At 35.1% G+C, this 115,753-nt stretch overlaps 2 protein-coding genes across 2 annotated transcripts; one reads left to right on the top strand and one right to left on the bottom strand.

Annotated features, from left to right (window-relative positions):
- The first annotated feature begins 19,958 nt into the window (after nucleotides 1–19,958).
- Nucleotides 19,959–70,390, top strand: LOC126776628 (homeobox protein Nkx-6.2-like). Its single transcript, XM_050499279.1, has 4 exons — nucleotides 19,959–20,265; nucleotides 30,881–30,895; nucleotides 39,907–40,106; nucleotides 70,193–70,390. The coding sequence occupies exons 1-4, from the start codon at nucleotides 19,959–19,961 to the stop codon at nucleotides 70,388–70,390; spliced, it is 720 nt and encodes a 239-aa protein (XP_050355236.1).
- Nucleotides 70,391–93,613: 23,223 nt separating this feature from the next.
- Nucleotides 93,614–95,628, bottom strand: LOC126776340 (tudor and KH domain-containing protein homolog). The gene has a single exon (XM_050498796.1). The coding sequence runs from the start codon at nucleotides 95,508–95,510 to the stop codon at nucleotides 93,807–93,809; it is 1,704 nt and encodes a 567-aa protein (XP_050354753.1). The 5' UTR covers nucleotides 95,511–95,628; the 3' UTR covers nucleotides 93,614–93,806.
- Nucleotides 95,629–115,753: the final 20,125 nt, after the last annotated feature.

Below are 115,753 nucleotides of genomic sequence, written 5' to 3'. Positions count from 1 at the left end.
ATTTGCTTTGGACCTCCTCTGATATTTGTATAAATGTGTTTCAAAATGTGGCGGTTCTATCTCTGTACAAGGACGAGTACGATAATTTCCTATCTTCGGGGAAATTAAATTATTGAACTTTCGTGCTATCTATTTTTATAAAATTGTTCTTCTTTAAATTGCTTGTGTTTGTTCGTAATCTGATAATATTATCAAAACAGGTAGCGCCCAAATCATACATCATAAATTAATAACTAACGCGCAAAGAAGAAGTTATATACCTAAATAGAATAGAAAAACAAAACGTCAGGAAAAATATAATCAACAAATGCAATACAGCAGTGTACACAAGTGATTACAAGTCTTAAGCGTTGTAATGAGCAGCGACGAGAGCGGGTGTGGGGGGACAGGGGCTACATTATTAGCCCCCTGATCCAGTATAAATTACACCCACTGATCGGAAACGATAGCTGCGTATACAGGCGGAGATAGAGGAACAAAGTAGGCAATATTTTATTGTAAGTCAAAGTGATAAATAAAACAAAAATAAGAATTTTATTATTGAGTAATCTTAGGTAAGATTATTTATTTTCATTTGTCATATTAAAAATTTGACTTTGAAAATATTATTTTATTATTGATGAGATTAACCTATCGCGCAGTTAACATTATGCTAAAGTGGCTGCGCAAAGCAGATGCAAACAATTCCCTAACTAGTCACCCTTATTACCTTCAGGTACGAATTGACGATATCCTGTACACAGAGGGATTTGTCCCTGTAGAATTATTGAAAAAGAGCCAACGGTTCTCTACAATTACGGATATATATGCAAACAAACAAATTATCGAGTTGTCCTATAGCATTTGTACGATTTCTGCATATTTCTTTGTTTTGTGCAAAACTCGTATTTTTGATTAGCTCATTAATTTGATTGTAAAAATAAGAAGTTAAGGATTGACTATTTAACGTCCTGTATAAGCCAATCGCCGGCCCCTTTCAATCGAGCATATTTTCATAAATGCAAACATTCAGAAAGAATTTCCTTCGAAAGCTCATAAATATATCCCACTTTTACTACTCCCACTTTGATTGTGACAAACGATACTGTATCTTAATAATTAAATATAAAGTCTAAAATACTTTTCCACGCGTAAGTCAGAAGCGTTTTAAAACGGAGCAAAGGGCGAATTAAAGATTATTCCGATTCCCCAATAAATATTGGAACGAATTCGTTCCGAAATTGGAATCGAAGAATTGAAACTTATTTTGGACCCATTTCGTAGATGAGGTGTTTTTTCCTCGTTGAGTTATGGCGGGCGAGATTTGGAATCTACTTCGGACCCGTCGATGGCATAACCAATTTTTTATACGACTAATTGTGAAATGCTTTGCTAATGAATATTCATTCTCCGTAAATGGCTTTGTTTTTCAACTCTTTCTTTAGCCATACTTATCATAATTGGTTATTTAAGCCGAGTCGTACTTTCCTTGTTGCTGATCTGATGATATTAATGAAATTGAATTGTTAATCGATATAATAAGCTATACGCTTCATTAATTATATATAATTTAGCAGGTAATTATTTGGTATATAGTAATATAGTAGGTAATTATTTCGTACTCGTATGCTCAATATCAAAAAGTAGATATCTTGTTTATTACAGGCGCAATTTTAATTCGCCAAATGAAATTTGGTACATTAAATTTTGGTAAATTTGGTGGTAATCAAGCCTGAACCCTGAGGAAGGACTTAGGCCACTTTTTTAAACCAACACCTGTCCCCCGAACACGTGGGCGATAACTAGTTTACTATTAACCTGAGTTCAATTAAATTATTATTTAACCTGCATGAAAATCAATCAACGCTAACTTCACTACCTTCGTTTTTTTTTTTTTTATAGAATAGGAAGGCGGACGAGCATATGGGCCACCTGATGGTAAGTGGTCACCAACGCTCTTAGACATTGCCATTGTAAAAAATGTCAACCATCGCTTACATATCCAATGCGCCACCAACCTTGGGAACTAAGATTTTATGTCCCTTGTGCCTGTAATTACACTGGCTCACTCACCCTTCAAACCGGAACACAACAATATCAAGTATTGCTGTTTTGCGGTAGAATATCTGATGAGTGGGTGGTACCTACCCAGACGAGCTTGCACAAAGCCCTACGACCAGTAAAATTATCTATGTTATCTATGTAATATTTTATCGAGTATTATACCTTATTCATCAAGGTAAATTTTTCAAGAAATTTAATTAATCAATTAATTGGCAAAGTTAAATCTACATTCTTAAGTTATTATCAGGTATGATTGATGAACTTTTGGTCTTTACTAACCAAAAAGTTTAAATTCCGAAGTGACGTTCGTATTTTAGATAGCACCATAGAATAACTTATAGCATCATATTTTGGCATATATGGAATAAGTATGTATGATCATTGGTAAAACACAAATATTTATGAACATTCGGAAAACTAGTAGGTTGATCAAAAGGACTGTATGCAAAAATCTTGATAAAATAAGACTTCATATTCACTTTGATGTGGATTTCTTCTCTTCAAAACCACTGTTCTACGTATACATCTATCCTATATTATACCATGTCTAAGAAACTAACTTATTACAAAACATATATACTTACTTCAAAAAGTAAGTTTATAAAGATAGATCGAATCTAACAGTATTTCAGACTAACGATATCGCAAATACGAAAAACACCTTAAAATTGTACCGCTCTACAAACAAATGCTAAATCAGCAAAGCGCATACTCGCTAATCAAAAAATATATCCTCTGCTCCCATTAAAACCCCATCGAGGTCCATTTCCGACTCAACCGCAAGTTCTGAACACTTAGCGAGTGTAAATAAATTGGGTTAGAGTCTGGATGAATTAGTGTTGGTCGCGCGACCGCGGCGCCGTGAAGACGCGTGGCCGTGGGACGTATATCGTAAATCGCAATTTGCAGCGGCCAGAGATCGACGGGTTACTTTTGTGCAAACTTATTAATATTATAGAAGGCACAAAAAAAAAATTACTACCCGTACTGGAAAATATTCTAGTTCGGCGAAACCTTGAAGATTCCTTTAACGGAAATATCGGTGGTCATTATGTTTATTTACTAAAATCTTAATTTAAGATTTACTTAGTGTTATGGCTAATTTAACCTACTACTTACCACCCAGACAGTTTTACTCAAAAATTATTATATGATTTAACTGCAATAATTTGTATCGGGTATGTTTCGGTTTTAAAGGGGTAGGTGAGTAAAGGGCAGTGGGTAAAAAGTGGGTATGAGTATAATTAAAGGCTCAATTGACATACAATTTGGTTCCTATATGTGGTGAATTTAGTGATTAAAATTTCTTATACTGCCATGGGATCGCCTTTTAGCCAGTCATACCAACTCAAGTTAAAAAAAAAACTTACATTAAAGTATGTTTCGCTTTAAATTGTTAAAAGTCGAAAAGATCCAGGTTCGAACACAGCGGGAAGAGGACGCCGCTGCAAACCTGCTCCCCCGAAGAAGACTGGGGAGAAGAATGAGGCGCTATGCGCACCTTCTCCCTCCGCCGCAATAGGCGTCGCTGGGACTAGGGGGTTCTCAGTACCCTGGTAAACCCCATAGAGAATGGAGGCCTACATACGCAGGCCACCCGTCAGAGCGTCGCGGTAGCATGCGCAAGCGATCCCGTGGCGCTCCTCGTTATGACGGAAAGGGTACCGCTGGTTTTTTAGTGGGTATTCCGTTGTTCGGGGCGCACTCGGCGCCTCGGACATCGGCGAGCCCCACATACCCCCCCCCCCCCCCCCCCACTGTTCCCGTGGGGGAAACGCGTAATGCGTTTTTCCAGCGTAAAAAAAAAGGTTCGAACACAAGAATCTTAACAGAAACGGGTTTTAACCCAACCAACTGAATTTTCATCTGCTTAAATTGTTTATATAATTCGTCTCATGCTGGCCGGCTTAGGAACACAACATAAGGAATCCAGCATGTGTCGGATGAAACCTACTACATGTGTATCCAGCCCGCATAGGAGCAGCGTGGTGGCATTCCACCACTCTCAATACTCATCATAATAAGAGGAGGTCTTAGCCCAGCAGACATGGTAAATAAACAAAAAGCAACAGCCTGCTTATGTACGATACATAAATAGGTTGTTACTTAATTGTTGAATTTAATCTTCGAATTATTTTGAGATATTAAATGAAAGTAGTCAAATTTAATGTTAGCATTCAGATTTAATAAAATATATACTTGAACGTTCTATAACTTTGCTAGCTCTATACGATTGGCTCTCAACACTTCCCTGCACTTAGTTGTCCCAAGGCTTACAATATTGCTAATCGTCTCCAACCTTTTTGGCTCAAAAGTTTATTTAATGTGCCAATACTTTTAAATTTTATTTTTAACCCAAACAATAATTTTATAATTACTATTCCGATTATACCTTGGAATTACACGCCTTTCTGCTATATATCTATAAATATTTTATCATCAATCATTTATTCCTTCGTGTTACTAATGTTAATTTTCTAATTAAACCGTATTAACCAACAAAAATGTAGACTTAACGGCCTTATTAACGATTCGTAACAGCTGTTTAGTTAAACACTGATTTCTTCCGCTCTGTCATTATTCATTTGACATTACAAAGAATAAATCACCCGCCAAACAAAGTTTACAAGTAAACAAGGGACACTCTTGTTTAATAAATAAATAAAAAACATTGCTTGAAATCAATATACCTATATTTTTAATATTATGGTTTAAAAATAGAGCAATAATGTCAAAACGTATTTATATATAAATGAATGATAAACAACAATAACGTCAAGTTTCGAACAAAGTGATATAATCAGCATTCAACTCGGAACAACAATTATAAAGTAAGCAAATTAACGATTCAACCCAATTGAACAATGTTTAGTCACAAACGACCGAACAACAAACTGTTGTTACACTCAACAATACAACAGTTGTAATTTGCGGACGCTTAGTTTTCGTAACTGACAGTTCAGTAATTTCCTCGCTAATTGATAAGAAATTGGTGAAACGGATATTAAGTTGAGTCATGTTTGGTGTAGTTTGTTTCTAATATATTTTAAATCATATTCACCTGCTTGATACAAATCAAATCAAATGTATTCTATTCAAGTAAGCTTTGCAATAAAGTGATTTTGAAACGGCACTATTTTTACTCTAACACCTTTTCGAGAAGGACTTACCACTCTTGCGAGGAGAAATAACGTTGTATGTTATTACTTCTTCGTTATAAGACGTTTAACAACCAAAAAGCAATACCGAGTATTGCTGTATGTGTATTATAATGTTTTATTTTTTATTTAATGTGGGTAGGTTTGCATAGGTCAGTAAGTGTGTTTCATTAGGCACGTTATTTCATTATATATATCATATTTGAATAATAAATAACGATAAAGAAGTATATATATTTTATATCAATTACAAAATAAACTCTCTGTAAAATCTGCTTATTTCACTTCTATTATAAAAAAAATTAACATAATAAAAATATATTCCTACAAAATATATGCCTATATGAAATTTAGCACTTGTAATAAATAAAAAACAAATGCAATATCGGCGGCTGTTAGCATTCGTTATCACATTAACATCATTACTCATCTATAAATAATGAAAAATTTCAAAGTTTTTTAATCGCGAGCCGATGTTTTCTTATACGGTGGGGAGTTGGATATTTATTGTTTTTCATTTACCGATACCTGCGGAATGGGGGCGGGATTCGGATCATTCGCTCCTATGAAATGAACGCTTAGGTAGCTTTCAGTTAGTATGTAGTGATGTCAGTTTTCATATCGATAAATAGTTTTAATAGATATATATAATTTTGTTTCCTATAATAATGATATTTGATTCAGAATTATTTTAAGATTAGGTATATCAAAACAAAGTCCTTTTTCTCAGCCTTTTGCCGTCCACTGCTGGACGAAAGCCTCCCCCATAGAACGCCAACCATCCCGATCTTGGGCAGTCCGCATCCATCCCGAACCTGCCACCTTTTTTAAATCGTCGGCCCATCTTGTCACAGGGCGTCCTACACTACGTTTGCCTAAGCGTGGTCTCCACTCCAACACGTGTCGGCTCCATCGGCCATCAATGCGCCTGGAGACATGACCAGCCCACTTCCACTTCAGCGAGCTAATTCTAAGCGCGATGTCGGTGACTTTAGTTCTCTGGCGAATGTCCTCATTTCGGATTCTATCTGCCAGAGAAACCCCAAGCATCGCGCGTTCCATTGCTCGCTGAGCGACCCTAAATTGGTGGACCAGTCCTACGGTAAGTGTCCACGTTTCGGCACCGTAAGTCATTACAGGTAGGACGCACTGATTGAAGACCCTGGTCTTAAGCGACTGTGGGATCGACGATTCAAAAATATGACGTAACCTCCCGAATGCCGCCCAGCCCAAACGTATTCTTCTTTTAGCCTCCTTCTCAAAGTTGTGCCGGCCAAGTTGTATAGTTTGGCCCAGGTAGATATATTCCTGCACAACTTCAAGTGGAGAGCCATTTACGACCACTGGTCTCGGGGATACATGACGGTTTGCCATAATTTTGGTCTTTTCAATGTTCATCCCGAGACCTACTTGTCTTGAAGAATCGCTCAGGCTGTTTAGCATCTCTTCCAAATCCTGCAGAGTCTCCGCCATGATGACAATGTCGTCGGCAAATCGCAGATGTGTAATGTGTTGGCCATTTATATTAATGCCGCGTCCGTTCCAATCGAGCGTCTTGAAGACGTCCTCCAATGCATTGGTAAAGAGTTTCGGTGATATTACATCTCCCTGTCTTACCCCGCGATGCAATTGGATTGGTCTTGTGCTCTGATCTTGTACTTGGACGGTCATGGTTGCGGCTTCGTACAAACACTTTACCACCTGGACATACCGACAGTCAATTAGGCATCTCTGCATGGATTCCAGAACAGCCCAGGTCTCGATGGTATCGAAGGCTTTTTCGTAGTCCACAAACGCTAGGCATAGAGGCTGATTATATTCCTCGGTCTTCTGTATTATTTGCCTTAGTGTGTGTATGTGGTCTACGGTACTGAAGCCTTTTCGAAACCCAGCCTGCTCCACGGGTTGGAAGTCATCGAATTTTCGGGCAAGACGATTCGTGATTACCCTCGAAAACAATTTGTAAACATGGCTTAAAAGTGAAATGGGGCGGTAGTTTTTCAGAAGAGCTTTATCGCCCTTCTTGAAAAACAGCACCACCACACTTCTGCTCCATGTCTTCCGTGTTATACCATTGTGGAGGACGGAATTAAAAATGTTAGCCAGCTCTCTCAGAACTGGTGTGCCTCCTGCTTTGAGAAGCTCTGAGGTAATTCCGTCATCTCCTGGAGCCTTTTTGTTTCCAAGTTGCCCGAGAGCAATCCTAATCTCGCCCAAATCGATGTCGGGAAGATCGTCTGATAGATGGCGTGTTAGTCTGGCTCGTGGGTCATCCGCACTGTGGGACTCAGGTGGAGGTACTCGTGATGAGTATAAATCGCCATAGTACTTTTCGACTTCAGCTAGAATCTCTGGTTTTGAGGTGACGGTTGTGCCTTGTATGGTTCTGAGTTTTGTCAGGTGACAACAGGAGGTATGTGACTTTGCAAAAACCTTTGAGCCCCTATTGAGTGCTATAGCATCTTCAATATTCCGGGTATTCGCTCGTCTTGTGTCACGCCTTATTAGTTTTTTAACCTTCCTGTTAAGTGCCTGACACTCAGATGGCGTCATGTTCTGCTGTTCTCGTCTCCTCGTCATCTCGTTCAGAGTTTCGCCTGAGAGCTTCGACTTACGTCCATTGCTCTTTTGTCGAAAGTAATTCTGGCCTACCTCGCGGATGACACGCACCAGACCATTGGTGGCGTCGTCAATGCCCTGCCTGGTTTCCAACATGGCAAATCGGTTCTGTAGTTCCAGCTGGAAGCTTTCGCAACCAGCTTCGACCTGAGGCAGAGTTGGTCTAAGAGTCGACTTCATTAACCGCGATCGTTCTATTTTAGTGTTAATATTCAGGGTGCCTCTTACCAGGCGGTGATCACTTCCAGTGTTTACCCTGTTGATCACGGAGACATCCCTAAATATTTGGCGCTTATTGGATAAAATGAAGTCGATCTCATTCATCGCTATGTTATCGGGGCTTCGCCAGGTCCACTTCCTTTGGGGCTTTTTCTGGAAAAATGAATTCATCAGAAATAATCGCTGAGCCTCGAGGAAGTTTACCAGCATTTGTCCCCGATGATTTCTGCGCCCATAGCCGAATTTTCCTACCCTCGATTCACCATCTTCTTGTACTCCCACTTTGGCATTGAAGTCACCCATAACAATTGTGTAGAAGGTATTGGTACGAGACATAGCTTTCACTATGTCTTCGTACATGGCTTCGACCTCTTCGTCAGTGTATGTAGACGTTGGGGCATACACTTGTATAACCTTCAAGGCATACCTCTCGGTTATCTTTAAGACAAGGTATGCCACCCTCGCCGACACACTGCCAACCTCCACGACATTGCATCTGAGTGACTTGTGGATCAAAAAGCCGACGCCACCTTGGGATGGTTGGTGTCCTTCTCGGAAGTAGAGTAAGTGACCGGCATCTAGTGTCATCGTGTCCTCGCCCTGTCTTCGGACTTCTGATAGACCTACTATATCCCAGTTAATACGACTTAACTCTACTTCCAATTCTGTCAGATGTTCGTCCAGCCGCAGAGAGCGTCCATTATACGTGGCCAGAAACAGTCGCCGTTTGTGGTACCTTGCCGTAGCCCGGGGATTCTTAGCACCCCCCATCGCACCGTTACCATGGCCGGTACCGTGGCCAGGAATAGTGTGATTACCGGGAATTGGGGGCCGTGAATTTTTGTCGTCGCTCATAGGGGGGTTTTTGCCTTAGTCACCACGCTTGGCAGGCGGGTTGGTGACCGCAGTGGCTGGACATCTTTCACTAATAGCGCTGCTGCCCGCTATCAGGATTTGCATTTTCGGATTCCAGCATTTGTGTGGTTATACCGCCACGATTTCGGTCGCCAGAGCCTCGTTCGTTGATTAGCAGGATGTACCACGAGCAGGTGAGGTTGACGATAGAGAGCCTAGGTTGTTATCAGCTCCCCTTATATCCCATATATATAAATAGGTTGTTACTTAATTGTTGAATTTAATCTTCGAATTATTTTGAGATATTAAATGAAAGTAGTCAAATTTAATGTTAGCATTCAGATTTAATAAAATATATACTTGAACGTTCTATAACTTTGCTAGCTCTATACGATTGGCTCTCAACACTTCCCTGCACTTAGTTGTCCCAAGGCTTACAATATTGCTAATCGTCTCCAACCTTTTTGGCTCAAAAGTTTATTTAATGTGCCAATACTTTTAAATTTTATTTTTAACCCAAACAATAATTTTATAATTACTATTCCGATTATACCTTGGAATTACACGCCTTTCTGCTATATATCTATAAATATTTTATCATCAATCATTTATTCCTTCGTGTTACTAATGTTAATTTTCTAATTAAACCGTATTAACCAACAAAAATGTAGACTTAACGGCCTTATTAACGATTCGTAACAGCTGTTTAGTTAAACACTGATTTCTTCCGCTCTGTCATTATTCATTTGACATTACAAAGAATAAATCACCCGCCAAACAAAGTTTACAAGTAAACAAGGGACACTCTTGTTTAATAAATAAATAAAAAACATTGCTTGAAATCAATATACCTATATTTTTAATATTATGGTTTAAAAATAGAGCAATAATGTCAAAACGTATTTATATATAAATGAATGATAAACAACAATAACGTCAAGTTTCGAACAAAGTGATATAATCAGCATTCAACTCGGAACAACAATTATAAAGTAAGCAAATTAACGATTCAACCCAATTGAACAATGTTTAGTCACAAACGACCGAACAACAAACTGTTGTTACACTCAACAATACAACAGTTGTAATTTGCGGACGCTTAGTTTTCGTAACTGACAGTTCAGTAATTTCCTCGCTAATTGATAAGAAATTGGTGAAACGGATATTAAGTTGAGTCATGTTTGGTGTAGTTTGTTTCTAATATATTTTAAATCATATTCACCTGCTTGATACAAATCAAATCAAATGTATTCTATTCAAGTAAGCTTTGCAATAAAGTGATTTTGAAACGGCACTATTTTTACTCTAACACCTTTTCGAGAAGGACTTACCACTCTTGCGAGGAGAAATAACGTTGTATGTTATTACTTCTTCGTTATAAGACGTTTAACAACCAAAAAGCAATACCGAGTATTGCTGTATGTGTATTATAATGTTTTATTTTTTATTTAATGTGGGTAGGTTTGCATAGGTCAGTAAGTGTGTTTCATTAGGCACGTTATTTCATTATATATATCATATTTGAATAATAAATAACGATAAAGAAGTATATATATTTTATATCAATTACAAAATAAACTCTCTGTAAAATCTGCTTATTTCACTTCTATTATAAAAAAAATTAACATAATAAAAATATATTCCTACAAAATATATGCCTATATGAAATTTAGCACTTGTAATAAATAAAAAACAAATGCAATATCGGCGGCTGTTAGCATTCGTTATCACATTAACATCATTACTCATCTATAAATAATGAAAAATTTCAAAGTTTTTTAATCGCGAGCCGATGTTTTCTTATACGGTGGGGAGTTGGATATTTATTGTTTTTCATTTACCGATACCTGCGGAATGGGGGCGGGATTCGGATCATTCGCTCCTATGAAATGAACGCTTAGGTAGCTTTCAGTTAGTATGTAGTGATGTCAGTTTTCATATCGATAAATAGTTTTAATAGATATATATAATTTTGTTTCCTATAATAATGATATTTGATTCAGAATTATTTTAAGATTAGGTATATCAAAACAAAGTCCTTTTTCGCATCTGTCATATTATTATTCGCTTGCTTATTCTAAACAACCTATATACACAACACATTTTGACGAAACAATGACCATAATTAAATTTGGTTCAGCAATGTTTTACAGATATAATACATAAATATGTTTTGAGTAATTTTAGTTAATTTGTCATGTTTTTTAACGATATCTTATAAATATTTTGTGTACCTAATGTTTTTATAAATAAATAAAAAAAAAATAAAGCCTTTCTAAATAATAAATATTATTAAGAAACGTATCGACACGGTGAATGCCTAGGCCGCGATGTCCGTTCGTTAATTGTGCAAGTTTTCCAATATCCGGGCACCTGCGCCGCGAGCGCCACTCTCCCCCAAACCTATTTATTGTTTAAACACGGCTCTAGATGTTGGCGCGTTACTATTGAATTGACCAATAACTTTATTAATTACGACCTTCCGACCTGTTTCCGCGAATTCTTTACTGAAACAGCGGACTTGATATTATAACATTTAATTATTATTTTTATATGTGAAACCACACAAGCCAGTGTAATTACATGTAGTAATTACGTGTACAGAAGTTAGAACATCTTAGATCAAGTGGCTAATGAATGAAGTGATTAATAATTTTGCCATTGTTTATGGGTGAAAATGAACACTTACTATTGGGTGGCTCATTTGAGTCTATAACGAAGCGAAGAGTCGAAGCGATTGTAGTGGTACCAAACAATGTTGGTAAGCCGATTTTAGAAACGTTCAAATTATATGCAAATTACTGTATGTCGAAACATTGGTATGTCACGTGATCAACTATTATCCAATTGAAAATGACGTATCTATAACGTATTCCAACAGCAGGAGCAGTAATGACAAATAAACGACTTTGACAGTTAATTAACATGATATCATTGGTTGAGATCTTGCATAATTTATGGATTCCTGAAAAAAATGATGTTTTGAATGTCGGCGAAGTAGTTATCAAAACTTAAAGGATATAAGAGAATACGTGGAAGTATTCACTTTTTAAAAAAATGTGATTAAAAAGAACGTTAAATCGCGTAAAATATGTAAATCTATGGTAAATTTTGTACGGGTTTCATATATATTAGGTCTTTATATATGAAATTGGCGTTTTGTACGGGAGGAATATAAAGTGATTTTTTTTTGTAAAATATATTTAATTAATCAAAGTATGCACCGTTGTTATCTATGCACCAATTAATTACCTTTCCATCTCAAAGGTAGTTAATTGATCCCTTTACTAAATAAACCATGGGGGCGAGAATCAATAAACTCTTTGAAGGCGGTTTGGACTGCCGCATCGGAGTTGAATTTTTTTCCTTGTAAGAAGTTGTCCAAATTCCGGAAAAAATGTTAATATGTTGGAGCAAGGTACTCTCCGGGAGTACGGTGGATGTCGCAGACATTCCAATTGAGCTCATCTAACTTAGTGGTTGTTTGTTGTGCAGTGTGTGGTCTTGCGTTGTCGTGAAGCAGCAGTGGCCTAGAGCGATTGACCAATCTCCGTTGTTTAGCAGCTAGTTCTTCCTTCATGGTTTGCAGTTGCTGACAATAGATAACTGCCGTAATCGTTTGGCCAGATTTTAGAAAGCTGTAGTGAACGACACCGGCGCTAGTCCACCAAACACTCACAAGTAACTTTTTCTGAGTCAATTTTCGTTTAGGGCAGGATTTGGCTGGGTCTCCAGGGTTCAGCCATTGCGACGAGCGCTTCCGATTATCGTACAGTATCCACTTTTTATCACAAGTAATGATTCGATTTAAAATCCTTTCATTGTTGTGTCGGTTGAGCAAAGTAACACAGCAGTCAACGCGTGTTTGCAAGTTCGGTTCACTCGATTCATGGGGTGCCCATCGTTCAAGTTCTTTTACTTTCCCGATTTGCTTCAAGTGGATTAATACACTTTTATCACTTACCCCAAAGGCTGCAGCTATCTCTGAAGTGCTTTGTGATGGATCCGTTTCCACAATAGCCTTTAATTCTTCATTTTCCACTTTGGTCTCCGGCCGTCCACGGGGTTGGTTCTGAAGGTCTAAATTTCCAGAAACCAAAAACGTAAAGTGCTTTAATGACTGTTTTCAAAACTCAAATGTATCAGTTAAATGAATTTATAAATTTGAATTTGGAATTCTTAACCAAAGAGGAGATATTTCAGACCAACTGCTACTGTTAGACACACTGTTAGACAAATGATTTCTTTGAGAAACGATTTTGACATTTTTTCGTCAGTTATTTCGTTTATCTGTTCATTTGTTAATGCTTCCTATTAAACCGCATATTGATAGGTGATGACGTACTTTTATGAATAATATTAAATCACTTTAAAATAAACTGTAACAACGCGCTTTAGTATCCGATATAATTTTCAAAATAAATCTTTGAAATCACAATAAAATCAAGAATCTTATAAATAAAAGTTGAAACATTTAGCGTATTCAAAATTCGGAGACGTATCTTTTATTATTTCATAGGCGTGTTCTGCAAATAGTTATTTTACAGCTGGGTGCGTTTGTCTTGACACTTTATTCGTGATAAAGTTCAGTAAATAACTGTCTTAATATGAAGTAAAAATGTAGAGTTTTCTCAGTTGCCGAAACTGTTTTCCAACTTCCTTTTCATATGGGAACGCCTTCTATACGCAATCGTATAGGATCTAAGAAATAATTGTGGTATTATAATATTAATAATTTATTATACTATATACGTCCCTTCATAGAAATATCGCACACTTTTTCCACAATAAATTCGTTACTTCTACTATGCTAATCTTGATGAAGCAAGAAGTCTTTAAACAAGTGTGTGGTTGGTATCAACAGACACAGTAGTGGACAGAGTCAGTAACATTACCACCGAATATAATTTTCTCCACACTTACATATTCTCTCATTTAATTTACAAACCGATATTGATTGTAATAAGTTTGTTTCATGATTCGCGATAAAAAGTATCTTCTTTAAGAGCGTGACCGTGAAAGATATTATGGAAAATATATCACAATAAATAGCCTTGCTGTTTATAAAATGGCAACTCGGAACGATCAACTTCCATTAATAATATCAAAGTCCATTTCATTAGGAATGTTTGTTCGCGTTAAATCGTGTGAAACGATTTCATTTGCCATCATAACTTAATTATATCTCTTTGCGGGCCCTCTGACGTCACCCTCCCTGAGCCCCTTCGAGCTACGCTGATTTAATTCCAGTTTGTTTAGTTTTAAGTAAGTGTACGCCATACAGCGATGATTAAAACTAAATAGGGTAGAAAATTTTAAGGTTTTAATGTATTGGGTCCATGTGATATTTTATGGGGATGCGAGTAATATAGTGGAATTAAATTTTGACTTAGTTTTGTTTATTAATTAAAATCGAGTTTGGTGTGAGTCGAGATCTCAAGCTATCTGAATATCGCAGGTGCAAATTAAATTCATACTCGGTACTGAAGAAAGCTCAAAAATATGTATTTGTCGAAAAACAATTCAACTACATATATGCCCTGTTCGCATAACAGAGGCGTGGTGGTATAAGGTGCAAAGTTAGGTTTTCAGAGCAGGAGACTGTTTATATGCATTAACATACTCTATCTAATTCGTCAGACGTTTATCGTTCTATGAGAACTGTATTATAGTGAAAAGCGTTTAATAAATTATTAATTGTATCAGAAATTTTAAATCAATTAATTTCCACGCTTTTTTTATAAATAAAATTAATTAAAACATGGCTTTATCTTAATAATAATAATAATTTATATTTTATAAGTATTTATTGTACACCACAAATATATTTACAAATAAGCATTTCGAGATGCAAAGTAAGGCGGGGTCTTATAGCTAAATAGAGATCTCTTACAGGGGGGGACCAATTCTACTGATAAATGAGTGCGTATAGTTTTTTAAATTATTATTTTATTTTAAAGAACAACTACCAACTGAGGTTTTTGACAGTTTTTTTTCTAATCGAATCTATATACCAAACAAATTGTCAATATTCAAATATATTGTTTTTTACTTGTAGAAAGTTTACTCTTTAAGCAAATTAAATAGAATATGATTTAATTTAGTAAAATTTCGAATAGTGTTATATGTATATCTTATTGTTACTATTTACTATGTTAGTCGGATATTGTAATTAAAAATACAATTCTTCAAATCTTTGATAGTGTTGTCTTTTATTAAATAAATCATGGAAGCGTAATTTCATAAAGTTTATCAGTAACTTCTGCACGTCCGCACTCTACCGCGGATGAAAATCATCTGAGCGCTACAAAAACACGTGGGTCGCTTCACGAGGGAGGGCGGGGTTACATCGCTGCGATCACGAATCACAAACAGGTTACATTCGCGGTCTCTCTCGCACAGTGATATGTCTCCCTTTAAAACGTAGATTGGCGTAGTCGATTCCTCATATCGGTGAAGTTGATTTTTTATCGTTCCAAGTTTGGACGCTCGCGGATATTGTATTGAAAAGTATTAACATGTTTCAATTTTATTTCTCATGCTTTAGAATGGAAATATTACATTTTTATTATTGAAACTATTTAAATATACCGTACCGTAACCGTAACAGCCTGTGAATGTCCCACTGCTGGGCTAAAGGCCTCCTCTCCTCTTTTTGAGGAGAAGGTTTGGAGCTTATTCCACCACGCTGCTCCAGTGCGGGTTGGTGGAATACACATGTGGCAGAACTTCAGTGAAATTAGACACATGCAGGTTTCCTCACGATGTTTTCCTTCACCGTAAAGCACGAGATGAATTATAATCACAAATTAAGCACATGAAAATTCAGTGGTGCTTGCCCAGGTTTGAACCCACGATCATCGGTTAAGATTCACGCGTTATTACCACTGGGCCATCTCGGCTCATTTCAATTCATTCTTATGAGACTCACCGAACATTTAAATATAATCTGAGAATAATTGAAAAATGAGAATTTCTTTTTTATATTCATTGGAAGCAGATTTAGTACATTACATGCAATAAGAAAAGATTCTCAACCGATACGAACTGTTTTTTTAAATATAATTAATGACAGAATGTTCATTTAAAGTTGCAAGTTAATATTGACGACTCCGATAACATCATATAAGTTATTCAATACAGTTTAGCCATTTTTTTGTGAATTTCTAATTGCGATTTCAATCGCCTCAAAATAAGCTGGTTAAGTTAGTTAGTTAACATGACACGTCTGTGAGGCCAGCCAGCATTTATAATTATTAAAGGTATAGATAATCATAGTAGGTTACATAAATACTTGATATATAATAATTTGTATTTTATTTAATTAATAGAAAGACTAGGTAGACTAGCAAATAATCCACGGGATGGTATGTGGTCACCGTCGCCTATAGACACGGGCCTTTTAAGAAATATCAACTAATCCTTACATCGATAGTTAATCCGCCACCAACCTTGGGACCCCAGATGTTACGTCCCATGTGCCAGTAGTTACCCTGGCTCACTCACCCTTCCGGAACACAACAATAAGTATTGCTATTTTGCGGTATAAAATGTGAGCTGGCACAAAACCTTACCATCAAGCAGCCTAGCACCATCTAGAACCTTCCAATGCCTAGTTATAAGTACGAGCATATGTATGCGTTCGTGTATTTCCAAATAACTTAGAATAATAAAAACATAACTATATATTAAAATAGAGCAAAGCTTCGATCTTATCATACAGTACCTACCTGTAAGTATATATAATATATCACAGACAACTTTGCTTCTTACTGCCTTGCAATAAAAGCTATCTTATTAATCAAAACGTCGATACAAATACAATAGACATTCGATGTAAAGGTGCACTAATTGCCGCGGGATGAATGGTGCACCGCTGAGAGCCGGTATGGCGTTACTACGGGCGTGTAAACAGCTTGAGCGATTTACATAATCTAAAGTTAGTTTCAGGGTAGACATGTGTAATGTTTAACCATAACCGACTATATTCTACAGTTTTTTTAACAGCTGATATTGTCTAATACAAGTGAGTACCTACTGTTATTCACGTGTGTTCTGGGATGATGAGAAAAATTGACACTTGTCTTACCATCAGGGTGACAGTTAGATTGACAATGACATATTTAGTTACCGAATGGAATTTGAAACGTATTATCGGCATATAATCTTTATTATAAGAATTCGTATATGAATCCCTTTGTTCGTGTAATGTATGGAATTCGTCAAAAAAACAAACAAGTGAGACAAAATTCGAGGGTGTTTTCTAATAGCCATTGAGCTGTTCGTATTAATAATATTTGTTATATTGTAAGACAATTAAAAGTAATTAAAAGTCGTCATTCTCGAAGTATTTGTTTGCAAATCTCGATTTGCTTACATACTGATTTTGTTTGTTATGAATTCTTGTCACCAATCCACGTGGTTATGATATGTACAGTAGCTATTTTACATTTTGATTTGTAAACAGGTACCGTATTGAAGTCTTCAATAAAAATAGTACTAATGTAAGTGAAGTAAACTTAAGCTAATATTATCAGCTTTAAAAACATAAAACCTCTGTCACTGTGACAACAGCTCGAGATTAGTTCCGCGTGTACACAGGACTCGCAATGCGACGTCCGGTCGTCGGTCGTCGGTCGACAACAATGTTTTGTGTCGGCTTCATTGAGCCGGTTACTTGTATTGAGAACTTCAATACAAGTGACCGGCTCTCGTCTCGACGAAATCAGCGGAAATGATTTTTTAACCCTCGGCTAAGTTATATTTATTTAGAAAAAGTGTATATGTCCCTTTATTTTATTTGAATTTGTTTAAAAAAATATATTTCACCTTTATACAGTAAATTATATGTGCAATATATTTACCCAACTACGACGAAACACAATTGAGGAATATAATATCATCAGTCTGTGCAGTTATGTATGTCCTTATCATCTTTGACAATATCTAACGAGGTGACGTCAGTTTCTTCTTAGATTCTTGCGTGACAAAGTCCCGCGTGTGATATTTAATTCAGTATAGTAACGGCCTGTGAATGTCCCACTGGGCTAAAGCCTCCTCTCCCTTTTTGAGGAGAAGGTATGGAGCTTATTGCTCCACCGAATTTTCAGGTGCTTAATTTGTGATTATAATTCATCTCGTGCTTTACGGTGAAGGAAAACATCGTGTGGAGGGTGAAGGAAACCTGCATGTGTCTAATTTCACTGAAATTTTGCCACATGTGTGTTCAAATTCCGTATGGCTGATATGATTAGTATAAGCAATAAATAAGACACATAATTGACAAAAAAAATATTCAAGCAAGCTCTTATAAGCAAATTTTGTGTCGTCACTTTATAAGATTAATTTGAAGTTAATAAACTATAACATCTTAAATCCCGTTGTGAGCAGTGCTTGCCGCGTTTGAGGAGTGTTGTTTAATTTTTCAAAACCAGTGTCTTAAGGAGCACTCATCATTAGATGATATTGATGACATTGCTCGTATGTGTTCCAAAAAAATCCGTTGCGGTTAGAATTTGTATGATATAATTCTTTATAACAAATTTTATAAATAGATTATAAAAATAAATATTGATTAGAATAATCAAAATTAAACTCGAGCCGCATTAAAAACAATATAGGAGCTACATAATATTAAAATATTAACCTCACTAGATCTGAATTTATCGACAATTTTACAATCTTGATTCTTATCAAATTAATTTAACGCTCAATTTGAATCTCCATAATAAAACGACCCTCAACATTTATATTACGCATTTTATAAATATGATTTCAATGCATTATTGTTATCTAAAACGCCGCCATTTTGTTTGGGGGAATATTTAGTTGGTCATTAAGGATTAAAAAACGTTTAGAATTGACTCTATTGTGGGGATGTTTTAACCGTCTGTATGAAACGAATCCGTCTGTGGTATTATTAAATATGTCATCGGCATTTATAATGTGTGTAACAATTATTATTTGAGTAATATGTTTTCAAGGAAATTTAATTTTAAAGAATATGTAGGTAGAGTTTATGAATCATTGCAGTCTTACCAGTAACCTATTATACTAAAAGTATATACCATAGATTATTTTCTAAGTAAATTCAAATTTTTCATTAGCACAACCTACTTGTGCTACCCAGTAAGTTTTGAATTTAATAAAATATAAAAAATCCTAATCAATCATAATTTGATTTTTACTTTAGGTACCTAATTAATATTACTGTAACGGGTTTTGTCAAACAGTAAGTAATAAAAAAATGTTTAAGCATCGCAGGTACCTATAGCTGCTCGTCCATACTGATGTACTTAGTACTTAAGTGTTTGTCATTAGAATATTTTTTTATCAGTTATCTCGCTCCGTACCTACTCACGTGCTTATTATAGTCTAAATAATTTGCTAAGTACTATGATGTATCGCATACAGGAACCCTCGGGCAGATGGCGAGTTAATGCTCTGGGTGTTTTATTTCCTTACATCGAGTGTCAATTAATAAAATATTTGTCACATAAATTATCGCGACAAATAGATCCTTCCGGTATTTAGAAAGCAACATTAAATAAACTGCTCTATTCAGTTTGGGACTTATTATTCGGTACAATAGTACGGAGCGGCGGGAGGGACGGGTGCCGGGGGGAGGGGAGCGGCACCGCAAAAACTGCACCCGACTTAATTATAAAGAGACAAGAAGCGCCATTAAATAGCGATTCGTTAAATCTACGCTCTCGTGTTAACACTACGAGTAGTGTGTCTCTCTCACGCGTATGCGCGACCGAGCGAGACGACGACAGTTTCCGTGTCGGAGCTGCGAATGGGCGGCGACTCGGATATAAGGTTTAGATTGACTGGGCGTTCTCTATTCAACGTTTTTTTTGTTTGCTCCCGTCCGTGAAGCTTTTCATTTGGTGTCGGTCCGCGCACGCGGCCGCTTGGCAGACGGCCTTCGATATTCAAATCGAGTCGTGACAGACGTTTTGAGAGATATCAATGTGTGCGCGTAACGTGATACTACTTTGAACATTACGTGTGATATAGACTATGTTTTAAACTAACCTGCCAGTGTTTGTGAACTTTAAAATGTCGGAACTTCGTGGTTCGCCGCCTCTTTCTAGGGCTCTGGAGGGTGGATTCGGGGCTCCGTTGGCCGCGCTGAGCTCCCTGGCGGAGGCGCCTCCTCCGGCTCCCAATCCTCACGGGATAGACCATATATTATCCCGGCCGTCGGTAGGATCGAATATGGGCACTGGTTTGTTGACCCCGAGGTTGTCGCTGGCGGCGGCGGCGGCAGGGATGGCGCACTATTTGCAACATAAGCCGCTTTACTGGCCAGGGTTCCAGGGCCTGGTGTCGAACCCCATGGCGTGGAGGGAGAGACTGCAATCGAGTAAGTGTTAACATTCATTAGTATTTACAATACAACAGATGAGTGAAAATTGTATCGCTTATAAAAGACATCAACGAATTCGTTGCCCAATATTTTGTTGCGCTGTACCAATATTTCTAACATTGATATTTTGTTCATCTCTTTACGTTGTGATTGTATAATCGTAATTTTCATGAGTGTTATCGTTGCACTACATGAATCGATAAATTCATATTATATTATATTACACTTACCTACACGGCGCACCTACACTGCTAACTAAAATGATCTCTATTCATTTAAGTTTGTGTTGTTTTTATACTGTCGCTTGTCAATCAATCAAAACATTCAATTATGTATTCAGCCTTGTCTGTAAAAATATTTTGGTTTATTAATATTATAATTACAAAGATTTTTAATTCTGTAATTAAATGTAACGGTGATTAATTCTGTTTAATATTTTAATTGAACATTTACATAAAAACATAACTTTAAAAGCAGAAATTACTGGATTTTATTGCGAGCACTTGACAAAAAAAAAATAGTTTACGTCATTTTGTTGTTAAAGTGAGTACACAAGGTTCTGGTAAATTGTTTTTTGTATTTTGTTATTAAGTAAATATGTATCTAGATCTAACAACTAACAGGCTGTTACTGTATCTAGATCCAGAGGCGGGGCTCTAAAAAGCCCAAAATATTTTTAAACTTCTTTCCTAATGTTTATTTTTTTTTATACATTGACATATCGATATTTTTCTATCTCCTCAGACTTACAAGTCCGTATTTTATTAAAGTCTATTTTATTAGTTCCTTCACTTACAAATTTGATGTTAATTTATACACTCATTTTCAATCGGCTTATTGTTGAACATTATATGTTGAAATCGACAAAGGTATATAATAACATTGAATATATATACTAATGTTCTGTCTTCTCTTAACCTAAACCTTTTTATACAACTTAGTAAGCTCTTCGAAAAATAATTTTATTAGTTGTAGATACATAATATACAATTCAATACATCATTTATTTACATGCATAATGACATGGGTACTTAATTACTATTAAAAATAAACAAATAGATATTTAATAATATTTGTAATATTTGATACATTGCTTTATTATATAATATTAATCAAGCGTCATAAAAAAGAATTTTTATTCGACTGACGAAAACCAAATCATAAATCACTAAAATTAGATTAATTTTAATAAAAAACGAAAAATCGGCAATTGATTTTAAATGTAGGTAATCTTGTATTAAATTAAAATATATTTTTATATAGTTTAAAATTGTAATTAATCTAATGTCGCGTCGGTCGCGTCGGTCGCGTCGGTCGCGTTACGACCGCTTCCGTCACCCGTGTCCGTCGGGCCTACATATAGAGTGCCGTCTGATAATGCACATGCATTAAACATATGAGACGCAATATTCTATGGTTGACGTTTGGAGGACTAGATTATGCTTCTTACAATGAAAATGTCTATAGGCTTTTCTAAAATAAGCAGAGCAATGTTTATTATTTATGATATAAGATAGTATATATATATATATATTATAAACATATTCATTATATTATTGGTATTCGTTGATGTTCCTACAGGACACATAGATATAATTGTATATGATTAATACATGGATTTCTTTATTGTTTAAAAGAACTGCTGAGTTTGTTGCCTGTTCTTCACCGGTGGTAGCTTTTATTAAAATATACTAGATATATAGAGCCTACTTGAATAAAGTATATTTTGACTTTGTGATTGCAATATTTCATTTATTTTATATAAATAAATAAGGAAGATGAAAATTTTCTTAAACTTAAATACAAATTCTTGCTATTGATAGTCGTTTCTTCATGTCACATAAGATGAAATGATTACCTTAGTATGTTATAATTGGAACCTACAACGTTTATTCGAAATTAATAACAATTGAAAACAAATAAATAAATACTTATATTTTTCACATAAATAAAATAACAAATTAAAATGCAGGCCGTCAATTTATTTTGAAAAATATCTAGTCATACAAAACGTATAACAAACACCGTCTACTATAATTAGTGTATATTTAAATTTAAAGCGTAAAATGATTATAGAAATTTTAATTAAAGTTATTTCCTAACATGTTTCTATAAAATGTATATATGTACTAAAAAAATATAATAATTATTCCATAAAGACGAAATAAGCAAATACTCATACATTTACATATTTACATGCATAATTAAATTATAAATTATATTTTAATATTTTTATTTAAATTGGATAATGTTATCATAATACTTTATTAAACGGAACATTATCTCTATATTAAAACAAGATATATTATTTTAAAGCTTGTAGCTTCTGGAAGTTTCATAGCGCCAATGTTTAATCGCAATCGGATTATTAATATAATAAATGCGAATGCACTCTGTATGTTTGTTACTCCATTACGAGTAAACGACTGCCGATTATAATTAAATTTAACATATAAGTAGCCTGAGACCTGGATAAGGAAACAGGACATGAGAATCAGGAATATGAGAAAAAAAATGATTTATAATAATAAATAATAAATAACTTTATTTACCAAAAGATACAAAGACAAAATTAAGGTACAAAACCATAAAAAAGAGTTAACAATATGATATTTGATAATTTGGTGATAAGGTCGTAGTCTCAGCTAGGCTGCTTTTCAGTCTACGCCTTGTACATACATATGCTGCCAACACAAACGTTACATTTAGTGTAGTAAAAGGTAAAAGAATATAACATTTCTTAAATAATAAAAGTTAATACAATTTTATAATACGCCCAATAGCCTAAAATAAAAAACATGCATGCATGCAAGCATTACTAAAACAGAGAGTTTTTTTTTGTTTAAATTCTAGGTAAAGCAAAATATTTCATATTGAATAAAAAAAAAAATAATATTTAAAATGTATAAGCAAATAGAGATATATTTGAGGCGTGGTAGTTGATTAAAAACAAAAAAAGTTTTGTTAAATCGATGTAATAATTTTTGCGTATTGATATGTTCGTCTGGACATGGTCCTGTAGGTTTTTTTTGTTAAAAGTAGCCGGAAGGGCAAATTGACCACCTGATGTTAAGTGGTCACCAACGCCGCCAATAGATATTGGCGTTGTAAGAAATATTAACCATTCCTTAGATCGCCAATGCGCCACCAACCTTTTGAACTAATATCTTATGTCTCTTGTGTTCTAGTTACATAGCCCCACAAACCGGAACGCAACGATAAGTATTGCTGTTTAGCGGTAGAATATCTGATGAGTGGGTGGTACCTTCCCAGACGGAACAAACAACACAAAGCTTCATATCAAATAGAATCCTGATACGATAATCCTAACCGAAGATCTACTACGGATTATTTCGAGTCTACTATTATATATATATAAATGTTATAACCACTCACTTCGACTCTTTTCTTGTTGTAGTCTGGAGTTTAATAATATTAATAACTAGTATCTCCCTGTGGCATTGCCCGCGTGTGAGTGTGTGTGTTTTTTGCATCCCCTGACTATGCAAAATGTTATGATGAGTTTGAAAATGTTTGAATTTTAAGAAAATTTTCATCTTCCTTATATAAAATAAATTAAATATTGCAATCAAAAAGTCAAAATATACTTTATTCAAGTAGGTTCTATATATATAGTTGAGTAGTTACGAAGTGAAAGCGTAACAAACAAACAAACTCTCTTTCGCATTAATAATATTAGTAAGGACAATAAAATATGCGTTAATACGTATGTACATAGCACAGTATCATAAAAGTAGCATCCACGTTTAAGTTACTTTTAATTATAACTTAATATCATTTAAACAAAGAAGCGTTCCACTTTAATTATTTTACGATTGTTAATTAAAATGAAATTAATATGCTTGAATTTTTTATGATCACTTTAGCTACTTGGTAGCCTACTTATGTTGGCTTTTGTTTTGCTAAGAAGCGAAGTACTTGATTGTAATATACACATGTAGCCTGTAAATGGGTAAAGTTTCATTTCCTTTTGAGGAGAAGGTTCGACTGTTTCGATTAACAATAAAATCAAAATACATTTTACTCAAGTACCTATTCCCAAGCACTAAATCGTCATTTAACAAGATTAAAATAAATCGAAAGATATATAGACTCCGAGAAGAAGCGATAACAAACTCGGTAGTCCTTTTCCGACGTTTAAATTACACTAATGGATATACTTTTAGAATTATTTAATAGACCATTACAAATTAACCTACGGGCTGTAACAAAGGAAGTTGCTATCACATGTCACTTAATGGACTTCTTGATAATATTTCAAAATGACTTGTTTATTGAAAATGTTTCATCGTATGAAACTAGGGTCTTGTAAAGTTTATGTGTAAATATCAAGTAAGAAGCAGCCTGCAATATCACATTTACGTTGAATTTAATATAATTTATCTTATTATAATCTATATGTAGATGCATTATACTTACTTATTCATATAATCGACGTAAACGCTCAGAACGTAAAACAGCGGCTCGAAAAAGAAAAGGCTCTGACTGGAGAGGAAATTTTCATTATCATAAACAGCTAGGAAGCGGATTTCTTAATTCCCAAGGTGTGCTATAGTCCGTGAACCCACTAATTGTATAATGGCTGCCTTAATGGCCTAGTTACTATATATAAGGCCGTAGAACCCGAGGTCCTGGTTTCAAACCCCAGGTCGGACCAATGAAAAGCGATTGAGTTTTTCTGTTGAAGTCTGTTGAAAGTTGGAAATGTGTGCAATCCCGAACCTCTTAAAGAACGTAAAGTCATTGGTACTGTGCCTGAACTCTTTACGGTTGTGCTGAGGGAAAAAAGAGATCATCTGTGCTTGGGCACACACTTGTGCACTATAATATGTCCTGCGCAGTTGGTAAATCGAAATCAGTCAGGAGGTCATCAATTGTATAAAACCCATATACAACAAGAGCAATAACATAAACAAATATCGAAACGATAAATACCATCCCAACAATGACAACACTCCTAAAATCTTACAAGTTGTATTAAGTAATTTAAATCAGTCGATAAGTCCATCGTTCGTAGATTTGCAATAAGAAACGTTATATTAATACAATTGTTATATCATTGTATAATATACTACTAAAGTATATTACATGTTAAACAAATGCGAACATACAATAGAGCCGTCCCACTGGACACACGCCAGAATAAAAATACGAATATTATGTTATTAATATTGTAAATGGGTTTCGAACTCACTTACAATAGCTGATGGAAAAGTCTTGGAGAAATGTCAAGAAATGTTATTATTCACGGGGGTAAAGAAATAACGTTTGTTTACATAGTCTTTACTATATAACATATACTCCTATAAATGAACGAATGTACAGTCATGTCCGCTTGGAATTCTGACAAATGATACCAACAGCATTTCTTCATTGTATTCATTCTTCATAAAAAAAGTTTGATATTACACAAACAAAAATGAGTTTTGTATTAGACTACGGACGGAACTTTATTATGAGAATTGAATTGAGATATTTTTCATTTTGTTTTTAGAGTCTATTTAAATAAAGCATATTTTAATTTGACTTAATTATCGTAAAACAGTACACTTTGTTTTGACGAAAACGCCCGATTTGAATACTAATCATAATGTACATGAAATTAAATCTAATTTTGTTTACTAGTTAAATTACCTAGACAAGTTTTTGTCACTTTAAACTATACAATTGCATTTAAATATAACGTTAGTTAATAGCAAAAAAACATTTATAATTTTTCTTGTCTATCCTGTTGACCGTTGAGGATTTCCTTCATTTGGATCCAATCCTGGGTGTAGTTAAAATAAAAAATGCATTGTCATCGCAACTCGACCAACATGTAAAATTTCAACTCGGTAGGAACAGGAAGCGGTTCTAATTCTTCTAGTTTGACCTTGAACTAACAAACGAGCATTGCAAGTTGAATAAAAGCCTGTAAAAAATAAAATCAACGGACAATGCATCGTCACTTATACTTTTCATATATTGCACATAATGGCACTAAGTGTGGTCAAAACTTCTCAATCGGTTGAGAGTTTTAAATTTAGCTGTAAGATTTTATGTAATTTTATATCCTCGAACCAAAGGTTCATCATATTTATCAACAAATGTTAACTAGTAACTTGCCCTGCCACCTTTAAGTCATTCTTTAATAATTATTTATTGCAGATAATATTACAATATACCTTTATAAAATACGACCGGGTATGAGCTTCATAATTCTCGCAAAACGAATTACAAAGTCGGTAAGGTTATTTAGTTTTTCTAATTAATTAATATCTATTGATTCCTCGTATCTCCCCGAGGCTATCTGAATATTACAATATTACAGCCGTAATGCGTGTAATCTCGCGTAATCTCCCACTCGGCTGATAGCTTCACGCTAATTACATTCGCTGAATAATATAGTGTTATCAGTTCTATTCCCGGCTCAGATACATCGCGGAACAGGTGCTCTGTATGTCTGTTTGTTTAACGATACTACGAGTACGTTAAAGCAATATCGATTTCAATCGATAAGTATTGCGCTCTTGTGTCACTGAATTGTTTATTAGTTACAATTTTTATTACGTATACATTATTTTATTTAAAATATATTTTTCACCCCCTATTGATTCGAAGGCTTGGAGCTCATTCCACAATGCTGCTTTAATGTTATAAATGCAGGTTTTCCTACCACTCGATCATAAAATCTAAATAGACTATTCAAGAATGATTTTAGAAGAATTTTTGTATCGCCAAATAAGGTGAGTAATTATGATGTACAGCTTCTGCCGGTTCCAGGAGTAAACCCGCCGAAAACGTCTGCAGTTATTTCACTAGCAGTCATATACCAACTAAATATATATTTATCTCGCATAAAAATCTCCACAGAGCTACTAATCCAATACTTATCCCATGTATATAATATTGTATAAAATATTTGCGTTATATACTGATTAATTTGATCTCGGTTCCATGCTTTGATAATTTTACAAACTAATATTTTTTATACCTGTCGCGCTATTCTGTCAGAAATTATTTGATATAATATGTAAAAAGTGCATATCAACCATAAGGGAATATCTACTGATTTCCATCAATTTACGATCGGGATAAACGAAAACATATTAATAAAACGATGCTTTAAGTAATGTAATATAACTAGCTTAATAAGGCAATGTATTTATCACGGTTGGATAGAAAATTTAATTAGCCATATTACAGCTTAAACGCGAGCTGATAACAATGTGATAACGCGTCGATACATCGCAATAGCTTTATATCAAACAATTATATTATATTGTGTGGGCCGCGCTTTCTAATATCACTGTTATAAAAAAATCTTCCATTTAATAATATCATTGAAATTCAATAACAATAATATTTGCGTAACCCGTTATTGATTAATTTATTAAGTATTTCCACATTTTGTCTTTGTAAATAAATATAATTCAGATAAAGTGATGTATGAAATTAATATAACCTAAACACTGTAGTGAAGCCTTTTACTCCGTATATATATATATATATATATATATATATATATATATATATATCTAAGCGATCCGCCAAATTGACTTGAATTTGACAGTTACTCCTTCCCCGACGTAGACGCACACTAAGAACGGATTTAACGCAAATCCCATCCAAAATACGTTTTTCTTTTTAACTATACATGTGCGCAGCCGGGACGATTGGATAGTTAATATATATATACATATATTTTAATATTTATATATTAATATTTTTATTATATATACATATACACGAATTATCAGCAGAAAAAATAAGTCGGTGACTCTAATTGAATTGTGATTATGAAATGATGATAAGGATTTCACTGAAGCTATCGGTATGGAATATTTTTCTAATATAATACTTTATTTAAAATAAGTAGGCTGATGATAAGCTGTCACTGCCCATAGTTAAAGGCATCACCAGCCTTGGGAACTAAAATGTTATGATGATGCTTGTAGTTGTAGTTACACTGACTGACTCACTAGTAGTAATGTTTAGCGGTAGAAAACGTGACGAGTGTGTGGTACCTACTCGGACGAACTTGCACGAAGCCCCACCAGGCTCATTCGTGGCGTATTAAAATATTATCGTAAAGATATTTTGTGACTCTAAATTCATACAAAGCGTAACAAACGCAAATAATCCGCGATCCGAAGCAACGTAATGGCGCTTTTGAAAACACTTGATGTTTATTAAAATCACAAAACCTTCGCAGGACGTTTTATGTACGGACGGTGTTCTACTGAAGCATGCACGTTGCTATACTATAGTTGGAGATACAGCAGTATTTTCCAAAGTTCTAAGTTCCGTGAACCAAAAAAAAAATACATAGAGTTCCAATACATCACAATCATTATCAAAGTTTTAGCGGAGCCCCATTTGTTTAATAGAATACAATTTTGTTAAATCAAAACACTTATATAGAATAGATATGCAACTGAAGTATGTAATGGTTACCTGAATGTTTGAGTTCATTTCTAATAACAATATGAATTATAAATATATTTTTTCTATTCAAGTAGGTATAAACAATTTTGTATACTCATTTTACAAGTCATATATATAGCATATATTTCACCGAACAGTACGTGCAACAAACCCAGTCGTTATTAATAATATGTATATTTAATAAAATTTTGGTTCAAAATATATGATGACAAAAATAAACTACATCGATTTGGCTGTCATCTTGTGTTAAAAGGAATATAAAATATATTATCGCTCAGTCGCTGGAGCGCGCACAGTGGGTCCGGTCGGATGTTATTAATTAGTGCAGGGCGGGTTGCGGTCGCCTGCCCGAGTGAAGTGGGACACATTTTTTTAATTACCTCCCACCCCGTGGGGCGTGGGGTGGACCCACTCCCACGTACGGGGCAGCATATGTCGCGGATTAAAGTTGCCCGATGCAAGTTGAATTTGTATGCTCTCTCCGTTGATATGCTTTTTGACATTTTTTAACGTTCAATATATGCTACTGGGTATATACTGTTGTGTACGATTTTATATAAAGACTTTATTTGAAGTAAATATCAAGACGTTATTTTTTATTGTTATCATGTTACTTAAATCATAATTTCCCGTCAACGCAATGATTAAGTTAAATTATAAATCGAATTATCAAATAATATTATCAACGCATTTATGTAAAACAGAATTTGACGTCGCATACAAAAAATACTTTCAAAGACAAAGTACTTTAAAGTGTAGCAACTAAAAACCACAAAATCTAAATTATATTATATACTTATAATACAGACATAATTTGCTTTCAATGGCATGTTCTATGATGATGATGATAAAAGATCTTAAATCAACCTTCGTTCGCACAATTATTATTACAATGTATAAATGCAAACAATTATTAACTGTAATAGAATTAAACCAATCTTAAAATATTTCCGTAAATTTCAATCTCAATGATCTTATGAAATTAAATTACAAATGGTAAAGGAAGAAATAGGCGGAATTATTTTGCATTCATTAAATTCATCTCCACTTTACAGATCGAAAGCTTCCTGTATTTACTCGCTCCGGCTGTACATATATACAAACTTTTCTTTCTCGAATAGCCACAGAAATAGCTCACACAAACGTATTGTCCGCGCTTCTCGGGCTTTTTCTACTATTTTAGCTTAGGTAGTACCTACATATTTTTATTTTGAGACAGCATCACAATCTTCATTGTGGGATTACTGAACCGATTTTTTGAATTAGACTCAAACGATGTCTTCTGGTGGTTTTTTTATAGTAATAGGATATTTTAGTGTATTTATAAGAAATCGGATTGTTGACAGAAATAGTGAATATAAGAAAATTTCTGATTATATTGTTTATACAATAACAATAATGATTATTATTTTTCAATATATTTTTCAATATATTTTTATAATATATTTGTTTGTTTATAAATTTATCTACTTTGTATATTATTTTTTGGGAAAGCAAAAATGAAACTTAACAGCCTATAAATTACCCACTGCTGGGTAAAGGCCTCTCCTTTTCGAGGATAGATTTTTTGTTATTATACTTATAATATGAAAACCATTACAACTCTTAAGTACCCGTACAAAATTGGAGCAATATATTAATATGTAGTTAAAATACCTGACGTAACGATCGTTGGCGGTTTCACTATAACGCAAATGACTATTATTAATTAAAGTAATTAAAACTTAGTAACGAAATTTAATTCGTGTACAAAACAGTTTGTAATACAAAAACGAAGCAATGAATAGTAACAATCTAACAATAGTAGAAAGAAGATTAAAAATACAAACAAAAATATATTTATCAAAGATTTCGACCGAAATAACTTTAATTAAATGAAAGGTTTAATTATTTTAAGTTATTTTTTAAGAAATCTGCGACAGGCTTACGTACTAAAATGAAGTAATGTCCGTTTACAAAATTTCATAATGTGAAAAAGTTTTATTTTGTTCGCTTGCCACTAAACATTACGTGTATAAAAACCAATACATACTTAATCCAAGACTATAGTCTATAGAGTGCCTTTGAATCCTGTCATTAATTTAATTGGACGTTAACATATTATATGAATATTACAAAAGATGGGCTAAAGCCATTTACTACCAGACAACCTTAGATAGTGCAGGAAAAACATTTGTATGTGTGTAAAAAAATGTTTTTACAAAAAATCAGTGCCCTCATACTCATACATAAAAATACATATGCATACATATATACGGAAATTTATAGGTAAATATACGATATAATCGATACGATAACTTGTACCTGCGTAAATACTAAAAAACTTGTACTCGTAAGTGTAAATTGCTTGAATACGATTCTACAGTTTTCATCTTAAATGTCATTTGTATTTAACAGTAAGATCTGTGTTTAAACCGGGTCCTAATGTGCAGTCGTAATGGGGTGTCTGATTGTGCGCGATAAATATTTTAATGAAATCACCCTCAAGCCCGCACCGCTTTATCTCCAAGGGATGAACCCTACGGGATACCGACACTGTTCCGTACAGCGGGGCGATTTAAATATGGCGCCCCGTGGAAAATTCGAATTTGTTTCAGAGGTTCGGCGTCCGATATTATAATTTTCAAATATTAGTTAATAGTTAGTAACCGATGTGTTATACAGTGATTAGAGACGGTGCCGCCAGATTTTAAAACTCTTTTTATGTCTATATCAGTAACCCGCATTAGAGATGTGGTGGAATAAACTCCAAATCTACGCCTCTAAAGCAGAGAAGGCCATACCCAGCAGTGGAACTTACGGGCAATTTACTTACTGTATGATATAATGTGGTCTTACTACACAAATAATATGATTATACCCAGATATAAAAATGTTACAGAGCTATGAACAAAACATGGTTATTAATATTATTCTATACTTAATTATCTGTGGCTTTGCTCTCGTGCAGTTTTTTTTTTGAATAAGAATCACCTCTCTACTTGAATGAATAACATTAAAACGTATACGTAAGAAGAATTATCCGACAAACATTTTTACATTCACAATGCTAATAATAATTAGTTGAAATATTGTCAGTCGCTTAGCACTACTAGTACTGTCTTGATACCGTCACTGATTGAGAAGTTAGTTCTGAAACAGCCGAGAAGAGGGGCCAGCGTGATTCCTCAGGAGTGGACAACGTTATGGTGTCTTCTACGATAATGCACATCGACGTAGTTTATCGGAATTACAAAACGATTACAAAATATTTACAATTTGCGACGTAGACATGCCTTACAGTAACAATAACAGAAAAAGCCCGTGAATTTTCCACTGCTGGGCTAAGGCCTACTCTCCCTATTTGAGGAGAAGGTATGGAGCTTAATCCACAACACTGCTCTAATGCGGGTTGGTGCAATACACGTGTGGCAGAATTTCAGTGAATTTAGACACATGCAAGTTTCCTCATGATATTTTCCTTCACCGTAAAGCACGAGATGAATTATAATCACAAATTAAGCACATGAAAACTCATGGAAGCTTGCCTGGGTTTGAACCTACGATCATCGGTTAAGATTCACGTGTTCTTACCACTGGGCCATCTCCGCCGTGCCTTATTATAATACAACGTCATCTATCAATTTTAAGAGGCTACTTTATGATCACAGGTTGCTTGTTAAAAGTGCGCCGTATATTGTGGTAAAAGACGAGCTCGTAATTGTTCTATATTGACACGTGACGAGGTGCATACATCCTGCGACAATTAATTAAGCGCAACACATGGCGGGGATGTCGGGGCGGACACGTGGACTGGATAAGTTCGCTCATTTGTTAATTATTATTAATTGGATACTCGACGATTAATTATTTAAAATGTTTGCTACAATGTGATTATTATTTCGCATCAAGTATAAAGTTATATAAGTACCAGTCAAGACTTGCTACAGGGAATTTCTTAACAGAAATACTCAATACCTTTTTATTGGCCCGGGGTTTGAACTTAGGACCTCGAAATCTACATCCTTCTAAGCAAGCATCTAGATCACTGGGACAGTCCAATGGTACATTATAAAGATTCAAGCGCTGATCTATAAGGTCCGTGTTTGTATATATTTCAATATTCGTGTATCGTCTCACTGCTCAATTAATACCCAAGTGAGGTATTAAGATATTATAATCGAATCAATAGTGATAACAATAATCGTTTGTACGAGGACCGCTTATTGGCCGCAGCGGCTGTTCCATCGCTACATTACAATACACCATAATATTGTTTTCACAGCGTTTATATGTATAAAAAACAAATGACTATTTAATTAAACTTTTACAGAATACAAACACGATACATTGGTCGAATATTTTATTGTTGCCGTTATACATACCTACCATCTTGGATTTAATTTACAAAGCCAACGAAGACAAAGCTATCGACAAGCCAAATTGACAAAATATGACAAGCGGCTTAGAAGCTAGACACGGGAACAGATGAACAAAAACAATTATACACACAGACAGTTAAAATCAATGTGTAATGTTGTTAATACTCATATTAATGACATTTATTGCATTACTTATTACGACAACATCCAGATGTTAAGCTAAGCTATATGAAACTAAACTGAAGTTGTTTTTTTTTTTTTTTTATATCGCCGGGAGGGCAAATGACTCTACTCCACCTGATGGTAAGTGGTAGTAGAGTCCAAACGCGACGACGGCCAGTACAGACGGGAAAAACGTTCTGCACTAGCCGCCTTCGCCTTGCCGGCCCGCAAAAAAAGTTATAAAAGTTACGTCTATACTAATATTATAAATGCGAATGTAACTGTCTGTCTGTTGCGCTTTCATGGCTAAACGAGTGAACCGATTTTTAATGAAGTTTGGTATGTAGAAGCTTCAACCACAAAGAATGAAGGAAGGGCATTGGAGCGACGCCGCGGGCTAAACTAGTATTATATAAATTTTAAAAAGGATCAGCTGAAGTGTCACAATGCTATGCAAATATTTATAATAAGAATAAGGTTTGCAGCTTATTCCACGATACTCCACCAGACACATGTGGGATTCCTTACGATGTTTCCCTTCAGCGCCGAGCACGAGATGAATTATAAAGACAAATTAACCACATGGGACAAATATTTCAGTTGATTTACTTTTCAGAAATAAAAGAATAAAATGATTTTATTTTATAACATCTGTTATTGTATAATTTTATCGTAACGTAACTCAATAGCATTTATGCGCAATGTATCACTAGCTTTACCTAAGGAACTGGGAAATCACTTAATATCACCCAACAACGCGTTCGCACATAATTATTTTTTTAATGAGTAAAAACATTTCGCGTCAAAAATGGCTTAAGTTACAATTTAATGTTCATACGTACATAAAAACGCAAGTATAAAAAAATAATATTTTTTCATATTTATGTTTATGTTGAGAATTTAAATTTAAATATATTTTTAAGTTTCCTAAACTAAAAAATACTTTTGCGTGACTTTCATACTTTAAAGGTCCACTGCTGTACAAAGCCTTCCCCTAATCAGCACAATCTCCTCTGAATTCAGTGGTTTTCGTTATCTTCTTATTTAGGTAGTCCAGACCTGGTCCAGGATCTTTCCTGTACACCTTGTTCCGAGTCTCCATTCAAAGACTTTTCGTTATATTATATAATGATAATATAAATAGCAGAGCCACTACGGAATTACTTCCCGGTAGAATCTACACTCCGAACAGGTGTTCCGAATTCTACCCTTCCTGAATAAAGAATATTTTGATTTGTTTTTTCACTAATTGTGTGACATTATGAGTCAATATCAATAATCGTAATTAGGTCAACGAATATCAATAGATGAATATATCAATAAATCTGCTACGAATATGTATTCATTATTACAACGTAACACAGATCGCGCGAGAAAGACGAACAGATTCACGTAGTCGACGAGGAAACACGCGTTCACGAAATCTGCGCTACATCATGTATAAATAAATCCTCCCCTAAGCCCCCTCCCACCCGGCGAGGGTGAAGGCTTCGCGGTCTCAAGGATCCCGACTTGTTTGCAGTAATCGTAAAGGGTTGTTCTGTATAAAGTTGGTGCAAACAAAAGGTTTTAATTGTCCCGCCGTGTCCCGCGGTTTCCTCGGCGAATAAACTTTGTCACGGTAAGTTTATTGTTTGGATAATAAAATGAAGTTAGGCAGTTTGCGAGATGTGATAAAATTGTATTGATATGAGTTTGTAACTTCGCGCCGAACATTGATATCTATACAATATACATGTATTGCAATGTATATTTGTTAACACAATTTATACGTATTGCTGAATAATTATAAAAATTTTAATAAAACAAATTATTTATCAGTATTTTTTACAATTCAGTTGAAATATGTATTATTGTATAAAAATAAAATAAAACATACTGAGATAAAATAATTGTTATATTATTACGAATAAATGTTGATTTTATCGCTAAGAAAACGATCTATTCTAGACAATCTTTGTATAGAGGAGATGAAATTGTATAACGACGATGTGAACAAATGATCATATAAATGAGTTAAACCAAATAAACAACATATATACATATGTGTACCAATATAACAGTATGGCAGTTGAAGTGCTAAAGCGCCATCTAGTGGCGACAAAGTGGACAGCAAAACAGCCTTATCCATGAAAAATAAAATACATGTGCCAACTTTGGTGGGATGGGCCAAACGCGGTGATCAGACAACCGGTGTCGAAGTCTATTAATCAAACACATATACTAATATTCATACTAAAATATAGAGATTAATAACAATAAACGACAGTTAAATTAAAAATAATAATGAATCTACTTAAACAATTAATTCTCTTTACTGTGGATGTTCTTAAGGGCTTATTTATTTTGCATGTAATGTATTTTTTCTACAAATATAAGCTAGCAAAACTTATGTAAATGAAAGGCAAAAAATATCAATCCAACCGTACATGATATACATACGAGCAGCCCCTCGCCTCCCTGTATGTACACACGTTATCGTCTGAGCCTTCCCGTTGGCTCCTCGTTAGACCTACAAATTGCTCTCTCTCCCCCGGGAGCCGGGCACAGATTTACCCGGGATAATTGTCCCTGTAGAATCGTCCCGGTTATAATTGTTATTGGCCGCATTAGAGACAACGTTTGTGAGCTCGTCAAGATAGGCTTCGCGCTCGAGGGCTTGAGTATGTGTCGAATGTTGGTTGATTCGACTCAATTTAAGATATTGTTTTATTTCGTTTTTTATAATTATAAACATTTAATTTAATTAAAATTTTAATTACGTACATTACTAATCGACTACCTATTCAATATTCTCAAACGAAATCTCCTTTGAACCAGTGATATAAGTCTATACTAATAAATAAAAAGCCGTTTTTTTTTGCAATGCCAAACTGAATAAACTAAATCAAAATATAATATAAAATTTATACCAAAAGATAGGGAGCGATACAAAAAAAGGTTTTATTAAATTTATTTAATTTAAGGAAGACATTTATATTGTGAAACTTTAAACACTACAATTTAATTTAGATTTTTTCCGCTTATCAAAATTTTATACATAAAAAACATCAAAACCACATATAAGAAACTAATACATATGTAAATAGTACAGCTATTGTTTATATATGAAATGTACACACCCTATTTTTCATTTCTCTGCCATAGGGTTGCCTGGAAGAGATCGCAGTGTTAGAGCAAAGCCGCCTTCAATATAACTTCGTTGTTTGTATCCTGTGTTCAGTTTCATTGGTGTACAATACATATTATTTCAAAATGTGTTCCATCTCTAAAGTCAGATTAAATTTATTGAAACATACATATGTTGATATTTTCTAAAATAGTATATAAATGTCGAACATATAAACACTACACGTATGATGCATTAAAATGAAACGCACTGGAATCGTCGGGAGTGATTAACGGACGATTTTAATCCATATAGTATTACGTTAAGGTTTGAAGTCAACTAGATCCAATTGTGTGCGGGCTTGGCCGTTAGCTGTCAAATTAATTACGACCATAAGTTAAGTGTCACAGAGTTGGTATTCGGTTGAGTGAATAGCTCGGGAGACCGAATCGATGATGGCGTAGAGCGTCATATGTACGGAATGAATTAAATTCTGATGGTACATAAACGAGTTTTATAATTATATTCGACTGTTCTGTATGTTTTTAAATTCTTTTTATTGTTAATTAATTGTTTCTTAATCGCTTCATCAAGTTTTATGATAACTACGTACGTATGCTAGTTAGATTTGAGCTGTTGATTGTATATAAATATATGTTATTGTAATTTGTTGTAGGACGACAGACAAGCGAATGAATGTCCTGATGGTAGATCCCCATTGCTTATAAACAATGCCACTGTAAGAAGCATAACCCATAAGATTTTCACTTAGTCCTGTCATTACACTGGCTTACTCAGAACTACGTCACGTAACGCTACGTCAGAATATAGCAATACAATAATTATAATAAGATGGGTAGGCTCCTATTTATACCATATACCTTGTATGAGTATTTGAGTCTTTAAATATATTTTACAAATATATCTATATATAATAGAAAAAAATACCCAAGTTTAGATAAATACTATGTCCTGACATACGTTATTTTGTAGTATAAATATAAAAATACTTATAAAGTATGAATTATTGTTTGTGAGTTACGCGTAGAGACACGCTATTTAACTTGTCTAAGAAAGCAATTCTGTTATCACATAAAACATATAAATCGTCTACAATAACTCGTAAGGCGGCGATACAGAGCGTCTGTCCGTACGTTCCGCATAAACAAACTACCTCTGCGGAAAGTTACATTAATATTAATGCAGCATCCGATTAACCCTGTCTTGAATAAGATTAATATTTATCACAACGAATAAATCAATCGCGGAGGTTGAATGCTAAAGAAAATTAACTAAAGTGTTCAGTGAAAACATTTTTCGTTTTATTCAGAGGAATGTTCTCGAAGCTTCAACGGCTTGCTGCAGGTAGCTATATCTGATATTCTGTTAGTTATGAGTGCGCTTGTTTCGGTTTTAATAGTAAGTCAATTGTTAAATTAGTAGAGTTATTTCTTGGTGGTAGCCGGTAGTGTTTTGTCATCATCACATCAAACAGCCATACTTAGTATTGTTATGTTTCGATTTTAATAATGAGTGAGCCAATGTAAATACAGGCACCAGGTACATAGCATCTGAGTTCCCAAGATTGGTAGTCCATAGACGATATAAGGGATGGTTAATGTTTACGGGCGGTGATAACCACTTACTATCAAGTGGCCCATTGTTCGGTCCGTCTACTTATTTTATAAAAAAAAGTTCAATACTGATAGAGTAGTGTCGTAACTCGTAGTATAACTAATATTATAATCTTGTGACTAAGTGGACATTAGTTGGTTGTTGTGTGGTTTTATTTAAATTCATACACTGTATTACGCATTATATACAGATAGACGAAAAGGCAGTTCAGTTATTCTGTGTTAATTATTATGTGTGTTGTTATTAAGATGTTATTATCAAGAAGTCAAATACCAAGTATTTTAAATCTATTCTTTTCCAACGCTTTGACGTGGGAAATATTGGAAAGTGCCTTCGTGTGTTGGACTGTAGGTGTATTGCATAGGCAAATACTCTACCCTCTATATTGTGTATTATATATAACGATATGAACAATAAATGTTGATTCATATTTGAACTTCATAATATTTCGCGACAACAATGGAGCCTGTGTCATTGTAACAAATAAAAACACGATAAAACCGTTCCGAGTCCTGAGGGCGAACAAAAAGCGTATCACATTCAATTGTTATATATTTCATCGCGTATAAATGTTTTGATGAAGCGACCGCGCGGGAGGACTCCCCCGGGAGGAGCTGGGTAGGAGGGATGAAATGAAAATAATGATAAAAACGTCGACACCGCTGAGGGAATGAGTGAACGAAACAACTAACTATGCACATAACGAAGTCTTTGTTTTCGTTATTATTTCAATGTTATAATCGTTCGTTAGTATATAAGAATATTATACCTATATATGGGCTGTAGAATGATGACCACGAACAAAATATATTTCGAACCAAATTGTTAAAGATTGTTCGTGTGCTTGTTAAGGTAGCGGCCTGTGAATGTCCCACTGCTGGGCTAAGGCCTCCTCCCCTTTTTGAGGAGAAGGTGTAAGTACTTATTGATAGTTATTGAAAATACAAGATATCACAGATAACGATTTAATAAATCTTGTAATAATCGCCACTCGCTTTCCGACTTAACAATCCATTAGTGTAACAAGTGTTATACATGTATTTAATAAAAAAAAACAAATTTGTGGTCATTAAATCGATGTTTTTTGCACACATTTATACAATATGTATATTAATATGAATGAACATAGGTGTGGTGTATATTTTTTATTATTTCGCGAAATGATTTCGCGAAATAATCAAAGACCTTATTCCATTTATTCATTGTGATTAAAGGTTTTGAAGATCTGTGTACAGCTCGATTCGAGTGTGTATTAGTTATTTACGTACACAATTAGGTGTATATATTTTGGAATTATAAGACATAGTAGATAGTGATTTATACTAAAGTTTCTTTTTATTCACTCGTGTATAGAATTGAATATTGATTAAATACCAATATTTATTATCACTTTTCTCACAAATATTAATATATATATATATAATATTTGAGCTAATGTAAGTACAGTATATATATATGTTAATATATGTGAGAAAAGTGATAATAAATATATATATATATATATATATATATATATATATATATATATATATATATATATTTATATATATATATATTTATATATAGGAATATAAGCTCAAGCATTATATATATATATATATATATATAATGCTTGAGCTATATTATTCCTCGTCTCATTAATCAGTTGCCCCCGATTTGTCGGGCACGATAACGTACCCGGTAACGTACCAAGCATTATTTTATTCAGTTTTCCATATACTTCATACTAACTTTATTGTGAGGTCAAACCTATATGCGTTGAAGTCAAACGGTTGTGTTTTTTTCAATGTATCAATAATACATTAGTTTATAAAAATTAGATTTAAATAAATTGATCTTTAGGATTATATATATCTTTATGATAAAATGGTACTTGGCGTTTATTCGTTTAAGACGTGTTGAAAATAATATTTCTTATTTTAGTGAGCAATGGTGCGCTCAGCGCATGTGCAGCACAAGCTGGTGGAATGGACAAAGATGGCAAAAAGAAGCACACGCGACCAACATTCAGCGGACAGCAGATTTTCGCGCTGGAGAAGACCTTCGAACAGACCAAGTACCTGGCGGGGCCGGAGCGCGCCAAGCTGGCCTACGCGCTGGGCATGACCGAGTCACAAGTTAAGGTATGTCAGCTGATATGTCCCCAACATTGCACTTAATTTTGCGAGAATATTTTATATGTTAGTTGATGTATTTTATCCGGAAGGAGTTCGTTTTGATTTTAAACTTCATTAGCAAATTTTAATTCGCCACATGTAGGTTTGGTCTCATCCGCAAATTAAGCACATGAATTTTCAGTTATGCTTGCCCGGTTTTGAACTCATCGGTTAACCTACTCGATCTATGAGTAATGATAATTATACACGGTTTCTTTGTATATCATTTTCTCTTGGTGGAAGTTAAAATAATTACGCCTTTTATTAATTCCCGGTAGATAAAACACGTGACTCTAAACAGTTGAATGTTAGTGGGTTAGATCAAAAGCAAGCAATATTGAGTAATAAGGTACTCAGTTTGAGTTTATTATTTATCTTGTGTTGGGCGGAGAAGGAAACAAAACATCGTAAGGTAACCCGCATTGGAGCATCCGGTATGGAGCAACGTCCTCCTTAATTGTTATCTGTTATTATTTGTGTAATCAATTGTTCATTAATCTTGCGTAATTTCCGAGATCAAGGAATAAGCTGAAAACCAGTGCTGTGTCACGACTTAGATACTCTAAGCTGGCTCCTATTACTACAATATTATACGTGAAATTTAAATGGTCATTATTTGTTTAGGTCTCTAGTGTGTGTCAATAAAAAAGTTTCTTTAGCCTCTGCTATTAATGTGGTTATATTTTTGCATTACTCATGTTAATATATCGAACACTAGATTACAGTTATGATATACTTAATCCCTTCATTGTTAAATGCAATTAGTTTTAATATTCGAATAACATGAAACACAATAAAGTATAAAGATTAAATAACGGCCACTCTAATAGGGTAACACCTCCGTACGGCCTTCACCCCACATATCCGAACTAAGCACGCATATGGCGATATCGTTCCACGCTATTCTATATCAAAAGTTGAGAGAGGTAAGGGTGAAAGTCATTTGATGTGTTTTGTTAAACAATAACCAATGTAGTCCGTTCGTAATCGGATTACAGAGATTGAAAAGTCAATCACTTAGTCGCGGCGCAATCAAACGTTTCGCTCTATTGCTGGGGATTAGCTAGTGACATGTGGACCCGCGGCCTCGCCTCTCGTTTACAGATACGAATGTCTGTTGTTATTGATACGGCACGCTTTTAATATCCGCACTACGTGTATCAATTCATATCACTTTTATTAAAATGCATCTCTTTTAATTTTAACTTAAAACTGTAACTGTTTTTTTATTGTTTGCTTGTATATATATTTCGTGAGTTACTAAATATGTACCACCTGTTAACCTATTGTTATATAGTTATAACATAATTTGTAAATATATACGTAAATTAATGTAAATATGTATTAAAAAAAGTTATTTGTATCAATCAAAGCATGTACCTAATATGAATCGATATATTTAAAAAGATATAAAAAAGGAGTAACAGCCTGTAAATCTCAAACTGGTGTGCAAGGCTTTCTGTCTGGCTTCGTCTGAGGAGAACACAACACAAAACAGAAATTATTAACGCTTTAAAGTTTAAAGTTAGTGGTGCCAGGGCTTGAACTCGAGATCATCGGTTATGATTCACGTATTCTAACCGCTGGTGTAATATATGTTTACTATTACTAAACTACACTTACAAAATTTTCGGGCTGATTTATCTACCTGACTTTACACATAGTGACATATTGCTTAACAGATAACAAATAATAAATATGGCTACAAAAACAGATATCTCGATAAATGAACATAAACAATTAATAATCTGTGAACGTTCAGCTGGGGTTTGTCTCTGATTACGGAAAGCAATCAAAGCGTAATCCACGCCACACTCCATTGCGGTTTTTTACGACGTTTCCTTTAAACTAAGAACATAAATTGTTTGAAGGCGTCGAACTATTTCTATTTGATATTTAAATATTTACAATACATATTTAAAGGTTAAAGAGCTTTTTTGTTTGTGTATTTAAACGCGCTTATTTCAGGATGTACAAGTCCGATTTGAAAAAAAATTGCATTTGTCAGTTTTTTTATTGAGAAATGACATAAACTGTATAACGTCACGCTACGACTCACGGAGACGGAACAGTAAGGCTTATCGCGAACGAAACCGCGCGGAGAGTATTATGCCCTAAATAATTGTATAAAATTTAAATTCGGATTACGTAAAACATCATAAAATATACCAATAACAATCAAAAATAATTGGAAGTGGTGAAAAAATGTACTATTTGATTTTAAACTAATTAGGGCGACGCTTTCCCTCGGATAACGATCGCTAAACGCCGGCGACATTAGCTAGAGCATTAGGGATTATTATGAACGCTGAACATAATCGCAACGAAAACACGATCTATTCGTCCAGTATACATTGCTAGCGGGACTACGATGTACAGACTCAATACTTTGTCCAGCGAGTAATGGATGTGCGGGCGATTGTTTCTGACTCTTTGTTGGATTTAGTGAAGCAATAAAGGGGTCGACTGCTCGCTGAGTTGCGGTCACGCGCGCTTTGCGATACGTTGGGACTATTATTGAAATGTCCGCTGTTTGTGTATCGTTTAAATTCTATTTACGTTTTATCCGATGCATTGGAAGAGATGAATTTGTATTTCCAGTTTTTTACGGTTTTTCTTACGATTGAAGTAAAAGTCAGGTAACAAACGTGTGATAATGGTTAACGTCTCCTCTCCTATTTAGTACAATGTGTGAAGCTTTGTATATGACGTTGTTCCAACGGGATGGTGGATACGGATGTGGGAAGTTTTCATCCGACAAGCGCAGGTTTTTATCATCCCAATCATGAGATGGGAAACATTGTAATTGTAAATTCAGTGATGTTTTTCCGGATTTATGATTATTCTTTAGAATGTTTCGAATTTCTATAAACTAAATATTCTAAAGAATATATAAAAACTTTACAAATTATTGGGCGACTTTACGACAAACTTGATGCAAATTACCGTTTATTACGCGACAAAATGTTCAGACCCTTAAAAGAATCAATGAATTCAATTGGGAAAGTTATCATTCATGTCTGCGTATTCGTTTAAGACTTCGTCTATCATAAATTACACGGCGATGACGCTCACCCTTCGCTCCCTCGAAGCGAACGCATCGCGTAGTTAGCGTTTAATTCCGAGGGGCAAATCATGTTAACTAAGTAGAAAGCTCCATTTAGGGCTGATGTAGGGCTAACAGATATCTCTACCCTACTGTGCTCTAAAGTTTTATATATTTATCGTGAGTATAAACTAATTGTTAACTAGAATCTAAATTCGATAAAATTTATCAAATTAACACGTAAATTTTGTAGTTAATAAATGAACTCAAAAAAGTAGATTATAACTATAAATTCCAAAAAACTATCTTAAGGGGAGCGGACATTTATTGGCTGTTACTTTACTTTTCGTATAAATATATCAATATACGACCGTCCAGAAATACTAATCCGTTTTATAAAACATTAAACTTTCGACTCGATACAATGGATATAATTCAATATTTATCACCGAATGTGTAGCAGGACGTAATGTAGGACGCAACGCGATGAACCGAAAGTAACGCGATTAATGTACGAAGTGCAAACGCCGATATTGACGGCTTGCGATTTTTGTTACGTCATTTCGCATTATGTTATGTTTTTGTAACGCATTCGAGAAACGGCACGTTGTGTTGTTTGTGTGTTTGTTTGTAAACATTAACTTGCAATTACATATTATAGTCAAATGATACAAAATACATATGATATTTGAATATTTCAAGTGCGCTTAGAATGCCTCAGATTTGGCCTTTGGAATATTGGGTGTAGACAAAAATTATCAATCTTTAGCCGAGAAGGCCATTATTGGAAAGTTGGGAAAGATCATAATTAATAACCATTATTGTAAATAAAAATTATGATCTTTGAGATGAAAAAAACGTACGACTGAACTTACGCCAGTTCTTTGCAAGTTTGGATATGTAGTCCTGAGTTTATTTTTGACAATCATTAAGCAACTGTTATGCTTCTATAGCGAATACAATTCACATACAATTTTGACTTTGAAAATAACATCTTAATTCCTTTTATCGGCATAAAAGCTATAAGCTAATTACACTAACAGCCACACATTGAATCCCGTGCAGACGAATGATCTATAATACTTTGTAACGCTAAATACGCACAATACGACCTCTTAGTTGCCAATTGAGCTCAAAAGCCAATCCACATCGGTGCATTCGCCCTGCAAACTGCCAATCACATCCGAACAACATAAAATAAACTCTACCCTATTGTAATAAGGTTCAAATGAGGTGCATACATTAGTACTTTCATTTCCCCTATATGGTGTCATAGCTCATTTGGCATTCGATAGAATTAATCCATAGGGAAGATTAACAGAGGGCCAGTCGCGTGTTTACACATGTGGCGCTCAGCCGGTGCACGGCGTAATGCAATCAATTGTTTCACTCCGATGTTTATTCTCTTTGGAATATTAGAATATTTGGGGCGTAAACAAGTTTGAACAGCGAGTAATGTGCATTAAACTAATGATACGGAAATTATGGATTATAACAACTCGAATGTGTCGTAGAATCTTTTTTATATATTATCGTATTTACTGGCGAGCTGGCTTTGTGTAAGGCCATTTGGTTAGGTTCTACTTATCAGACATTCTACCGCCAAACAGCAACATTTAGTATTGTTTGTGTTCCGGTTTGATGGACGAACCAGTGTAGCTACAGGCACAAGGGACGTAACAACGTAGTTCCCAAAGTTGGTGGCGCTTTGACGACGAGAGTAATGGTAAATATTTCTTACTACATCCGTTTGCCATTATATTTTAAATAATTCACTGAAATTCAGTCACATGTGAGCACACCAACAAGGATAAGCTCGAAACCTCTTAAAAGGGAGAGGGGGCCCAGCTGTGGGACTTTCATAGGCTGTTTTTACTTTTACTTTACATCTATTCATACATCGTTTGTAAAAATTGAATTATTAATTATAACGTTGGATAAAATTTAATATTCGGACTTCATATGCAGGACAAAATAACATAGAAATAAGTTTTTAATAATAATAAAAGCTATAAGCTGACACTGACCCCGTGTCAGCTATTGCGTTTAGTATCGTTCTGTGTAAAAAACTAGAATCACTATGATCATAGACCATTTCGAATGGTCATGGCAAAGCACAGTCGTAAAGCTCGAAATGATTAATATGATTAACGTACAATAATAAAAATCTTGAGTACTACTACATTATTAATGACACGCTCGTCTCTAACGTGAACTATTCTACTAAAGATTTGATTGATTTGTAGAGCAAAGATCATAATTGTTTCTTCCTTCGATCATTAGATAATCTATATATATCAAATACTTAAAGATGATCCTATTGTGTCATGTCATAAAAACGAACGAACACCGTGGGAACCGTGCAACGCGGGCCCACGACTAATTCTAGGTAGATTTAGAGCTGTAATAAAAGCAATGTACAACGATTTGCATTTTGAGCAGTTACGAGAGAAATGTCTGAATACTAGTAAATCAGTCGGTTGTAAAGTTTTAAAGGCCGGTGCGACGCATGCTATGTCCACAATGGTTTATGGAATTTATATTAATTAGACATGGGATGTTGTTTAGAAATGTTGGCAAGCTAGTCTGGCAGATAGAGCCGTGTTTGTAATTAGAGCTATATTTATTATCACCGCGACAAGCTTAGTGAAGCTTCGAGTTTAAATTACACTGCATTGATGGATTTTCCAATTGATTTTCACTAGAATTATTCATAAATGTAAAAATCAAGTAAATAGAAAAAACAAACACATAATTATATATATTATATAGCTCATAATTAAAATATACATTATCCGGTTAGGTTCTTACGAGCACTCTTTAGTTGTCATTTTACAAGATTAAATTAAATTAAAATATATGTAACAATCAGAATTAATAATTTGATTGAAGCGAGTGACTTCTTTAATTACAGATACAATTATGCTTTGACAATATTAATGTTAACTAATATAGGTACTGTTCGAACGCCAATGTCTTATAGATTGAAACTTACTATAAAGTAACATATTATATATGATATTATATTAATATTTTCAGGTTATTGAACAATACTCCGGGCTCCCATCCCATTATTTATTTTTTCATCTTATAATGAACAAGTTTTATATATCCATATGAATACATCATAAAATTAAGTTTCATAAAAATCGAGTCAACAGTTTTTTTACATAATGTTGTTGTCATTATTAGCAATCAACCAAATAAATAAAATTTTTCAACGGAACCGAAACAAAGAATAGAAAGTACATCAAAATAATCATTTCATGCAAATCTATCTTCTTGCAATAAACGGAATCTAAATAGCAAACTAGAAATCAAAACGGGGACGATCTCACATATTTTAAAGTGCGTTTGCATCCCCTTTAGTAAGACAAACGATAGTTTAAACCCGTGTAGATCACAGATAGGGGGCATATTAAATTATAATGATGGATCGCTATGATTCAATACTAATGTGTTTTCACAAAACACTTTATGAATGCTTAATCGTGTAACGGTTTGATGGCTGTTTTTAATTTTATCTTAAACGAGATATAATTTGCTTTGCATTTTTATTCTGATTTGCTTTCTGTTTGATCGATTGCGCTATTAAATTGTTTAGTTTTAACATTTTGTATACAGCCGTCTGGCGTGTAGCGTGTAGCGTGTAGCGTGTAGCGTGTAGCGTGTAGCGTGTAGCGTGTAGCGTGTAGCGTGTAGCGTGTAGCGTGTAGCGTGTAGCGTGTAGCGTGTAGCGTGTAGCGTTGTGATTTTTTTTTATATTTTATAATGACTTTAATTTTTTTATTTTATTGTAATAATTAATTTTAAAAGTACAACGTCGGAGATTATTTAATTTTTTACTTTGTCTCATATATTTATTTTTATTTATTACTCTGTGGTCAAAACATTATAGACGAACGAAGTATAACGATTCATTAAAAATCTTCACGTAAACAATTACGGAAAGTCGAAATACGAATGTCATCATTTAAATTGGAAATACATTTGTTATTTTAAATCCATCGAACGAATTCATTTTAAAAAATATAAACAATTATTTAAAAATTGTAACTTACGTTCGTTTACATACTTTAAAATATAATGTACATCGCTGACAACATACATGAGTACAGCTTAAACATCACAAGTGCATAATATTTATAGTATTTATAGTATTTATAGTTTGTTGTATTTGTAGTATGCATAATATTTATAGTTTGTATATTTTTTTAAACTTATATGTAGTTTTGGTAATACCTTCAATTGTTAGAATGATGTGTTTTCCAACAGATTTGGTTCGACTACCCGATTGCTTTAACAGGCGCTCCGAGAAACATTCACTCATTAGTAAAGCCGATCTCAATCATCCGAACCGATACATTCAACGTCATTCACATAATACTAACTGACGCGCCTAAATTCACGCCTAAACCTATCCGACAGATTCATGCACCCTGTGTAATAAACACTAACTCGATACTATTTCAACTCTATTCCGTTCGAATAAGATTGCTTTCATAACAGCAATGTCGAGGCAATCAATCGATTGTGCCGATGACAGCCGAGAGCGAACGTTAATCGACGGTCATTAATCGAATGTATGAGTGAATGGTTCGGTCGCAAATGTATTTTTATAATGACTGTGAAATTAGTCAATGTTTTGGTATTCACAATGGTTACAAATAAATCTCTAGCGCCTTCATTTATAACGAGACTGTTGCGTCAATTAACGCGATGCGAGTTCACATTAGACGGTAGCTTAAAATATTATAAAACTTAAAAGCTTACAATATATTTCGTTTAAAAATAAAAATTATTAGCAGCAAATGAATTGATACAGAAATTCATATGATAAGCGTCTAGTTACATAATTTCTTCATATAGACGTGCGAAGCATCATTTCCAGAACTTTGTCTTCTTAAATTTTGAAAACGTTGATAATTCTATCTAAAACTTGGAACCTGGAAGTAAGTCAATCGTAATAATAGTAATAGAAAGTAAAATTATTTAATGAATTTTATATGAGCTTAATTTAGAAACGTTGATTACTAGAGACGTTCATCTTATAATTATAATCACAATAGCACCGCCATAGTAGTACATATGGAGTATATATACACATCGTACACAGGAAAGTAAAAGCCTCAGTACGGGTATGTGTCAACACGTGTAGCTGAATTTCATCAGACATAAGTAGGCTTTATTATATCTTTATAATCTTGATCCAAGCGCGATATGCATAAAATTATATTTGATGAATTATGAAATTATAAGGGTGAAAAAGTACTGTGTTTCTTGTCGGTTCTTAATGGAATCTACATTTCAGTTGGATACTATAAACATAATAGTGTAAGCTACTGCTTTAATTTAATTCAATACTAACGATTTAAAAGTACTTTTACTACTTGAATAAAGTATTTTATTTATTTATTTTGATTGTGGTATGTTATTTTTATTTACCATTCGTTATATTATTTTTTTGACAATATCAGCAACACCGTGCCATACCATGAAACACTATGGTTAAAACGTTTTCAGAGTGCAGTTGAGTTTTGCTTAGAAGTATATGCTCCGGTTGTAATCATTCGCATTGATATAATTATCCGATAATCGGTTTTAACCGGTACGTATGTCGGTTGCACGTGTTATTTTTTTATTTCCGAATAAACAAAAAGGTTTTATATTTTATAAATATATATACATATGTTGGGAGATGTATTTTCATGAGACGTGCTTATTTCATTGTTCCTTTGCGACAGTGAACGTCAGTGGGCGTGAGGCGGGACGAGGAGCGCGGAGCCCTAATTGATTCTCGTGTTACTTCGGATGTAGAACTTTGTAATATGTCACTTGTTCCTAACACCTTATCTTTCGTTGGATATTATGTTGTTTATTGCTTTAATTAAAATATATGTTGTTATATGAAACAATAGTTATTTGTATATACTAATAGACTGTTAACACTATAATAAAATAGTATTTGCCCGTGACTTTACCCGCGTGTTACGGGTATTAGGTAAAGAAAGTAGCCTGTGGCCGTCCGTGGGTGTTCATGCTTGCTTCGTACAAAATTTTAACAAAATTGGTTCAATAGCTTAGCATTGGCAGCGTAACAGACAGACAATGTTAGTTAGTATAGATCTATCTAAGGATATATATCATATCGCAATTGCTTAATTTCACTTAAACTATATAAGGAACCGTTTCTTTTGTTCTCGCTTGAAAATGCCTTTTAACCACCCCACGGTATGTGCGGAGGGGAGAGGTATGTGTGCCAAATGCCTGTCTGTGGGTGGAAGTGACCACCTACTCAAGTATATAAATAAATGAAAATTAAATGACTAATATTTTCTCTTTTCATGGATGTTAGCGATGAAATCGATACCAAGTTTGGTGTTTATTGTTTTTAAATACACCGCTAGCTGTGAAACTCAAGTTGGTAAACCCTTAAGCCGCTGACGTCGTAACTGAGTGGTTTGATTTTGTGGAACTTATTTTTTTTCATCAAATGTTTGAAATATAATTAATATGTGGATTTTTTTCAACTCTGACTTATGATACCTCTGTACTTGAATGATTATTTAGTGCGCCGCCTACAGGTAGGTACATATTATAGCATCATACAAAAAGTTCATTATAAGCCTGTAAAAATAAGTAGGAAGTTTTTATCTAAGAGGCTAATCCTCTTATTAAACGCCTAACACTATGAATGAGCATGTAATTCATAGTGCTAATGTAAACCTATGGTTTGTTAATTTGATTGTTTTTTTTTAATTCATAACTAAATGTATATTTTTTTTAAACAAGCTAAGCTGTTTATACCAGGATGAAACCATTATTAAATATTTTTCAAATCGTAACATTTGATAATATATTACGGAATTTTGATAGATTAATAAAAAATCGCATGTGCGTAGGCGTGTCTGATGCGGCGGCGCGGGCGGCGTATTATTAACAACAACTGTGGTCACATTACCATCACAATGGCGGCCCTCGGTTGAGGTCTATTTGTCGTGTGACAGATGGCTTTCTGCAGTCATTGGAAAATATGCTGCACTAATCGCCATTTAATGATCGATTCCTTTATAAATAAACAATATCTAACACGTCATATTGATATTATATTTACTTAATTAAATAATCTATTGTGTTATTGTGGTAGATGCCTTTATTCTTAAGGGTCCAAAAAAAGGTTATTAAAAAAACCACAAAGCGTTTAAAATAATTAACAACTCTAAATCCAAGATTGTTAAAACTTGAAACTTTTAACAATTATTTTATTAATCTTGGATTTGGAGTTGTTAATTATATTAAACGCTTTGTGTTTTTTTTAATAAAAACAATCTGTTATTAACGATACTTAGAACATAATTAATCATTTAAATACGTTGGTTATTTATCAATATAATAAGCGATATAACTATTTACATTTAATAAAACTTGTCACACAGAAAGAATACGAATCCTCCAAAAGTCCGCGGGTATTCCTACTCGAAAACAATAAACGCGGAATCCGGGTACAAATCCTGCAATAATAAGGAGCGAGAGGAGTGTGATTGATACAACAACGAAATCCCCAGTCGACACCGCCATTTGCATTTTTATGGCGTCGCGTTCCCGCCCTCGCGCGGTAAGAACGATGTTCAGTTGAATGAATGAATGAATTGAATGATTATGTGCTTTAGCATAGACTGATCCAATTTCCTGAAAAGTTTTTTCTTTACAATGTAAATAATAATTAGACCGTTAAAGAATAATTGGTTCTTATATTTCAACTTTTAAAATTTAATAGCATTAACTTGTAATTATACATGTGTTAATAATATATACAATTGCCGAGATGGCCCAATGGTTACATTATGGCAATCTTAACCTTAGGTTGCAGGTACAAAGTCGGGCAAGCTCCACAGATTTTTCATATCTTAAGATTATATTATTATAATTAATCTTGCGCATATTCTTATAGAATAGAACCATTGAAGCAACGAGGTGGAATAAGCTCCAAGCTTTCTACTCAAAAAGCCTTAGCCCAACAGTGGGACATTTACAGATGTTACTTATAATTGAAACCTAATGTGAAACTCGTTCACATGTATATGTAAGCTTCAAATTTAAACTGCCGGAAAAAATAGTTGGTTTCAAATAAGCGGCCTTTATAGCCACAAGCAAAGAATAATTTACATTAAACCAAATTGAATGATATCACTTAACTATTCCACCTTTTAATAATATAAGGTAGTCAGCAGGCGTCGAAACAGCGACACCTTCATCCACACCACCATAATCCGAATAACACATTAGACGTTACAAGAATCGAAACATAATTTTTAATTAACTTTGTCAGCCGCCGAGTGACACTTCCTGCTTCGATGTATAAAATCGATTTTTAATCGACTTAGCATCGATACTATCGAATTGAGCCGCTTATTAAATCTACCGTTAAATTGTTTTAGGCCTCTACGATGATTTTGATGCGTGGGACAGAATTAATCTCATTTTGTATGTATAGGCTTCGAAGGTTACCGATTTACGATAGCGATTCTAAAACGCATCGGATCGTCATCATTCTAATGAGGTTAGATAATTTTATGTCATTAATTGTATGCATTTAAGTGTGAGAATAGGAAAATCTTTAATTAGAACAGGAAGGCAGACTACCCTATGCGCCACCTGTTGGTGTATGGTCAATTTAATAAATTGACTTTCGACACGGGATTTAAGTTGTTATGAGACTTTTGCCTGTAACTACACTGGCTTACTTCAGTATCAAACTCAAACACAGCAAATTATTGATAAATTACTTGATGATAGGGCTGTGTGCAAGCCCATCTGGGTAGGTATCACATATTCTACCGTTAAACTTTAATATAATAAAATCGGTTCTGCTGTGTTTCGGTTGGATGGGTGAGTGATCTAGTGTTACTACAGGCATGAGGGACATAACGTCGTAGTTCCTAAAGTCGGTGACGTATCGACAATGTGAGGGATAGTTAATATTTTATATAAAAAAAGATATTTTAACTATCTATTTGTTTCAATTGCATGTAACTTTTATTTGTTTCAGTTACAGGCTTAACTGAAATAATGTCATCTTATCTTTCCAACAACAACAGTTCCAACTTGAAAGGTTTGCACGGCGTGTTTATCGTCTCATCTCGTTTGCGATGCTTGTTATCCGAGATTACCTCTAGCCTTCAAATAAAGCGATTCCACTGACAGCCGACTAAACGACGGCACTCTAGTTTTACGCAAACAATTATTTATTGCACCGAAAACAACCGAACACCCTATACACGCCATGTTAGGTCATATAAATGTGCACTCTAATAGTATACAATAAAGTCGTATATCGTGTAAAACGAGAAAATACTCGCCGAGCAAGATTAATAGGGCATAAAACGTAAGATAATACAATATACAAGAAGACACGTTGTTAACCGTTCTGTTTGACGTCGGAACTGAGGAGATATTTTCTCTCTTTCCCTCTAGCATCGTCCTCAACAACCATTCTCTCTCGCACATTTTCAATTATCTGCCTAATCCCTCAATTACGTCGACAGATGTCGCTCGCGTCTTCGAGCTTATGTGCGACTTTAAAGTACCGTCCGCAAAAGCAATTACCGTTGATCGATGAGAGCTGCTGAGATGCTAAACGAATAAATTGAAAACGATACGATTTTATTTCAAATATTACTTTTCAATTGAAAATGGATTTCGATAAATCTTTGTAATATTGGAACGGCTCGGCTCGACGCCACCTTAGTCTTAATTTATTGTACTAGGTCAGGCTTTGCACGGTTTTAGTTCACTCTCACCTTAATATATCATTATTTATTTGAAGAACACATTTAATATTCAACAATTTACTGACTTTAACTCGGAGAATGTTCTAGTTTGTATGTGGTATCGACATGCTAGCATAGTTCCATTTTCAAATTCAATTTTTAAAAAGTTGATTAAAATATTCTATGGCAACACAGAATAAGTATTCAATATTATTTTAAATCAAGTATATTATAACGAATAGTAAAATTTACTATGACTATTGCTTATTTAGGCTTTTATAATAACTTTGATTTGTGCCATTAAGGACGGAGCACAGTAATTGAAATTTATCGATCATCATATTTATATAAATTAGCTCACTTCTCTGGAATATTTATACGCCAAACATGGTTGCTTTACTTTTAATATAATTTTGCAATATAACGAAACGCGCTTGTACGAGCTTATTTGAATCGAGCATATTTTAATTTTGAGGCACAGAAAGATATATACAAATGATATTGTGTAATGGTTAATATTTTCAATCTTTCTAGGCGTTTCTTTGACATCGTGTTTGATGATAGCCTATACTATGAATATGATACCACGCAAAGCTTAAAATAAATCTATATAAAAATTAAAAGAGCTGTGACAATGGACATTGCTATAAGTGTAGGTTGCCTAGTGGAATACGTAGATCTAACCAAAAGTTCCTGGGTTCTAGGATTCCTTGGTAAACAAAATTGAGTCATCCTGCACTTATGTTCGGCGTTGTCATAAAACATCAAGAGATAACTATTAACGAAACACTATTATGTATAGCCCAATCTGCAGACTGGCAGAGCAGAGCAGCGTGTTGTGATATGATAATATGTGTAAAACTTACCTATCTAATGTTTAAAAAAAGGCTACGTTTTAATAATAATGTTGATCTTGAAATTGTTAACTAAACTAAATAAGTGGGTGGCTGGGTATGTTCCTAGATTCTAAGTTTCAGTGGAGCTCCCATTTGTCTCATTGATCTCTAGTAGTCAGGCTCAGCTCCGCATTACATGCTAAAAGGCAAATTAGACAGTGAACTGATATCAAAACCGCCGGAATCATAAACGTTGAATAATATGATAGGGGAACCTAACATTTGATATATATTTTTTAGGGTAAAAACAAATTTGATTTAATGATGATTTTCATATTTCATACCCCGTTACGTTTAGGGAAAAGAGAGAAAAATTTTACCTAATAGTATTTAATACTTTGAAAACCGGCCCCGAGAGTTTTTTTTTTAAATGAATCCGTCAGTTGCCTCTCACAAATCTAATATCTATGATCAACATAAAAATGTTAAGATGAAAATACTTCTTCGAAATTAAAAACTAAAAAATAAAATGCGAACATCACAATGGCTTAGAATTAGCAACTAGGTATATAACGCAATATTTTATAGAGATTTTATCGCCTGATTTTTTAATCCATATAATGTTAGTAGGCAATAAAAATAATGTCGCTAGGTCATTTAAAATATCATTTATTAAAATACATAAAATAACAATTAAAAAAGAGGACATCTATACATTTATTTTGTTATCGCTACCAGACACGTCCCTTAAGGGCCGGGACACGAGTTAGCTAATAATTAATATTATAATTAATGTTGTAATAACGCAACCGCGCCATTAATCCCGCCATTTTGTACTCGTTGTTACAACCTTTAGACAACCTTCCGCTATAAAGCATTTATTATTATCATTGTTTTAGTTTATTAACTAAATTTTCTCTTTACAACGTATTAAAACAATCAAAGTATATTTTCACTGATCGAAACAATACATTTTCCACAGTGGTATTTTTTCTAGTGACGTCATAACCATGTTGCTTAGGGTTAAGGTTAAAATGTATTAGTATAAACATATAAAAACGCAACTCCTTTAAAAAGCGACATACGGTGATATGCCACATTGACGCTGGTTTCCTTCGAATGTTATAGACGATGCCATATTATGTCAAGTGATGACATATCATGATCGTGTTCTGCAGTGATGTCGAGTTTGATTTCATTCTTTGTTACCTTAATTAATGAAAATAATTTTTTTTAAATTATTTTCGAGATATTCAATGCATAGCACATCTTACCGAACATTGCTAGGTCAAATTACTAGGCAGGCAAGCATCACTGAGATTTCAAGTGATTAATTTGTATTCGTGTGTCATGTTAGGCGGTAAAACATGGTGCGGAACCCAGAAACAAAGCCGTTGAATAAGCTGAAAATGTTGCAATGAGGAGAAGCCTTTAATTATATTTATTAACGAATAGAAACTTTACCTCAGAGAACTTGCCATAGATTAATCAGAAGGGTACATGAAATACCTGGGCCTCACTCTGGATGGTCCCTGGAGCTTCGAGGAGCACTTCGAGCGCCTAGCCCCCCGATCGAGAAGGTAGCGGGTGCCATGCACAGACTGCTGCCTAATCTCGGGGGACCGAGGGAGGAAGTTCCCCGTCTCTATGCCGGTGTCGTGGATTCGATGACCCTCTACGGGGCACCCGTTTGGTCTCACAGACTATCGGGCGTCCGCCGCTGCAGGACTAAGATCCAAAGTTCGCAGCGGAGAGTGGCCATCCGCATAGTGCGGGGATATCGCACGATATCCTACGAGGCGGTAACCGTCCTAGCGTGCTTTCCGCCCTTGGATATTCTGGCGGATATGGATGCGAGGGTCTACCAACAGACCGTCATCCTCCGCCAGAACAGTGAAAGCGCGTTCACTTCGAGTGCGGTCGAGGCGTTGAAGCGGCAGGAACACCGGAGGGCTCTTGCGACGTGGCGCGACCGTCGCTGTGAAGAACGGTACGCACGCAAACGCGTCGTTGGAGCGATCCTGCCAGCCTTTCGAAGGCTGGCAGGATGAGACCAAAACGACGAGTCACCTTCCGACTTACGTACCTGCATAAGTCGGAAGACTTGCGAACGAGAGAGATAGAAAGAGAATACCTCGTAGGTACGATAACATTACGAAATAAATAATACCTTACACAAGAAACATACGATACAAAAGTCGACCGATACCAGAGTAACTCTCACGGCCTCGCTCACTAAACCGTCATTAGTAGCTAATGACATTAATGTAATCGTCGACCGCTACCGTTGCTACCGCTAACACCGTCTGCAATACGCCTATTATGACATCAATCGACGATCGGCGTACAACTGAAATAGTCATAAATCAAAACACAAATCTATCAAAAATGGACTTTATTACATCTCATTAGAGTATATATTTATTTAAGTCATGGTTGCGTCAAAGTCGTTATAAAATTAGTACCGGTGCAGTGATTCGTATTATGAGGCGCGATATTAAAACGTAGCAACTTAATAATTAATTTTCAAACGGATTTAAGCTCATGGTAATTATGTTAAAGCTTAATTTACATTTGGCATTCCTTACAGATAATTATCGGTTTTATTTAATTCCTGTAGCGGTGGCTTTCATTTGTCAAAGCGTCGGACGGACGGTTGTCGATGGAGTGATGTATTAAACGTAGATGGTATTAAGATAAAAAGCCATTTCTATTGTACGTCGCCAGTTAATTTCGTCCGATGTTCGGTGAGATGTCATTTTAATTGATTTTTCGTAACGCTCTGGTTACGATTGATGCTGTAATTGGAATTCCTCTTGATTAATATCTGTACCATCTATAGAGGTCACAAGTCTGACGGATTATGAGATGCTTCACGTATGCGGTGTGAATCATTGGGCGCTTCGTTTAAATAAACTCTCATCGTTTTAAGGAGTTTTGAATATATGTACGTCTATCGAATAATATGAATAGCTACGTATTTGTATTTGAGTTGGTAACTTTATGTTGATAATATCACGTTTATGTATTCATAGAAATCTGTTTAATGATACCTAAAAATAATCCTTCCATTATTTCCATAGATTCAAGGTCCAAACGAACGCGTTACGTTGTCAATGATCTTATTAGCGCTAAACGATACGACACGAAGGTTATCCCATAACATCAAAGTCATATCAAATACCTAGTTGTAGGAACATCTAATCCAGACGACCGCGGCACTGCAAACGACAAGCCAATCCTAAACGCATTATCCTATCGATTTCGACCGCTACATGTGTCTAGCGCGACTACATCTTCCCCCTCCCATCCCCCCATCCGCACCCGCACCCACCCCCAGATAGACAACGCAAAGTCAATATGTGGAAATAATAATAAAGGTTTGCGCGCGGCGCATACGTATCGCGGTATTATCGTTGTATTATCGATGTAACATCGGTAACAAGTCGATGCGAGTCGCTATAGTTTAGTTATTGCTTACTCTAGCCCGATTTATTGGATGATCGAAGTGTGTTTTGTTGGCGAATGGCCATTTTGATGGTGATGACTGTGTTGAATGTACTTCAGCGGATCTACATTGGACGGTCGTTTCCTCTAAACATTTTGTAGTCGTTTCAGTTATTAGTTTATTATTCAGATTGCAAAATACATTGCGAATTAAATAAATTTGCTACATACTAGAGATACTCTTGAGAATTTGGCTTTTCAATTTCTCTGGGTGTGATGTATTTCAAGCTTGATTTTAAACGGAACGTTTCTAATGTAAAACATTTATTGAAATTACATCCCTTGTAACAACTGAATTGCATAATTGTTTTATGTTTGTTATAATTAAAAAATGATGATTCACCAACCTAAAAGTCATCAATTACCAATTAATTCTAGTTTCAAAAAAAAGCGAAGCTAGTAAGAATTGTCAACAAAAATAATTAAAATAAAACTTGCTTAAACGCAACAACCCACAAGTGTCCTAACGCTGGACAAATTAAAGAATCATTCCTTTTAATTCCATACATAGAACTACATGTAGAGCAGCCCTCTGGGTAGATACCACCCACACATCACACATGTAGAATATGTGTTGTGTGGGTGGCGCCAAACAGCAATACTGATTATCGTTGTGTTTCGGTTTGAAGTGCGAGTGCCAGTTCCTAAGTTTGGTGGTGTATTGGCGATGTAAAGGATGGTTTATATTTGCTAATGTGTATGGTAGGTCACAACAACAGGTTTTTACTGATGGTAGAGCTTTGTGCAAGCTCGTCTGGGTAGGTACCCACTCATCAGATATTCTACCGCAAAACAGCAGTACTTGGTATTGTTGTGTTCCGGTTTGAAGGGTGAGTGAGCCAGTGTAATTACAGGCACAAGGGACATAACATCTTAGTTCCCAAGGTTGGTGGCGCATTGGTCTTACAATGCCAATGTCTACGGGCGCTGGTGACCACTTACCATCAGGTGGCCCATATGCTCGTCCGCCTTCCTATTCTATAAAAAAAAACAACAACAATACAGGTCGACAAGCCCTACAAAATCCATTAAAGACTCGGATTCGAACTCTCTGTCCTCGGTTCGATTGTATTCTTTGCACTCGTTAATCTCGTCTCTGGTAATATTAATCTATACAAGTCTATTTAATTATTAACTCAATTAAAAAAACGAAGTTCCTAATATCCAGCTCGGCTCGCTACGGATAGCGAATAATAACAAGAATAATACAATATTAACGAAACAATGATATCGACGTCGTAAAGACAATCACACCGGATGTTGTTCCGTGTAACGTCGTGTTCAGTGTAATATGTATTCATGAAGTTACCACTCGTCCGGACGGTCGTTACGCTGTCGTGATAGCGCATCAACTTTCATTGGGATTTTATAACGTTAGACGTTTCAGCTTCATATTTAACTTATTCTTAACTTGATAAAAACAATCTACGTCTGGCTAATCTCTGGCTATTGGTTATAAACAAAAAATCACGTACAAATCAAGTACATTGCCGCGTGAAAATGGGATAAACCAACATAACACTTATAAATAATATTGATTAGGGATATAAATTTGAAGGCAACTTTTATGTCCGTGACGTCATCGTTTTGTAACTCTGAAAGTGTGTTTTTTTTTAATTTTAATTTGTTTTTCTAGTGCTAGATAGTATTTAAAAAACATATATTTACATTTGAACTAATTACATTAAGAACTTAAATAAGTATATAATGATACTATAAAAATCCTACTGAATAAATCATTGCTGCGTAACATTCGAATTATGTAAGGTATTTAATATAATGTCCAATATAATATGGTATTATGATTAATCGAATTTTTCATCATACATATATTAATGAAGATTACTCATATATAAATAAATTTTAGATTTAATGAAATTAAGATTGCGGCGAACACATACCGGATTACTGACGGTATGTGTTCGCCGCAATCAAACACTTAAGTTTAATTAAGTTATAGTCACGAGTACAATCCGAATACGAAATATATATATAAATATAAATCGCCGTAGCAAAGTTGGGAAGTGGCTCATAAGGTCGGTAGATGGAGGGTGTATCATGGCGGAGCACTTTCACATAGCGATAGCAATAACTTGGAAATATTTGTTCGTTCGTCTGCACACTGTCGGACATCATTACTTATATGGCGATAATATTAATACAAAATTGCATTTTTATTATTTTAATCGTGTAAAATAAAATTTACTTAAAAATTTTGCAGTTTTTTGATTAATAATTTTAAATTTTCTCTGACTATTACAACAACACAATAAATAACATCAAAACTAAGGGCAGAAGATAATAGCGAATATAATATTATTTGAATCAAATTAAAGGATAAACTTTACACATGACGAATCTTCATGATTCCCTGTCTCTCAATACATTAATGTAGAATTGGCGCTGTGTGCTTCATGTCTCTTTATTTAAACAAATGCTCGTCTGTTTTATAAACTGTAACGTTTAAGAGTAGCTACAACTTGATGTCACCTTGGTAGTGGTATTACTGGTGTATCGTTACCGCACACGATACATTCTGATCAATAAATAGCAATCCTTAGTTGGGTCCGACGACTCCAACTCTCCTGTAAGTCGCACGTGACAAAGTGTATATTTATAATGTCTCCGAGTGTAAGGCGTATCCCATGTAGTGGCGTGTTATTGGTAAAGTTTTCTTTCCTCTACAACACAGCGGGAACAGCGCCATATTTTATACTCGTCTTATTTTTAACTCGACACTATACGAAAACTGATAACATTTACTTACTCATATAGTTGTTAATATTAATGTTATATATTGTAAGATACGCAAGGTAAATCGCCTTACCAATGTTAATTAGTATTATTTTATAAAATTATTTCTGTTAGAAGTGTATAATATTAATTTATACAATGTTAAGCTTATAATAATAAAAAAACAGATATATTATGCGTTTTACAAGATTTTATATCTAATAAAAGCGAAAGTTACTAGAAATTCGTCAGCGTATTAATATGTTTGGATAACTTCGTATGTTTACTATCAAAATGATAAAACAGCCGGAAACAATCTAAATACGTGATATGAGCCAACCATTTTATGATACCGTATTAGCATTTGCTCTCTAGCTATGGACTAGTGACGGCAATACCACGAACCTCAAGTACACATGTGCGATCTCGCAAATACTCTGCCACACATGCGACTTTATTAAATTCCATCGCAAGTGTGTCGGATTTACAGTAAGTAAATCTATAGCCTTTTGATCTGCTTATTGTACTTAACGTTATATTATGTTAATTTTTGCGCGTATAAAATGCAATTGGTATTATTGACTTTCGACTATTAGTACTCCGAATAAAATAATCATATATATGTATAATATTATCTACACTACATAATAGATAAAATATTATAATTAAAACATAAAACTTCTAATGAAAATTCGCCCACCATAGACAGCAAAACTAAAAAAAACTACATGCACATATATTGAAAAAAAAAAAAGATCTCAAAAAGTTTTTAAAATTCATATATACAATGAAAACGTATGATAAACCCGATCAATCCTCACTAAACTGCGACCATAAACAAATTCGTAAAAACACATCCATTATCCGCGCTGTCGTGTATCTGTGCTCCATTAATAACCTGGCCTTATCCCACCTAATCTGCCTCTCATTCCCGCTTTCCGCGGCCGATTCTTTTTCGCGGGAAAAAAAGGACGCCATGTTGGTTCCACGTCGGCAGATTTATGGCGCTGGATTAAGAGCTCGATAAATAATAAAACAGTGTTCGGTATCAGTGTCGTATTGGTTTTATGGGAAATTTTCAATTTGTTACGCGGTGATCGCTATCTGGTGGACAACAGATCTTTGTTACCGAGATGACAAAAGATAAAAATATCTAATTCCGGTGAGTTTGTTTCACCGGTTTTTGTCGGGTCTGCGGTTTATTTATATATTATCGAACCGGTGCAAGATTTGGTGATTTATAAGCAAGAATAGTGGTAACATTTTCACTTTTCTAAATAAGTATAACTGAAAATTCAATGCTTTTATGTCTATGAAGAATCGAAACCGATTGATAAAATAGCTTCATTCTTCACTACTCCATTGTTCGGCTTAATTTTATTTGAAGTATTTTCTTAACGAATTCTAGCCGCTGGTCAACAAGCGAATAATTAATTAAACAAACTATTTGTCAACTTTTTGCTTAATGACTTCCATCTCAGTTAATTAAGCACATATCACTTAGCCGATGTCGCTTGGGAAATTTATTTGAGTAAATATTTACAAAGCATGATAGCAAGAGACCTTGTCTTCTTTCTGTAATAATATGAAAATGTAATATTTTCAATGTAATCCGTTTTAAATTTAATATGTGTCGTATTAACAATCAAATATACATATATACTTGTAAAAGTTATATACACTTCATGTTATTATTTTGATAACAATATTATTCTTTATGAGTTATTGTTATCGGAATATAATAAAGTATATATAACTTTTATTATATAAAATAATATTTAAATTAACTCGAAATGATATTTTAAAATATCCTACAATGTACTCGATGGAATGATTCGTCTCATGCGTCACCTCGATTACACTGTAAAGCTTGCCGCACACTCGCCCCGCGATTACGCCGTAAAGCCGGGGCCACACCCACGATAAGGAAAACGAATGCGTGCGGCGGTCTCAGTCAAAACAACGTTTAATGCCTTAATTTAAATTTAAATGACAGTTAAGCCCGACCGATGGCGGACCGACGGCGGTCCCGCAACGGACGACTTATACGCTGCAGTGGCATTGTTGAACGAAATGTTTGTTTATGCAACAAAGTGTAAATAAATAAATAAAATATGTTACTACACAATGTAATACATTATTTTTGTTAATAATACAATTTAGTTTATACCGAATATACTTGTATCAATTTTAATAAAAATGTAAAATATAAAACCTTTGCATTCCTTAGTGAACATTTAAAAAAAAAGTTAAAATTATGAAATCCTTCTTTCTATCATATTATTAAATGATACATTTTTCGTCACTTACACCTTCATGTTTGTGTTACGACTTAATTACCAAAAATTCTTCACGTCACCACGTCACCATTACACATTATAAAAACCATTTTTGCAATTCGACCTAACTCCGACTTGACGAGTAGCTTACACCCGATAAGGGTGGGATTACATGGAGCTACCCCCGTTTTAAAATTACTGATCTAATAGATAGCGCGAGATTAGTGGCCAGTGAAATTCGTTCTGCTCATTTAAATTGTTATCGCTTTTGTGTTCTACGCCTTATTAGTTATGACCAATTGTATGTATGGGGCTCTTATTTTGAAATGTTTTTTTTTGTTTGTTGCTAGTATTATTTATTTTTTATTTTCGTCGTTATTATTTATTATGATGCTATATGTAGTAAGATTATTTATTTTATTTTATATCATTAAACTGTTTTGTATTCAAATCAAGAATATGCTGCTGAAATTTAATATTTTTATTATTAAATAATATTTCCTATCAGACGGCATTAATTGCGACAAAAAATATAATTAATGTATACTTCCGCAAGCGTTTTATAACACAAAAAAGTTATTAATTAAAGTTTAAGAAGTTAAAATTAAAAAAAATACGCCTATCAGGAATCTCTGCCTTTTCATTAACTCACAAAAAAAAAGAAAAAATGTCAACGAAAAAGAAGAGCACAGATTAAATTTTAGAGGCACTTTTTCTTTTAATTAATAAGGGAGAGGTGACGGCGGGAAAAAATGAAATGTCAAAATTACAACAAGATTCCGTTTAATTATGTCCGTGGAGGGCGGACTAATTACATTTTCTTAATTTGCAAAGTTTCGCTGTTTCCCGCTGTCCGGTTTTGTACGTGGCTCGTGATTTGTATCGGAGTTTTTTAGTAATTTAAAATATAACCGCGGATGAATTAATGCCGGTGCAGATGCTTTTTAAATTTTTCTCATTTTTGTAAAAATGTTGGCGTCGATGGAGGCAATTGATCACAATGATATAAATTGAATGATCATTGGAGAGGCTAACATAGATTAAAATAAAAATACAAAAATATCGCATCCAATACTCTAAACATGTAAATAAAATTGAAGTGTGTCTGTGATTTCAAATACTGTCGCTTTTTTAATTAATGTGGTTATTTGCGAGTTACCAAATGTTTTTTTTTATTTTATTTTGTGTAATTTCTTATATCATGCTTTGTAAATATTAACTCAAATAAATTTCCCACTCTGGTGAAGCCGCGGGACATCATCAGACCATGAGTTTTTCAAATTGTACTATTTCTTTGCTGCTCATGAAAACCGTACTAACGCTTGATTATTAAAAGTACCTTCTTGTAAATGTTTATTAATATTTATAAGACGCTATCATGGCATCGGCTGAATAATTTACGCTCATTTTACGTTGATAAATGCTATCAAAAAGTATTCTGAACTGTGAATGACAACATAGACAGGATATAAATTCTGTTGGCAGAAATATATTAGAAACTAAAAACATATTCTCTCACATTGCGCGTTCAAGTGATGCTATCTTTAAATGTCTTTCATTAAGATTTTTATACGTCTTAAAAAAACAAAAGGGTTCCCCTCCTCTTCCGGCCCTTAGTCCAAATTGTAGATAATTAAGTTTATCGCTTTAATATCTTCTTGTCTTTCGAAATTTGCAAATGAGTTTTTTTAATAACGGCAAATTTGTAGCCGCCGTTCTAATCCTTTTATGATTTATGGGTTCAAATGCAGATAAAGGAAAATCCTCTCGTAAAAAATAACCCTTTTGTGTGCTAAGGTATTTGTTTATGTTGCCTTAACTGAAACTAATAGATTAAGTCCGATTAATCTTAGTTACTGAACAGTCACTTAGTGTTTTACAATCGTAGGAGGAACTAAATAAATCCACATAAATATGTAAAAGTAATAAAACATATAATGTTCTGAAACAGTGAAACTGAGTAATTTAATAATTCCCTTATACATATTTATAATAATAAAATTGCAATTTAATGTGACGTGACGTCATTAAAAATTCATTTAAAATAAATTAACATAACGTTTTATGCTTAAAATTATAAATAAACAAATACAATATGATTAAACTAGATGATTAAGCTTTAAGCTTCTGTATAGTTTTGTGCAATATTTAGTATTGTTGTGTTCCGGTTTGAAGTATGCGTCAGATAGTGTAACCACTTGCACAAAGGACATAACATCTTGGTTTCCAAAGTTGGTTTCGCGTCCGCTATATAAGGGATGGTTAACATTTTTTACAGTGCCAATGTCTATGGGTGGAAGTACCTGCTAACCTTCCAGGTGGTCCATTTACCAATCTGCCTTACTTAAATACATAAACAAAACTCTTCCATTCCTAAGACAATCGTTTTAACTGTTCGCACTTAAAAAGGGTTGAGTCACATCGAGCGGTCTCAATTACCTAACAGAAGCTTAGGGCGTTTCCAAACGTAACGCGTAAAGCCGAACATCATTAGCGCGCGTCATTTGTCACGCCTTATCGCCCGCCGCTGTTAATAGCCGCCGCGATTTGTCCCGGTAATGTTCTGTGTGCTCGCTGCCTAATGATTCTGGTACTTGATTTGACATATCTATATTCATGTTATGAAGCTGGAGAGCGTGTGTGGATGAAGGCGATAACTTCAGGAACTACTGGACTAACTTTATTGAATGTACTTGAATACTTAGTCCGTTTTTATTGAGGCAAGTTATAGATATATTAATTGAATAAGAGGCGATATGACTCAACGTTTAAAACTCGGCCGAGCACTATGTTTATGTTTATAATTCAATTCAAAGTTAAATTATCGTTTTCGTCTATAATAGAGTTGAGAATACATAAATAAAACAAAAAACGTACCAACCTTTGAGCAGACTTGATCGACATTTAACACGAGTATAATTGTTTTCTCTATATCATTATATAGTCAGGAGATACATAATAATTGTATACCCGTACATAAACCTCGCATCCCCAACGCGATACACAGATTAAAAAACCGCGCCACGCGTACTCAATTTAATTTTTATCTTTATTCGTGTATCGCAGTCGTTTTGAAGAATTTGTGGCCGATAGGTAAATTGGAATTGTGTGTTTGATCGATGGCGCTCACTAATGGCCGCTGGATAAAAAAAATGAAATACACGAGTCGCGAGCTGCATTTTATTCGCTAGGCACAAAATGGCGGACTTTTTTGATTGATGACTCGAATCTATTGTTTGGACATCGAACGAAGTATATAATGGGTGTCATACCATTATTTATAATACGTGCAATTGTATTACACCACAACTAATATAATTCATATTATTTGAATTATAATTCAGCTTGTATCCACTTATTTTTTTCGCACATTTTTTTCCGGGCATCTTCGCTCACGTGGTACAAGCTTAATGTTATACAATTTCATGATATTTCTAAGACTTATGACCTTACGACATATAACGTCTTATTCCAAAGAATTATCCAAAACTTTACGAACTCGTTAAGATCGACGCAAATTTTAGAATAAAAGTCTCTAGGCTAACTAAAAGATCTAATTATACAAGAGTCATAGAAGACGAGCATGGGTCACTGTTTAATTCAGTTCACCGTCTAAGTCTATTCTGAATAACAAATATCAAAACGTTGCATGTACAGTATTAATGAGATTTAAATTGCTATTTTAATTAGGATTATAGTTACAATATTTTTTACATTGCTCAATAGAAGTTTATTAAATCTCACACTGTTAATAATTCATTTAATGATCACAACATCGATTGACGCTTCAATAAAACCGTTACAAGACATAAACATTCAGCTTCTCATTCAAAATAATTACCCAAAAGAAAACATGGCTGCTAAGACGTTTTTATTCGACGCCACCGAAAGCGTTACCTATCGACCATCACGAAGTTCTCGTGAAAAATAATAGATATTCATATAATTATCCCGACCCTCCCCGCGCGAATGAGATAGCATTTATTTTAAGTGAGGCGATGGAAGGAGACAGTTATACGTGTCGATGTTCGTCTTTTAGCACTTAAGTAATTGAATACAGGGGCTCGGGTGACTCGGGGTATAATGGAACAGTGGAAAATAATAATAAATGTAATAATATTATTGCGAAGATTCTTGTTCGGTCGTAAATATAATAATAAACATGCGTATGTTTGACGACACCCGACGACCCTCGCCGGTTCACTCCGCTCTACTTCTCGTAGTTTTATTAGACGACTAAGTGTTACCGGTTTTCATTGTGACGTTAAATAAACAACTTGTAGTAATATATTGTCCATTCATATTGTACAAATATTTACACTGAAGTCATTTTGAATTCAATGAGACTTCCATCATCAAAAGAAATGTTTAATTTTAAATGTTGTTATTATTTGAAGATTGATTAAATTAAACTTTTTGTAAAAGAATTACAAATAAAAATTGATAAAAATAATGCGTACAGAAATTATAAAGTAAAAACTTTTAAATATGATTAGTAGAGTGGTAGCAGTTTGGGGCCTGAAGTCTAAGTCAAATTATATTATCCTTTCTAATATTATATTACATTTTCACGTCTTAACCGCTCAACCGATCATCATGAGTTTTTTGCATACACATCAGGGATACTGAAAAGGACATAAGTAAGTGGAATACCTAACACCTCCTCAACCCCTATACGCGGGTAAAGCCGTGGCCGGAAACTAGTGTGATATAATACATAAACGATTTAAGGTTTACTTACGCAGACAGGCTAGCGAGGTAAAATTTTATAATGTATTCGCTTAACATAATTTATGATACTATTTAATTGTTATTACTATTTAAGTACTTAAGTGGAATATTGCTGTATTGCTATATTATTATTTCAAAAACTTCTCCTTTTGACACTTTATGTATAACCAGATCGGTGAGTAAGGTAACCTTCACTAAATTTAAACCAAAACATTTAATAAAATAATACTTTAAATATAATTTAAAACTATCTTTCAAACTTTACCAAACATCTTGGGATATCAACTATATAAAAAAGAAGTTGTATTAGAGGCTGTTAAAATCGATCAGTAAATAAATGTCAAATAGGAGATAACAAACTATTTATTACAATAATTAAAGTATTTTATTATAAAAAACTGACACAACAATTCACATTATAGTTATTTACGTCATATCGTATAAAGTTAGGCTTTGAATGTAAAAGTGAAACAAAAGGCATGTTTCCACGCATATCCGCCTCTCGTAAAAATAAATGGAGCAATGATAATCCGTGGCGCTGCACACATTCGCGACACGACTGTCTTAGTTGGTTGCTGTCGTCCGTAATACATAAAGTGAATATGCTTTAAGATTATTCATTTACACCAATATTCATATATAACAACATACTTCATTTATACAACTTTTAGGTTGTCACGAATTAACAACATCTCCTTGAACAGCGAAAGTTAAGTTGGCTCGAATTACTGATTTTAAGTGCTAATTAGAAATTAAAGCGTGTGCAGTATGTCAATCTTAGAACTTCCTAATTCCGTTCTGTTACTTAAATTCTTTTGAAGTAAAATAACTTTTACCGAATCGGTATTCGACTCTATGACCTTGGTATATGCAGCGAGGCTGGTCACTCGACCACCGATCCCTTAAACACAACGATCTAGCGACATTGTATTCCGTGTGTGCAACAATAATAAAACTGAAAGCCTCGAATACAACGCGTAGGTATCGATACCTAGTTGTAAATCTTATTTTGCTCCTACGCTTTTTTATTGCCGCCATGTTGTTTCGCTGTTAGTTTTATTTTCGCGAACGCAATCAGTGCGGAATCAATCCATGATATTACTCCTGTTTCTTCTTCTATTGTTACCAAATATTTCTCACTAAATAAAATATTATATATACATGAAACTGGTTGAAATGACTGGTGGTAGGACTTTGTGCAAGCTCGTCTGGGTAAATACCACCCACTCACCACATATTTTACCGCAAAACAGCAGTACTTGGTATTGGTGTGTTGTTTGAAGGGTGAGTGAGCCAGTGTTATTAAAGGCACAAGGGATATAACATTTAGTTCTCAAGGTTGGTGGCGTATTGGCGATATAAGCGATGGTTAACATTTCTTACAATGCCAATGGACATTGGTGATCACTTACCATCAGGTGGCCCATATGCTCGTCCACCTACCTATACTATAAAAAAAAATTAACACCTTGAAGTTAGCATTCGTTGTTTTTAACAGGATATGTTATCATTTAATTATATTTATTGACTTTACATTTCTAACTGTCGTCGTAATAAATATTAAACAAACATACATGCGTTAGAAGTGCCAGCTATTCCTCGTTGTTACTGATTTTTTCTTGAAAACAACACGAAACTGGCCCAACCCAAAACTAGATCGCGAAACCTTTCGGAGGTTTCGCGATCTGCAGCCTGAATTAGGATAAAAAACGTCTTTAAAATAATCAGTTCACTGAAAGGAATATTTAGATTTTGCTTGAGAAAATCGCATTCACACTATTAATTATTATATTCTGTCCCCACAGCGTCTCAAATAACGTTCAAATGATATAACGAGGCGCCATCGACAACACCGAGATGACGATTAAGCCGTGTAACTGCTCGCTACGAGATGTTAACATGTTGCGACATACAATTATGTTCGGAGCTGTATTCGGGATGCTCGTAACAATAATCTACAATCATTTTACACTTTGTTATATGAGGATTATATGGTACTGTTGGAACTTTTCACTAAAGTAGTTCTTAAAGATTTGATAGTTTCATATTTGCTAAAAACAGTTTAAGATCATAACGAAAATACTTATTATTATTAATTGTTGTTTATAAACAATGGTAAAAATGGTTCTTTATAAAGTATGTACTACATTTCCAGGACAAAATATGATTTTTGTCAATAAATGATATCTAATTGTAAACAGGGAAGATACTGAATAGATGTAACAAGTGTCTCATGTTATTATATAAGAATACATAGTAATTATTTTAGTTCGAAAATCAAAATGAGATATTTTTAATAACCCTCGAGATTACGACGTGGATAAAATAAAGTGGCAAATAACAGAGGACATAAATGATAACAATCCTGACTCAATGCAGATCGCTTTATTAGACGTCGAAGTCTCGCAGCCTCCGCGCCATCAGCCGCTGCTAAGTGCGGGATCGACAACCTTTCGAGCCCGCTCTAATCATGAAAATGTATTTATGACCTAATTAAACTCCTGTCTACCGCCCGAGCCGGTGCGACGAGGCCCGCGACAGGGCCCGACCCGTGCGCGTGAACGAGACACCAGACGCCCCGTCTCGGTGATTAATGAGTGTTATATGGCTGGTTAAGTACCGTGTAATTTGCAAAACGACCCTTAATTACCGTAGAACATGGCTACTATCGTTGTCTTTATCGCGCGCAACAAGATTTTATGCGGAGGAAAGAGATGTACCACCTCCCGGTTGCGACTTAAAGGCGGTATTTAATGAGGCATTATGATGTCGGTCGTACAGATTAGGTTCACATGGCGCGGGGAATGTTGACCCGCTCTTTATATTTGGCTTTCAGGGAAGCAAACATGGAGTTTAGTGGCTCGTTTCCAAATGTAAAATGTCGCTTTGCACTGCGTTCATCTGAGCACCTTTTGTTTGAGTTTTGGCCGAATTATGACTGGATGATTCTAGAGTTTGGCTGAGTTTTAAACTTTGATCGGGCAAATACAGAAAGTTTAAATCTATATGCGACTATTTGAAAACCGTTGTACCATCATTACAGAATTACTTTATTACTCAAAATTCCTGCTTTACATTGTCGAAAGGTCTAGCAATAAGATAAAAACAGAGTTACACAATTTGTATTTAAACCGACTGTATCTTTCCTCAGGTTTGGTTCCAAAACAGAAGAACAAAGTGGCGAAAAAAGCACGCTGCCGAAATGGCGACCGCGAAACGCAAACAGGAGGAGCTCGGCGAGGAGTGCGACGAGCAGGAGTCCCACGAGGCGGACCCGTGCAGCGACGACGACGACGCCAAGCGGCCGCGCCTCGACCTGCACCTGCACATGCCGCACCACCGCCAGTGATCCGACCCCGGCGCGGACTCGGCTCGCCCCGACCCGACCCGCGCGCCCGACCCGGGACCTGCCCCGTTCCAAAGAGACAATGCAGACGCGAGTGCCAAATACGCGAGTGACCGTTACGATAACTTTTATTACAATTACGATTATTCGAGAATGTGCAAGGACTCCAACGACGTGCCGTTCGATCTCTCGAACTGGCACGTCAGGGTGAACAGGTTCGACGACATTCGTGAGACGAAGACGAGTGAGTCGGTGGACAGTGAGGACAATCTTAATCTTAACGGTAACGACAACGCCGAGGACAGCAGCCAACCGATAAACTTTGCGTACTACCACTTTTAAGACCACGGACTATTAGAAAATGTCATTTAAAAGTGTCTCGAGTCTTAAAAAATATTTTTTTAATTCGAATAAGTTTTATTAATTATTTTTTTTAATTTTCTGTAATATCTTGTTATCTGTGGTCGCTATTGAAAACGCTTTGTATAAATGAATAGATACTAGGTTTATAATTAAAATAAAAGCTCTGTAAATATACACTAGCCATGTGATAATATTAAGTAATTTATTATATTAATTAGATTTTACAAAGGATTTCGTCGTGTTACTAATGTAAGTGTAAGTGATTCTGTACATTTAATGCGATTCTCGGTGCCAATGTCTAAGTAGCGCTCTACTCTAACGTGACGTTTCGCGTCTAACCTTCATGTTGTATAAATATAAATTTTCAAATTTACACGAGCGAACTTCATATTGGTTTTGAACTTGGCCAGTACGCATTAGCGCGCTTTGATTTTTTTATGAAATTTGCAAAGGAACGTCATAATTTGGGATTCGTACGCAATATGTTCTGTACATTGTATAATTAAGGCATTATAATGTAAAAAGATATTTAAACGAATTTAACTATTGTAGTAGAGATGACCACGCGAAAAATTCTGCGGTACCGTCAGCAGCAAAACTGAAATATATATTATTTTCTAAATTGCCATATTATAGTTTTTATCTGTAACAAAAGAGTATTAAAAGTTTTATTGTTTTATAAATTAATTAGTTTTATTGCTGACGGTACACGACAGAGCACAGCTGTAAATATTGCCATTCATTTAGACTAAATAAATAAACTTACAGTTATGATATCCACAAACCGTGAGCAAATAACGTTTGTCATTACAAGGAGAATATACTTTATACAAATACAAGTATAAAATGTTATTAAATTTATGATTAACTTTATGATTATGAATAAAGTACGAGTAACAAAATAATTAAAATATGAATCGACTTTTTTTTTCTACTGTTACATTCAGACAAAATTCGAACATTTAATTCGGTACCTATAAAAAATATATCTAAAGATATCGCTTGTAAATGCTATAAGAACAGTCACTATTCATAAAACGACAAATTAACAAACTGTAATTACTATAACGGAGCCAATATTATACACCGACATGTAATTATATGTAAAATGCTAATGAAGAGTTTTTATTTAAAAAAATATACATTTAACTATCTTTGGTTTACACATTATTAAAAATATTATAACTCAGTAATACACTATAACGTAAAAAGGTTTTATATATTTATTTTTTATTTCCTGTCTTATATTATATTTTGCGTTATCTGTCGTCGGACAAAATCTTTGTTGATGAATATAATATTGGCTCAAAAGTGATTCTATTAAATAGTTCATACATTAAAAAGTACTTGAGCGTGGAGAGTCTACATGATGTGGTTGAAATAAACAGTTAGCAAAATAAGCTTTTCGTTTTACTTTTCGCCCTAATTTCATAACATGGGGAGATGTTTTGACCCCCACCACAAATATAAAAGACGCTTTTACAGGTTGTAATTAGGCGGCGTGTGCGTAAGAATATTTTCCATAGAATTAGTATTTTTTTTTCAAACGACAGTCGACGCTACTAATAATAAACATTTTATATTCCAATTGCAGGAGGAGTAAAGATAGACAACTTTGATATTCCATTAACACGATACCAGTCGTCGGGATTTTCTTTTAATGTACCAGTTAGGTAGATTGGCTAGTGGGACACCTGATGATGATTGGTCACCACAGTCCTAACTGCGCCAATTCCACAAAACTAAGATGATATCTTGATATCTGTTGTGCCTGTAAGTGTGTAGTAAAACTGACTCATTCAATCTTCCAACTGGAATACGACAATATTAAGTATTGCTGCTTGGCGGTAGAACAGCTAATGAATAATTGGTTTCTACCCATTCGGGGTTGCACAAAACCCTACCCCCAAGTTCAAGATCTTAAATAATCTATAGTATTCAATGTGGATTAAAGTGCAATAGTGTTATATTATAAATAAATATAAATATTAATCAAAAACGATTTGCAAATTGCCTGGAATATTATGTAAATCTATTATGCTTATGCTATTGACAGATTTCCAAAGGACATGACAACGTACTCAGATGCTGGAATCTATATTTCCGTGTAATTAAAAAAAAAGTAAACACTGCAGGGACATTAGACGGCGAATTGTCTGTTGCTTATATAATTCAAATTACAATTAATATATACGTGCAATTTACATGTTGATATCTCTTTCATAAGTTCGTACAAGAGAGAAACAGACACGATTCGATAGTTTTCAAAATAACTGACATATAAATTATCGAATTTACCAATTTACTGACATACGTTTAACGCTCAAATATTAATTCGTGTAGTGCTATGGGAAAAGATTTTAATTGACATTAAATTAGGTAGTACTTATTAGCTAACGGACTTCCCTGTCTATCGCCCTCCCTCCCGATTTCAACGGAGTCCTAAGCCGAGGTTCCGGACTCACAGGAGGCACCCTTAGGACGCCCGTCTCTCTTGAGCCCAGTGTGGCTCCCAATATCCGGCTGAGTACAACTCGCCCATCCCGCCCGGTGACGCTGTAGAGGCCAGTAAGGCCAACAGTACTAGACAATCCGAAAAAAAAAAAAAAACTGTCTATCGAACGACAAATCAATGATGATGAAAGAGAGAAATCAGTGTTTGACTAAAGACACGCTAAGCAGTTTATAAATAAGGTCATAACTGTCCCGACCGTAAACTAATTAAATTAAAGTTTAACTTAAAAATCTGTAATTTGTAAACGAACAGTATCGAGTCGAGCGATCTACCCGACCGTGCTATACGCGGTAGGTAGTTACTGTGACAAATAAATCTCTCGTATATAATTTTCTTCCTTTTTATGACACGTAGTTGCGGATTCACACGAGGAATATTCTTCTTTGAATCTCCCGAATTTAATACCGTAATATCTGATTTTTATAGTTTTGTCAGCGTTTGCCTATAAAGCGAATTTAGTTGAAGATATTCTTCAATTTCTCTATCAACTTTCATTATATGTTTTAGACACTTTAAGCACTCTTATGCATTTCGAATAGTTTACTTCACTGAGACTATCTATTATTTTAATAATCATGAACTAGCAGTTTCTTGCGAAGTAATTTCAATAAGAATATATAACTAGGGACAAACTGGGAACCAACTTCAATGGAATAAAGTTCAAAATCTGGCATTAGGTTTAGTTCATATTCTAATTTCAAGATCGCTTATAACGTGATATTTTATCGTCTATAATCTAATAAACGAAAAATTACGTGAAAAGTGCAATAAATATATATATATATATATATATATATATATATATATATATATATATATATATATGTTTCTATTATTAAATAATAAGTAAATAATGCAGTAGGTATAAAAGAGCATGTACAGTACATGCAAGAGATCACCAAGCGAGGGACACACTGTATGTGATGTCGACGCTATCTACAGAACTGTCGGGACGTTTGAGGCGGTACAATTTATTCGTACTGACGTCGTTTATCGAACCTACTAATAGGGTTGACGCCTTCCGGTAACTGTGCAGTTGTGAACATATAATTAAATGGTGGTCAAAATTAAATATCATATCAATTAAATATCATTAAATATCATATCAGGTAACAAAGTATACAGAGATGTAAATTAAAAATTAGCTACATGGCAATTTATAAAATGATCGCTTATAAGTATCACTAGTATTTTTTAATATATGTACTTATGAATTAAAAGGAAATAAATGACAATAAATACGAAAGCTTAAGAAACGAGAAAGAGACTAAACATAGAAACAGAAAAGAAAAGTTAACAAATTTTGAAATATCATGTTGTATTTTCCTCCGCGACAACCCTACAAGTATATAACAGCTACTTTCCACTGCAAGTGATCAGAAAAACCTTCGCAGCAATCGAAGGAGGCGAGCAAAAATCGCGACGCGGCCCCCCGTCGCTATGGCAACCGAGCCAGCGCCCACAGTGTTACCGAATCAAAACCAGTCTTAACACTAAGGCTATACATTTCACTTTCAATTACCCCAACGATATGTAGTACTCTGGCGTCACTCGCGAATGCGGCGTGTACTTATAAATGTAAAACAGGGTTTTACTGTTTCAAGTTGAAAAGAGATGGGCGATCTTTCCCCTATGTAAGACAGGGAGGGGGAGTGAGAACGATGTGGTATGGGGTACGGTGGCATTCTTTCATTTGTTGTGGCTCAGTTGGAGCGATAAGGTGCCTCTACCTTTTATTTATGACTCCATTTTAAACTGCGGGTAAGTGTGTTAGGCAATTCGAAGGAGTGTGATTTCTTGCCGCGCTGGGATTCTCGAATAAGGTCAATATGTAACGCTGTACAGATTTATACGTAGCGGGTGGGTAATGAGATACGTATGGGCCAAGTTGTTTGAAATTCAACAGAATGTTAAAAAAACCGGCCAAGTACAGTTCAAGACAAAGTACAGTTCTAGACAAAGTACAGTTTTACTTGCAATTAATTTCATGCATATTTATAAATATTCACCAGCTCGTACCGAATGATCGTGGTGGAGTGAGTTCCAAACCTCCTCACGGTAACCCTTAGTCCAGCCGCTGGTCATTTACAGGCATCGTGCCCGCTATATGAAAAAGTACGACTCAGACTAACAATATTATGACCACGTCTGCTTCTATGCATCGAGTTGTAAATTATTAGTCGTTAAAGTGATAAAAATTAGGACACGAAACGTTAATCCAACAAACGGTAATATAACATACAACAATAAAAATTAAACCCGATTTGTACTAAAGTGTCGATGTTTATTGTTCTAGCGTCGCGCGGCCACACACGGGACGAGATTATTCTGAGACATACTTATTAACTTATTTTGACAGATCTCGTGTTGTGTGTTTGTTTAAATATTTCGATATTTCTTTGAAGAGACAAGAGCTACCCCATATCGAGTTTCTTAACTATCAAGTGATACCCATACGATGTTCACAGACGAACATATCTACAATAATGTTATATTTTTGTAAGTTAAAATGTATGTAATGTAAGTATGTATATATATATATATATATATATATATATATATATATATATATATATATAATAATCAATTAATCCGTAATAACTTGCATAATATATTAGTATATAAATGTTAAATTTATATTTTTGCATAATATAAAGATAATATGGTGTTTTTCAGCTTCTGCATTTACATATTTCTAAATAGAAATCGATTTTTTTAATTTCATTAACAAAATAAATGTCGAGCGAGACGAGAGCGAGGTTCACGAGGGCCACTCTCAATGCAGACTAGCTAATAGCACCGTAGATATACAGTGCAGAAGTGCACACCTAGGTGCAAACACTAGTGCACTGTAGTCCCTCCCGCTCATAGGTCGATGAGCGGGATACGCCTTAAAGAGACTAGGCTCAAGATGACTTAACGTGCTTTCCAACAGGCTTAGGCAACAACTTTGAAACAAGAGAATCATCAAACTGCCCCGTTAGGTTGGAAATTTAATTGATTACTCACGCCCAAATCCTTATGAACTAGATACAATAACAAACGAATCCTTAATTATACATATCGTAATTCATATACGAAGTTTCCTACTAAACGTAATCCAAAATATCAAATTAAAACAGAATAAGTGCGTATTGTGAAACATTCAAAATCACCGAATCCCCGAGTGATTCACGTAGATTTACTGCGTCCGTCCGTCTGTCCGTGTGATTTACGATCTCCCCCGCACCGCCCACCTCGTCTAATTAATATCGAATATCTTATAATGCACATCAAATCGAATGTGTCACTTCATTGTGATAACAGTTGACATTTATTTAAAAAAATTAATTATTTTTCTGTTTTCCATGTAACCATCGATGATTATTGATTTTCTTATTGAGTTAGGTATCTAGCCTACATAATATATAAATATCACGTTACAACCCGCCCACGAGAAAGGAACAGTAACGTTTAAATTGGCGAAAACCACGCAGAACCAGTATAATGTCCTCCAGACCGATTTCGGCCACGGCGGCCAATCTCAAGAGAGATTAGCCAACTACGCAGGAGATATTATAGTACGCAAGTGTGTGCGCAAACACAGATGCACTCTCTACTCCGTAACTCTCACAATGTCATAGGACGGCAATCCGACGAGACCGGAAAGAGTTCAGGCGCAGGAGCAACGGCTTTAGGTGCTTTTCGAGGTACAGGAGTGTACACACTTCCAACTTCCAGACTCTGGGCTGTTTCTGAGAATTTTCTGAATTTGAGAAAAGCCAAATAACTTTTTATGGTCCGACCTGGGAATTGAACTCAGGACTCCCGGGTCTGCGGCCTTACATCAAGCCACTAGACCAACGAGGCAGTCAACCAGTATAATTATAGTATTATACACGAATTGGTTAATTCATTTGTTTTTATGATTACGGGAATCTGAATAATTCGAAATCATTATCAGATGTCTTACTAAATTGTCGAATGTCAACTGATCATACGAGCAGAATAGGTAGTAATTGTATATCCGTTCGTCTTGGTCGCCAAACTTTAAACGTTGATTTACACGATTATATTAAATAGTCAATTAATCCGAAGACTCAAAATACGAGTGTCATAAAATTTATTACAAAGAGCCGCTGTAAAATCCATCGATGTAATCGGTGCGTCTCATTATTTTCTTGTATGAGATAACTTAATATTAACAATGTTTTAATAATTTCTTAGCAATAATGTTTCGCTGTATTCCTGTTTGAAGGGTTATACATATACTACAGATATAGGAACAAGGGCCTTGTCATCATATGGCTGGTAGAAATGATATAGACTATGTTAAACAAATGTTTTTCATCATTCAAATGTGACCGTGATTTGCTTGTCTACCTTTATTTTATAAATATATAAATATTTTCTTGGTGGTAGGACTTTGTGCAAGCCTCTCTAAGTAGGTACTCCAATTCTCTTCATCAGATATTCTACCTCCAAATAACAATACTTATAATTGTTGTGTTACGGTTTAAAGGGTGAGTGATCCAGTGTAACTACGAGTTCAGTGGTGATCTTACCATCAGGTGATGAATAAAAAAAAAACAAAGTAGTAATAAACCGTACCGTATACCGTCTCTTTCCCCGTCGATCACCTGTCTCTGTCCGTACTTGAACTCAGTTTAACTTTAACTGTTCAACTACGTCACATTCCTGAACGGAACACAAACCTAACAATAAATAAAAACGAGAACAAATAAAGTGTTTTATTGCTGTGATCAATAAATAAAGACATCGGGTCGAAACGATCGTCTAAAACAAAGGGTCGGGAGTACAAATCATGTTTGATTGAAAGATGTCTCGATTCTTGTTAAGATACTATTTGTTTAACCTGGCAATCCATGACTAAAATAATAATTATTAAAATTTTAAATTTAGAATATATTATTAGAATATATATTAATTATATACAGGAATACATGTACAAAATGGCTGTTGGTGTATTTATTTGAGTTAAATAGACTGTTTAACCAATTGTCATGAATGCTGTTATGTTATAATATTTAATGTTTAATCCTGAAACGTAGATTGTAATGCTGCCTAGTAATAAAAATGCAGGCACATTCAAATAAAATTAATATAAATTAAACATAAGATACAACAAAGTCCCGGGCCACACGGCTGTGGAGACACAAATATATGTAATGTTTGTTTTCACAGAGGTTTTTATTATATTATCTTAGTTGAATCGCGCCGCTAGATGGTGCTGCACAGCATTTTGATGCCGTTCGGCCGTACGGCCATGACAATTGCTATATATTTACACAAATATATGTGGACAGGACAGGAAATATTGATTATAATACAATTCGTAAAGAAATATATTTAAAAAAAGTTAAAAATTGTGTCACAGAATCGGCATGAGTCATATTGACATGGACAAAAGCACGCTTAGTGACAGTGACGCTTACATATCTGTGTTGCCAACTTAAGTACATCATCATAAGAAGTTAATAAAGGTTGTAATCAATTTTAAAATCAGTCCCTTCAATGTAAACATTTAACATAAAAATTGTTTTAATCATTTTCAAATATCTTGTAAATGGAAATTTGATTCCTAACAAAATATTTATAGCAACCGTAAAAAACAATATATTGAGACTTTGTCATCATTCCAGCATTAATGTCTTATAGCGTAGTGGGCCATGATCTTAAATCAACGGACGCAGATTCGTCAATTGATAACATACGACATTTTTTTTGGTATAATTTATCTCCTTTTTATAGTAAATATATGAGTTTAAGTACACAGATTTGGTGGTCCTAGGTTTGAAACCCGGGTTGGACAAATATAAGTTCTCCAAAAAACCCAACTTTTTATTGGTCTGAGTCAGGGTTTGAACCTAGGACCTAGGGATCTTCGGCCTTATATTTAGCCACTAGACCAAGTAAGTCGAATTATATAAAGATACAATAAAACAAGAGTCAACTATTCTTGCCTGCGTCGCGCCAGGTAGATGATTTCATCAATAAGAAGATAAACTTGACGCAAGCTCACAACAGGTCGCTATCAAAATCATTATATTGGACGATTTTATTGAAATTGATAAGTTTGCTTGTAAACCAATAAATGCAATAAACATCGAGCCGATGCGATGGAAACATAAAGACGGGAACAGTTTTGTTTTTTTATTTCGTTGTATTTTATATATTGCGTTCGATTTGTGTATTCACATAAAGCGATTATTATTATCTGATTTTTATGAATGTTATAATTTTAATTTCAATTTTGATGCAGATATTGCGTCATTAATTAGAACATAAAAATCACCTGTATGAATACGCTCAACACTCTTTGGGTAACATGTTCGTTTGAACTTGCGACCTTCGATAAAAAATCTCGACCATTTCGACTCTTCCAACTTTTAGTTGAGTAAACTCAACTAAAAGTTTTTGTACGTTTGTATCTGTATGTGTGTTTTGTAATGTATGCGTTCTTGTGTCATTCATCTGTGAGTTTAAATTTCAAACAATTCCTGTTGGCATTTTCAGCAGTAGTTGTGTATTTCCGTTTGGGCTAAACCAGAATGGATATTGTATTCTCCTTACCCAACCTTATTCTCACAGGCATCAGCTTCCAGGTCAATTTATTTTGAACTAGAAATATGTGGTTGTCATTTTCTGTAGCTTCAAATGGTAATGTTAAAATATATACATATATTCATAAATCGACTTCTACATGTACTTAATAATTATTTCAAGAGGAATTTGAACGATGTGAAGCTTTTAAAAGCGATATTGATTGCCAATAAAGAGGCAGGTCGGTGCAATAATTGTCAATTAGCGTCTATACGCGAGGCGAACGCATTGCCAAGAAACATTAAATTAAATTACAAACGCTATGAACACATGAAAAACTTCTTGATTATATATTATATATTATAGTATTTTCGAAAATTATTATATATTGAAATGATAAGCATTTCAAAAAATGTTGCCGTAATAGTCACAAGTCACAGTAACGGTCTACATCAAACAACTGAGAGCTTTGGTATTTTGCTAATGTATATATAGATTAGTTTCTGCATGTAGGTGGAGGACCTATAATGGAGCTATGGGAGCTTTGCCGCACCTTGGGAGTAGATTACAAATCAGCAGTAGACTACGAATGACTGTTGATTGATATCAGCGTGTGGGATGACATTCTGCTGCATGCACACATCTCAATTCAAGGAACTTAGTGTAACATTTTTGCACCCTTCCATATTTAAAATATTTTGTTATGCAATAAACATGACAACATTGGGTATGTTTGAAGACCAGACTGACTCAATTTATGAGTTAATAGACCTACGTCTCTTGTACGAGTTATTACACGATTGACGAAATGAAATCCGTGTCAAAGCGTTTTTTATATTTATAATTAATTTTAATTACTTCGACAGGTGGCGCCTGAGCTGTGTAAATAAATCATTAATTTTGTTTAAACTTAACCGTCGTATTTTATTACCTTCTTTAATTGTAAGTAATTTCGCAATACAAAAAAAAATCTATTAATATAATTCATTTTAATTTATAATGCTCTAGCTAAGAGACCTGACTTGCATGGGTACATGTAGTTTTACCAAAGTGGAAGGAAAATGCCTCCGCTGATCTACTACGTGGATGACGATACGTGCCACTTATATCAATGGCGTTGAGGTGTCAAGTCATGGCTCTCAGTATCCCGTGACACCAAGGAATTCGAAGTATGCCTAATTTATTTCACAAAATTATATATTGTTAAATAACTTTACATAAGAAACATGTATTATATATAACGTATATTATATATAATCAGTTGCGAGACAAGCGATCTGAGTATACAAAAGAAAGTGTGTTCTTTAACAGTAATAGCGCTGCTGATGTTTCTTTCCAGTAGATATAATCTTCAATTATTTTGCGAATGCGGTTGAATGCCTGGAGTCTGTGTCACATCTATAAACAATGATGGTAGCTCTACGTAAAAGTTTTCCTGGTGGTAGCACTTTGTTCAGGCTTGACTAGGTAGGTACCGCCCCGGTACTCATTAGATTTTCTACCGCCTAATAGCAGTACTTAGAATGGTTGTATTTCGGTTTAAAGGGTTAGTGAGCCGGTGTAATTTCAGACACAAGGGACTTAACAACTTAGTTTCAAGTCTAAGGGCGGTGGTGACCAGTTACCATAATGTGGACCATTTGCCAGTCCACCTATTCTATAAAAAAGTTCTATGTCAAATGGATTAGTATTTTTTGCATTTGTATTTGCAAATATGGCTTTCTATTATGTTATGTTAGTATGTTTTATAAGGGGGCTGGCTTCCAAGTATGACAAAACTCAATCAATAAGCTCTGAAGTCTTAATAAAGCCGTGAGCACACCGCGTCAATTAGCCGCATTAACAGTTATGTGTTTGTTTTATTGTTCCACAATCGCGAGTGTGTCATTTTAGGCACATTTGTAAATGTTACGATTGAAAGGTGTCGCTCATAGATAAGATCGCCTTTAATGGAATTATGTAATAAATTTTAACATTGAGAATGTTTTTAAATGTATGTCAGTTTTGGTTGTAAATTATTTTTTTATTAATTGATAAATAGGCTGATATTTAAAGTAAATAGAATATATTAACTTCTAAGAGTTAATTTAGTTTCAATTTACAAATATGATATTTTTGACTACGTCATGGAAGTTTGTGTTTTTGTATTCCACTAATTATAGTATATTCAATGTTGGGGAAAATAAATTAGAGTACAATAAAGTAACAAGCGCGTCAAAGTTGTACTCTTGTTGAGGAGAAGGTTATCTGTCATGGAGGTCCTCACGCTGGAGATCATGGCGTTTCCTTCAACACCCACTACGAGAACACACGACTACGAGATGTTATACATCACAAAGCAAACAAGTGAAAACTCAGCCGTGCTTACAAGGATTTTCATTGTTAATCTTCTGTAAAAGTCCACGTCTTATGTCAACAGAGTCATTTCAGTTTTGAATCTCGAACAATTTATAGTTTTTTTTTAATTATACAAAAATAATTGTAAGACAGTAAAAAGTTAATCCAATTACCGATCAGTGACACTCATCCCGCTTCCTACGACTCTGACACAATTACCGCGACGTACAAACAACAATAGTCGTTGTCTCCGCATTCCGAACGCACCGACGTCAATAAAAACATTGATAATAATAATTCCACTTGAAACCCGTTCGAGACGATAAAGCTCCGCTGGCACGCATTAAAACATTTTAAAATGTTATAAATAACGACTCTTAACGACTGAGACATGATCCACTATTAATCACGACTCCATTTTAATGCTACTTTTTATTACATGTAAATGAGTGAGGTGTGCACGTACCCTTATGCACTCCTTACCACGATTCTTTATACCTTAAGATTTAAGTATTCGTTGATTTATAATTACAAACCAATACATTATTGGTAAGTAAATCTCATTAAAAAATAAAACTATTCTACCACCTGTAATAATTGACGATTATTGCAGGTGGTGATGCCACATAATTTTTAATCTAGGGCTGCATAGCTATTTTCTGTATTGTTTTTTTTTTTGTTAAAAGTATTCGTTTACTTTCTTCTCCATTAGACTTTGAATAACAAGACGAGGTAATTAAAATTGCAATGGCATATCCCTAAGACATATCGTGTATTGTAAATATCAAGAATATATTTTCACGTAATTAACAGACTTGTACACTTTCTATTAATTATGTACGTTTAAAAAATCCAAGCGTCCGTCGGTTTCGCTCATCACGAGTTCCGTACAATATTGAGAATTGTCAATCGTATCGTGGTTTTTGTCCTAAATAAAAATTAAATAAACTCAATTCGACTTTAAACTTTAACTCTCGAGTCTAAAGAAAATTTATTTGAAAATGGAAATGATATTAAATATTTAAGAATAAATATATTTACATAACCTATATAAATGTTTGTTTTTTCTGTAAACTTATCAAGTAGATATTGTGGCGTGAGTGCAAATTAAAGTTTTATGGCTCTTTTTCGCATATATTGTTTAATTTTATTTGTAATGTGTATAAAACTAATATACAACTTGTACACTTCAACCAATATAGTAAGCGTGGTTCAGTCTGAGGTGCTTATTTCCAAACTGGTGGCAGACTTATGGCACTCAATAAGTAAGTGTAACGCTTCCATATTAAATAAAGATAATATCGAATAAAGATTTTTGTCTTTGAGTCGAATTCACAATAAACATACAATTTTCAGCTGGGGTCAATTCTACTAACAAATTGTCACTTTATCGCAAACGAATCGAAGCGAAATCGTTGCCGTTTTTCCGTTTTCCTATTCTTTAATTTAATTATCGACTATTGGCATAAAAACAATAAACACAAATAAATTAACAATTACGTTTGATTTTGACATAACAGTATTCAAAGTTGGATCGGTATTGAATCGGGAACGTATCATAATCGTTATAAATTAGTAAAATTCGGCCCCTGTTTAATTTAGTTATTCATATTATATACAGACGATATAAAAGGAAACCTGTTCAATATAATATCTCCTAATAATTTATTTATTAAAGCAAAGGTCGATTCCAAGTCGGAGATGTCCTATAATAAAATTTCCTTTATGAAGAACCCTAATACATGCTTTTGTCGGAATATTTGAACTTATAGATTTACGAGTAGCGAAATTTGACAAGTAATAAAAACGGCAGCTGTAACCTTCGAAATAGGTGATGGAAAAACGTGAAATTTAACTTACGAAAGGTTATACATACGAAACACCATTATCCAAAGTCTTATTCGCAAAGAAGCAAAGTGAAGTGCGTACAATAAAATAAATAATTAACAATGCAACTGTCAATACGAACTTAAAATATATAATTATGTGGGGATTCCAAAATGTAGTTTTCTAAATAATAAACAGTTCATTATTATGAACTGTTACAGATTATACAACTGTCAGACAGTGTCAGTTCTCACGGAGTCTGACGATTATATATCGTAAATGTGTCTCATTGTTTTTCTGTTTTCTTAGTGACAGCCCGGAGTTTCGAAGTTGGTAAAGTGCTTAGAAGGCAAAGGCAGAAATAATTAGAATATGCACTTGGTAGACCTTTCTTTAGATACTCTAATATCTCATATGCAGTTGACTGGTCTCCGCTGAGAATAGCCGCCATGGTAGTTTTAATTACAAGTTACTTTTGCAAAGGTCTATATGACTTAGATTAAGCGATGATAGATTACTTTAGATTTTTAAATGATTATAAACTAAGTAATGAATATTTTGCCGGTTCTTGTTAGTAGAATCTACGATCATTAAGATTTACAATTTCATCGACAGGATCAGGATTTCGGCGTATGCGACCTTTTAAGCTAGTCCCTTTTTTCATACAGTAGGAAAATCCAAAAAGGTAAGTTTCCTTGTGTGGGAACTGGACCTAAAACTGCGCTGGCCTCTTCGGTATAGCCAGAGGATACGCTTTGATATAACGCATCTACTCTGTACTCTGCTTGTGGCTCGGCGGAGCTCTCCTCGAGGGCGAAGGTAATTTTCAAAGCACACCTCGCTAGTACGAACAGCAGCGCGAGGCCATCTCGGCTGTTGTTCTCCTCAGGGCCTTCTAAAATAGGACACAAGTAGTTATGCTAACCGCTGGCGAACATGACAGCCATATAGAACATTAGTTTATTAAGGTCGCTTGTATTCTTTTCATATTTATTAACTTAAATCCGCAAGTGTTGGTAAAGTAAACGCCACGAAGTGAATCATTAGTGTTTCGTTGCATTGTTTTTCTATGATATCGTTTTACGAACGGAAACGGATATTTGAACTAAGATCAACACGCCTTAGAGCTGTCACCAAAAAATACCTTTTTTTTACGTTTTTTTTTTCCTCAGACGGTTTTTTTCGAATATAAAGCTATCAACGGTTGAGTTAAAATGTAAAAGAAACTGTGAGAAAGAATACTTTTTATTTATTCGTCACGATTATAGACATTTTCAAGGCATGTTTACGTTTACATATTATTTCATATTAATTTAGAAAGTTGTTTTGTAATAGTTTTTATCTTTTAATTTTGCAGAAGCATTTACATAAGCAAAGACAAATAATAATTTCGTTACTCAGTGACTCAAAGTACAAAGTGAGTTTTTCGGAGGTGTACCCTCCGAAGAAATAAAATATTATAAACCAGGTTATTGAATAAAAATCCTGTTCCCGTCTATAATATCGGGAAAAAAGGTTTTTAATCATTTTTTTATTCAATTTATTTCATTTGTTTGATAAACACAAATAAAATACATAGAATCAAGTCTTGCTATTTTTCACATTTTTGCTATTTAGCTTTTAATTTTAATATAAGCTTTTCAAGGCGAAGACCGTAAAACTTCAGTAGGTATTATAAACTACGTATGTATTTAATTTTTATGTTCATTGTGTCATAATATAATTAAAATAAGTTCAGAATCGTAACTATCCATACAGGATAGACATCGAAATAAAATTAGGCAGTAAAAAAATTAAGACATTTAATTTTTATAAGCGCAATTAACATTGCATATCTAATAATCGACTTTATTTGTATATAATTAGGAATATATTCGCTTGTAGTTTCGTTTGCTTTATAAAATACGACCCAGTTGAGCCATGGATGGCTCATTTTATTACTAATATCACTGACAATAATCCGTCCGTCCGTCTGTCGAGGCGCGTCATTAAATCGCCATCGCACGCCACAATGACATAAATAACGAAGGATTTATTTGTATATTTATATGTACAATTTATTTATTGTTGGAGGCTTGTCTATGCCCTGAAGCCAGCTTTATAGGTTTTTAGTTGGCGAGTAATTTTAAGTTATTGCCGCCTAAATCCATCGGAATGGGCTTAGCCTTGTCTTGATCTCTTTAATTAATTAAATATTTCAAGATGCGTTTTGTACACCATATGAAGTTTTTAAAAGATACTAGCTAATCGTCCCGGCTTCGCACGGGCAGATAAGGAGAAAAACGTATTTTGGATAGGATTGGCGTAAAATACGTTCTTAGTGAGCGTCAACGTCGGGGAAGGAGTACCTGGGACAAAAGTCAAGTCAATCGAACGGATAATTTAGGAGGCCTCGTGATGAGATAGATTTGAAATCAATTTTTTATTCATGTTCGTCGTCTTGTTGATGTATCTGCCTCGTCGGTGGCTTATAATGCTGCACGAAAGCGAGAAATTCTGAGTACCAGTTCGGAGTTACCAGTGTCCTTCTTTGTCATGAAATACAGATAAAGCCGTTAGTTCTGCGTCTGATTCCACTGGTCGCTCATCTCATCGGATTATGAGAGAATATTGAGTGCATTTGTATTTATGCACAATTTATGCGCTACGATATCTCCTACACAGTTGATTATTCCTTAAAGTTGACCAAATTCCATGTTCAACGACACGTCACCGCTTCCACTTGGAACCTGATAAGATATTTTTACTTATTTCATTAATCCATTTGCAAGATCTTATTTAAGTTTTGTGAATCCAGTTATTAATTCGAGTCCCAATAATAAATTTACATTTATGACAGTGAAATGAATTGAATTTGAAAAGTTTACGGACGCTTTCTTGGAATTGCTGAGACGAGCTCCGCGTCCTAGCACAGAACTTATGAATTAATTAACACTTGCTTTATTTTTGTATTAAAACTAGTCATCACCAAGAGCTCCATTTTTAATTTACTAATACTTTGTATAGAGTTTATACTTTAACAGAATTAGTATACTCTATAGGTAGATTTAATTTTTATGACAGTGAATAACACAAAATAGTCCTTTCAATAGTTAACTATTAAACCAACCCGTATTGAACCAGCATTTGTTGTTGTTGCCTTAACAATAAGCACCAAACTTTCTTTTAAAAATGACTGGAGGCCTTAGACCAGCAGTGGGACATTAAAAGCTGTGATTTCTTTTATTATTATACACTAATGTATGTAAAAAATATATATTACACTTTAAAAAAGTTAGTACGTATTATAAAGTTCGTGTCAATTACTATTAAGGGTGAAATTTATCCATCCCCTCTGTCACCATTGGTGGCAAAAATAATTAATGTGGTAATGACTTACAAAAATATTATAATAAATGTGGTCAAATCAAATCAAATTATACATTTATCAAAGCGGCTTTTACAAATACAAGTATCGCGGGGCGGTACAGTATGTAAGTATGAGTGGAATCTAGACAGACTCATACAAAGTTCCACCATCGAGTAACAAAACCACAAATTAAAATGCGAATATAGATGTTATTCGGTTAAAAGTGACGTAGATAAAGAAAATTTATATTAGGAAGGCAGGCAAACTAATAAACCACCCATAGTAAGTTGCCATCGCTTATAAACCATCGCACTGTAAGAAATATAAACCAATTCTTATCGTTAATGTGCCGCCAACCGAAAGACGACAAAAGGTGTCCCTTGTGTATGTCACTACCTCATTCATCATAACTAAAACTGGAACATTGAAAGTATTTTTGCTTGGCGCTGAAATAATACGTAAATGGTAACTCAAGGCATGAAAAAAACCAAATTTGATATATCAAGTATGGTATCAAAAGTATAGGTCTCTTAATAAACTTCAGCTTATGGTTCAGTGAGTATCGGCTTTATATGTATGTAAATATATATGTATGCATGTATATATGTATGCTTCAAAGTAAAATATAATAACTACAGAAAAGTTTGTAACAGCATCCCTCATTAACATCGCAGGTATCGGACGATATCCGGCCGAAATCATCGAACAAAACATCACATAATTTAAAAAAATATATCTTCAAAAGACCAATAAATCGACTATTAATAACTCCGTAATACATCAACACTAATACCTTTTACCATAATGATCTTTATTGCCAACGTTTTAAGAGTCACGTTGAGAAAAAAATGAATGATTGTTGCTGGCTTTTATAATCCTGTAATAAAAAATGCGGTCAACATAACCGGTAGCCGAAAAGGATTAAGTTAGGTTTTAAATCAATGGCCGACCTGTTGATAGGGTTGCTCCTACTCGATTTATCGATAAAAGAACTATTTTAATCTTATGACTAAACATGTACACGATTTAACTCTGTATATACAGCTGTAGCTACAGGTAACACTTCTAATTATTATGCTTTTATTCATATTTGTGACTGTCATATTAGTTTAGAGGCTAACTACCCCTAACTTAACCAGGATCCTGGGTTGATCCCAAGGTCCCGGGATCAACCCAGGATCCTGGTTAAGTCAATAAAAATAGTATTAAATCCTGTCAATAAATTCTAAATAGCATTCAATGATAAAATAAAATGTAAAATGATGATTTATAAGTGTTTGTTCGAGTGTTCTTGAATAACGGATATTTTGTATTTTTTTTTATAGAATAGGAAGGCGGACGAGCATATGGCCACCTGACGGTGAATGGTCACCAATACCCATAGACATTGACATTGTAAGAAATGTTAACCATCGCTTGCATAGCCAATGAGCCACCAGCCTTGGGAACTAAGATGTTATGCTCCTTTGTGTATGTTCTAACACTGGCTTACTCACCCTTCAAACAGGAACACAACAATATTAAGTACTGCTGTTTTGCGGTAGAATATCTGATGAGTGGGTGGCACCCACCCAGATGAGCTTGCACAAAGCCCTACCACCAGTAAAATTTTGATTATATTTTCGTGCTTCGTATAGCACGTAAAGCCATACTGTCGGATTTTCTTTTTCATCAGATTATGTGATTTAAGAAAAGAGTAGGCGTCTGCTCGCAACGCGTGTGTGATTATATTCTTAATTTTTTTTTAAATAAAATATTGTATATAAAAAAATGTTATTTATTTATATTAGATGGTATATTTATTAGAGTTATCCAACAGCGTTTTACAAATAATATAAAAAACCAAAAATTAAGACAAAAAAAAATCACATTCTGTACATGTTTAAAAGCAAGTACAGCATTAATATTTTTTAAATAATAACTGTTTGTTTAAAATCAGCTATTTAGTTAATAATTTACATTTAACGATTAATTATATGTTTTATCGATTCGGTTTGAATTACGACACTATCGACTCAGAATAATTATAAATGATTCTAACATCATTAGTGTTGTAGTCATAGACTAATTTCGCTCTCTCTCACGCTTCTTCTATCCCTTTCTCACACGTCACGTCAAAGTGTAACGTGAGAGGTTGTTTTTGTAAGCGGAGAGCTTGAGGAATTTTACATTTGTGTAATTTTCGGAGCATGCGCACTACAGCGTGATCGTTAAACCAGATTATTTAATTACATTAGCATAAGCTTACAATATAAAAAAAACAATTAAACTTATTTTAACTTATTTACTTAAACTTACTACGATTTTAGATGAAGTAAAAATTGCATGTAATATGTATACATTATATTGAATTAAAAACGTTAATAAAAAAATCTTTAAAGAGCAAATGTAATATTATTAATTTATTTAGGGCACTAAAATGTTGCAATAATAAATAATATGGTATATACATAATAAGCATTTGAGATTAAACGATAAATGGCAAGTCTATATAACGACTCTACTATACAACAGAGATCTATCTTGTAATTAAAATAATAATAATAAATAAAGCAAAAATAAGTATGAAGATTGATTAATTTTTCTATTTAATGTCATTGTGATCGAGATTTCAGTCGATTAATTGCTACATAGAATGTCGATTCAATCGTCTGAACGCGCATTCAATCAAATTGTGGCAATATTGTTTGTCACATACTTTTTTTTATGTCTTTCAACTGACTTCTATTTAGTTGCTTTATTTTTTTTTGTTGAGCCACGTACGTTGTTTAAGCTTAAATCAAATGTATACAGCCATCAGAGGATATTAGAGATTCAAAATTTTAAAGTTCACACTGAATATATTTTCAATAAAACGTGCTTTAAAAACGTTAATAATAATACTAATTAATGATCAATGTTAAAAATTTATACTGACTTTGAAATATATAACGTTTAAAGTCTAAGTCGTATAATAAAAGTTTTTATGTCCTCTACCCAATTACTAACAATAATAAGGCCATAAAGGCATATAACCCACAAAATCCACCCCCTGTACTATAAGCTGCGCGCGCGCAACCATTCAATATTTTTTCTGCGTACCTGCAACTTCCTTCCTACAACTATCCATTACCATGAATGACATTCCGACGCTTTGACAGTTAAATGGATATCTTGACACCTTTACAAATTAAACAAAAACCCTTAAAGTCTAAATAATAAGAGTGAAAATTGTGTGGTAAAATTTTTAAACCGACAAATTTGAAGTCACGTAACAACTTTAATTTTAACGTTCCATATGACTTATCAGTGAAAGTTAAGGTTGAAATTCGTTCGTTTTGGTGTGTTTTGTAAATTTGTTTGTTTTTCTAATGAACAGTGATCGGTGCCACGCTGTCTGCGACGGCGTTTTTGTTGATTTTTTGCCCCCAAAATATATCCAATATACTTAATGATACTTGATGACACTTCGCTTGATGACGCGCGGAGACACTAATGGTACGATTTGTGTTTTTCTTATTTTAAATACTTAATAAAAATTAATTAAGTACATTATTATTATTAAGAACAATTAAGGATACCACATTAAAGTTCTTCTCTGAATTTCGCCGACATCTATTATTTCTTATTTGTAATTCAATATTCTCAATGTTGTGTTCTGTAGGGCTATTGTATAAGAACAAACTCGAAACTCGCCACAGAAAATGGTCGTGAAATGTCAGAAAGTGATATGCGATATTGACCATAATAGTTATTACTTTTAAAGAATACACGCATCAAAATATTATATCACCATAAATCGGTTGTCAACATTTCACGGGCGTTTACTGAAGTGAGTTGAATTGCACTGACAGTCCTATAGTCAGACTACAGGCCAGTTTGCTTTTACATGAGGTAAACTTCGTTCTTATTTAATTTATGCTTCAAGTTTAATGTGCTTTGCTTTATGAATTAATCGTGAACTATAAATAAACCTGCAAAGCCAAAGCATGCTAACAATCGAATCAAAATATAAAAATATATGACCGTATTACAAAAAAAATAATAACCATATTTTTAAATAGTAAATTAGTCTCAAGTATATATAATTGGTAGACCATAGCGATCCCGTGACTCCCACTGGATTTTTAGTGGGTTCATGGCTAAGCCGTCAATGCCCGATGCCTGATATTTCAGACGTGTCTAGCGGTACACCACTTGCCAACACGTGTTATAAGATAAATGTATAGTCAAGTGGTAATATCTAATTAAATCTCATTGCTTGTAAAAGTTCTCTTTTTGACTGGTTTGAGCTCATGTTACTTCAGTGCGACAGATCCGAAAGCTGCAGGTTTCCTTTATCACTAATTACTGGATGAAAACATAATTATGTAATCATAAATTAAGCAAGTAAACAGTGTAGTGTTGAAGTAATTCTGTAAGAATCACTTCGTATCTCACCCGTGAAATGTGAAATTTTCAAAACCGACTTATGCTATTTTACAAGTGTATAACTCTCAGATGTCGTGTTCTGCGGTAAGCTTTGAGTTTGTGCTTATAAAACATTACTGGTCTAAAAGTGAACCCAAGATTTTGGTGTAAGTTGACATGGACCACTGGACCATATCGTATCCTTAAATATAACACCATAAACTTAACAAGATTATGTATAATAACTTTTCAACCTACATCATTCCTTTGTAAAGATTCTCATTATCCCGTACAATCTTCGAAGTGCTGTCAGAAACACGTATAGAAAAAAAAACTACGCGAAATTTAAAGTAGTAACCGTCAATGGAGTTTACTCCATTCATAGAAGAAAAAAAACTGACTTTTATCGCACGAAACATTTCCGGTTCGATGCTTTGTAAGAGATTTCATTGTGTCTAAAAGGAAATAGTGTACAATATACAAAATAATATTCAAACAATCGCAACTACGTTTCAAGCGAATATAACACTTATTGTAACGAAATAAAGGCGATTATAGTTTCATTCTATTTTTTTAATTTTGATTACATTTGGTCGGTGTAATTTCAAAAAAACTGAAATTGACGGATACTGGGCCTATTATTGGCTTAACTTTTGATGTTTTCCAAGTGAATGGAGTTCGATTTCTATTTGTTATTGAGTTTAAGGATTAATTCTGTTTAGTGACATTTGATTTTATTACTTTTTCAAAGGTGTGCCTTTTTTGGGGATTATTTCGAAGGTAATTATTTCGGTCAATTGCTCGAGTTAATGGGATTTTTTAGATCATATATCACTAATCGTATCGACTCGGTTTTACAATGCGCTATTATTATAAAAGTGTAAGCAATGCATGTTTATAATTGTTTTTATTTCATATTCATTTTTTATTTATTCTATACACGTTGATAATGTTGAGTTAAAGGTTGAGAAAAATATACAAATACATAATAGGTACAAAAAGTTCGTAAAAACTCAACTAGGCACTTTCTGCTTGCCCACCTTCAGGATAAGATCACAATGTCGGCAAATGTACCTACTTGTAGTAAAACATGAATAATACAAATTGATTAATATTTGTGGGCTTATAATTGAATTATAATGATTATATATATTTATGACAATTATATAACCAATTAAGAAGTAATATTTAAGTCAAAATTATAATAACGAGATGTACTTTATACAAAAAATAAAACAACACATAAATTGAAACATACCGGAAATAATTTCTTAAATATCAAACAACACGCAATTAGTGGCTGGCGGATATTGAGTCAAAAGGTCGTAACTGCCTCCTATGAGAGACACACGTCCTAACAAAACAAACATTGTTATGTTAGTTCGAAAAGCAACTTTGGATTTAATGTGCTGTCTTTAGCTTAAGAATTATAACGAAATTAGTTATCTAGTTAATAAAAGTTTTAAGCTAACAATGAATATATGAAACATTAGAATTTAATGTCGAACCGAACCGAACCGAAACAGCCTGTGAATGTCCCACTGCTGGGCTAAAGGCCTCCTCTCCTCATTTTGAGGAGAAGGTTTGGAGCTTATTCCACCACGCTGCTCCAATGCGGGTTGGTGGAATACACATGTGGCAGAATTTCAGTGAAATTAGACACATGCAGGTTTCCTCACGATGTTTTCCTTCACCGTAAAGCACGAGATGAATTATAATCACAAATTAAGCACATGAAAATTCAGTGGTGCTTGCCCGGGTTTGAACCCACGATCATCGGTTAAGATTCACGCGTTCTTACCGCTGGGCCATCTCGACTTTTTTTTTAATAATGATATAAATTAAATGATATAATCGGTCAGTGCGAATTATCAAATATTATAATGCAAGAAAATGCCATCTATTTAGTAGTCCATTGACCATTGTGTTTTCTCATCGTAAAGTGGATATATAATTAGAATAGAAAAAACAGAAATTACATGTTACGTCAATATTCGAAAAAATATAATCCTTATTTCATTAAGACCGTTAACAAAGTGTTTACTTGCTATTAATACATTTATAAATACATAACTTAAATTGAACTTAATTACCTTTTATTGTCGCCCTAACGCTTCTAAGTTACTATGATGAGAATCGATTCTGTTCATATTCGCTTTAAATTCTTCTCTCAAGTGAGAAGCTTCGGATTCAAGGTTCTCTCGTTCGGAGGCGATGAAGTCGTCGGAGCCGTTGACGTGGCTCGGCTGCTCATTTTCGGGGTACGACAGGTCGAAGTTTGAAATGGACTTAATTTTGTCTGCCGACTCCAGACCGGAGGCCAGCGACCTCGACGTCACGTTATCCTTTAGTGCGTCTCCCGCCGCGCCGGCCGCGTCCTGCGCGCGCTCCTTGGGCAGCGACGTGGCGCGCGCGCCCACCAGCATGCCCAGCACCCTGGAGTGGCTGAGGTCGCCGAAGGGCGTATGCGGCGTGGCGGGCACGCTGTGCGCCGTCTCGCACGCCTCCGCCCAGCCCTCCGCCACCAGCGCCTCGCCGACGTCCAGCGAGCCGGCGTCGGTGACGTCATACAGCTTGATACCGGGAACCTCCTTCCCCCTATCCCCGACACTAGCCGACGACTTCTTATACGTGCACGTACGAGACACAAGCGCTTTCCATCTTGCTACCTGCACGAGTTCTTCGAATCGTTCCACTGCCTGCGGATGCCAGCGAGTCTGTTGGTTCACTGGACGTACACCCGCCAGGAAACACTCCATCGCCTGAAATCGGAGACGCAGTAAGTCCGCTCGAAGTTCGCACAGTTCGTGTGTCGCCACGTACTCGCTGTCGCCATAGTCCAAGAAGAATAAGTCTGCGACCTGCTGCGTGGCGTCGAACTCGTTGGGGCGCAGGTCCATGACGCGCGCGCGGTACCAGCGCCCGTCGTGGCGGAACACGGCCGCCACCACCTGCCCCACCGACACCTTCTCCAAGGCATGATTAGCGCGATTCTCCTTATTTCCGTAATATTCAGTCATGTGGGCAACTAAATCGTCGAGCTGGGCAACTTGTGGCCCGACAAATTGTACCCAGAAACGAGATGGCGACGACGACGCCGACACGTAAACTTCGATCGACGCACTTGATGGTTCTGTGGAGTCCGGCGTGAGCGGGGCGGGCGGGGCGTGCGGGGGGGTCGACACGCGCGGACTGCGCTTGGCCTGCTCCATCTCACGTCGGCATCTTTCTTGTTCCACACATTCCTCAATAAGCCCTTTAGCAACGTGTATCTGCTCTGCAGTACCACGGAACACTATATTCCTCTGTGCGCTCAAATCTGCCCCCCTCTCACCCTCTATCTTAACACGGGCACCGCTGCGGTGACTTATTTCGTTTATTTTCTCACCGCCAATACCAATAATTCTGCCACAAGCCCAGCCCGGTACAGACATAGAATTCTCAACAATGATTGGTTGTTGTTTGATGAAATCATGCACCATAGTCTCTGCAATTTGTGAAGCATGACTTTGACCTCGAATAATGCAAACATCATACTCTTTTTCACTAAATTTCTTGAAATGAATGGTTGCACCCGACTTATCCTCTATTTGCTTTACATTTGCGCCATTTCGACCAATTAAAGCAGGGACAATGCTCTTGGGTACTTGCACCTCAATAAAATTAAATTTTGTTGATCTTACTGGTTTGCTGTCATTTTCCTCTTCCTTTTTAAATACATAATACACTACAAATGCTGTAACAGTAACCAGAGAGAACCCGAGGGCCACTGGTACCAGTAACTTGTTATTGAATGGCATCTTCTTAACCTTTTGTTGCTAGGCACTATGAAACAGAATAATTAGATATCGGTTAATTCAATTTGAAATATTTTTTACAAAACAAAATATTATTTGCAATTCCGTATCTATTCAAAGATCACCACAATTTTTTTAAACACAGATAATAGTAAATGTCAAATTCGACGACAGCTTATGTTTAATGTCGAACATCAAACTCAAAATGCGAAGAAATCGGCCGAATTGAATGAATATTATTTATGTAGCTTATGTTATACTTCTACTCTATAGTATGGTAACACACGTTTTCAGAAGTGAAATTTTTATTATTGTGACATCAAATTTTTTATTTTATTTTAACTATCAAATCACCATAGGCAAATTGATGTCCGCGCTTTTGGTATCTCTAACCAACACATACTACGTATTATCATTATACTATTATTATTATTATTTAGTTGTTTAATTTTGCAAATCTCGGTATATACCGGTAAATCAATGACCACGGACCAAAGTCAAGTGAACATCATCTGGGTCTTAATTGAAAATTTTAAATAGTCTGTTTGGCAATGTAATGTGATTTTTGTCTGAGTGCATAAATTTTCTTATTGTCCTACACGTGTTTAATATTGCAGCTTTTTGTAATTGAATAAATGTATGTGAAAATAAGTCAAGAGCTTTAAATGACTGATGAAGTTGCAGTGGCATATCGCCTGTAATAGAATGAACTATCTGTACTTTAGTAACTTTTTGTAGATGCCAATTTCTGGTTATTTTATCTTTTAATTATATGTATTTTACTAATTTTTCAGAAATATTGTTTTGTAAATTATGAGTATTGGGTATAGCAATATCTATTATGTATCCAGTTTTATTTAGTTTGTCTATAACAGTGATATCCGGTCTATTGTAAGGTTCTAATTGTTCTATCGGATAAGATAGCTCTGTCAAAATATAGTCTGAAGGTTTGGTTTTCTAAAACTGCTTGAGGATTATATTTATAATAAGCTGTACGATTCTGAGGGGCTATAAGTTTAATTTTTAAAGCTAGTTTTTGAAGTATTATATAGGCGACCTGGTCATGTCTATGCTTGTAATCAGTTTGAACTATTATTTTGCATGCACCAGTAATATGTTGTATGGTTTCAGAAGAGCTATTGCATCGCCTACACATGTCCGTCGGTAAGGTGGATTTTTTTTATTATATATTTTTGATAGTTGCTTGTCTCAATAACCTTGATCTTGTATTGCTATAATAAAGCCTTCTGTTTCAGAGAAGAGCGCACCACTACTGAGCCATTCGTTCGACGCAAGTTTGTCGACGTTGGGTTGGCTCAAATCCTGATAGTGTCTTCAATCTAGTGACTTTCGGGCCCAATCATTTATTTTTGTTTGTTCGTCAGTTAAAGTTTCATTTACTATAGCTTTACGTAAAGTTGATGATTTAGCTTTGTGGTGGAAGAATTCTCGCAATGTGGCTATTTACTTATTATGAAGATTGACAATATCAATAAGGCCTCTTCCTCCATCGTTTCTAGGAAGTGTTGTGCGTTTTATTATTATTAGTGAACTTGAGTTTTATAGGGGTTATACTTTGAATATTACTATTTTATTAAATATGAACATTATATGCAATAAAAAATTACTTTACAAATCATGAAAACGAAAACATTGCTAACAGCATTTCAACGCCAAAACGCAATTCCGATTCTTTGAACATAACTGAACCACTGTTTCTGTCACCAGTGTAGGTAAAAAGTCCATGTGTAAAATTCTTTAGGTTTTATTGCACTAATTCTCTAAAGTATATTTATTTTAAGTGCACATAGTCACCAGTTTTATCCTTTTATCACAGTTAAAATAAATACCATTATATATCTATCTATTTTATGCAGATATCAGCATTGGTATTTGTTATTTGTATTATCTGTTTGAATAAGTTACTTGCCCAACAGAAATAACGCAGGTTGGTGAGAGGAAGTGAAGTGAAGCAGCAATGCAAGACGAAGACACTAGAAAACTATAAAGAATGCAGCAGCTTCTTGATTCCGGCAATGTTTATGACGGCATAGTAGAATGCCGCGACTCGTAGAATCAACAGTTTCAAGATTTTCTACGTAAAATATATCCATTAATTATTATTGTTTATAAAAATTACAAAAACACGCTCCGTAGGCATCCCGTAAAATACCATACTTTTTTTATTTTTGTGTTGATATCTTGGCGATCATGCCCAGGATATTAGTCCAAAATTATTAAATTATTGTTTTTTATGTTATAAGGAAGCGAATGGGCTAATGGGCAACCTGAAGGTAAGTTGTCACCACCGTTCATAGACATTGGCGATGTAAGAAATATTATCCATTACATCGCCAATGTGCCACCACCTTGAGAACTAACGATAAGATGTTATGTCCCTTGTGCCTGTAGTTATTCTGGTTCACTCACCCTTCAAACCGGAACGCAACAATACTAAGAACTTCTGTTTAGCATTAGAAAATCTGATACCTATCCTGATGAGCTTGCACAAAGTTCTACCACCTAGCACTATTTTCATCGTTCATTAGTACACCAATTATCAAGCTCGTCAGAAATCTTGTTGAACGATTTCGTTTCATAGATACATTCATAGATATAGGTCAAGCAGTAAAGTGTTGACATTTGATATTTGATAGTCGTATGATTAATAAGTTATTTAAGTTTTACGCGGTTATATATTCAATGTGCTTATTAGCTATGTAAATAATAACATTACATAAACTGCCAACCACTCGTTTGATTCGCTTATATAAACAATATCAAAATATATCGAAGCGATAAACGTGCAAATAATCGTCTCTTATTCTAAATGTTCTCTTTGTTTCGTTGGCAATTGAAACGCTTGGACCTTGGAGTAATAATAATAAAACTTTCATTAAAAATATAACACCTCATCTTATTACCTCTACTGGTGACAGGAGAGCTGGTTTATTTTTTGCTTAAAGGATAGGAATTGCGATTCAAAATGGGAAATGCTAGCATTCTTGCCACCATTCCGCGCGGTCATTATTTGTACTGTAGATATTTTTAATTTTTATTTGTATATATTTAATATATTTATAAAATGTTTACAACCTATATGTATTGTTAGCAAATATATATGTAAAAAGCTGTAAACAAGAGCACTGTCAGCATACAACTTTTGTTTTTTATTACTTTTAGGCAGGTAATTGTCAGTGTACGATGGCCTATAAATGATCTTTCGTGTCTTGGTAAAATATCGTTAATTTCATAGTTTTGTGATTAATTAATTCGGTTTATTATATATTCGATCTAGGATTTTACTGTCGAGCTGTAGATTTAGCTATTAAATAAATTATTGAATTATAATAAATAAAATCTGTGCCAAATCAATCTTAATTTAATATTATTTAGACACAAAATAATAAAGCAATCGTTAACAGGCGCGTCTAATGATCTGTTATAAAATAAAAAATGAAATGGAAAAAAGAAATTCATTGGCGGCATCAGTAAACTAGCGCTGTCTAACTTTTAACATTAATACACACGCCGCGCCGCCGCAGTAACGTATGTCGCTTTTTATTTTTATATTTTAGGGTCCCTTCGAACACGTAATTGATCCCATCAACTATATCCGGGTACAATGGCCCAGTGGCTAGACCGCGTGAATTCTAACCAATGATTGCGAATTCAAATCCAGGCAAGTACCACTGAATTTTCATTTGTTTATTTGTTTGTAATTTTGACGAGCCGGAATTTGACGAGCCGGTTGGCGTGGTTGGTAGATACTTGCCTTTTCACGCCGAAGGTTGTGGGTTCGATTCCCAACCAGGACAGATATTTGTGTGCATGAACATGGCTGTTTGTACTTAGTCTGTGTGTAATTATCTATATAAGTATGTATTTACAAAAGAAAAGTAGTATATGTAGTATATCAGTTGTCTGGTTTCCATAGCACAAGCTTTGTACAAGCTTAATTTGGGATCAGGTGGCCGTGTGTGAAAAATGTCCCAGGATATTATTATTATTATTATTATTTATTAATCTCGTGCTCGAAAGTAAAGGAAAATATCGTGAGGAAACCTTCTAATTAATTTGTTATCAGAATTTATACTACAAATTTAATTATTAATTTTTGTTTCAATTTAAAAGAGAACACAATAATTAGAAACAAGATTTATCTAGTTTTTATAATTATTATTTATTTTGGGAATGATTTTGAGAACTTTCTTCATTCATAATAGATAAAACCAAATAGAAACGCTCATTTAGACGCGCGACTACAGCGCCACATATATTGGAATAGTTCAAGTTAATAGCTCATCATAGATATCCGAACTGACATACGGACGACATTCCTACCCCCCGCGATAGTGTGAGGTTGAAGAGGATGTACTGTTGGCTCTGTACGCCGACGACAGTGCCTTCTTTTCGTCGTCCTACTACCAAATCGTTGCTGCAAACAAGATGCAACGCCTGCTGGATCTGCTTCCGGAGTGGCTAGACAAATGGAGGATGACCGTCAACGTCGGTAAAACGGTCTCTCTGCTTGTCGGTGCCGATAAGCTGATGCGTCAGCTCACCCTCCGAGGCGACGTGGAGTGGCAAACCTCAGTTTGCTATCTGGAATGTCACATTCACCGAAGGATAAGAAAACCTAAACACTGACTTAGACAACAGCCACTGGGTAATTGATACTCTGGCCCTTTGGGCTAAAATGAAAAGAGACGGCAAGATTACTTGCCGGTGAGGAACAGTCCGGTTAAAGAAGGTAGCCCTGAGGCCCGTAACCGGATTGGCTAGGCCAGTCAGGAAGAACCATCACTCTCTCCGAACTGACCGGTCGATATTTAAAGCAGTCACATAAAAAACTGTAATCTGTGTTCTCTGTTAGTTCTATCATCATATCTATAAGCGTGGACGACACTCGCTGGTTTCTTCAGCAACTGGTAACCTGTGAAAGACTTATAGCTAGGAGGACCGAAGAAACGTACCGGGGTCAACGTAAGCTAGTTGGTTGGTGAAGGTAGGTGCTCAGGCTCAATGCCCTATTGTACGTTACTCTACAATGTCATATTTGGTTGAATATGCTATGAAACAATAAATAATTTGCGTGGGTACATTTAAAACTGTGTTATGTGTATGGTATACAGTGGTTTATTTTTTTTTTGGTTTTACTTCTACATTACTCAAATTATATTATAATTTTCTCGCACATTCTTCTATTATTATAAAACATTGTTGTAAGTATGTCACCTGTTCTGTCTTGAATAAACACATTATTATTTTTATTTAAAGTGTTGGGCGTAGTTTTGGGAGTACCTGTGCCTTGTATATAATATAATTATAACTCATAAATATATATACTTAAGATTACTTGAGATATTACCACTTTCAATCAATTTGATAACATTCGTGTATGATTTTAAGTAAAAGTAGTAAATAAATAATATGTGGAATTAATAATCTATGTACCTATATATATATAATTTGAATTTTGAACTAGATTTATATCGTCGGTTAAATAGAAAAATTACATTAATAAAAAGAAGCAAATTTTACAATAAATGTATTTAAAGATTTTAACGTTTCTAAAATTAATTTTTCGCCATATGTTTTATTTTTATCTATAAGTATTATATATCATTTTAAAGGTATTCAGAGCACGATTAAGAGTGTGTGTTTGTTTTAATTAATTGATTAAAATTAAGGCCTTTCTAACAAGAAGTGTCACTTTGCTAAATAGTTACAAAAATATTGCAACAAATATAATAAGATAACAATCAATGTCTTTAACCTCACAATAATAAGATCAATAAGTTCAAACTTAGGTAGTAATAATATTTTAATAATATATAATGGATTTCTTTTATATATTTAATGCAAGCGCGTATCATAACGATGAATAATAAATGATTTCAACATAATAGTTCTTGTGTAAGATAAAAATCGATTTATATCGCCATCGAAACATGAATAAACTGATTTCAAAACGAGTTAAAAAACTCAAGGACGTCAAAATCAAATATAACACAAAATACCGATTTAATGCATTACACTGGTTTATACACTTTACGGGTGATAGGTATATGCAGATATGTTTTTTTAACATATCTCTTCTTAATATGTCTGCCGTCTGTCTTAATATGTATAAACAAAGTTGACTTACATAATTGAATAAAACCCAATATACGGAACATTACGATTGAAAACATCTCCGCGCTGACCAAACACCAGTAGCTGACAATGGGAGCTCATTTATCAGGCTATGCTCTTGCTCTCTTTGCCGGCACCGAACCGGCTACCTGTTCGTTACGGAGTAATGACACTATACTTTGTACAATTGATGCATCTGTATCATATAAGATTATTTCAGGAATAAATTAAATATATATTTATATATATATATATATATATATATATATATATATATATATATATATTTATTGCACTTTTCACGTAAAGTCCTGATCATCGTTCACATGCCTTTTTTATGTAAGATATAGGATTGGACAGAATTTTAGTGTAGAGCTGTTCGCTTATTGGGAACTCTACACTAATCTGCTGGAAGCCACGTGACATTAAATTAGGCTAAGTTTTTCTAAATATTTTTAAGTCTACTTGTTATCTTTTGCCTTTTATATATATATATATATATATATATATATATATATATATATATATATATATATATATATATTTATTGCACTTTTCACGTAAAGTCCTGATCATCGTTCACATGCCTTTTTTATGTAAGATATAGGATTGGACAGAATTTTAGTGTAGAGCTGTTCGCTTATTGGGAACTCTACACTAATCTGCTGGAAGCCACGTGACATTAAATTAGGCTAAGTTTTTCTAAATATTTTTAAGTCTACTTGTTATCTTTTGCCTTTTCAACTGAATTGTCTTTGGGAAACTTGACCTAAATTGCACGTAAATGTCCCACAGCTGGGCGAAGGAATCCTTTTATTTTAAAACGCGATCTTGAAATATTTCTCTCTTACTCTACTCACAAATAGTAATACTCTATTTTGCCTTGTTCCGGTTTAAAAGGTGACTGATGCAAGACAGCCGTTAGGAGTATACCATCTTATTTCCCAGTGATTTACTTACATACTTGTCGCGGTACTGCCGTATATGCGGTATGACGATGTGGACCAGTTAATAGCAACTACCCGTTTGTTCATCAGCTTTCCAAATCTAAATAGATAAAGAAAAAGAAATGATCTTCTTATGAAAAATAAATAAAAAAGTTATGAGACCTGTTCGTTTTGGTTCATCATTTAATATGGAATTAATAACTTCTATTCGATATTAAAATCTCGAAAAGTAAGTATTATATCTGTTAAATATACCATCGTGTAGAATTGTAGACAAATCTTTAATTTAATACGAATTAAAGTGCTACTTACGCTACGTCGTATTACAAAACAAATATTTTTATTGTATAAATATAATCCTTTAGTCGACAAATAGGTTAATAAAAGCCGAGGCCTGCGTCGGGATCGTATTCCTTCACTGGAATCTGTGAGACGGCTACATGGAGAGGATCCAAGGGGAAGTAGGAGCGGGGCACGCGACTTTGCCTGTGGACAATAGGGGTACAATTATTTCCAAGTCTCACCACGTATACGGAAAAAAACGGACCCTATTAATAACAAGAACTATCCCTGCCACCTCACTCAGTCGTTATACAATAAATTATATTGTATATTATATACCTTCCTATTTTAATTTTATTGCTATCTGTTTCGCGCTGTTTTGGTTGCTATTCTGCGGCTCATATCACCATAAATGAGAATGTATTTATTTCAATCGTCGTAGTCGATCTAAGACGAAAGTGTTCAATCAAATAAACACACTTCAGTTTTATATATTAGTAAAGACAATTATTTTAATTGTAATTCTCTATTTTTTATTCCAATTTTGTAATTGTCAGCCTCAACAACAGCAATCGCTGTGACGTCATAATTTCTGAAGAAATTTGACGTCCGGTAGATAACGTATTGAATCGCAATCGTTATGTTAGTAGTATTAAGAAGCCGTTGGTCCTTTATCTGAACTCTCTGGCCGTGTTAGATTTTAATAAAAAAATATGATTTATCAAACATTAAAAAAATGTATGTAATATATTATTAATACAATTAAGAATTTTTTTTAAATATATTAATTAGATAAGAGTTTTAGATAATTTAAGTGTAATTTTAAATGATTTGAGCTCCATGTAGCCCTGCCCGGAGCCCACTGCGCCCAGTTAGCGATACCTCAATGGTGAGTAAACAAATGTATTTATTTAATATGTTTTTATTGCTATAATCCGCCATAATTTACGTTGATAAGCAGATCAGCGCCGACGTACTTATAGTTTGATTCGCCTCATTTTATTTCACTGAATAAACTTCATATAAAATGTGCACGAACTAACAAACATTATGTATATGTATATACATATATATACATATGTAATACGAAATGCTTCCATTCTTTGCAGGGTTAAATACATAATTATTGTTAAACATACATTTATTTATAATAATAATAATATAATAATATCCTGGGACATTTTTCACACACGATCATCTGATCCCAAATTAAGCTTGTACAGAGCTTGTACTATGGAAACCACACAACTGATATACTACATACACTATTTTTGTTTTGTAAATATATACCTATATCGATAATTACACCCAGACTCAGGACAAACAGACATGTTCATGCACTCAAATATCTGTCCTGGGTGGGAATCGAACCCACATCCTTCGGCGTGAAAGGCCGCATCCACCAACCACGCCTGGCAGCTCGTTATTTCATCTTATTTATTTTTCTTGATTATAACATTGGCTTGCTTGTGTTATATATATATATATATACTAACAATTTGTTAAGGTTGTTTTAAAAGTTCCAAAAGCATCTTGTTTAAAGTAAACACTGAGTATGGACCAACCGATAATTTTACTTTCATATATTTTCTTTGCTGGTACTAACATTTGACTTCCTCATTCGTCTATCTGCTTACATATAAGGCTGTATATCCCGAGGATTTGGGTTCAAATCCTACTTGAAAGTTTGAATGTTTTTTAAAGTAGAATAGATTTCCTAGTGGGAAGGTCCCCTTGTGTCAAATATGGCTGTCAAGCCATTATGCTGTTATAAAGTCTGCAAAACACCTCGGGCATGATATTTTGACTGCTAAGTGATTCGGGTGCAACTAGAACTTTTTTTATAGTATAGGTAGGCGGGCGGGCATATGAGCCACCTGATGGTAAATGATCATCAAAGCCCATAAACATTGGCATTATAAAAAAAATTACCATTGCTTACAACGCCATTGCGCCACCAACTTGTGCCTGTAATTACACTGGCTCACTCACCTTTCAAGATGCCTTTCAAGAAGCCGAGATGGCCTAGTGGTAAGAACGCGTGAATCTTAACCGATGATCGTGGGTTCAAACCCGGGCAAGCACCACTGAATTTTCATGTGCTTAATTTGTGTTTATAATTCATCTCGTGCTTAACGGTGAAGGAAAACATCGTGAGGAAACCTGCATGTGTCTAATTTCATTGAAATTCTGCCACATGTGTATTCTACCAACCCGCATTGGAGCAGCGTGGTGGAATAAGCTCCAAACCTTCTCCTCAAAAGGGAGAGGAGGCCTTAGCCCAGCAGTGGGACATTAACAGGCTGTTACTGTTACTGTACTCACCTTTCAAACCGAAACACAACGATACCAAGTACTGCTGTTTTGCAGTAGAATATCTGATGAGTCGGTGGTACCTACCCAGACGAGCTAGCACAAAGCCTTACCACCAGTAAAAATTGTTCTGCTCACTAGCACTAATTACTATTGTTAATTAGACAGAAACAGAAGCATGCTGCAATTAAAAATGAGCAGTAATACACTCCTGTATCTCGGAAAGCACGTTCTGCTTCTGATTTTCCCATCGTGTCTTGAAAATAAATAGTGTTGACGATATTCTAATATATATGTATCCACCCAAGTTAAAAGGGTAAAAAGAAGCAGCGGCGGGACATTTGTTAGTGAAATCAACTATTCTGAGCTAAATACCTTTATGTAAATAACAATAGTGTCATAGTCGTGTCAATCACGGGGATATTTGTCACTATTTGTATCGATACAATTGTGTGGACTTTACATTATTGAATACCATGAGTAAAAACATCGGCTACGCAAAACTCAACCGTAATATCAACACAATAGAAGTAATTGTTATAGCAATAAAACTTAGCACTACATTAACAAAACAAATGTTATACTCATATAATGTAATGAATTTCCGACTCAATTACATCGCAATAAGAGCGTTTCGGCTAGCAAAACGTTTGTATATTTAGGTCTTATTCACACGGGCGTGAAAAGTGGCGATCTATTACAGATAATCGGCTTGGGACGTTGTATAAATGGGGTTTAGTTTGATGAAATGATAACTCGTACTAAGCATATCAATGGATGATATTTGACGTTTGTTGCAAAAAATATTTTTCTAGCGCATTTAAGGCATATGCGATTAAAATTCGAAATGAAAAATAATTTTATTATTTAAATGAATTAATATAGTTATAATTATTTTGTACATACACCAACTCGAAATGTTGCTGTATTGTGGTGTAAGCTCCAAAAACAAACCTCAAAAGGAGGGTAAGCCTTAACCCAGAAATAGGACATGTACAGACTATTACTTTTATATATTTTATATCATTATAAAACAAGCCTTTCAGCTGTCCACAGCCTAAAGCTAAGCTATGTTTTAATGTTAAACGCACTTGCGACGATAAACGTATGCTATTGTGGTATGTTTTTTACTTAATTGATTTAAGAAGGCAGAGGACGAAACTGACTACCTGATACAAACTGGTCACTTTCACCTTTAAACACAAGCACTAATAATCACATAAGTTCATTTCCGTCACGGGATATAAGGTCCTTCGTGATTGTAATTACGTTGGTTTAATATTCATACAGCAAAACTTTGTATTCATCTACATATTAGGTACCATTCCATATGGATCTGCCGGAAGGCATTATTATATCGTTAAAATATCTGTTATCATAATGGTCGCATTGAATCAAAACATTGATCAATTAAAGCTCCTAAAAATGCAAACTAACCGTCTGATATTGTATTCGAGCGTGAACCGTATCATTTTTTGCTCCAATCCGCCAGCGTTCAAGTACATCTGTCGATTGGAATACGGTATACAGTGTAACGACTTACGACAAATTGTGCGTCAAATTTGCGCGTATTATTAGTCGCTGTATTATGCTACGAGCATCGACCAGATGTAATTGTAAAGGTGATCGTTGACTTGTTCGCTGAGCTGGTAATAATTGGGCTTATTGCTACGTAATGCAGTTTTGAGAACGAGGGAGAGATGAACAAATTTATACAACATTAGTTTTTGTCTTGTAAATATAGTCCGAAGCTTCGCTCTGTTGTTTGTAGATCCTGTAAGGGTATTAAAAGTAGCATATCCATCCTTGGGCTTCAATCATCCTTCACTCCAAATATCATCAAGATCGGTTCCGTGACTTATCCGTGAAAGTATTACACACAGACAGACGGAGTTACCGTCGCATTTATAATATTAGTATAGCTGTAGATTAAAAGCTAGAAGAGCTAAGTAGACGCGTGTTAAATTTTTTTTTTATATGCGCCGGTATGGCAAATGACTCTACTCCACCTGATGGTAAGTGGTATACGGGTAGTGTATTGGTGGTTGTCGCATATCGCGCAACTGCGCGAGTCTTGTCTTCGTGCGCGCCGCGAGTACACCCGTACCCCAAGAAGAAGGCGAGCAACTCCAGACCAAAAAGCTGAAGCATATGAGACGTTTCGGGAAGCCAAGTTGGCGCTCCGAGTCGACATCTCGGATATTTGCGCTCGTTCCTGGAACGAGCTCCTAGAGGGACTCAACAGGGATCCGTTTGGGCGTCCATACCGTATAGTGTTGGGCAAATTGCGCCCGTGGATGCCCCTACTGACGGAGACCTTAGATCCGGATATACTGAGAAGGGTGATAGAAGTACTCTTCCCAGTGATCCGGTCAAGTCCCCCGGCCTCCCTGCCATTACCGGCCTGGTCCAACGAGCTGGGAGTGACTGAGCAGGAGCTAAACCGCGCGATTGATCGCATGCGGACTCGCAAAACTGCACCCGGCCCCGACGGGATTCCGGGGCGGGCGCTGGTGTTAGCTTCGGCTTCATTGGGGAGTCTGCTGAGGCGACTGTTTGACAGCTGCTTCCGTACTGGCACGTTCCCCAAGGTCTGGAAGGAGGCGAATTTGATTCTCTTGAAGAAGGATGGCAGGGCTGCAGAATCTCTCTCTGCGTACCGTCCAATATGCCTACTCGATGAGGCTGGCAAGCTTTTTGAGCGAATTGTCGCTTCTCGTCTGTGTGGGCATCTGTCGCGTGTCGGCCCCGACCTGGCTGAGTGTCAGAGCTTCCGACAGAGCCGCTCGACTATTGACGCAATCTTGCGCGTCCGGTCTCTGTCGGAACAGGCGGTGGCCCAGGGTGGCGTGGCGTTGGCGATAAGTCTCGATATCGTCAACGCATTCAACACGTTGCCCTGACGCTATTAGGAGAGCACTCATACACCATCGTGTGCCTCCTTACCTGCAGGCGATCATCGGTGGCTACTTGCGCGACAGATACATTTCGTATATAGAGCAAGACGGTACGAGGACCCGGAGGGAGATTTGCTGTGGTGTCCCACAGGGGTCAGTTTTGGGGCCTTTGTTGTGGAATCTCGCGTATGACGCAGTCCTGCGCGTCACTCTCCCTGAAGGTGTCAGCATCGTCTGTTATGCAGACGACACGTTGGTGCTGGCAACGGGGGAGAATTTTGAGAGAACCAAAGAGCTCGCCGAGCTTGGGGTGAACACTGTCCTCGAAAAGATCTGCGAGTTGGCCTTCGGATCGCGTCCCATAAGACGGAGGCGCTATGGTTCCATAAACTGCCAAGGAGCAGGGAACCGCCTGACTCGCACGTCCGCGTTGGTGACTCATACGTCCAGGTGGCAGGGTACATGAAATACCTGGGCCTCACACTGGATGGTCGCCGGGGCTTCGAGGAGTAATTCGAGCGCCTAGCCCCCCGGATCGAGAAGGTAGCGGGTGCCATGCACAGAGTGCTGCCTAATCTCGGGGGACCGAGGGAGGAAGTTCGCCGTTTCTATGCCGGTGTCGTGCGATCGATGGCCCTCTACGGGGCACCCGTTTGGTCTCACAGACTATCGGGCGTCCGCCGCTGCAGGACTAAGATCCAAAGTTCGCAGCGGAGAGTGGCCATCCGCATAGTGCGGGGATATCGCACGATATCCTACGAGGCGGCAACCGTCCTAGCGCGCTTTCCGCCCTTGGATATTCTGGCGGATATGGCTGCGAGGGTTTACCAACAGACCCGTATCCTCCGCCAGAACAGTGAAAGCGCGCCCACTTCGAGTGCGCTCGAGGCGTTGAAGCGGCAGGAACACCGGAGGGCTCTTGCGACGTGGCGCGACCGTCTCTGCGAAGAACGGTACACACGCAAACGCGTCGTTGGAGCGATCCTGCCAGCCTTCGAAGCCTGGATGAGGCGAAAGCCACGAGTCACCTTCCGACTTACGCAGGTAATGACTGGTCACGGTTGTTTTGAAGAATACCTGTGTAAGATCGGACGCGAGGGAATCGGCGTGGAGGGCCGTAGCCTCCTTCTGTGAGACCGTCATGGTTCAGAAGGAGACGGCGGAGCGGTAACGGGAAAGGGCCGATCCTGCTCGGCGGAGACGACGACGGCGTCGTCTCGGCCCTCCCATAGCCCAGACGCCCGGGGCTTAAAAGATAGGGCGTAACCCTGGGGCCGTGGATGCGTGAGGTGGGAGCCTCACGTGTCCTATTTCAGACGGCCCTGTGGAGGACGGCAGCGAGGAGTGCGGGGGGGCGAAATTCGCCCCCTGATGAGATATCCACCGAGCCACGAGTGGAGCAAAGCACGGGAGAGGCCGCGGATGCGTTATATCAACACGATCCCGCAGCCTCTCCGATCCGTGCTGAGGACGGCTATCGCAGTGGTTTTAGTGGGTAAGAATCCCACATAACCCGGTTTCACCCCCATAGGACCCGGGTACCTTTCTGAAGGTTTCCACTGCGAGAAAAAAAAAAGATCTACGTATTCTATCTGTTTTGCGCGTGGGTATATGGTGGTATCATGAATTATACATATATATGTATATATATGTATAATATATATATCATGTATATATATGTATTATATATATAGCTGAGTTTTAGAGATTATATGGAATTCTCCATTGAAAATTAAACCAAAAAAAACGTACACTATATATTAGGCCATATCGGCTCTCTTTGAATATATTTATAAATAATAATGATACCATTTGTAGAAACTATGCAAACATATGGACACATGGAATAATGCTATCGACCCTTAAGCCGCATTACCTTCGTTTAGCCAGCTAATCGGCTGAGGGTGGCCCTTAAGGGTTGATTGCCGGTCTCATAAATTACATGGCCGGCTAATGAACAGTTATTTGTTGTTTAGTCTTTCCCTTTATTAGTCGCTCTGTTTTATTTCTTAAGAGACCACTTCTATATATCTATTAAAAGTGGTTGTCTAGTTGTTACCATATGATAGTTGAAGTACTCAATCGCACTTGGCGGTATAAGAAAAATAAATTATTGACGATGTGACGTCAACTATGGAATATGTCTATTGAGCGTGTAATTTCACTGACAAAACTAGTATACATAAATTGTGATTGTGATGATGTCTGTTAATAAAATATGCAAGCACATCAAACTACTAAACTCTAAACCTATATAAAACTTTACATAAATATTAGGTCCTTACATATGAAATTGGCGTCTTGTACGGGAGGAATATAAAACAAATTTATTTTTTGTAAAATATATTTAATTAATCAAAGTATGCACCGTTGTTATCTATGCACTTTTGCCATTTCATAGGCAGTTCATTGATCCCTTTACTAAAAAAACCATGGGGGCGAGAATCAATAAACTCTTTGAAGGTGGTTTGGACTGCCGCATCGGAGTGGATTTTTTTTCCTTGTAAAAGTTGTCCAAATTGCGGAAAAAATAGTAATCTGTTGTAGCAAGGTCCGGGGAGTATGGTGGATGACGCAGACATTCCAATTGTAGCTCAACTAACTTAGTGGTTGTTTGTTGTGTAGTGTGTGGTCTTGCGTTGCCGTGAACCAGCAGTGGCCTAGAGCCATTGACCAATCTCGGTTGTTTAGCAGGCAGTTCTTCCTTCATGGTTTGCAGTTGCTGACAATAGATATCTGCCGTAATCGTTTGGTCAGATTTTAGAAAGCTGTAGTGAACGACACCGGCGCTAGTCGACCAAACACTAACAAGTAACTTTTTCTGAGTCAATTTTCGTTTAGGGCAGGATTTGGCTGGGTCTCCAGGGTTCAGCCATTGCGACGAGCACTTCCGATTATTGTACAGTATCCACTTTTCATCACAAGTAATGATTCGATTTAAAATCCCTTCATTATTGTGTCGGTTGAGCAAAGTACACAGCAGTCGACGCGTGTTTGCAAGTTCGATTCACTCGATTCATGAGGTACCCATCGTTCAAGTTTTTTTACTTTCCCGATTTGCTTTGAGTGGATTAATACAGTTTTATCACTTACCCCGAAGCCTGCAGCTATCTCCGAAGTGTTTTGTGATGGATCCGCTTCCACAATAGCCTTTAATTCTTCATTTTCCACTTTGGTCTCCGGCCGTCCATGGGGTTGGTTCTGAAGGTCGAAATTTCCAGAACGAAAACGTTGAAACCATAAACCTTGCTTTCGTTTGCGACACCAGCGCCGTACACATCATTAATCCTTCGAGCTGTTTCTGCAGCACTGGTGCCAAGGTAGAACTCGTACTCGTAAATATACCGATATTTCATGTTTTCCATTGTGCGGTAATAAGCGACGCTAGAGAAAAAATAATAAGGAAAAAACAAATGAATGACTGTTTTCAAAACGAAAATGTACCAGCTAAATGAATTTATAAATTTGAATTTGGAATTCTTAACCAAAGAGGAGATATTTCAGATCAAAGTGGTCAGTACGACAAAACGCCAATTTCGTATGTAAGGATCTAATATATAAACGCTGGAATTTATATGTTGATAAAATCTAAATATATTTTTTTCTAGATGTAATTTTGTTTTTTTTTAATCGACGTTTTATTGCATTTACTTTTAAACATATTGCGTTTTGTTTTAATTATTATTATTCAATTTACAGCAATCTGTAAATTATATTCGGAACAAAAAAAGTGAAACGATCATGTTTTTGGAATATTGACAGAGTTAGAAAAAGATAGACACTTGAACGTTTTGTTAATATAAAACTATATATATAATATTTTCATAATTTACAAATGATAATTTTTAATTGAAACATTTGAAACGATTTATTCGTTTCAGATCTTTCAATTAAAAATTCTACTCGATTAATTTTGTATGTTTGTTTGAAATGAATATCGCACTAACGTAATTTTTAACCAAATTAGACCGAGAATAACTTAATGATTTCCAAAAAAAAATCTTTAATTATAATATAATTGTCAATATAGATCTAGGCGCAAGATACATACGGGTGGGTATTATCGGTGAGGTGGGCGCTGGTGGTGGGTTGAGGGGGTGAAAGTAATCAACAATTTAAAATTGGGGGCTAATCCTACGCCCGTCGTAATCGGAGGCGATCACTCTTCAAGTCTCTTTCGAAAGAACATCGCACACTTTGCTTGTTTTACAAGACACGCTCGTTATTTATAAGCCTTTGGAAACATACCAAAATGCCGTATATTTATTTATATATATTATCGTTTAATTTCGATTAGCACGATTTAAAAATTAATATTATTTGAAATTGTTTTCAATTAGTTGAATCATTAAAATAAAACCATGAAAATCTGAAATTATCTGGGTAAAGGAAATGAAACACTTTTTTATGCATTATGCGAAATATGATTTTTAAATATACACAAATATTTATAAAGAAAAAATATTTTAATCTTATAAATTTCATTTGCAATTTAATAATATAGAATATTTTCATTGGCTGTTATCTACTAAGCATTATGATCTTAATGTTATTAATTATTGCAGGCTTCACGTGTAGGTATTTGATTGTTGTTTATCATACGTTTTTTGTGTGTTCTTCTAGATAGTTTTAAATTCATCTCGCAAAAGGGCGTCTTAAAAATGCTTATATCTAACAAGATAACTAAGATAGCAATGTATATTTTTAATTTTTTAACTTTCTTCTAATGCAATAAAAATATTTACATATTAAAAATTAAAACTGTTAAATAAAATTAAAATTGTAATCTACGTCCGACAACAAAAATCGTAAATGTGTACAAAATCCACCAAGGTGTTTGTTTAGAACATGGGACAAATCGTCACGTCACTCAGCAGCCGTCCTGCTCCCACCCCGTACTAGACTCTACCCCTGTCCTTTTCCTGCTAAATAACGAATAACAAACATAATCCGCGAATAATGCCGATCCGGGATTACTTTACGAATCATTTGTTGGCAAATTTCGCGAAATTTCCGAGACTGATAGCCGTGAATTGATATTAATAATTTATTTTATTTCTCTCGAACGATGTTCTAGTATTTTTTAAATTACACAAATTAATCTTCAGACGAAATTAAGATTTCATAAATGTATTATATTTCAAGCTATTTGTATTTACAAAGATTACAACCAGAACTAAGGGTTCTGGTTTTCGGATTAAGCCATTAAGGGCTTCTAGGCAATGCAATCCACGGTGTCTCTTAATTAGGTAGAGTTCTTGGTAGCGTATGTAATGTTATGTATGTATGTGTACATGTCTATATACTACCACCAATTAATTAATCTTAAATTCCAATTTCAAATTTGGAGTGCCTAATGTAAAATTAGTTCGGTGAAAGAATTAGTCTCAAAAAATAAAACTTTAAAATGTAGTAAAGAGTTTTTAATTGTGTTACTGCAAGGATAAAACCTTCCTTTTTCACAGGAAGATTTAGAGCTTATTCCACCATGCTGCTCCAATAGTAGATACCCGTATTATGTAGGCAGACTGACAAGTGGTCCAACTGATGGTAAGTGGTTACCGCAGCCCATAGACTTTGGCATTGTAAGATGAGATTTTTTTTTATATTTCCGGACCGGTGGTAGATTTTCACCAGCCAATAAGAACGTGTAACGCTTCCATGTTGAGTAAAGAATTTTAATTTTGAATTTTGAAAAAAAAAAAACCGGTGCTGGGAAGTTGACAGTGGTGGAACCACCTGTGCTATGGAAAGTACATAGAGCTGTTGATCTTGATCGTGTAGCAAGAGTTGTATAGGAGATCTCAGGAACCAGAAGTATGGAGTTGTATTTATGTTGTAAATAAAATGTGGACCTTATATCGTAAAAGGTTAAATAAAAAATAATTAAGTGTAGATTTTTTTTTTTTTTTTTTTATATGCCTTGGGATGGCAAATGACTCTACTCCACCTGATGGTAAGTGGTAGTAGAGTCCAAACGCGACGACGGCGAGTACATTCGGGAAGAATGTTCTGTACTAGCCGTCCCCGCCTTGCCGGCCCGCAAGATGCCTCTTCACGCCTCGTTTGAAGGAACCCGGGTTGTAAGAGGAGGGGAACACGTGAGCTGGTAAGGAATTCCATTTTTTGGTAGTGCGACAAAGAAAGGAGTTGCCAAATTTCTTTGTGCGCGATGGAATTGATGTCACAGTTAGGCGGTGACATCGAGAACCAGCTCGCGTGGACTTAAGAAGGAAGGGGGAAGAAGAGAGATAATAATTCCTCAGAGCACTCGCCGTGATACAGACGATAGAAAGCGCTCAGTGCTGCTATCTCGCGACGAAATTGTAAAGGTTCAAGGGTGTTTGTGACCTTTACGTCGCCAATAATGCGTACTGCACGTCGCTGCAACCGGTCCAAGGCCTCCAGTAGGTACTTAGCGGAGCCATCCCAAAGGTGCGAGCAATATTCAACGCAAGACCGTACCCGTGTTTTGTATAACAGGCACAGTTGTTGTGGCGTGAAAAAACGCCGCACCTTGTTCAGAACTCCGAGTTTTCGTGAAGCTGTTTTTATAATAGCCTCGATGTAATCCCTTGAACTAAGGTCGCAGCGAACGTCCATCCCCAGCATGGCGATTTTGCTTTGTATCATCAGCGGTGTGCCACAGAGGGAGGGATGAGGGTAAAATGGTGACTTTTTCGCTGTGAGAGCGCACACCTGTGTTTTCTTGGCATTAAACTCAACAAGATTATCAGAACCCCATTTGGCGATGAGCTCTAATGTCCTATCGAGTTCAATAACAAGATTCTCCCGCCTCTCCTCAGTTTCCGCCCGCCCAGCCACTGCGCGTCCGTGGTATCCACCATGCACTGTACTATCATCTGCATAGCAATGTATGTTCCCAAGAGAGAGCATATCATTGATATGCAAAAGAAAGAGTGTGGGAGATAGCACAGATCCCTGGGGGACGCCAGCATTCACTACATAGAATTGTGAAGCGCAACCATCTACTAAAACACGAAGGCTACGCTTGTGTAGGAAGCTGGCAATCCAGGTGCATAGCTGAGCAGGCAGACCATATGCCGGTAGCTTGGAGAGAAGACTTCTGTGCCAGACCCTGTCGAAAGCCTTGGAGATATCGAGGCTGATAGCCAACGATTCTCCATGCTTGTCGATAGCTTCACCCCAGAGGTGCGTTACGTACGCTAGAAGATCACCTGTGGACCGTTTTGGTATGTACGTTTTGGATGAGATGTTCCGTTCTACATTGCATTTATAATACTAGTCTTATAAACGGAACGTAATAATTATGTAAGCAAACAAACAATAGTAAACAAACAATAGTAACAAACCTAAACAATTGTTTATTATTTATTTATTTATTGTTTACACTACAAAAAAATATATGTATTTTAAAGCTTTTAGAAATACGATTTATTGAAAACAACATTTTATTAAGTATACATAATAATATAAGAATATTTTTTTAAATCAAAATTCAAAAAGCATTGCAAAATACTCGTAACGACATCTGTGCATCAGATTGTGAACTATGTATTAGGTAAACGCTAAGTTTTTAATTTACTAAGAAGTTTTAAGACTCAACAATAGATGGCGCTATTAACTTAGGACAATGAGTCATGATCAATAGATGGCGTGCTTTACTGATAATATAAATATAAGAATA

The sequence above is a fragment of the Nymphalis io genome, chromosome 20 (assembly GCF_905147045.1).
Source record: "Nymphalis io chromosome 20, ilAglIoxx1.1, whole genome shotgun sequence".
Taxonomy (NCBI): Eukaryota; Metazoa; Arthropoda; class Insecta; order Lepidoptera; family Nymphalidae; genus Nymphalis; species Nymphalis io.
The sequence above is the reverse complement of the archived record's forward strand: the minus strand, read 5'-3'. Positions and strand labels throughout refer to the sequence as shown.

Bases quoted from the DNA above. Each gene is read 5' to 3' on its own strand.
- LOC126776628 (XM_050499279.1), top strand. From the start codon at position 19,959: ATGTCGGAACTTCGTGGTTCGCCGCCTCTTTCTAGGGCTCTGGAGGGT. The intron at 40,107-70,192 runs GTATGTCAGCTG...ATCTTTCCTCAG, and splicing joins TGACCGAGTCACAAGTTAAG to GTTTGGTTCCAAAACAGAAG.
- LOC126776340 (XM_050498796.1), bottom strand. From the start codon at position 95,510: ATGCCATTCAATAACAAGTTACTGGTACCAGTGGCCCTCGGGTTCTCT.